The 121896-nt window shown below is 40.4% G+C and overlaps 3 protein-coding genes, 2 long non-coding RNA genes and 4 pseudogenes across 9 annotated transcripts; 5 read left to right on the forward strand and 4 right to left on the reverse strand.

Annotated features, from left to right (window-relative positions):
- On the reverse strand, positions 17140–18135 carry OR2T70P (olfactory receptor family 2 subfamily T member 70, pseudogene; annotated as a pseudogene).
- Positions 25985–26860, reverse strand: OR5D104P (olfactory receptor family 5 subfamily D member 104, pseudogene; annotated as a pseudogene).
- On the reverse strand, positions 30869–31810 carry OR6AA8P (olfactory receptor family 6 subfamily AA member 8, pseudogene; annotated as a pseudogene).
- On the forward strand, positions 40136–41104 carry OR7A189P (olfactory receptor family 7 subfamily A member 189, pseudogene; annotated as a pseudogene).
- Positions 54069–59359, forward strand: PDCD2 (programmed cell death 2). Of its 4 annotated transcripts, none has more exons than XM_005614884.4 (6): positions 54069–54410; positions 54934–55176; positions 55531–55662; positions 56212–56315; positions 57461–57574; positions 58759–59359. In XM_005614884.4, the coding sequence occupies exons 1-6, from the start codon at positions 54128–54130 to the stop codon at positions 58915–58917; spliced, it is 1035 nt and encodes a 344-aa protein (XP_005614941.2). In that variant the 5' UTR covers positions 54069–54127; the 3' UTR covers positions 58918–59359. The 4 variants fall into 4 exon arrangements, 1 of the variants encoding a protein (XP_005614941.2); XR_011434331.1 differs by having other exon boundaries at positions 54086–54410; positions 57422–58663; positions 58707–59359; XR_011434330.1 differs by having other exon boundaries at positions 54086–54410; positions 57422–57574.
- Positions 59360–63308: 3949 nt separating this feature from the next.
- Positions 63309–88440, reverse strand: TBP (TATA-box binding protein). 2 transcript variants are annotated; one of them, XM_014738168.3, is made up of 9 exons: positions 87104–88440; positions 84316–84368; positions 83979–84186; positions 80858–81267; positions 73509–73596; positions 67959–68050; positions 65943–66110; positions 64665–64759; positions 63309–63979 (listed from the first exon to the last, which is right to left on the reverse strand). In XM_014738168.3, exons 3-9 carry the CDS (start codon positions 84030–84032, stop codon positions 63900–63902), a joined length of 987 nt encoding a protein of 328 aa, XP_014593654.2. In that variant the 5' UTR covers positions 84033–84186; positions 84316–84368; positions 87104–88440; the 3' UTR covers positions 63309–63899. The 2 variants fall into 2 exon arrangements, with proteins under 2 accessions (XP_014593654.2, XP_001499379.2); XM_001499329.5 differs by having other exon boundaries at positions 83979–84182; positions 87104–87522.
- Positions 88441–88560: 120 nt separating this feature from the next.
- On the forward strand, positions 88561–102586 carry PSMB1 (proteasome 20S subunit beta 1). Its single transcript, XM_001499372.6, has 6 exons — positions 88561–89041; positions 92276–92383; positions 93638–93719; positions 96225–96354; positions 101166–101272; positions 102296–102586. The coding sequence occupies exons 1-6, from the start codon at positions 88929–88931 to the stop codon at positions 102479–102481; spliced, it is 726 nt and encodes a 241-aa protein (XP_001499422.1). The 5' UTR covers positions 88561–88928; the 3' UTR covers positions 102482–102586.
- Positions 102587–105344: 2758 nt separating this feature from the next.
- On the forward strand, positions 105345–110060 carry LOC138921617 (uncharacterized). Its single transcript, XR_011434332.1, has 2 exons — positions 105345–107211; positions 108159–110060. It is a non-coding gene; the product is annotated as an uncharacterized lncRNA (long non-coding RNA).
- A 2970-nt stretch (positions 110061–113030) lies between these two features.
- Positions 113031–115084, forward strand: LOC138921667 (uncharacterized). The gene is made up of 2 exons (XR_011434438.1): positions 113031–113158; positions 114887–115084. It is a non-coding gene; the product is annotated as an uncharacterized lncRNA (long non-coding RNA).
- The last annotated feature ends 6812 nt before the right edge of the window (positions 115085–121896 follow it).

Raw genomic sequence — 121896 nt, forward strand, 5'->3', positions numbered from 1 at the left:
ACTATAAAACAATTTGCACTTATTAAGCTAAATAATGATATTACTCATTTTGATGCACTTATACTTACAAAATATTTAATACAGTGTTATTGCAGATAATACCTTAATTGTTCTTATATTTCTTATGGTTTCCAGTAACTGAATTAATTACACCTTTTACTTGGGAAGGGGTAGTATTGGTCTATATTAAATTTTTTAAAATGATTTTTACATCTTTGAATTTTTTATTATAATGTGTCTTAGTGAAGACTTCTTTATATTCAATCTATTTTGAGTTCTTTGGGCTTCATGGATCTGGATGTTCATTTACTTCCCCAGATTTGGAAAGTTTTCTGTCATGTTTTCTTTATGAAGCTTTCAGCCCCTTTCTCTTCTGTGCTTCTTCTGGGATTCCCATAATTCCATTGGTTTGCACATGGAATCCCTTAAGTCTTGTAGCCTTTTCATCACTCTTTTTATTAAATTTGGTTTTTATTCTTCTGACTGGGTAATTTCAGATTACCTGCCTTTGAGCTCATGGATTCTTTCTTTTGCTTGGTCTAGTCTTCTGTTGAGACTTTCTATTGATTTTTTCATGTCAGTCACTGTGTCCTTCAGTTCTAGAATTTCTGTTTAGTTTTCTTTTTTCTGTTATTTTTAAGGTTTTTGTCTCTTTGTTGAACTTCTCATTTAACTTAAATAATGTTTTCCTGATTTTGTTTAGTTGTCTGTATGTCTTCTCTTTTAGTTCGCTAAGCTACTTTAAGATAAATATTCTGAATTCTTTGTCGGGTAATTTTTAGGTCTCCATTTCTTCAGGGTCAGTTGCTGGTGCTTTATTTTGTTCGTTTGGTAGTTTCAGGTTTCTCTGACCCTTTTTGAACCTTGTAGTCTTGCTTTGGTGTTTGCATATTTGAAGTAATCATTCCTTCCTTTCTTTATAGACTGGATTTGACAGGGAAAACCATTCGCCAGGCAGCACAGCCAGAGATTTTGGGCAGGCTGGCAGGCAGGTACCATGGTGGGCTTGCTTACAGGGTTCATGGGTGAGTGGGCTTGATGCCTGGGTCCGCAGTGATACTGGATGCCTACTTGACTCTTTTTTACCCAGAGGAGAGCTCTAGAGCAGAGAAAATTTTTTATGTTTTATCTGTAAACCATCAGTGACTTTCTTTTTTCTTCTTCATATGCCCAGATCTTGATTGTTGAGCACCTGATCTACCTTTAAAATATTTGTATTTCAAGAGTGTCTAGGTTATTCTTAGCACACTGCATTTCCACATAATTGTTAGAATTAGTTTGTAAAATTTCCACCAAAAAATTCGAGATTTTGATTGTGATTGCATAGAATTTGGATAATAGTTTGTGGGAGGTAAAATCTCTCTGCCCTTGGCTGCACAGTCCTGGGGGAAGGGTGACTCAGGTAGAGTGAACTGTCCCTCCCCCACCCTCTTCAATGAATCTTTTCCCATTTCTGTTCTTCACCTGAGTATTATAATTTCTCATCTGGAATCCAGAGCTCTCATGACGGTATATTCATGCGTGAATGATTATATATATCTATGTTTCTGTGAAGGGATACAGGCTAGAACCTCTAATTCCACCATCTTCCTGACACAATAAACAGGTCTGGATACGTCAAGATAGCTCTGTGTTCAGTCAGAGAATCATTGAGTGAATCTCTCATAGCCCTAACATGCCCTAGCATACCCTGGAAGTGAGGTGATTCTGAAATACCCCTCTACTCCCCAAGAGTGCAGTGGAAGGAGGTGGGGATTGAGTGCTACACACCTGCCCAGGAGCCACCACAGAAACCAAGCATTACATGCAGCCATGGCATTTGATTTATCCTAAAAAGAAGAAAGAAGAGTTTGAAATTTAAATAAAATCTTGAATTTTTTTTCAGTTTCTGTGTTCAGTCTAGTTGAATTCTTCATAAAATCACACAACTGTTAAAAGAATAATCACATTTACTTTTTACTTCTAAAAAATGCAAGATTCAGGTGATAAACATTTTCATAAAATGTTTTGGAAAATATTTATGAAAACATAAAAAATTTTGTACTAATTTAACAGAATATGAATGTGTTTCTAGCCTTTGTAAATTGACATATACATGATGAGATATGTTTTGTTAATAAATCAGAGTCAACATGCAAAAGATTTTACCTCCCACAAACTATTATCCAAATTCTATGCAATCACAATCAAAATCTCGAATTTTTTGGTGGAAATTTTACAAACTAATTCTAACAATTATGTGGAAATGCAGTGTGCTAAGAATAACCTAGACACTCTTGAAATACAAATATTTTAAAGGTAGATCAGGTGCTCAACAATCAAGATCTGGGCATATGAAGAAGAAAAAAGAAAGTCACTGATGGTTTACAGATAATGGTTCATATGTATATATGTACGTACATCTTAAATACAACAATTTTTGTCTGTCAATTATACCTTAATAAAGTTTAGTGAAAAAAGATAAACATAAGTATGTCCAATGACCTAAAACTTCTACTGCAGGTCTGTCCCAACAGAAATTCTTTCTTGTGGTCTCCAAAAGACACGCACAAAAACATTCATAGCAGCAGCATCTGTAATAGTCAAACGCTACAGGATTCACACATGTCCATTAATAATAATGAGTAAGTAAATTGAGGATAGTTACCAAATGGAGTATTCAGTAGAAATGTGAACTACTTATCTATAAATGCACAGGTAACTGAAATGAATTTAACAGACAATGTGAAAGAAAAAAAGCCAGAAACAGAAGGCACATGACGTAAAAATTAAAAAATTAAACAACAAAATGAATCTACGCTATCAGAAGTTGCAAAGAGACTGCTTTGGGGATGACAGATAATGAAAGGGAGCACAGGGTTAGTTTGTGAAATACTGTTCATGTCTGCTCCCCAGTCAGGGTGCCAGTTGCAGTGGTTTCAATTTGTGAAAATTTATCAACTGTTTGTGTATTATATTTCAAGGATTTTTCTTAAAAAAGGGGGAAAAGAATAGTTAATCGTCCATGGAGTGGTAATAAAAAAGATGATTACAATGCAGTGATGATATGTTTCATTAGTAGGAATATCGGGCTCTATGAGAGCAGAGAAGAAAGGTACAGCTTCCTTATGTAAATGACTCCTGACCTCAAACTTGAGAACAGTATTAAACACAAATTATCCAAAGAGCTTTATATGCGGATAGTGGGTAACAAATTGATGATATAGGCCATTGTATACCTGATACAATTGTGACATCAAAACTTGTTCAGAGAACTGTGTTCAATTTAGTATGAAGAGAAGATAAATTTTTAGATAGGGTATTGTACTGTACAATCCTGCAAATGTAGGGATGCACCAGCTAAGGGAGATAATTGCTTATCATACGAAGGAAATTAAAATCATTGATACATATTTTAGTTAGATAACTTCAAGAGCAATTTCAAGCAAGTCTGGATTTAAAGAGAGAGAGAACAGAAACAGATGTGTTGAGAGACTCAGTAATAGTAACAAATCATCTCCAGAGTCTCTTAGCTTGTGAGACTACGTAAGAGTGGTGTCTGGATCCTCTCCAGGAAGGCATCATTCCAGAAAATTTGAAAGATGCAGGCCCAACAGAGTGAGAGACCTTCCTGCATTGTTTGTAGATACTGCCTTTCTACACAGCTCTGGGTCACATTAAATCGTGAGGCCCTAGAGTCGCCAACGCTCATATGCTCATTTCACAAACTTCATGATAGGTACTCTCTCTCTCTGCTTCCTTTTACTGCGTCTATCCAAGTCGGATCAGAGGAAGTCTTTGTGGACTAATCAGGAAATAGAGACCAAATCATCTCTATTTCTTTCATTCTTCATGTCTCTTTCTCCAAACATTGTACCTAAAGCAAACTTCTCACATGTTCCTAAATCTCACTCAAAATGGCTCATGTAAATAGATAAATGAAGCGCCACATGACTCCTGGTTAAGCAGAAAGTCTAGAATCCATTTATCACTATTTTTTATCTGAACTTCTTTTGACGTGTCTTAGAGAGTGAACATTTCCAATATCTATGACAGAATCCAAATGCTCACTTCCCTGCTTGATTTACAGCTATGGCCGAGACATTTGTCTACATTGTGCGTTATATTCTTTCTTTGAAGGCTATAACTTGAGAATGGGTCACTCAAAGAACCAGGGCAGTTGCACAACTTCTAAAGGAACATGGATAAAACAGAAATAAATTCATGAAGTTTCTAGAGGAGCCCATCATATGGTTCTGAGGCTGTAAATGGCACCCAGAAGGGTCAACAGTGATATCTTCACAAGATTTGTTCTCAGGCTCATATTGGACATTCCTCATGGTTGCAGTCTTCAGACATGATTCCCCTCCATTTCTGGAGATTCTATAAGTCTTTCAATCATTTTTAGTATTATATCATCAGTTCATATTAGACTGAATTTTGCCGGAGTCCAGCTCCAGCCGAGTCCAGGTTTCCTGAGGGATGAATGGCGTCGGCGAAGAAAGAAGACAAGGTGAGACTGGAAGTGAGGTTTCCAAATCTGATTTATTCAAAGCATTCAAGCACTTATATAGGGTCCAGGTCACGTGTTTATGATTTCATGGAATTGTCTCAGTACATAATTTTGGCAAACAAAAGTGTGTACATAAGTATATCTTGTTACAATATTAGCACAGTATGTCTGTGAGAAATAAGCAACCTTTGTTAATTATAGATATTGACCTTTTCTATATGTCTACTAGGTGTCTAGATGTCTAAGACTGATTGCAAAACAGGGTATAATGTCTAGATTCGGTTCCCCATTGGTCGAATGGCCTAAGCCTCTATCTTTATTCCTGTAATAATGAAAGCAGAAACATTGCAAAGCATAAGGGGACCAAAGACACACAGGCCCCCAGCTCCATCTGATCAAAAGCCACACAGGCACAGTGCTTGGGGTTTCTCTTTTAACATTAACTATTTTATAGGGTTCCCAATCCTCACCATAATCCCAATTCCTCTGTGTCAATATATTATGATATTTCTTTGCAACTTTGTCAGGATCATGAGTTGCCTTAGGAAGGGGTAGTTTTTGTATGCCTCTGCTCCTGGGTGGGTGCCACCATTTACCTCCTGTCCTAACAGGCCTAGGATAATATCTACCTCCTAGAAGGACCTGAGGAGGGAATATTCTCTTTTGAGGCTGATTATTAGAAGCCTTCCTCCTTGAGGGCTGTCCAAATTCCCTTACCGCCTCTCCAGGAGGGGGTCAGAAGGTTTTTTCCCTTCAGGCTGCTGTTCCCTGAACCTTCCCTAGAAGGCCAGGTTACATCAGCTTCTTTCCCCTGCTTGGAGAGATTTTCCCCAAGATATCCCCACGTACAGAAAAAGAACAGCAAGAGCAATATTGCTAAGATTAGTAGCATGAGTAGGATCAGGAGCGGCCGACCGCCATCTTCTGAGGGTCTACCATGCGTTCCCTCAGCTCTCTCCCAGACATTTGTCCTTGGATAGAGGCTTAGCTGACTGGTGGGTGGCTCCCGGCAGAATTTATTTCTCTTTTTCCAGTTAATGACTTTTTAAAGATATAGATATTTTATTTCCCAACATAATCCAAGTATTATCAAAGCCAGACTTTATACTTTAAATAAATGCAAAAAATTCACTGTAAATGCATCAAACATAGATCCATATTTCAATACATTTTATGATCCTTAGAGGATGATTTTTTTCTTTTTGTATTTAAGTCCTAACACATTTGAAACTGCTGTAACTTACCAGCTCATGTTGCAGATCTAAATTCTCCCTTTGAGTTCTCCTTAAAAAGCTTGCTAAATCAAGATTTTTAGATGTCAAATATCATTATTTGCTTCTTCTTTCCATAAATCTACAAGAAATTTTTATTTTCAAATACCATATGCAAAGTCATTCTCTTCTGCTTCCTCACCCAACTTCCAAATGCTCAGGGAAAAGTATACTCTTTTCAAGAGAATTTGTACTCAAATTTCATTGCAGTCTCCATGACTCTGCTCGAGCTCTCCTGAAAGATGTGTATTCTGTCCATCTGCTTCTCAATGCTTATGTAGCATTATGCATTTCTTTATGGCACCTTTTCTTACTCATTCCTTTTTCCTCTTGTTTTCACTTATTTAAAAGTTTTTCCATTTCTACATTAGTGTGGAGTATAGACACATATATTTATCACCTTTATGTCATAAAACTTAACTAACATCATAACAAATAAATATGTTATAATTTAAAGAAAGTGAGGAAGAGACCAGAGGAGGAGACTCAGGGAGGAAAAAGCCCAGGCCCTTTTGGAAGAAGGAATTTTGGGAAACTGTCACTGACTTAAGTGGAGAGTGGGAAATGGCATGCTGTGACTTTCCTTGGGGGTCATGAGTAGGGGGATATCCCTCCGGAGGGAATACCATCAGTGAGCAAGTTCAGCTATGCTCACAAGGGGGTTGCAGGACTTCAGTCTTATAATACTGCTCTAAGCAAAGGTCATCACACTTTTGAGAAAGTCTCCAGATGACAGAGTGAGACACACACATACACATTCACACTGAGTTAAAAATGATTGGGAAAAGTGCAAGAAAACCTTATAAAAAAAAACTCTACATCCAGAGAAGTATGAAAAATTGTTAAATCCACAGTCCAAATTGTGGAATATAATAGGAAGTGCCAGATAACAATAAAAGACTTCTGGAAATTAAAATGATAATAATTAATGTAGTAGATTCAATGAAAGTTTTCAAAAGATAAATTTGAGAAAATGGAACAGAAAGAAACGAACAACCAAATAAAAGTGTAACATTTAAAAAAGATAGAATTAGAGAATTATTATAATAAAACCCAACATATACCTATGGATATTCCTAAAGATGCATATTACATAATAATTATGGAGTGAATATTATCAAACAGAAACATTTCCTCATAACTGTTATATGTGAGCTACAATATTCAAATAATATGCAAATAGAAAAATAAGTGAGAAATAATTTATGAAAGGATATTTTCTTGAAATCTGTCTTCTTGAAAACAATTTCTTGTCAACTCTCAATATCAACTGTGTAAATAAGATCCTCACAGCTTCTTCAGAGAAATTATAGTAATATAATGAGAAGAATTATATGCATTAATAGCCAATAAATAGTATCAGTTTTCACAATAATGTTATATTTTTTTATATACAGCCGATAAACTGTAGAAGATGGAACAATGCCATCAAGTCACGTCCCAGCTAAGGTGGATGTAACCATCCCGAGAGCACGGGAGGAGGGAAGAGGGCGACCGTGGTGGTGTAGGGAGGCAGCAGCTCCCCATCCACAGCAGTCGAGCAACAGCTCACAGTCTGGTATTTGGTATTTAGGAATCAAGCATTAGAAGATAAGCATATTGTTTACGATGGCAGAGAAACATAGAGAAAATTGTAAAATAATTTGAAGTATTTGCCTTGGGGGTCAAGAAGAGTGGGTTAAGAGGTCATCATTTTACCTTGTGCATTGTTGATGCATTATTTTAATAAAACATTAAAGTGACATAAAAATTACTTTACACTTAATAATTTGCATGTACTCAAATTATTGCTCATATGACTCTCCAAATAAATTGTAAAACATCTATGGCAGGATCCTGGGCCTGCAAGGAGCCACCAATTTGTACTTATTGTGTGGCTGCTGATAACTTGCAGAGGAAAAACAGAGAAAGCAATGCTTTTTAAAAATTTGTATTTGAATTCAACATAAGACCAGCATACTAGACTGGTATCACAAAATATAATTTATATTAATATTTTCAATTACTGACAAGATTGAAACTGTAATATTTGTAATTACCAATGAAATTAACATTGCAAGAACTTCTATCATTTGTATTTTGTGTAGGGTTGAATATGACAAATATTCCATGGGGTACTTAATATTATCCCAGTTTAATGAGGAAAAAGCAACACAGAACAGAAATAATAAATGGCAAGTCAGATCTGTACGTTGATGCCATGTCACATAACTCCCAATGCAGCATCATTTGAATATCTGTTACCCCTGTTCTTATTGCTAATAACCTGTCATATGATATCATTTAAAGAAATATTGTATCTGAAAGGGAAGAAACCTCAGCCATTGAATTTCTCTTTCAAGATCAAAAGAGATCATTTTTTCTTATGTAAAAAATTAGATTATTTCCCTTTCATTTTCCTTTTATATAAAGAAATAATATTAAGTAATGAATTTATAGGCCATTTACAAAGTATTTTCACCTGTATTGACTTATTAAACTCCAATAAAAGTTTGTGGTTTGGACATGAGCATTAATGAAAATATATACAGAAGAAAAGAACTCTCAGATTGTGTCTTAGTGAGTTGGAGAAACAAGCCTTGGACCTGGACTAGGTCCATATATGGAAGAAAAGATACAGATATAAACTTTTATTGACCATCTCCACTGGGTGAAACCTGACATGGGTCAAGATTTGTGCCATGATTAAATGAAATTTAACCCTGATTAATAGATTTTGAGGTTGATATAAGCACTGACATTTTATACATAATAATCTAAGTTTCAGAGATTTTAAGTGACTTTTCCTGAATCTTGTAGAGATTTAGATGCTAGTTGGATAGCTATAAATATTTACATATTAAAATTTTATTTAAAGATATATCTTGTCTTATCCTTCAAACATTTTGAGGCAATTCTGAACTGAACGTTACTTTCTAACTGCTCAAAAGTAAAAATAAGTAAAGTAAGAGGGAGGTGACATCAGCATCATGGTGTATTGAGTTGCTCCTTCTGCCTCTCCCCTCTAAGTTACAGCCAGTAGGATATCCTTGAACCAACCAAAGACTCTGCACAGCACAGGAGAATGCCTGAGAGATCCATCTGTCTGTGCATCTGACGGTGGGTGAACTGGACCTCCTGGAAGCGGTGGAATCAGGGGAGCAGCAGCAGTGGCTCCCAAGACTGGAAGTTCCAAGATCTGTGGCCAAGCCTGTGAACTGAGGCCCCAGATCTGAGGTAATGCTGATGAATGGAGGACCCAGAAATCCAGGCAACCGCCACTCCCAGGGATTCCAGGAATCACTGTGGGCTGTGACTGGAGACTCCAAGGAGCATCAGATATCTGTGACCCAGCCTCCTCACCTTCCCCTGGTGGCAAATCCTCCAAATCCAGCCCTTTCGGCAGCAAGTGCTACATCCAAAATGCAAAATATGCCCCGCTGTAGTAGCAGTGCCCGTGACCTGAGATTTCAGGAAACACAGCTGCTCTCTTGGCTTAGCTCCCAACCCTCTCTCACTTTTGGCATGTGAGGCTGGCAACCTGAGGCTTCAGGAGCTGCAGCAATAACTGTGATCCAACCACCAGTGGTGGCACCCCCAACACCAACCCTACCAGCAGTGGGGGTGGCATACAGACCCTGGGCCTGTTGCAGTGGCAGCCAAATATGTTAATCTAAAGCCCCAGCAGAAGCAGGTCAGCACCTTGAGATAACCTGCAAGCAGCAGTGCAGGTGGTGCATGTGGAAGCAGCATCTGAGCATGCGGAGAGTCCACAGAGCCAATGGGAGAACACAAGACCCAGGCAACCTGAAAAACAACAGAGGTGCTCACAGCCTGGGAACCACAATGGTGATACCTGCAATTACAAGGACATGGTAAGCAGCAAGGCACCAACAACCTTGGAGGTACCAGCAGTGCAAGGAGGGCACTGACAGTGCCGCTGGCAGAGGCAGTGGAGGACGGAAAGTGCAGACTCTCAAATACTACCAAAAGCAGGTCAGAACCAAAGTAACCAGAGCCTTACAAAAATAAGAAATGGCTTTACTACCACAAATGTGTCAGGAGAGGAATGACTCATCTTGCACCATGAAGAGCTACAGTCACAGGACAGCACACGAAAAAATGACAATTCACCAGAAACCAAAGTTAAAGTACCAGAATATTGTGATATAACTGACAGAAAATTCAAAATAGCTGTCACAAAGAAACTCAGGGAATTATAAGAAAACTCAGAAATACAATTCAAAGAGATCAGGAATAAAATTAATGATCAGAAGGAGTACTTCACCAAAGAGTTTGATATTCTAAAATAAACAAACAAAAAAACCCCAGAAATTCTGATGCTGAATAACACATTAATGACATAAAAAATAAAGTAGACAGCATTAGAAATAGAGCATACCATATATGGGAGAGAGAATTAGTGAGCTTGAAGATAAAAATTTAGAAATGATTCAGATGGGAGAAGAAAGAGAATTAAAATTTTAAAAATGTAGATATTCTACCAGAAATATGTGACTCAATTAGCAAAAGCAACATAAGGATGATGGGTACCACAGAAGGAGAAGAGAAGGAGAAAGGGGCAGACAGCTTATATAAAGAAATAATAGCTGAGAACTTCCCAAACCTAGGGAAGAGACTGGATATACAAGTACGTGAAATTAATAGAACACCTATTTATGTCAATACCAAAAGGCCTTCTCACAGGGATACTATTTTAAAACTGTCAAAAGTCAGTAACAAAGAAGGAATATTAAGAAGAGCAAGAGAGAAGATAACTTACAAAGGAACTGCCATTAGGCTGTCAGCAGATTTCTCAGCAGAAATTCTACAGGCTAGGAGAGAGTGGAATGATGTATTCAAGACATCGTAAGACAAAAACTATCAGCAAAGAAGACCCTATCCAGCGAAGTTATTCTTCAGATATGAAGGAGAAATGAAGCTTTTCCTAGACAAACAAAAGCTGAGAGAATTCATTGCCACCAGACATGCCTTACAAGAAATGCTGAAAGGAGCCCACCTACCTGAAACAAAAAGACACAGGGACACGAAGCTTTGAGTGAGGTGATACATACACAGACAGAATCAGAAAATCACTACTCTATATCAGAACAGGTTAGTAAACACTTAATTATAACAACGAGGCTAAAGAGAAAGAAAGCATAAATAGAACTATAACCATTTTAACTTGGTAAGAGGCTCACAATACAAATTTAATGATCAGAAGGAGTACTTCACCAAAGAGTTTGATATTCTAAAATAAACAAGAAAAACAGAAGGGAAAGAGAGAAGGACAAAACCAAAAACGTCAAGGGAGAAAAATGTTATAAGCATGAAAAAACTCTCTCATCTATGACATAATGCAAACCTTATGGTAACTATAAAACAAAAAATCAGAGCAGAGTCACAAAACAAAAAAAAGAGGAACTTGAGAAACACATCGCAGAAAACCCCAAATTAAAATGGCAGGTAGAAATACAAGGAAAATGAATCAATAGAAGCAGAGAACAACGAGAAAGCAAAAGATAAATAACAGAATTAAGCCCACATATATCCATAACCACTCTAGGTGTAAATGGACTGTATTTACCATTCAAAAGACAGAGAATGATGAGATGCATTAAAACATAAGACCCAACAATACGACACCTCCAAGAAACATATCTCAGCTATAAAGAAAATCACAAGCTCAGAGTGAAGAGATAGAAGATGATACCCCAGGAAATGGCAACCAAAAGAAAGCAGGTGTAGCCATAATTGTATCAGACAAAATAGACTTCAAGTCAAAAGATTTGCCCTGAGCTAACACCTGTGCCAATCTTTCTCTACTTTGCATGTGGGTTGCTGCCACAGCATGGTTGACAAGTGCTGTAGGTCCACACCCAGGATCCGAATCTGTGAACTTGGGTCACCGAATTGGAGCACACTGAACTTAACCGCTACAACCCAGTGCTGGCCCCTGATGTTTTTATTAACCATTTTTTTCCCCTTCTGACTTTTCAGGGCACTGCGTCCTGCCCTAAAGAATCATTGTAGGGGCCAGCCCAGTGGCGCAGTGGTTAAGTCCTCACATCCTGCTTTGGTGGCCCCGGGGTTTGCTGGTTCAGATCCTGGGTGTGGACATGGCACTACTTGTCAAGCCATGCTGTGACAGGCATCCCACATATAAAGTAGAGGAAGATGGGCATGGATGTTAGCACAGGGCCAGTCTTCCTCAGCAAAAAGAGGAGGATTGGTGGCAGATGTTAGCTCAGGGCTAATCTTCCTCAAAAAAAAGCACAACATACGTTATATGTTTTTCCATTACTAACCTTTCTTTTTACCAAAAAAAAAAAAAAAAAAAAACTAGAAAATATACCATTGTGAAATGTCTGTGGTGTTTCTAAGGTGTCCATTCGACATTTCTCTATCAATTGAACAGACTTGTACGGGATCCACACAACCCACATACAATCACGTGCTCATCTGTTCTTGAAGCCAGTGGAGTGTGTCCAGTCAAGTAAATTTTGGACAAAAACAAGAGAAGAGCGTTGGGACTGGAGGCACACACCCTTATTGTTCCTTCATCCTGCTAGCCAGCATCTGCATGTGATGATGTGTGGTTCTGCATTCTTCCTGGAAGAGTCGTACAGAGAACCAAGCCCAAGGATTCAGGAGCAGAAAGCCATAAGCCAATAGGCAACTTACTATTCATCATGAGAATGTGGGGATATTAATGAGAAATAACTTACCAAATTGTTCAAAAAATTGATTTGGGAAGGGAAGAGGCAAGAGGTTGCACTGTAATAATTGTTTGCTATCCTTGACATTCTTTTCTATTGAATCATAAAATTGAGGCAAAAATGGATCCAGTATAATTCTAGGATGTTTTATTCAAAATGCTTAGCACTTGCTTATAGAAGATAGGAACTGAAAGAATTATAATATTTTAATGATAATTCAAGTAATTTTTTTTGCCCCCAATTTCTCCCCACATAAATACACTTTTGCCCTAGTCTAGGTTATTCTTCCTGGAACAGATTTGAGAAAGCAAATAGTCTACTGGGTTGCATTCCATGTCCATTCTATTACATTTACATTAGAAAAAGCACACAGAATCTCCCTATGTTTAGTTCCCATTTCCAGTAAAACTGAAGTATTTATCTTTACATACCATTACATTTCTTGCATCTTTGCCCACATTCATATTCTTTCTTCCACATAAAGAGTCTTTCTCCCCATTTCTAAGGGTTTTGATGTCTTCCAATCCCTGTGATTCCATGTTAAATCCTCATTTCATGGAGAATTTCATGTTCTCTTTAGACCTCACTTCTCTTTCTTGTTTAGAGCTAGATAGTTCTGTCAGGATATCACATCTGATTTATTGCTTCACTGTCTATGTTTACTTGTACTCTCTGCATGCTGGACATGACCTATGCACCCCTTCCTAACCTGGCCCCTGACATCCACCCAAGGCCCACAGCTCTCACCCCATTTCACTTTACCATTTTCACACCACCCTAGATAAGACATTCTTGCTGAGTCTTTTCACATCTAACATACTGGCTCACTGGCACTTCAGAAGCTACGAGAGACACCCTCCTCAATGGTTCTTGGCCTTTGCTCAGGCCAGGAATAGTAAGCATAGAGGGATGTGGGGGCACTGAGACAGACCAGGCTTTCTCAGGGTGCAGCAGAAGAGTTCCGGCATCACGGGGGTGAGGGGATGGTCGGTATCAGTACCACCTGTGTGCAGTGAGATTAAGCATTGGCTGAAGAAAACAAACTGCCTTCTCCAACCCCTCCCCATTATTCCTTCTCTTCTTAGCATATTTTATCTCCACTCTTAGGCTAGAACACACTCTCCATTAAGGACTCTGTTTATGGCTTGTCCCTTATACTAGAAAGAAGCTCCAGGGAAGGCCACTTGGTGGACCTCACTTGCTGCAGTGTTGTGTCTCTTGGGTGTTTGAAGGGTCAATGGATGAACTTACTTATTCCACAGACTAGCTGTTACAGAGACGCAGATAAAGCAGAGGGACTCACTTTACCAAAGTGATTCTGTTTATCTTCATTTTTGATAGGTTCATGAGTCAAATAATGACCAAATAAACTGAACATGTAAGTGAATGCATCAACAAAAGTTCAGCTAACTTACTTAATTTATGCATAATTATTTTGAAAGCTAAAACTTACTGAGTATTTTATTTACTTATTTATTTAATTTTTCAATTGAGGTAACATTGGTTTATAACATTATATAAATTTCAGATGTATTAATTATATTTCACTTCTGCACAGACTACACTGTGTTCACCACAAAAGATATAATTTCTATCTATCACTGTACAAATGTCCCCCTTTACCCCTGTCACCTTCCCCCCACCCCCTTCCCCTCTGGTAACCATTAATCTTTTCTCTGTATCTACGTGTTTGTTTGTTGTTGTTTTATCTTCCATGCATCAGTGAGATCACAGGGTATTTGTCTTTTTCTGAGTTATGTTGCTTAGCAAAATACAATCCAGGTGTATCCATGTTGTTGAAAATGGCAAAACTTCATCTTTTTGTGGCTGAGTAATGTCCCATTATATGCACCATGTTTTCTTTATCCATTCATCCATCAGTTGCACTTAGGTTCTCTCCAAGTCTTGGTGACTGTAAATAATGCTGCTATGAACATAAGGGTGCATATATCTTTTCAAACTAGTGTTTTTTGTGTACTTTGGAGAAATATCCAGAAGTGGAATATTTGGATCATATGGTAATTCTATTTTTAATTATTTGAGGAATCTCTACACTGTTTTCCATAGTGCATGTACCAATTTACATTCCCACCAACAGTGTACAAGGATTCCCTTCTCTCCGCATGCTCTCCAACACTTGCTATTTCTTGTCTTTTTAACAAAGCCATTCTCATGGATGTGAGGTGATGTCTCATATTGTTCTTTAGGGGAAAGGATGGCTATTTCACCTGGGGGTCTGTATTTTGTGTGTGGGGGGGGGCGGGTGGGTGGGTATGTCCAGTCCTACTATTAGAGTTGGTCTTTTTCTAAGAGCAAGATTTTAAAAATCAGACCACTAAGTTCAGATCTGTGTAAAAGTGGACATACATTTTGCCCCAATAAACTTGCCTCCATTTTTCAAAAATGAAAACTAATATTGGACCTAGTTTATAAGGTTATGATGATCAATAAAATAAGAAAATAAAAGTAAAACATGAGACAAAATGCAATCATAATGTAATTCATGAGTGAAAGTTATTTTATATTTATTCTTATTGTTGTTATTCGTTATTTTACAATATTAAACTATATTTACTACATCTCAGTGAAGATCTGATTCCCTTAATGCACCTTAAAGAGACTGTAGAAATAAAATATTTAATGAAATCACCCTTTGATCAAAGAATGACTGTGTTTAGGGGAACAAACAAGGTTTAAAATACAAGAAAAGGCTGAGCTCCACTAGAGACTCTGAATGTGGCATTCAGGTTGAAAACAAGTTCCTCAACCCGCCCTTCTTCTAAATTGCTGGCTTCCACTTCCAACACACCCCAGGAAAATGCAAAACTGCTTCTCTTATGTGCTCCATGATATTGTCTTCTCTAGACCATTTTTCTCTTTAATTCACTTGAGATGGGGAAAACAATTCTGACTAAAATGCTATTCAAAAAAGAAAAGGGCAAAAGATAGGGTTGAGATTAAGGAAAGAAGGCAAAAGTAAAAAAAATATTAAATTTTAAACATGTTATTCTAAACTATGGCCTTACAGTTGATTTTATATTTAATTGCTTTGTCTTTGTACAGCATGTAAATACATACTTACAAATATACAGATATATCAATAAATATATATTTTTAATTCTTTTCTTGGCAAATCCAATTGCCTCTCTAAATGCGCAAAATTTCTTGGCTGAAAATTATTGTAGGTACATACTCATTTATCAACAACAGATAAGAAATATGTTTTAATGAACGACCAACCTTAACTTTTGTAACCTATTTTTTATCCTCCTTCTTTGGGCAAATTGTACCTGCTAGAAAAAAATGTTTCAGATTTTCAATGACATAATTCCAGCAATGGAATTGGAATATTTTGTTACAATTAATAATTAAACAGAAAAACTTACAGTTTCAAATCCATATGATGTGGTTGAAGAGATATATTAAAAAAACACTCAATTTTATGAAATAGTTAATCTTCAAGAATTGAATGAAAACAGAGAAGTTAGAAAATATATAATAAGTGATTGAATATAATTTTGTGTCAAAAATTTCAAACAATCCTCTGAACACCATATATTGTCTCTTAGTAAACAACAAGTAACAAAAAGTGTTAGCTTTCAAAACATCTACATTTTTTAAAGCCTAAATGGATTGTTAACAAAGGAAGATATACCAATAGGCAATAAGCTGATGCAAAAGTCTTGGGCTTTATTACACATCAGGAAAATGCAAGTTAAAACCAAAATATATTACAACACGGAATTGAAGAGATAAAATGAAAAAGCTTGATGATACTCAAACAATTGCTGCCAAACTGGAGCAACTGGCACGCGCTTTGCTGGTGGCGGTAAAACTGAGCGTCCACTTCATAAAACAATTTACTAAGTTAATCATTCACGTATTAGGGAAGTAAAAACATATGGTCACTAAAAGGAGGTGAATAGCAGCTTTAGTCATAACAGCTCAGACTGGATATAGCCCAGATATCTGTCAACAAAACTGTGCATAAATAGTGGTGATATACTCGGACAAGAGAATGCTACTTAGCAAGAAAACAGAGCACACTGTCGATAAATGTAAAATTGTAGAAGAATCTTTAAAAACAGATAAAGTGGAGATAAAAACATAAGACGTAAAAAAAATACCTACTGTACATTTTCATGGACGTGACAAACTAAACTACGCCTAACTAAAGAATAAACATAAACATCAGGCCAGTGGTTTATCTTGATTGGGGCATTTCACTGGAAAAGAGCATGACGGATCTTTCTGGTCCAGTGAAATCTGTGTCTCTTGCTGGTGGGTACAGGTTACAAGTGCAAATATTGTCAAAACTGGTTGAACATACTCTTCAGATGTGAGCATTCTACTATTTGTAAATTATACTGCAACTTGAAAACATCAACAATTAACTCTTCAAATTGTTTGACTATTTATTTCATTCTTCGAACAAATATTTATTGTGAGCTGTCCTATAGAAACATTTTAACAAAAATTTGTGATTCAAAGATTTTTAACAATCCACAATTTGTTTATGACAGCTTAGTAAATGATCACAAAGTATGGAAGTCTGTCTGCATTTCAGAGTAAAATAGAAATTCAGATGTAGATATAATGCATGTATAACTTTTCTCCAGGACGCCTTGCACAATCACTTTGTACAGTCTTGAGATTTGGGTCAGATCAATATAATCTTAGTTATGACTTAAGGCAGCCCACTGGCCCATACACTTTCTCAGGGCCCCCTTGACCTCCCTGTTCCTCAGACTGTAGATGAGGGGGTTCAGCACAGGGGTGAAGATAGTGTAGAATGCTGACACGACCTTATCGTGGTTAGCTGACCTGTAGGATTTGGGTCTCATGTAGGTGAAAATGGCAGCTCCATAAAAGAGTCCCACCACAGCCAAATGTGAGGAGCAGGTGGCAAAAGCCTTCTTGCAGGCTTCTCTGGAACGCTTCTGGAGAACAGCTGTGAGGATGAGACTGTAGGAGGTCAGGATGAGAGATAAGGGGACCAGGAGCATTAACACACAGCAGATGTACATGACATACTCAAAGACAGATATGTCAGCACAAGCCAAACGCACTACAGTGGGGGCCTCGCAGAAGAAATGATCGATCTCATGTGCACTGCAAAATGGGAAGCTCAGGGTAGTGGCAGCCTGCATGAGCCCATCCGCTGCCCCCAGGAACCAAGACCCCAAAGTCATTCTCAGGCATAACTGCGGGCTCATGAGGACAGGGTATTGCAGTGGATGGCAAACAGCCACGTAGCGGTCATAGGACATGGCTGCTAACAAGAAGCACTCACCCCCTCCCAAAGTAAGCAAGAAGAAAATCTGCAACCCACACCCAGCAGGGGAGATGGACTTCTTGCCAGTCAAGTAGTCAGCTGCCATTTTGGGCACAATGGTGGAAACCAGCATCATGTCCATGAGGGAGAGTTGGCTCAACAGGAAGTACATGGCTGTGCGGAGGTGGGGCTCCTGGTGAATCAGGAGAAGCATGAGGGCATTGCCCAGCAGGGAGGTAAAGGCAATTGTCAGAACCATCACAAAGAGAAATGGGTGGGCTTCTGTGTGGTTAAAGAGTCCTAGGAGAATGAAACCTGAAGTGGTGTTCCCGTTTTCCAGGATTTCGAAGAAGAGTAACACTGCAAATGGATAAATAGATGAGAGAATTTTCACCATTTACAATGCTCTATTTGAATTATGTGTTTATTTTTAAGTACACATGTGAAAATGATGAAATCTATTTCAAATCCTTCATTTGACATTTTCAAATGTTTTAACTTGGGTGTAAAATTAATTTCAATTTTTCTCTCATTTTCAAACTTTTCAAAATTAGGATCTCCCAGCTTCCTTAGTGATTACTTAGCATAATGAACAAAAGTTGTTGATAAATTACAAGAACATGGTGTTTCTTTGTGCTACCTGACACCCACATAAGTGAACAGAAGGAAATTACTCACATAAATTGTCATTTATATTAGTACTTGCTTTACATAATGCACAGTCAATATTCTTAGAGGCTGAATTAATGTGTTTAACTATATAAAAGCCACGTTCTTGATAATGAGGGTTACACATATCTAACATGTTAAAATTTACTGAAACCTACAAAAATCAGATAATTTTCCGTGATGTTGATTAATCCAGGAAGGCAGTTTTACTTTCCAAACAAGAGGACTTGTATTTTCAGGTCTAGAAACTGGAAGAACTGAGTCTGCAGATGGAAACATAAATTAATTTGGAATTATTAGTGCGTTTAGTTTAACTTTACTGAGTATAGAGTGAAAACAGTAATGACTTTCTTAGAATATTTCCCCCCAATGCAATACTATAATACTTAAGGCAACTTTCATTAACTGTAAATAAGTACTTTCTGTAATGAAACTGTTTTCCTTTAAAGCCACAGAAACACAATCTTTACTGTGTACAAAAGAGAAAATAAAACTCTTTAGTTCTTCACCCAACCACAGAGATAAAACAATTTCTTCTTCAGTCCCAAGGGAATCTAAATCTTTAAAAGTATTTTCATCTCTGATCTACTGGGGTTGAAAGTGTTCTAGCTTGTTGAGTAAACACAGTCATGGATGTAGTGATGCGGATGCTAATTCAGTCTCAAGGATATGGTGTAATTCAGTGGGGCTACTTGACAGAAGTTCACCTCTTCTATGGTCATTTCCTTTGCCCCGACTTTATGCCTCCATTCCATACTTGAATGTCAGTAAATATGGAGAAGGGCAGTGAAAGAGGCTCCCTCTATCCCTAACTCCATTGCTGTTGCTTGAGCATCATCATCATACTGGCAGAATTCTACTTGGGGGTTTAGCTGGTTGTCTCAAAGTTAGCCATGGCGGAAACACATTTTCTCCTTCTCAAATATTTTTTGCATTTGCCAAGACTTTGTGATCTGCATACTCACATATTTCTAACAAGCAGCCTGTACCCCTAGTAGCTATATGCATAATTATAGCCCTTAGTTTCACTTTCCTGAAGGACCTCAATACCCTCCTAACTCATGTCTATGACTTGAAGTCTTATTATTGTCCATTATTTCCATCTCTCTTATTGTTGAAGATTGTTAAAACTTTAAACCTGCTTAAAAATCAATAAGTAACTTAGTAAATGTAAGGTGTTGGGCAAGTTTCTTAAACTATTTTTTGCTCTCATCTTACCTATTTTTAAGTGTACTGTCAGTTCAGTAGCATTAAGAATATTCACATATCTGTGCAACCATCACCAATACTAATTCCCAGGACTTTTCTCATCTTCTCAAACTGAAACTCTGTACCCATTAAATAATAACTCCTCATTCCCCTTTCTCCCTAGCCCCTGACAACCCTTGTTCTACTTTCTGTCTCTATAAATTTGACTACTCTAGGAAACTCAGATAAGTGAAATAGTACAGTATTTGATTTTTGTGACTGGCTTATGTCATTTAAAATAATGTTCTCAATGTTCATCCATGCCATAACATGTCAGAATTTCTTTCCACTTTAAGGCTGAATAATATCCCTTTGCATGCATATGCTACATATTACCTATTAATTCATTCCATCTATGGTCATTTGTATTCCTTACACTCCAGTTGTGTATTTAAGCAGCAATTTAATGGGATTTTTGATAACATGATATTTTTCTACTTTGGTAAGGTAAATATGCATAGCAAAAAAATGCAGCATTTTGAGCTAAATTTTTGCTTACCTCATGCAAGAGAGGTTTACATATTTTTTGAGAATAATTATAACAATTTACATGAATTTTCATTTTATAAAATACATTTTCTTATTAGGAAGTTTCTACTTCTGGTTAAGTATTTTAACAAGTATTAAATCATTAGCTCTTAACTTTTCAATAGAAATAAGTGATATATCTATGCATTTTTTAGGTGAAATACATTGTATTAAAATAATCAGTCATCATCAATCTAATTGACTAGTCAGCATGCTAATAGTATTTAGATTATCTAATGGAAAACTCAGCTAAATGTCAATTAATTACATGAATAGTAGGTAATTATATTTTCTTATGATGTGATAATGTTTATTTATTTAGTTAAAGTTCCTATGCGTCTGTTCGTATTACACAGGTGAGACTATTTGCCTCTGATTAGAATGTGTGTAGACCTACACAAGAAGGATCTAAGGGATAGTTTCTACCAAAATTGACTATAGACACAGTGTGGGAGAAATCTAAGTTGAAGAATTAACTCATTTTGCAAATACAATATCTACAATGACATTAAATGGAAGAACGAAAGCTTAATTTGGATTCATGCAGAAATACGAAAATTTAATATGTTTTTAAAAATATGTCTTTACTTTCTTCACTATGCATTCAGAATGCTAAAGATTTTGCCTTTTCTTGTTTTGACAGTCTTTCACTTAGAATGGTGCTAAAATTTTGATATCTTTAGTTTAAATCACAAAATCACCTCTTTTGCAATGCTTCTAAAAGATACAAATATATCCTTTCCTTTTTCTCAGAGAGTAACCAGAATACTTATAAAACTGCCTATAAGTTTCCTTCTCTATTTTTCTGATTCCCTGTTTCCCTCAGTTAACATTAAATCTATAAGTCTTTTTCCCAAGTATACTGGGGTGATTAATCAATCTGCTCCATAAAAACTCAAAAACTAACAGCCAAATCTTTTATTTGACAGATTATTACAAGAATTTTAGTTCGTCAAATTGTAAGATAGATAATGAGTGGATTTTATTTGTAAAACTATATAGAAAAACGGTATTACTATGGATTTTTCTGGGGTATAAAATTCATGAGCAAATTAGTAAATATTAAGAGTTTAGCATGACTCACATAAGATAGCAATGATGACCCCCAACAGGCTGGATCAGCATTGCCTCTGAGCAGCATGAGGACAAGGCCTCTCTCTGGGTGGATGAAGGCTCCTCTAGCCAGGGGCAGCATCAAGCTCACTCATATCAGTCTCTAGAGTGACCTCTTAAGGGGTGTGGCCTATTGCCATCTTATGCTAAAAATCCTATCTTATTAATATGCCAGAGCTGCCTAAGTCTGACTCTTTGGATGTCAGAGATGTTTATTTTCAGGAGTTTTAGATTCCCAGAGCTTCATTATAATTCCAGACATCCTTTAATAAAGCTGTGATTCATTAAAATAAGAAAATCAATTACAAAGAAAAGTAAAATGTAAATAAATGTCCTTGGAAAGATTTGATGTTTTAAAAATACATGAGGGTGTAAATTAATGATTCCAGCATCACTTGTTGGCACTTTGATAAGGAGGGAAGATTAAAGAGTATGTTATTGAATGACAAGATATGTCAAAGGTTGTAATTAAACTGATGAAACTCATGGTAGAATTCAGCTAATTTTCTTTTCTTTTTTGAACTTAATTTGATAGAATCGCTGTATGTTATAAATTTCAGTTTGTTTATAACAATGTAATATAATTTTATTTTATTTTATGTATTTGTTTGTATCTATATAATAAAATCCATGATAATAACAACAAGTCACAGGAGGTTGCATTAATTGTGCCAAGCACTTTGCAGTTTGATTCTATTTGGGTTCATTTTAATAATTATTTCATTGTGATTTATATTTTAGGTTTCCAGTCAAATCTTGGTTCTTGGCTCCTTTTTTACCACTCTTGTTAATTTGGCTTGTCTAAGAGTAAATATAATTAGCACTTTCCACATCTGTAAAATTTTTAAAAACTACCTCTCTCATGGAATAGTTGATGGGAAAAGCTGCCTTTGTTCAAAAGCGAGCTAGTGTAATTGCTTAATCCAGACAAGCTGTAATAACTGGCAGTGTGTTTGTTTAGAAGGGGACTGGTAGTATGGCAGCCTTTGAGTAAGACCTTCAGAAAGAGTGTAATAATCATTTTCAATAAACCTTCATCTTTCCCGTCCTGAAGATTGCTGTGCCTGAGGTGACAGATCTGTCAAAATGATGCTCTAGTACCACAGTGTTGCCACTGTCAGGTGGGGAAGTAGATTTTGTACAACGTACATCCAACACTGTGTGGGCTCCCAGGAGGCCTGAGAATAAAGATCAGACAAGAACAACGTCAGAGGAGAAACGAGCATACCACTCAGAACTCCATCAGGAAACTGAGATTGCAGTGAACCTGGGGGTCTAAATTGAGATTAAGACTATTTATAAATAGGTGGGCATACTTGAAGGAAACCAAAGAGAAGTTGTACCACACTCCCATTTTAGCAAGAACAGGAAGTTTTGATGACCCCTCCTCTTAAAGGCTCATGGGGATGGAGTAGATTCTAGATTTCACATAGGCAGACTGTGTGGAAAAGATAAGGCTGCCACCAAGTGCTCCTATCTGGCCAGAGTGCAGAGCCAAAGGCAGGAAGCAAGGGAAATAAATACTACTCTACTCTTGCCTTCCTCACTCCTCTGGGTCACGCTTGGTGATTCCTGGGGCCTAGACTCTGAGATAGATTTAGACATGCAGGAAGTTCATTGTGGAGTGCCCTTAGCACATAATATGGCCATTTTAACTGTGTTTATTCTTCCAATCTATGAGCGCAGAATATACTTCCATTTCTTTATTTCTTCATCAATTCCTTTCAATAATGTCTAACAGTTCTCAGTGTATAGGTTTTTCACCTCCTTAGTTAAATTCATTCCTAGGTATTTTATTCTTTTTGTCATGATTGTGAAGAGCATTGCATTCTTGATTTCTCTTTCTGCTAGTTTGTTCTTAGTGTATAGAATGCAATTGATTTTTCTATGTTGGTTTTGTGCCCTGAAAGTTTATAGTATTTTTTAATTATTGCTAATAACTTTTGGTTGATTCTTAGGGTTTTCAATATATAGAAGCATGTCATCTACAAATAGTTACAGTTTTACTTCTTCCTTTCTAATTTGGATGACTTCTATTGCTTTTTCTTTCCTAATTTCTGTGGCTAGGACTTCCAATACCATGTTTAATAGGAGTATTGTTAGTGGTTATCTTTATCTTGTTCCTGTTCTTACAGGAATAGCTTTTTGGAAAATTCACAAATATATGGAGACTAAACAACATCCTATTGAGCAGCTATTGGATCAATGAAAAAATGAAAGGATAAATCAAAAGATCGCTCGAGAGAAATGGAAATGAAAACACAACATATCAAAACTTATGAGATGCAGCTAAAGCAGTCCTAAGAGGGAAGTATATAGCAATATATGCCTGCCTAAACAAATAAGAATAATATCAAATAAACAATCTAACACTGTACCTAAAAGAACTATAAGAAGCAGAGAAAACAAAGCCCAAAGTCAGTAGAAGGAAGGAAACAAAATCAGATCACAAATTAATGAAATAGAGTAAAAAGACAATAGAAAGGATCAATAAAACTAAGAGCTTTTTCTTCGTAAAGATAAACAAAATTGACAAATCCTTAGCTAGACTCACTAAAGAAGAGAAGCCTCAAATAAATACTATCATAAATGAAAGAGAAAAAAATTACAATGAATCCCCAGAAATACAAAGGATTATAAAAGACTGCTATGAAAAGCTATACATCAACAAATTGGATAACATAGAAGAAGTGGTTTAAGTCTTCGAAATATGCAACCTCCTAAAATTGAATCAAGAACAAATAGAGAATCTGAACAGACCAATTACAAGTAAATGAGACTGAAACCATTTATTGAAGAGTCTTTCCTTTCTCCATTGTATGTTCTTGGCGCCTTCAAAGATTAGCTGTCCATAGAAGTGTGGTTTCATTTCTGGGATTTCAATTCTGTTACATTGATCTCTGTGTCTGCTGTTTTGATTACTATAGCTTTGTAGCATATTATGAAGTCAGGGGTTGTGACAACTCCAGATTTGTCCTTTTTCTTCCAGATTGCTTTGGCTTTTTGGGGTCATTTGTTGTTCAATATAAATTTTAGGACTCTTTGTTCTATTTCTGTGAAGAATGTCATTGGGATTCTGATTGGGATTGTATTAAATGCGTAGATTGCTTTAGGTAACATGGCCTTTCTAACTATAGTCTTTCAAAACATGAGCATGGAATATCTCTCTTTTTTACATCTTATTTGATTTGTTTCAAGCACGTTTTATAGTTTTCAGTGTACAGATCTTTAACCTCCTTGGTTAAGTTTATTCTTAGATATTTAATTTTTTTGTTGTGCTTGTAAATGGGATTGCATTCTTGACTTCTCTGTCTTCCACTGTGTTATTAGTGTCTAGAAATGCAGCTAATTTTTCTAAGTTGATTTTGTATGCTACAACTTTGCTGTAGTTGTTGATTATTTCTAATAGTTTTCTGGTGGATTTTTTAGGGTTTTCTGTATATAGAATCATGTCATCAGCAAACAGGGAGAGTTTCGCCTCTTCCATTACAATTTGGAGTTCCTGTTAGAAAGATCTGATATATTTAATTTGCAAGATTAAATAGGTCTTGATGTGAATGATTGCCCTGTTTTTATTTTATTTTGAATGAGGTTATATAGGCAATTAGTTTTCAACACTTAATGCAACTCCAAACCTTTTTTTATAGGTGGAAGTTCTGTTGAAAAGGACTCAAAGATTATGCTCATGTTCAGAAAAACATCGTAAAGAATTAGTCATACTTTTCACGTCTTCATAGGCAGAATGATAGCATGAAGTACAGGTGGCGTAGACACCCATCATGCTTACTTTTTGCATATAAGATTTTCTGAGATCCAATCTATTTCTCAGCTTCTGTTGAAGCCTGCTTTTCATCCTGCCACACTGGAGTTCCTTTGAAAACACACTCAGAATATAGACCATGTCTTACCAACTTTCCATTCATGCCAAGTAGCCTGTATACGCAACACACATATGCGCAAACACACACACACACCTTATACAATATTAGCTCAATAAAAAATTTGTTGGGTCTTTGACTTGGTATTACATTCTGGCCTCCCTGATATTCTCATGCTTTTGTCTCCTGAATGAAACTCCTTTTTGAAATGTGTCCCTAAAATTCTGTCCATCCTGTTATCCAATGACAAGTTTAAACAATACTTACTTTATGAAAGACTTCCCTGAAATGCCCAAGTGGATTTGAACATTATTTTTTCTCAAACCCTCTATGATATTATTTTCTACCTTACACAATAGTCAGTTTTTTCACAACCCTGCTGTCAACACTGGAATTTGCATTCGTTGAAGGATGAATATTATGTCTTGTTTATACTTTTTAGGAGAAATTCATGTTTTTTATTGAAATCCTAGTCTAAGTATGTTATAAGAAAGATAAAATTAATGTTTATTGAAACTGTACAAGGTATTACACATGTTAACTGTAGAGTCTTTTAATTTTCACAATACAATTAGGAGCTAGTTTATGTTATCTCAATTTTTTACATGGAAAATTAAAGATTAGAGAGATGACTTTTTTTTCCAGTGATAGAAACAGCGATGTTTTGTCTCTTTGAACTAAAATCCATGTCCTTTCCATTGCACAACATTAACTCTTCATTAATTTTAAACATATCTTTAAAATCAACCTTTATGGACAGAGTTTATTTACGTGTCAAGGACAAACTCCACTAAAATAATATGCTCAATAAGAAAAGATTTTAGTGTCCACCAGTTTGCTGACTGTATCCTTGACTTCCTTATTTCTCAGACTGTAGATCAGAGGATTCCACATGGGGATCATCACTGTGTAAAACACAGAGGCCACTTTGTGTGCCTGGTGTTTTGGGAGTTGGACACACAGTAGAGGAAGAGGATGGTGCTGTGGAAGAGGTGATGGCGTTCAGGTGGGAGGCACAGGTGCAAAGGCTTTGCAGTGCCCACTGGCTGAGTGCATCTTGAGGATGATAAATACATGAGGCATGAGAATGATACGCAGTGTGCTGACCTATTAAAAGTGGCAAAAGTGAAAAGCAGCCACTGGTTGACATAAGTATCAGAGCAAGAGAGGGACAGCAATGAGAACTCACAGAAGTGATTGATTGTGTTGAAGCCCAAAAATGATAATTTTATAGCAAAACATGTGAGTATCAAGGAAATGTTATTCCCCACACATATGATCTGACAACTAGCATGACACAGAGTTTCTGGGATGTGGCAATTGTGTAGAGCAGAGGGTTGCAAATGGCCACAAACAGGTCATAGAGCATCACAGCTAATAAAAAGGATTAAGTTATGACAAAGACACAAAAGAAAAAGAACTGTGCTACACATCCTATAAATGAAATGGTTCTGTCTTCTACAACTAGGTTCACCAGGGTCTTGGGAGCAATGATGGAGGAACAGCAGAAATCCACAGAGAGGTGGCTGAGGAAAAAGTACATGGGGGCGTGTAGTTTGGGGTTAATTTTGATTATTACAATCATCCCAATGTTCCCTACAACAGTGACACTGTAGGTGGCCAGAAAAATCAAGAAGAGGGGGATTTTCAGTTCTGGGTGTCTGAGAAGCCCAACAAAGTGAACATGGGCCCATTTTTATTTCTCTGACAGTAACATGGCCTCTGTTTGTTCAAATCTGAATCAATCCTGAAAACAAAATTATTAAGGAGAGTGAGGATATAAGAAGCTTGGTTAACTATCCTTTACCAAAACTGGAAGATGAAGCAAAATATCTCTTTCAGAATTTCTCCATGTATTTTTATGCAAGATATGATAAATGTTAGACTACTAAAATATGATAAGTATTTTTAAATTTTAAGCAAAAACAATACAAATATTGAATTAATATTTTTAGTTCTCAACTGTAATTTTAATATTTACAAATAAATATACGAGATCAAGGGATTTATGGTTATTTTAAATAAAATCCTCCCCTAACACTTTCAGCTGTCCATGAATATTTTAAGTTCATAAAAAATAAGCCTAATATGATAACTGATTATGCCAGCCTATAAACAGTGAAAAATATGAGAATTTTTTTCTTTTTTTGTTGCAGTAACATTGGATTATAACATTATAGAGCTTTCAGATGTACATCGTAATATATTTCGAATTCTGTGTAGATTACATCATGTTCACCATGCAAAAACTAATAAATTTTGGGTGTACATCATTATATTTTGATTTCTGTGTAGATTACATTATGTTCGACGCCTAAAGACTAGTTACAATCCATCACCACACACATGTGAACCTAATCACCCCTTTTGCCCTCGCCCCTCCCCCCTTCCCCTGTGGTAACCACCAATCCAATCTCTGTTGCTATGTGTTTGTTTGTCATTGTTTTTATCTTCTACTTATGTGTGAGATCATATGGTATTTGACTTTCTCCCTCTGCCTTGTTTCACTTATCATAATACCCTCAAGGTCAGTTAAAGCTCAGATTCCGTTATTGTCTATGGAAATGAAAATATGTTGATGCAGTCAAAAAGAATTTGAAGCAAAATTAAGAACTGGTAGTGGATGGCTATGAATAATGTTGGAGCAGGGGAAGACAAGGAAAATTTAGGGTGCCAGTCTTTCCACCTTAAATAATTAGAGAGCATTATACAAGATAGCTGTGGGATTTTTTCCAATAAAGATGATGGAATAATACTAAGCTCAGTTTTCCACGTAAAAATGCCCAAAATTCAGGCTTGCTTCACAAAGAAATAATAAGTGAGGCACATAGATATTTTACTTGGAAATTCAGTACTGTAGTATTTCAAAGGGACACATGAGTACAAGGTTGTTACTCAAAATATAAATTGTAACATTCATTTTAGAAAATTTACACCACAGAAAAGGGAACAGACAAGTTTTACAAATAATTTTCTTAATCAGGAACAGTTGATAAAAATATGTATAAATTATTGTTAAGATTAGAAAACAGCTGTAAGTAAATGTTACCCTCCTTATAAATATTTCTAGTCTCCTTCTGTGAAATTTCTTCAAATACTCTTCTAGTTTTATTATAAAGTAAAACTAAATATTATTTTACTTTCACTCTGAATTTTTCTAGAAGGGGATTTTTGCACACTCACATTTTCATTTTCTTTGATGCCATTTTACTTTATTTTATGAAGACCTCCAGCAGCATAGACTCTAAGATCCCATGATAATCTGCTTTAATGCAGCCTGTCTAAAAGAAGTGTGATACTTATTATGATTAGCGAGTTTGTCCCTTTCCAGTGAAATCACCTTTATTGTACTTTTTGAAAGTAAGATCTAATAATTTACAAAAATAAGACATTAGTATGAAAATGAGTGAGTGACATAGTGGAGCTTCTTTTGTGTGCCTTTAAATTGCAGTAGGAGTGAGTGACCCTCTCTTTCCTGTATAAACTACGCAAAACCACACACAGCTCCTCATTTGGCCAGAAAAGAAAAGGAACTAATAAACTAAATGCATAAGTGGAATGACAAAGGGAAGAAAACTTAGATATACATTTTCTCAAGGAATGGATTTTGGAAATATTACTGATATTTGTAGGATAAGGAAATCTGTCTTCGCTCATAAAGAGTTTATGAGCATGCCACCCCAAAATATGCCACTTTGGCATATTGGTTATTTTGAGCTGAAGACACTCAAGAAAGAGCAGATGCAGGAAGGAATCCCTGACTTTCCCTTCTGTTCCTAAAATCAGGTAGTAATATTTCCCATGAGGAAGGTGCCCTGCCTGTGCTGGGAAGAAAAGGACATTCGTATCACTGGAGACCCAGCACTGATGCTGAAGTGAACCTTACAACAAAACCTACTAAAATAACTAACCTTCCTTTACTTTCCTCTGTATATTTCCTAGTGAATGTCCCAAATTTACTGCCCCAACCTAAGCCCGCTTGTCTTGGCACGTCCCCATAATTTTTCATTCTTTGTTTAAAAATATCTACAAGGTTTTGGGCCTAACAGCTTTTTTGGGTCCCCATTTTTCTTTTGAAGATTCCTATATGCACATAAAAATACTGAATAAAGTCTATATGCTTTTCTCCTGTTAATCTTGTTATGTCACTTTAATACTTAGACTCACCCGCAGAACCTAAGTGGGTAGAAGGATTTTTCACTCGCCTCCAGTGGGATGGCGTACAGATTTAGCCATGTGCTGATACAGAATGTTTCACTATTATTGTGAGAGTTTGTATCTAGCTTTTGACATTCTGGTAGAAAAGGAAGAGTCAGTAAAATGTTTATGTATGGCGTAAGTTTTATATTTACATATAAATGTAATTTTGACAGGAGTTTCCATAAATATGTACTGCTTTAAAATGAAAACTAATCAGACATTCAGAAAAAGATATTATAATTTTAAACTATACCAGACAATGACAGGTCATAATTTAAACTAAGAAAAATTTCAAATATTGGCATGTGCAACAGACTCTTGATTTTCTTTTAATAGTTTGTCATTAAAAATAGACTCTTTAAAATCTTGACTGGCTGAAATAGTACTTCTCATGACTTAATCTGAACACCGATCAACTGAGGATCCTGGAGCAATGCCCATTCTCGTTCTAACCTCCTCCCAGATCATTCTGATGCTGCTGGTCCACCAACCATACTTTGAATAGGGAGATTTTAGGAGAGAACACTCCTCCTGAGAAGCTTTGATGAAAGTCACTTCTTCCATCACCCTTGCCATCCCCACAGATTTTTAACTGTCCTGAAGTAACTGAAAATTGTAAAACATCTTCATTCCCATAGCGGGTCATACATAATAATGGAAAAGTTGTCCATCCCTTTTCTTCTCTCACTCTGAATTGAATTTGTTTATGCTGAAATAATTGCCTATTTGAATATTACATAAGGATCTAAGAGAGTTGATATATGTTTTTCCATGTTAGCCCATTTTTATACTGTCCAGTTCTGTTTTCCTTTTTTCCTCCCTTCCAATTACTAACCTTGTTACAGATGCTAATGTTTTGAAATCCATTTATATTATTCAGGAAAATCTTAATTATTTAATATGTTCCTACTATTACCTAACACAGTTTTCTAACTATGTCTATATTTTGCGTCAATGCTTAAGAAGAGTACTGACTCATCGTATGTGTTTAATAAATGATTTTTAATCATTTTTAAATCATTTTAATCACAGAGTGCTAAGTTTATATCAGTCTATCTACCAGATGGAATTTTAATACTTCTTCATTTAACTGAGACAATTTTTGGCCAATGGTTACTTAGGGTATAAATTGTGAAAACATTCAACTGGAATATTCTATTCTATAATAATTGTTATATGAGTAATTATATGAATAACATATAAATATTATATGAGACTAAAACAACCTATTTTCCTATTGTGAATGCCTTGCGGACAAGGACCTTTATTTATCTCTCTATCACTATGGCATTAATCTAAAGCATTCTTAAATACAGCAATTATAGGGTAACTATTTCAATAGTGTTCAAAACAAAATGTAAAGTGAAGGAAATGTCCATAATAGGTGGTATCAATTTCACAAAATGTTTTTCAATACTTACCATTTTCAAATGTGGTTGGGGAATCCATCTAAAATTGTTCATTTTTGTTAATCTCTCAAATCGCCCGCATGTTTCTGGTCAACAGCCATCTCTTTTGTGCTAGAACCTTCCTAAATGCTTTCTTCACATCTTTGTTTCTCAGGGTGTATATGAGAGGGTTCACCAGTGGGGTGACCACACAGTAGAACACTGAGACCACTTTACCAATGGTGAAGTTGTACTTGGCTGGAGGACGGACATAGGCAAAGATAATGGTGCCGTAATAGATGGTGACCACAGTGAGGTGGGAGGTGCAGGTGGAGAAAGTTTTCTTCCAAGCCTCCCGGGAAGACAGTCTCGTTATTGTGACCACAACGTGGACGTAGGACGACATGGTGAGAAGGAAAGAACTTAGAATCACGATAGAGCTACATGTGTAGCTCAAGGACTCTGCCAGATATGTATCTGAGCAGGAGAGTTTATAAATGGGATCTGAGTCACAAAAGAAATGGTTGATCTTCTGAGGGCCACAAAAGTTTTGATGAGAAATGACTATGGTAGATAAGATAGGGGCAATGAAGCCCCCAATCCAAGATCCAGCTGAAAACCACAGGCACACTCGAATACTCATGAGGAGTGAGCAGTGTAGAGGACTGCAAATGGCCAGGTACCAGTCACAGGCCATCACTGCCAGCAGAATGCACTCTGTAGCTCCCATAGAGAAAAAGAAGTAGTACTAAGTTATGCAACCAGCAACAGAGATGGTGACAACCTGTGAGAGGCAGGTGGCCAACAAGTTAGGCACTGTGACTGTGGTGTGCCAGAGCTCCAGGAAGGACAAATTTCCTAAGAAAATGCACATGGGCGTTTGGAGTGTGGAATCCATCACAACAATGAAAATGATGGGGGTGTTTCCCATGAGGGAGAGCAGATAGACAGCGAGAAACATCACAAACAAAGTGAGGCGCAGAGAGAGAACACCAGAAAACCCAGGAAAAATGAACTCTGTCACCGTTATTCGGTTTATTGCATCCATATCTCATCTTCTCTGATCTGGAATGAACCAATGACGCCCAGTATACAGTAGATGAGCAAGAATAGAATTCACATCCTAGACATGAGAGGATTGTAAATGTATCTACAGGCAGTGCAGATCAGAGGCGAGTAGATCATGGGGGAGGATGGGGTGCCACCCAGAATGGAGATTCCAGGCCATGCTAGTTGCCGTGTCAAGATAATGTGCTGCCTTCAATTTTATCCCCCAGATCTCTGATTTACTCCGTCAGTTAGGGTTTGGTGAGAGATTGGTACTGAGTACTGGATAGAGTACTGGTACCCTATCTCCAGAAAACAAACAGAATAGGATTCAAAATTTATATGGAAGATATTTTTAATAAATATTTTTAACATTCCTAATCTTTGATTTGTATGTTTTTAGACTTATTGCATCCACCTGTTTTCCTACATTTGTTAGTAGTAGTCAAATAAATAAATCTTTAGAAGTGTCAGAAATTTATTTGTCTACCAATGGACAGTAATGTCATTTTCATGTCTTACTTGTTGTATAAGAATAAAACATGAGATCTACCCACTTTCCAAATCTTTAAATGTGCAATGCAGTATTGCTAACTATGGTTATGTTGTGTTCCTACCACAATAAAAGTCAAAAATCTCATCTTTAAAGAAAGAAAGATAGATTTCCAATGAACATATTCATGTATACACATGCTTTAGTGCCAAAGTAGCTAGAGGATAAAGTATAGCAGAAAAAAACTTCTTACTACACATACTAAAAAACTTTCTTGTATACATAAAATACATACTTTTTTACTATTTTTCAAAATTCCCTGCAGTAAAGACTTGATATTTCCTATATTACAATGAAAAAATAAGTTTAGTGAAATGTGGAGGTAACCGAGTCCATGTCCATGGATTTCTGTGTTAAGCCCTTATGGAGTTTTTGAACCATAAAACTCTATTAAAAAATATATATATGTTTTATGTCACAACATTAATGGTCCGCATAGTGCACTGTTGATACAGTAGAGAATTTTCCAAGATACATATCATAGAAATTATCGGTTACATATGGAAAAAGAGTCAAGTTAGTATTGTCAGGAGACATTTATTTGTCCCACTACATCAAACTGTAGGTAGAAATCCCCTAAAAAGACCAGGGTCAGTTTCTTGCCATTTTACTCTGAATAACAAAAATATATTGTACTTTCTGCAGGGTATATAACTATTCAAAATATTTTGAAAAATATTATGATTAGCAACTACATAGAATTTATAACAAGAAAATGGTTCAGCTGAAAGTATTTGGAATAATTTTTAATATATTTTATGATTTTAATTTTTCTGGTTCCATTAGAAAAATATTGCCGTTTATTTTACTAATTTACTACCAAGGGTCTAAGGTATCTATATTGCTATAATAAAAACAATATTGCACGGCTAATTTTCTCTTCATATTAGTAGGAAAAAATAACAATTTGAAAAGAATAACAGTAGAACTTTGGCAACAGAATCAAACCAACATCATCTCAAGGAGAAAATCTTCTTTCTTTTCCTAAAATATATCACAGCTGTCTAATTCTGCCTTTAGCAAAAATGAAGTTCTACACTCTTCAGCTGGGAGGGAACTGGAAGTTAGAGAAAATTAATTTTAAATTAATTAATACTTTTATAAAACTAAAACAACATTTAAATACAAAAAGAACTTACATGTGATTTTTATATATTTATTGTTTTCAATTTATAAGCCGTTATTACTCCTCTTAGATGCCAAAGAAATGCCAGAAGAAGTATATTTCCTCTGATTACAAAAACACCCCAAATTATAAAAGTACTGTTATATAACTTCACTACTTTCTAGACAGTGATAAATAACATGGATTATATCCCCCTAGATATACTCACAGCCTATATTCTGTTTGGTTATTTCTTAGTAATGGAATACTGGTAGTTAAATTTTCTTTAAACTGACCTTTTCAAAATATCATGCATTGGAGCATCCTGCATGCAATTGGATCACAAAAGAAATAAGCTAAAAATTCTCCTCACTGCTATGTCGTTGGCTGTCCTACGCCATGTATGCTACAGATAGCACCAAATCCCCTGGGTTTGTTTGTTTTTTACCTCACTTTTTCCCCCCTGTTTGCAGGATGCCAGGAAAGACATGGTCTGAAATCCCTTTTGTGGGAATTACTGTGATTTCATCAGTCTGGAGCCTTGGAGATCTGCCCTCTAACTTGGGACATCCACAAAGATTCTCTGAGGATGTTTCTTTGGTGAGAATTAAAGTACTCTCCCCTTGGGACTAGAAGAAGAACAAAGTGTGGGAAGCAGCAGAAATGTCTACACAGGGACAAAAAGAATAGCCTTAGAAGTGGCTGCATTAGCTACCACTGCCCATGGTATTCCCATTTCATTTATGATCACAGAATTGCATCCCTCAGTATTTCAGCCACTACAAGCATGGTCAGAATATCATATTCTCCAGCATACAAAGTACACACTATATCAGCATTTAAAAGCCTTCCTTTATAATAATAGAGCGACAAAACAAGCAAAACAAAAAACAACACAGGCATAAAATCTCTTTACAGCAAATAACTCAAAAGACATTTAGAAGTGTGTTTGCAAAACAAGGTAGCAGATACTGAGATTAAGTCATTTCAGGAGCGTAGTGAATATGTGCAGAGGGCACGAAAGGCTGACAAACCTTGGGGGAAAAGAAGAAGAGAATGACAATCTAGGTGACCGAATAAAGTAACTCTAGATGACTTCCACAAATGTGTGGTGAAAAGAGAAATTTGAATATAAGTTTGAGCTTGTTCACATTAGTGAAGGAAAATAATGTTTTGTTCAACATATTGTTTGTGAAAATTAGCCTATGTGTAAAAGAAAATTTTAAAAAACCTCAATCCTTGTACGTAAATGCCAAGTGGATCAAACATTTACACAAAAAAGAAAGGAATTGTAAAACAGTGATAATCATTAAGAAAGGGAAGGGACCAGGAGATAACCTGAAAATTTGTGGAGGCAGTTTGTTTGAGGGAACATGGGATGTTGGTGGCACGTATTGACATGAGCATGAAGAACGCTATTATCTGGGGGTGTCAAATCCCCACACAAGGCATTAATAGTGGTCCCACTGAGAATCATTGTCTTAAAGGCAATAGAAAATAATTTTTAAAATAAATTGTTATAAAATTTTATTTTATTGACGTCACATTGGTTTACATCATGATGTAAGTCTCAGGTGTACATCAATATTTACCCAAAGAACATGAAAACACAAATTTGAAAATATGTATGAGCTGCTATGTTCATTGCAGCATTATTCACAATAGCCAAGACTTGGAAGTAACCTAAAATAAACTTTTTGAGCTATAATTGACATATAAAATACACCCATTAAAAACATAGAGTTCAGTTGAATAATTTTTTAAGGAAAAAATTTATTCAACTAAAAAAATTTGCATTAATAAGAAATATGAATAGAATTGATGAAAAAATATAGAGTTCAATAAGTTTTGACAAATGTATACACACAGGTAACTACAACCACAATCAAGAAATAAAGCACTCTGGATCTACTCCAGAAAGTTTCCTCATGCCCCATGCACTCAATTCGTTTCTTACCTTAGACCCAAGCAACCACTGCTCTCCTTTTGTCACTATAGCTTATCTTTGCTTTTTTTTAGATGTTGATATATACAGACTCATAGGGTGTATATCCTTTCATGTCAGACTTCTTTCATCTACTGTCTTGGGAGAAGAATGGATGAACACAGTGAGAACATAAACAAAGAACTGGAAAATATAAAAAAGAACCAATCAGAAGTGAAGAATACAATACTGGAAATGAAAAATTCACTAGAAGGACTCAATAGCAGAGTAGATGATACAGAAGAATGGATCAGTAGGAAATCACCCAAGCTGAACAGATAAAAGAAAAGAATTAGAAAGAATGAAGACAGTCTACAGGACTTCTGGGACAATATCAAGCTCACTAACATCTGTGTTATAGGTGTCCCAGAAAGAGAAGAGAGAGACAAAGGGGCAGAGAACCTATTTGAAGAAATAATAGCTGAAAACTTCCCTAACCTGAGAAAGGAAACAGACACCCACATACAGGAAACACAGAGAACACCAAACAAGGTAAAGCCAAAGAGGCCCACAGCAAGACACATTATAATTAAAATGTCAACAATTAAAGATAAAGAGAGAATCCTAAAAGCTTCAAGAGAAAGGCAACAAGTTACAAATAAAGGAAATCTCATAAGGTTATCAGCTGACTTCTCATCAGAAACCTTACAGGCTAGAAGGGAGTAGCACGATATATTTAAAGTGCAGAAAGGAAAAAATCTACAGCCAAGAATACTCTAGCCAGCAAAGTTATCATTCAGAAGGGAAGGAGACATAGTTTCCCGGACAAGGAAAATCAAAAGGAGTTTATCACCAAGAAGCCAGTTTTACAAGAAATGCTAAAGGAATTCATTTAAGAGGAAAAGAGATCACAAATAGGAATAAGAAAATCATTTTAAAAAAAGCAATAAAATCTCTGGTAAAGGCCAATAAACAATAAAAGGAGCAGATAAACCACCTATGAAGGTCAAAAGAAAAAGTACTAAAAAAAGATCTATTTCCATAAGTGGGTAGTGGATAGACATGCAAAAGAAAGAGGTTGTCTATGATATAAAAAACACAAAATATGGGAAGAGAAGAGTAAAAGAGTAGAGCTTTTAGCAAGAGGTCGAAGTAAAGAGACCATCAAGTAAGTGGAATGGTAAAGTCCTTACTGTTGTGTTCCTGTCTATTTCCTCTTTTGTGTCTCTTAGTAATTGCTTTATATATTTATGAGCTCCTACATTGGGTACACAAATATTTACAAATGATATATCCTTTTGTTGGATTGTCCCCTTAATCATTATGTAGTGTACCTCTTTGTCTCCTGTTACAGATTCTGTTTTAAAATCTCTGTGTCTGATATAAGTATTGCAATTCCAGCTTTCTTTTCATTTCAGTTTGCATGGAGTATCTTTTCCATCCCTTCACTTTCAGTTCATGAATGCCTTTAAGTCTGAAGCATGTCTCCTGCGTGAAGCATATCTATTTGTCTTTCTTTTTTGTCCATTCAGCTATCCTATGTCTTTTGATTGGAGGATCTAGTCCATTGACACTTAAATTAGCTATTGACAAAGTATGTACGTATTGCCGTTTTATTACTTTTTTTCTGAGTGCTTTAGTAGTTCTCTGTTCATTTCTTCTTCTCTTGCTCTCTTCCCTTATGATTTGATGGCTTTGTTTAGTAATTAACCAAAGTTTTATAAAGAAAAGACTTAAAGATGGTGGTGATTTGTGTTGAAAGTATGTAACTCCTAATTTATTTGTTAAAAGCATCATGAAGCCAAAGGTTATGGTACTCATAGTTTTATACCAAAGGGACACACATCTTTCCCCTGTGGAAGAGGTGGATAGAAATTTTCTATTGATATCAGGAAGAGTTCACTGCAACAACTCAATACTTTTGAGGCCCAAAGGACCTAGTCAAAACAGATTCATTAGTCTCAGATTTGGAGACATCATTAACTCAAGATTGGGATAAGACACAATGTCCTCTGGAAGACAAGGAAATCCATGGTTTCTAATCTGGTCTCTTGGGAAGAAAGAATCAGCAGGAATAATTTCTTCTGTATCCAAACCAGTGTCCCACATGGAAATGATCTGCTCACAGGTGTGAGTGACAATGGAGAAGGTGCTTAATTAGCCTACATAGGGAGCTGTAAATATCACTTCTGCTTCAGGCCTCCTATGTGCGCAACATTGAGCTGGATCGACATGGTTGCTGCTTTTGGAATCCTAAGTCTCACTAGGCAACTGATATTTCATTACTTCTTGCTGTTCCTTCTGGGAACAGAGCTTAAGTCTCTTTCATCAAACATCCAGGAAGGAATTTACAGATCTTCCTCTCAGAGACCTCATCCAGGTGAGAGCTCAGTAGGTACTTCTCGAAAGATTCAGAGACAAAGGGAGAGAACATTTACCTTAGGTCAGCTGAAAGCCAAAGCAACCTAGGCCAGAGCTGAATGATTGTCATGTTATTTTCTATGTAGATTAAATAATTTATAATTAATTTATTTAATATGTTAAAAAGAGAAATGTCATTTGGTCTCAGAAATAGAAGGGTTATTGTTATAAATCAGTGATGGGAAAGGGCATCCAGTTGGATGAGAACAAAAAAAGGAATGGTGGTTCCGGTAAAATTAGAACCTGTCAGAGGACTTTTGCTCCTAAGGCATTGTAAAATAGACAATTAGGTTTGGAAAACTGTGCAATGAACTGAGGGAAATTTTTTAAAGTGCACAAGATGGGGTGTATTTGACCATGTTCTGTATTTGTTATGAATCTCATACCAAAGAAATAGATATTACATTGCAACAGCAGTTCTTGAGACATGCATTTCACAGTATTCTCTGACATGCTGGGGATTTACATAAAAAATGTACTTAATATGCAAAAAGTTATGCTAATCAGATTTACTTTAAAATTAGTTAATTACTTAAAAGTCGGTAAGTAACAGACATTGCAGAGGTAGAAGAAAAAATTTATCTTCAGCTGCTCACTAGTGATATTCCTTCATTAACTAACAATCATTAACTTTGCTAAGCATTTCACATGTATTGACTAAATCTGTTGACAATTTCCAGGCAATGGATACCACTATCCCTACTTTTTGAGTGAGAATATTAACATTCAGAATGGTTCAAGTACTCTCCATGGACAAACAGCTAATATGTGGTAGATCCAAAAGTCAAATCTCCATTTTATGATTCCAATGTTTTGCATTTAATGTCATTTACAAAGTGTTTTTACCATTTAATCTTTAAAAATCTCCCACTATCATTGCACATTGTATATTTTCTGTTGTAAATTAAGGGTTTATTCCTTTTCCTCATTTTTATAGCAGGATGCACAAAGCGTCTTAATGTTGTAAGGTATCTTTCCTTTTTCCTAAGAATAAATTGTGTTTTTTTCTGCTATGTTAATTATTCTGGGCTTCAAAGGAATATACGTGTGGTTGGAATGCTGCCAGAACCAAGGAAGGTTTCTCCTCATCACAACCTCTCAGGGACCACCTGAGCATTTTAGGTCCTTTATCCCACTCATATCTAAATGATCCTCTCTCTGTTTTGGAAGTGCTTTTTGTGTTTCTTTAAATACAGGGCACAAAATAGTCATATGAATATGGAGGCTAATACATGAATACATAAATACATATTCATTTGAGGCTTACTAACTGGAATTTGGGTACTATTTCTACATTCTTTAGGGTAAAAATAACCTAATGTTGACAGCTTCCTTGTATCATTTATTTCCTAATTATTGTGGCTGGAGTGAGAAGAACCTGCTAGTCTCATGTCTCCAGGAGGTCATTGTGCACTGCGTGTGTGTGCCTGTGTATTTTGTGGGACAAGAGCAGTACTTAGGGCAGTGGTATCTAGCCCATATGCTCCAAAATGTGACTCTAAGATAACAGATGCCAGAATGTTAGCCAGCAGACAGAAATGAAGGGATTATTTCTATTCAGAGGATTCCTTAGAAACAAAATCAATGAAGTGCAAGGAACAATGTAAATGAGTGACTCCCTGTGTCTTGAAGCTTCAGGTGCAGCTAGAAGGCCATCTCATTTCTCAACATCCTCGGACACTGTCTCTCATCCCTCTCCTTCTGCTCATTCCCCTCACCACTCTGGCTCCATTTTGAATGTTGAATACCTGAGACAAGAGTATTGCTCCTATCTCAGGGTCTTTTCTCTGCCTCTTTCTTCTACAAGGCAAACACTTTCCAAAACACCCTTGTGTCTCCCACTTTGTCTTCCTTTTACACAGGTTTTCATGAATTACCAGGGAAAACTACCAGCTCTACTGACTCTTTATTATCTGTACTTGTTTTTCTTCATAGCATCTGTCACCATGTGACATGATATATAATATTTATTTGCTTATATTCTTTCACCATCACTATATTTTTGGGCTTTTGTTTCTCAGAATCCTATCATTTTTGCCTAGAAGATGGTCAGTACTCAACATATATTCTTCAAATCATCAAAGAATTTCTACTTAAAATTGTGTAATATATGGCCTCTTGGGGAAAAATCTGAGTGAGACAGGAATTTCTGGTCAGAAATGTCAGGGGAGATCCCTTAAAATCTATTAGATCCATACAAAGAATATGTATTGATTTCTTAACTGTAATATACAAGTTGTAACATTTGAACTGTGTTAGCAATGACTATTTGTGTGAAAATTAGTCATGTCATTTTTTCATTCCTAGTCTTAACCACTACTACATGGTACCAGGCAATGGTACACAAAATTCAGAATTTCTTCTTCTGGGATTATCAAAGGAACAAGAACTGGAGCCCCTCATATTTGGGCTTTTCATCTTCATGTACCTTGCAACTATATTGGGAAACCTGCTCATCATCCTGGCCACTGTCTCAGACTCCCACCTCCACACACCCATGTACTTCTTCCTCTCCAATTTGTCCTTTGTAGACATCTGTTTCACCTCCACCACCATCCCAAAGATGCTAGTGAATATACAGACGCAGAGCAAAGTGATAACTTACAAAGGCTGCATCAGCCAGATGTATTTTTACATACTTTTTGCAGTGTTGGATGATTTCCATCTGGCTGTAATGGCCTATGACCGTTTCTTGGCCATCTGTCACCCCTTGTCCTACACAGTCATGATGAGCCCCCAGCTCTGTAAACTTCTAGTTCTGATATCCTGGCTCATAAGTGCCCTGCATTCCTTGTTAGAAAGCTTAATGGTGTTGCGACTGTCCTTCTGCACTGACTTGGAAATCCCCCACTTTTTCTGTGAAATCAAACAGGTGATCCGACTTGCCTGTTCTGACTATTCTCTCAGTGACACGGTTATGTATGTTACAGCAGTGCTGCTGGCTGGGGGTGCCCTTGCTGGTATCCTTTACTCGTACTCAAAGCTAGTTTCCTCCATATGTGGAATCCCTTCAGCTCAGGGGAAGTATAAAGCATTTTCCACCTGTGTGTCTCACCTCTCAGTTGTCTCCTTATATTATTTTTCAAGCCTAGGAGTGTACCTTCTCCCTGCTCCTACCCACAGTTCACGCTCAAGTGCTGCAGCCTCAGTGATGTACACTGTGGTCACGCCCATGCTGAACCCCTTCGTCTACAGTCTGAGGAACAAAGACATACAGCGGGCTCTGAAAAGAGTCGTTCAGATGGTATGTATCAAAAAGAAAATTGTTCTAGGGCTGAAGAAGTGCCCATGATTGCAGAACTTAAAGCCTCAGAAGCAGAAATTACTATTCTTTGATCAGATTCTGGGTATTAAACATGTTCTTTCACTTTATTTCCTGGAATTTCAATTTCTTTGATTTCCAATCTTTATATCATTTACGTAATTCACTTTGGGAAGCTTTCTGCTGTATTTGATGTATAGGCAGGTCTCCCCTTTGTCCATTTTCCTACTTTCACAAAGTTTTTCCCAACCTTAAGTCATAAATATTTGGAAATTCTCATTTTTTTCTTGGGGGAACTTGGGTTACCCAAGAATAATTTCTTCGCAAATTATGTAACAATGCAAGTAATTTTCCTCTAGTTTTCCTGAGAGATTAGTCATGAGTTGTATTACTCATTAAAAAACAGCATACATGACAACCAAGGCTGTTTATGTAATTCATTTCAGCAAAATATGAAATCATATTTTTCATGTTGGGCCCATCGTTCTTTTCTATTTCTCTTCCTTAACTGCTCTTACAGATAACATGGTCTTTAATATGTTACTGTGTTTTGTAGCTGGTCTCCTGGCTTTTGTCTTATTCAGCTCAGTGTCCGCAATGACTATGATAGTCACTGGCAAAAAGTTAATATCAAATATATATCTCCCAGTGGAGTCTACAGGGAAAGACAAATTTACATATGCAGTTTGACCTATTATGGTCTCAGAGTCAGAGATGACCTTAAAAAGGGGGAAACTAAGGGGCCAGCCCGGTGGCACAGCAGTTAAGTTCGCACATTCTGCTTTGGTGGCCCAGGATTCACCGGTTCGAATCCCAGGTGCAGACATGGTGGCATTTGGCAAGCTATGCCGTGGCAGGCGTCCCACATATATAGTGGAGGAAGATGGGCAAGGATGTTAGCTCAGGGCCAGTCTTCCTCAGCAAAAAGAGGAGGATTGGCAGCAGACATTAGCTCAGAGCTAATCTTCCTCGAAAAAAAAAAAAATGAGGAAGCTAGATCTTAAATAGCAAATTTTGTTACTATGCAAAATATTTATTTTTCATGCTGTACATAGACTCTCTGAAGCGTGGAAGACTGCTGTCCACCAGTGGGGGGGTTCATGTTCTGTTAATTACCTTCCTGATTTTGCTTGAAAACTTCTAGTGCTGCCTACAAATAGGACTCTTTCTATTGCTCTGTGAAATATCTCCCCATTTCTAAGTTTATTCATAACCACTAAAGGGGCAGTGAATGAGCAGTACCAAGGTCATTCATTATATATCTGCTTCATGCTCGGGAATCTCTTCAGTATTCATCACAAAGGATGACTCACAAAAAAGCTTGGATTTCCACCCTGTGATGTGACTCAGGGTGAGAAGTTTTCTTGTGCACAAACACGCAAATCCTTCCAACTTCTCCAAATTCTGCAGAATAGAGCCTCAGTATAGCTGCTTGCTAATACTGTTATCTTAAATAAACTTGAATAAGAAAATAATCATGAATGCTATTTTCAGTATCAGAATGTGTGCCAAAAATAAAAAGCAGCAGATTATTACAAATGCCCCTATTACTGTTTGCTTTGATTATTCTATCAGTTAGCTTTTTCTGCATAACAAGCCATCCTAAATCAAATGTTTCAAAATAATGCTTTTGTTATTGAATAGGATTACATGATGGGGAGTTATTTTGAACTCTGCTCAGATACTCACGAGGCTGTAGTCAGCTGTGAGTCCCTATGTTGTGTGTCTGTAGTTCATCCAAGATGTTGAGTGAGACTGTAGTGCAACTCTGTCTTGAACCAATTTATGTCAGTTTATTTATTTATGTAGGTTAATCATATGGTTTACCAAAAAAACAATTTATCAAATAGGAATGGTCTTAATTCCACTGATTTTATATTCTATATACAACATGCTTCTACCCAGTGAGAAGACGTATCTCCCACCCCTGTTACGCTGAGACTCAGCTCCCTGTGGTCTAGATCTTACCTTGAGATTTGAATCACCTGATATTTTTTCCTTTAAACTAGTTTATTGGAGTATGACGACATGCAATAAACTTCACATATTAAAATGGAAAATTTGTGTATACCTTAAATTTACACAATGTTATAAGCCAATAGGACCTCATTAAAAGAATGTGAAAAATAAATAAACAAGAAATAAAAACCTGTAAGCTTCTTATGGTATGGCTGTGTCTTGAATTGCCCTGGAATAGGGGTTGTTTTACTCACTATAGATTCTGAATAAATACAGTCAAGCAAATTTTACCTACAAGATCAATACTAAATAAGAATTAATCTATCCAATTAAGCTTTTACCAATGCCAAAAAATATAAAACCTAAAATTTGCTGAATTAAAGGAGCCATGAAAAATTTAAGGATAAATACTGCATGAGGCCATTTACATATAATTCAAGAAAGCACAAAAATCTTTCATTGCTTTGTTATGTAATCAAAAAATTTGAATCTCCCTGAGCCTCCTTTTCCTTATTTCTGATGGTAATGTGGGATCAGAAAACTAATCCAGATGGATGTTGTGAGGAATAAATGAAACGTGTGCAAAGACTTGTTGAGTTCAAAAACTCTTCCACAGTTGAGTTGTGTGTGTATGTATATGTATGTGTCTGTATTTATATGTGATTTTCTTTCAAATAAATACACTCATGCACATATATGTAAACAGACAGTAATAATTTCACCTTTCATTTTGGAACGAAACTTGAGAGAAAGTTGGAGAGGATAGAAAAAAAAGAATGAACATTTGAATTAACAAAAATTTGAAAGAATGTAGGAATTTTGACAAATATTTAGAGTGGAATGGGTGATCTTCATTTTAATAATGAATTACTTTTTCTATCTTAATGCCTCAAAAACATCAAAGGAGGAAAGACATTTATGTTCAGGTGATGGGAAATTCACTGTACCAGCTAATGGAACCATAATCTCCAAATTGACTTATTCTTTTTAAAAATTGACTTTTTCTTTTTCTATTTAAGGATTTAAGGTGGAATTTCAAAACAAAATCTCCAAGGAAAACTAACTGAATGAATTTAGAGGCTAAGACTCAGTTCCCTTGAATAGAATTTTATTAGAAATGTCTGTATTAGATCCCAATTGCTGTGTAACAAATTACACTAGTGGCTTCAAACAAACAGCTTTCTATCTTAAAGCTCTAGAAGTCAAGGTGTCTGCAGGGCTGGGCCCCTTCTAGAAGCTGCAGGGGAGGATGCATTTCCTTTCCTGTTTCAGTTTCTAGAGGACACCTGTGTTCATTGGCTCAGGGCCCTTCCTCCATCTTCATAGCCAGCAGTGTGCCTTTTCAAATATCCTTCTGATTCCAATTCTTCATCTTTTCCCTTCCACACTTAGAGGATCATAGGGATCACCTCAGGCTAACCTTGATAATCCAACCTAAACTGATCTTAAGGTAAATGATGATTAAATTTATTCCATCTACTGTATTATTGCCCTTGCTCACTGAGCTAACATTTTCAAAAGTTCTTGGGATTAGGATGTGGAAATCCTTTGAAGACCTTTATTATCCCTAGTGTAAAGTCTTATTCAGCTGTATATAATTTGAATTCACTCAAGAGCCATTATATTTTTAAAAAATTGAAGACAGGATTTACTACAGCCTCTAGTTAGAGTGAAAATTTTTCTTTCAAAGTTATATGTAGAGATGTTTCTTGGCAACTGAGACCTGGAAATACCTGCACTTGACTCTAACACAGGAACACAGACTTGGTACCTAAGGTGTGGTCCACAGACCAGAACCTGCAGCATCAGCGTCACTTGGGAGGATGTTAGAAATACAGAATCCTTGAGCCCACTGTAGACCTGGTTAAACAGAATTTCCATTTGAACTACAAACCTTGGTAATCTGTTATGCACAATGAAGCTGAGGGAGTGTTGGTCTAAAATAGGTTTTTTAACCTCCTCACTGTTGACATTTGGGGTTGGGTGATTATTTGTGCTGGATGCGGTCCTGTGGATTATAGGCATTTAGTAGCGTCCATTCAGACATTTCCAAATATTTTCAGGAGAGAAATTATTTCTGGTTGAGAACCCCTGCCCCAGGGTTTGAGACCTAAAAGCAGCCTGACAGAATTCCAATTCAGACTCCATCCCTTACTTGGTTTATGTCTTTGAGGAGACTATTGAATCCCTCTGAGTCATATTTCTACAATGGAGAATGCAGTTCATAAAAGTAACACCTCGTAGATTAAAGTTTTCTAAAAATTAAAGCAGACCATACATTTAATGTGCTAAGCTAGACTACGGTGCATAAAATCTCAATGTATCTCTTATAATTAATAACCATTTTAGAATGAAGAACTAATGACATTTGTGAATTTGAGGCGTAAGTATGAAATTCATTATTATTTTGGCAAAATTGTCATGAAGTCAAGTAGTTTAGTGCCCAAGTTTTTAATTAAAAAAAACAAAGTTATCCTCTTTCATAATAGCTAAAACATGGAGGCAACCCAAATATCTGTCCAGGCATGAATGTATAAACAAACTGTGGAATATACAATCAATGGCATATTATTCATCCTTAAAAAGGAAGGAAGGGGCTGGCCCCGTGGCCGAGTGGTTAAGTTCGCGCGCTCCGCTGCAGGCGGCCCAGTGTTTCGTTGGTTCGAATCCTGGGCGCGGACATGGCATTGCTCATCAGACCACGCTGAGGCAGCGTCCCACATGCCACAACTAGAAGGACCCACAACAAGAAATATACAACTATGTACTGGGGGGCTTTGGGGAGAAAAAGGAAAAAAAAAAATCTTAAAAAAAAAAAAAAAAGGAAGGAAATACTGACATATTCTACAACATGAATGAACCTTCAGGATATTACACTAAGTGAAATAAGCCAGCCACAAAAGTATAAACCTTGTGTGATTCCACTTATAGGAGGTACCCTGAAGCATCAAATTCAGGGAGACAGAAAGTAGAACGATGTCTGTTAGGGGCTGGGAGGAGGGGGTAAGGGGAATTTATTGAATGGTGCATAGAGTTTTAGTTTTGCTAGACAAAAAGTGTTCTGAAGATGGATTGTGGTGAGCTTGCACAGTAATATCAATGTATTTAATATATTTAAAATGTACTTCATAAACAATGTGTTTAATGACGTGTACATGTAAAGATGGTTAAGATGGTAAATTTTACATTGTGAGTATTTTACATCAATAAAAATATATTTTATTCAGTAAGTGTAAATACAGAGAAATGAGCAGAGGACAATTTAATCTTGCCATTATCACTCTTCCATTTTGACCCTGATATTTTGTCATTTTACCTGACACAAAATTGAGCAAACAAAATCTCCTGATTCTGTGCCTAATAAAACCTTGAAATCAGAATTATACAAAACACCAAAAACATTTGTTGAAAATGTATTTTTCAAAGATAATTAGACATTTTAATTCATTGATCAATTTTTTAAAATATAGAACAGTAAAAAAATCAAGTTTATTCACTTTTGTTTTTAGTTCAACGAATTTATTTTTATCAGTCAATAATTTTTATGGAAATAACTTAATATTTTATCCACATTATAATGTACTGACTACATTTTCTGCTCTTTTAAGTTTTGTTTGTGTCATTATTTCTACCACATCAACTTTCCTGACTTTTATTATATCAAAATATTTTCTTTCTTTATTCAGTTTTATTGAGATAAAGCACTGTGTAAGTTTAAGATGTGGAGCAGAATGATTTGACTTACATATATTGTGAAATGATTACCATAATCAGTTGAGTTAACATCCACCATCTCATATAGATTTAAAAACTAATAAAAGGAAAAAACAGGTTTTTTGTGATGAGAATTCTTAGGATTTACTCTCTTGACACCTTTTAAATACATCGTACAGAAGTGTATACTATAACCATCATGTTGTGCATTACATCCCTTGTCCCTTGGACCAACTTCCTCCAATTCCTTCTCCCCCAACACCAAACTACAGTAAAAACAAATCTGATATCTAATTTTATTGATTTGGCTTTGCTTTTTCTGAAGAGTCCACATATAAGTGAGATCATACAGTATTTGTCTGATAATTGTCTGACGGAACACACAGTCAAAAGCATGGAAGCCAGATGTTGAAGCCAGAAGGAGGAGAGAGACAGCCAAACTGCAAGAGAACCAGCGATGAATCTGCTGTCCAGTAGCAGTTGAATCGGTTCTGTCGTCCCGAAGTGACTTTCCTCTTCATGATCATGGCACCAAGGCGAGGTCAGATTTTAGCCTTGGGGGAAGGCGGGTCGGGGGCAGAACTGTCATGAGCGTGTTTGGACCTCTTTTGGCTCCTTTCTTCCCAGTGTCAAATGAGCTCCTGATAAGGTCTTCTGGAGTTCCTGTGTTTGGTAAGGTGTCCTCCAGATGGAGAAGGGCTTCTTCCAATTGGTGGTCCGAATCCGTGGCCAAGACAGGCACACCTTCAGAACACCCAGGAAAGACAACACCGAGGGAAGAAAAGCCAGAGAGCTGCACACAGACACAAGGTCACCGGGTGGAATGGGGACTTCAGGGAGGCCCAAGCCAAGCCTGCAAATCCCATCCCTGCACATGCAGGGGCAGCTCCTGGGGCTCAGGCTGTGGCTCCAGGCACTGAAGCCCCTGATTGAGCAAAGCCACCCAGAAGCACACAGACAGTCCTATCTCCTGATCCTTGTCCTTTCACTAGACCTGGGCAGAGGAGGGCCAGTTCCTGGCACCACAACACAGGGGTCCCTGCTTCTGCCAGTGCCTTCCAGGAATCTTGAATATCCCCCTTCTGGATGGTGTCCCTCCACCAGCCACTCTCGGGATCATCATCCTCCCTTCGGTACATTGGCATTGCTGGGCAAGGACCTGGATACAAAGCATGCATCCTCCCTGGTTGGGTACACAGGTAGCCCAGCAGCATGCCCCTTCACAGAGGGGCGATGATGCCTCCCAGAAAACTGTCAGGACTCGTGGTTCTTTCCTCCATGGTTGTCCCACTGACAGAGTCTTGGCCACAGGGGCAGTGATGGCCATCCTCCTTTGGACAAGGCAGCAAGCAGTAGAGTGCTCTTCTCTCTCTGTCCCACATCTGTGCACTTAGGGAGATGGGTAGGGGGCCTTCTCAAGCCCCTAGTGGTGGATTTCTCCCCAGAAGAGTGTCCTGGGCTGTAGGAAGGCCTGGCTTTCCTGACTTCAGAGAAGAGGGTGGGGCCTGCCAGCTGACGGAAGAGGCTGCCTCATGGCTTCCTCAGTCCCTCGGTGGCCTGCCTAGTCTGGCCACACTCCTTTGGCACGTCTTTCTCACCCTTCTGACTTGACAAGGTTTTTTCTCATCTGGACATGAACGGTTCATGTTGTGATTTGAGATCCTGTATTTTGAGGAAGAAATGAGGCCTGTGTGGAACCAGCTGTCAGAGGGGTAGTGTGTGTCTCCTCCCAAGACCAGAGTTGACAAGCAGGTCCAGACACTGATTTCCAAAGAATGGAAGCAGCGACCCGAGCAGAAGGGCTTAAGAGGAGGTGAAGCACTGCTGAAGGAAAACTGAACCCAGTGCCCTACAACACATGCACCCTCAAGTAGGAGGAGAGAATCACGGAAAAGAGTGAGCAGAAAACACGAGCACCGAGAACAGAAAGATCAAGACAGGCACCGGCAGGTCTGCATCTGACAAGGAAAGATGGAGAGAGAGACTGTGTGTTTCCAAGGCACTATTTGGAAGTTCCAAGACTGACAGTGACCCCAAGCCATGTTTTGGACCACAAGAAGAACCCCCAGAGGGGTCACTATCAAGAATATCCTATCCAGGGGCTGGCCTGGTGGTGCAGCAGTTAAGTGCACACGTTCCACTTCTGCGGCCTGGGGTTCGCCAGTTCGGATCCCTGGTGCAAGCATGGCACCGCTTGGCATGCCATGCTGTGGTAGGCGTCCCACATATAAAGTAAAGGAAGATGGGCACGGATGTTAGCTAAGGGCCAGTCTTCCTCAGCAAAAACAAGAGGATTGGCAGCAGATGTTAGCTCAGGGCTACTCTTCCTTAAAAAAAAAAAAAAAGAATATCCTATCTGGCACCACCAAAGGAAATGTGCTGAGTGCCACTCCAAAGTCTGAGAAGCTTCAAGACAGGATAAGAAGTAAGAAAAAGCCAAGAAAGAGAGTAAGATAGAGAGAGGGCCTTCCAAGGAGCACCCCTTGTCCTGAAGTCCCTCCACTGTATCCCGCTGCCGGGGTATCTACTCCCCAGTCAAAAGAGTGGGAGCCAGAGGATGAAACGCTGGAAGGCCAAAAAAGCCCGCTAAACTGCATGTGGATCACTGATGAATTTCCCACCCAGTCTTCATTGAGTGGGTCCTGTTGTCCCAAAATTGACTTTCCTCCTCTTGATCATGGGACCACGGGGTGATCAGATGTTAGCACTGAGGGAAGTGATATTGAACCTGAAGTGAGTTCGATCACCCGTTGCGCAGCAAGCCAATCTCTGACACCAGGTGCAGTGGAAGAAAGTAGGAATTTTGTTATTGCACAGTGCTGAGCGAGGAGAGAGGGCAGCTAATGCTGAAATCCCAAACTCCCCAAAAAGCTAAAAGGAAGTGTTTTTATTTGGGGTTTTATGTAGGGGAGGGGGAGCATACCGCCTTGCTGGTCGGAGCTTTCCCACCAGCCTGTATTTGGCCTTGAGACTACTTACAGAGAGGAGGGAGCCTGTGACCTTGCTGGTAAGCAGCTTTCCCACCAGCCTGTATCTCTTTTTGGGGAGGAGATAATGAATCCAGGTGCTTGTCCTTGACAGTGTCTGTCTCCATGGAGCATAGTGGATTCTGGAGCCAGGAAGTAAGCAGGGAATGAGTGTTTTGGTTTTAACCCCATATATGCTGAGTTTGATGTAGGGAAACTGATGTCAGGGCCCATATCAGAAGCGGGGGCATCAGACACATGAACACCTTCTTGGACCTCTTTTGGCACCCTTCCTCCAAGCCTCAGAGGAGTTCCTGATAAGGTCTTCTGCCGTTCTTGTGTTGAGAAAGGTGTCCCTCATCATGGAGAGGGGCTTCTTCGAACTCAGGATATGTCACACACGTATCTTTTCATTTTGTTGATGGTTTCCTTTGCCTTGCAGAAGCTTTTTAGTCTGATGCAGGCCTATTTTTTTTTTCACTTCTGTCAAAATTTGGGCAAATCTCTGAATCTTTCAACATCACTTTTTTTTTTTTTTTAAAGATTTTATTTTTTTCCTTTTTCTCCCCAAAGCCCCCCGGTACATAGTTGTGTATTCTTCGTTGTGGGTTCTTCTAGTTGTGGCATGTGGGACGCTGCCTCAGCATGGTCTGATGAGCAGTGCCATGTCCGCGCCCAGGATTCGAACTAACGAAACACTGGGCCGCCTGCAGCGGAGCGCGCGAACTTAACCACTCGGCCACGGGGCCAGCCCCTCAGCATCACTTTCTTTGAAGAAAAGAGATTTTTTACAGAGTTGTGTTTTATTCATTCTTCAGTCATTTATTAGTACCTTCTATGTCCCAGGAAGGTATGAGACATGTTTATAGTACTCAAGAAACTCATGGGCTAGTGGTGGAGACAAATATACTCATAGAAATTAAAATTCAAAGAGGTGAGAATAATGAAAAATTACAAAGGACTGCTTAAAAGCTGTTAACTTCTATGTAAATATTAGGTAACTCTTGATTTCTCACATTGGCAGGCACAATCACTCCTTCTTTCAGCCATGTATTAAGGCCCTTTATCAATATTTCTGCAGTCTTTCCAATTTTACTTCTGTCCCACTTCAGTGCTGTGTCTGTTTTCACCATCCTATTCCTGCACTCCCAACCCTGGGCACCACTGTTGATATCTCTGCTATTTCTAACCATCCCGTAGCACACCCTACCTTCCCAGAACCTTAGTTTCCTACCCTTCTGTCTTGATGTTTCTTCACATTGTGGGCCCTTGTGATGGCAATTTATAAGAAGTAAATTATCCCCGGGATAATTTAGGCATTTGAGAGGCAGCAGAGCCTGGCTGTGGAGCTGCCAGCAGTCCTGGTTTGAAACCTCTGTTCCCTGATAGCTGTATAGGAAATTACATAACCTCACTGTGCCTATGTTTTACTTCTGCAAAATGGAAAGAGTACTAACATTATAAACCTATTTCTTGAATTAGTATTTGTGGTATTTCTAGTGTTATTTAATGTTTCATATGAATTCTTACCATTTGCTTTGTTGGTTCTGTTGTTGGCAAAGATTATCTTATTTGGTGGGAGGTTGCATTGGATGAATTCTACAATTCTTTGGACGACTTCTACAATTCCTGCAGATAGCCTATGTCCCATCCCATTCTTTTATCCCATTAGGTCTCCTGGAGCACTAGACTCCAGGATCTCATTCTCCATGCTGGAATAGTGAGCAGAAGACACTTTCTTCATCACCCCCCTACTCTGATCTCCTTCCAGTGGAAAATAAGGTGACTTGGAAGGGAACTCAGCTCTTGATGAGGTTCAGGAGAGTGTTGTAAATTTGTTTTCCTCCAGAAGCAGGAAAGTGACAACTACCCTAGGATTCTATAGAGAGAGCCAAAGGCCACTGATAGTAGGCGTTGGATTTCCTGGTATTTATGTCCTGTCTGAACTAGTCACTGACAGATTTTTGGACGGCAGAAGTGACGGGGGGGATGTGCAGCTGTGAAAACAAAGAGCTGTGGCCAAGAACCCAACCATTTCTCTCCTCTTCTTCACTCTTCTTTCTGCTCCTCAGCAGTCTAATTCTTTTGTTTATCCATTTCCAATGAGCCCCACCCATTTGTTTTCCTTTGCCTATAACATACAATAACTAACAGAAATTAATCTCACTTAAAAAGCAGTGACCCAAGAGCAGGGAACTTCTTTGGTTTTATATCTGTTGGTGATAAATGGCCATTTGTTTCAATAACATATTCTAGTTCTCAAGAGTTCTGCAAACTGAAAACATCATATCTACTGCTTTGGAAATAGAATCTGGCTGCATTCTAGGATTTAGACCAGTTCTAGTGATAAGCTTGGAACCAGGTTGCCCGCTGCCGAGACCAACTGGGCAGCCAGGTGAAGGGGCGGATGGAATGAATATACAGAACACGTCTATATAATAGACACAACACACTCTACATTATTTAATGGGACAGGGGACCATCAGCCTCTAGGACTGAGGTGACATCCCTCTGATCGCCACGTATTTATTTGCAGGCCAAGAAGTACAAGCATAGCAGGAACTCATGCCAGCAGGAATATGCAAGTCAAAGCTCAGCAGTTCTAATCTTCCCCCCTTCAATGTACCCCGGCCCTATGCAAGGTCATTCTCTGACGGAGTATCCTGGGAACAAACAATCTGGCAAGTTATGCAGACGGCATTCCGTTCCTGCAAGGGCCCAGCATTCGTAAGCCCCTTGCCTTCATGTTTGATAAGATACTTACCTTCCAGCCTTTGATTCCAAACCACAAACAATCTAACAGTAATTTATGAGAATCAGCAAGTTGCATATTTCTCAGTCACCCATTTTGTAATTTGTTCTTGCTAAGCTTAAAGCCTTGCGATAATGTTGGTATGCTCTCCTGCAACAGTTGCCAGTTGGAATGAAGCTGATGAAGTCACAATTGTCACTCAATTTGGAATTTGAGAGTATGTATTTATCTAGGTGAGCACTATCTCGACCTCTTCTCATAGGAAGCTCAGATTTCTTGGTAAACAAGGTATAATCAAACCACGAAGAGGAGCAAAATTTTGTCACAGACTTGACTATGGTTAGCCACAGCATGCACATCCTCAATAGCAATTCTTTTTTCCATTCTCAAATTAACAAGTTTTGCAGGTAAAATAACTGGCCAATCTACTTTTTAAGTCGATGTCGACACAAATAATCCACGATCAATCTATAAGTCAAAATCGGGGTGAGTTTGTTCCAAGATGGTATATAACCATTCTGTACACCCCACTTCTTCAGAGAGCTTCCTTCCTTGGTGGAAAAGTTCTCCAGGGAGTTAGTCTTCAAATGGGCTCGTAATAAAGAGCATCCACCACATACAACAAGAATATCTCACTACAGTCTATAAGTGCTTTTCTAACAGAGCGGGTCAGTGTCACAACGTGAGCACAGCAAGTTGGTGATCAGCAGGTCAGCAGTCATGAGGTGAGTTAAAGCAGGTCAGTAATTAATCCTTTGTTTCTGGGAAGAAATGCTTACCCTTCAAGAAATGATACGGGGGAAGCTATATCCCTATCTTTGTGCATCATTCTTGTCTTTGGGACATTGTGAATATATAAAGCAGATGTACAACGCATGCTCTACAAGAGATGTCAGGCCTTTTGGAAAAACAAGGTCAGGCTGAATAAGTTTTAAACCAAATTGCTTCCTCATGTCCTCCCATATCCGCATTGCTTTTCATTTATTCATCACTGACAGCCCCAATCCTGACTCCAGCCCAGACGACCCCGACCTTGAGCCTCTAACTCTGACCATCTAATCCTGACTTTGATCCACTCACCCCTCATCCTCTAAGCTCAATTCTCCAACCCCCAAACCCTAGCCGTGAGCCGCAAACTCCTAATGGGGAGCCCAAATCCCAAACCATAACCCTGCTAACCCCCTCGCCCTAACCCCATCCTAACCGCCCCTCATGTCACCCCTCACCCCAACAACCATGCGGTGGACTGTGCACACTTAGGGACCAAGAGCAGCTCTGCCCCAGCCCTGGCCCCGCCACCGCAGAGCCCCACCCCCAGGGCGCAGAGTGGCCCGGGGTCGTCGGCGTCGAGGGCAGCGGAAGCGTGGCGGCCACGGGATGGCCCAGACTGTCCCGAAGCCAGAGAGCCAGCGGTTCCCCGCACTTGGCCCTCCCGCGACCCCCGCGGGCTGCGGCCCCACGTGGGTGGGCGCGCCCCGCCCCGCCCCAGTCACGGGGCCGGAAGGCAGGACGTGGGGGCGGGGCAAAGCCGCTGTTTCCCCCACTAGTCCCGCCCCGTCGCCCCTGTCGTCCAATCGCCTCCGGCCCGTCGTCCTCCGCGCCTTGCGGCGCTCGACTCCCGCCTTCCGGCCGGGAAAGTAACCGCCCACTTCTGGCGCGCCATGGCGGCCGCCTGCGCGGGCTCTGTGGAGCTGGGCTTCGCCGAGGAGGCGCCGGCGTGGCGGCTGCGCAGCGAACAGTTCCCCAGCAAGGTGGGCGGGCGGCCGGCGTGGCTGAGCGCGGCCGGGCTGCCGGGGCCCGCGGAGCTGTCCTGCGCGCTGTGCGGCCGCCCGCTGGCCTTCCTGCTGCAGCTCTACGCGCCGCTGCCCGGCCGCGCCGACGCCTTCCACCGCGGCCTCTTCCTCTTCTGCTGCCGCGCGCCGCCGTGCTGCGCGGGCCTGCGGGGTGAGCACGCCCGGCAGTGGGCAGCGGGACCGGGCGGCCGGGCGACGCCGACCCCTACTCCGGGCCCGCGCCCCCTCCGCCCTGCCTGCGTCTCCAGGGCACCCTCTCCCCCTGTCTTGCCACCCTCCCCGGTGTCTCCGGGGCGCCCTCCCGCCCGTGCCCCGCGCTCCCCGGCGTCTCCAGGGCGCCCTCCCGCCCGCAAACCGGGCCGGTGTTGGGTTCAGAGAGCTGGTCCGGGAGCCTGTCCACGCCTCCGGCCTCAGCGTTTCCCTCGTGGTCACCGTGGACCAGCTCGAAGAGCCCACTCGGTGTGGGCACCAAGCCGGTTTCTGGACTCTGAAATTCCCTTAATTTTTGTTTTCTTTCTTTACTCCCCTTCCAGAAAATAAGCTCCCTGAAAGCAGAAACTTTCCTCTGTTTTTGTCTTTAAGAAATGTCTTTTCAGTCTTGTGTGGAGCGAGGCTCAAAGATTTGAATTGCTATGTTGTGTTTCAGGCATTTTCATTTCTTTTTACTGTCTCAGTTTTTAGAAATCAGCTACCCAGGAAAAATGACTTTTACTCGTATGAGCCGCCCTCTGAGGAGCCGCCCGCGGCGACAGGAGACCCCGTGTGCCTGCAGCTCAAGTCCGGGGCTCGTCTCTGCAGGGTGTGCGGCTGTTTAGGCCCCAAAACGTGCTCGCGGTGTCACAGGGCACATTACTGCAGTAAGGAGCATCAGACTCTCGACTGGAGGTCGGGGCATAAGCAGGCTTGTACGCAAGCAGGTCAGTTCTTGTTTTCTTAATTTTCAGCTCAGTTTCATGGTGTCTACCAACCCAAATCTTTTGAGGATAAAAATTAAAATTAGGAAAGGTATAATACTTTCTAAAGTTTTGGTAACTGGTAACGTGAACACCTGTAGGAAAGAGGAGCTGTGAGATCTTGCCCACTCGGTTATGTCCCAGCCTTGACTTAAGATAGGCATTAAATTCATGACCTGCAACCCAAAATGCTAAAGCTGCATATATTAATTTATTGTGGAAAACTTACTGCATGTAGTATACTTTAGAAACAGGAAATTCTTAGACCATCTTCACAACTCAAAGATTACTAAGGATGTCATGTTTTCTTTTTTTCAGATAATTTGGACAATACAGTTCCAGACCACAACTTCCTTTTTCCAGAATTTGAAATTGTAATAGAAACAGAAGATGAGATTACGCCTGAAGTTGTAGAAAAAGAGGAAGAATCAGAGATTATAGGGAGCATGGGTAAGGAGTCAGGTTCAGAACTTCACTGATTAAGTGATTAAACATATCACTTGAAGGAATGGGTTTAGTATCAAATGCAAATTCCAGGACATGAGTGTGGACAAGGAACGGGCTGGTCGGTCCCCAGACAGTGTGTGATGACTGGTGCCAGGTGGGGAGAGAGATGTCTGCACCACGGAGAGATCTCAATAGGAGTGCAGGACGGCATAAGGGCAGCAGTGATAAGGGCTCACGTGTGTTGGGTGTCATGTCAAGTGCTGGGCACGAGTCCTGAGCTCGAGACTTGGGCCTGTTCTTTTAGTTTGAAGCCTTGAAGAGAAGCGCTCACTTGAAGCCTGTGTAGTAAATAACGCTTCATGAGTACTTGCAAATCACATGGTCGTAAAACCTCAACTTTAGTGAAGTCAGACAGGGAAAGCTGTGCAAACGTCTGGCCTTCACCATCTGATTTAACACTAAGTTGGTTGTTTAAAATTGTCTTCCCTGAGCACGCGTGAACTGTCAGATCATGGGGATCAAGCCCTAACAGTTATGTTGATGATTTTTCAGGTGAAGCACCTGAGGAAGAATTGGATTCCATGGCAAAACATGAATCCAGGGAAGATAAAGTTTTCCAGAAGTTTAAAACTAAAGTAGCCCTTGAACCAGAACAGGTAAAACAGAACTCACATAGCTCCTCCTTGTGTTCTTTTCAGGTGGGGCTTCAGGGGTATAATCCCTGAGAAGAAGTAACTCTTTGTACTAAGCTTTATAATAAAGAGTGCTTCACACAGATGGTCCCTGTGGAAAGGCGTTTTTTAGGTGCTGATCCTTTTCATTGAAAGACTAACACTTACTATAGAGAATGCATTTTCTAAAGAAAGCCTCAGTGATAGCAGATGAGTAAGACATTGCCTGTGATACTTGGAGTTTAGGCACCAATAGCAAAAAGAAAGAAAGAAAAAGAAAAAAGATATTTTTGCCCTTTTTTCCAACAGGGACCTTTGGCTTGTAAAACCAATATGTCATGTTAACACAAGATACTGGTTTTGTGAAAAGAGTATTGGGCTTTGGTGTTGGGAGGAACCCTGGATCCTTGAGTTACATGATGAGCTTCTGCTGTGAGCACATCTAGAGTGAAAAGAACAGGTGGTGGTGAGGAGCACGGAGACTTAGGCACAGTGTTCAGTAAATGTTTTCCTCCTTCATCTCTGTTCTGCCACCAACATTTTCCCCCTAACTTCCCTCGCCACAAACATGATCGCTAAAGAAAACGCAGCTGAATTCCCATAACCCAGTCACTGGATGAAATAAACATCCACGGGCTTAGAGGAAGAATACATCCAGGTCCTAAAGACAAAGAAGGTGGTTTTTAGCAATGCATATGCTTTTAACAAAATGTAGGAAACTCATTCACTTGTTATATTAGATCTAACTGTCTAGTATTTATCTCGACACTGTGCTTCACTTGGTATTTGTGCCTTTTGAAAGTTTTAACTGAGCTTCCTTCTGTCTGTGTAAAGGTAAGCACAGACTCTAGGCTGCATTTTGGATTCAGAACCTAGTAATGGGGAAACAGGGTTATTGTTAGTCCTTCACAGAATAGTCATAGGTTTAGATTCTGACCATGTTATCATCTAAGAAATGTATTTTTTATATCCTGAGTCAGGTAAGCTGAAATGTCGGGTCTGAGGGGGAATGGTGTTCTATCCAGTGTAGGCGCATGGACAGAGCTTCTCCAGACGAGTGTAGGTCACATGCTTCCACTGGAAACTTGCAGGTAAGGAGCTGATGTGAACGTGATCCTGACTGCTTTCAGATTCTCAGATATGGCAGAGGGACTGCTCCCATCTGGATCTCTGCTGAAAATATCCCTCAAGAGGAGGATGTTCCAGATTGCCCCTGTGGTGCCAAGAGAATATTTGAATTCCAGGTATGACCGTAAATAAAACACCCTTAGATTTTTGTTTTTAAACATTAAGAAACTTTACCAAAGTAATAAATGCATATGGGTCCATCTGGTATCAGGAAGGGTGCCCTATAATGAGCAGCAGTGTCCTGCCCCATCTCAGGGCTTGTTCCCTGGAGGGCACTGTCTTTTACTGCTTTCTCTGGTAGTTACTTCTCTCTGTAAATAACATGCTTTTCCTGATATTTCTCAGTTTTCTCGTTTTTAGACATTATCTGTTGACTGACTTCTGCAATAATAAGGATTTAAATGTAGTTGCTTATACCATCTAGAACACCCCCCACCTCCCAGCGTGATTATAATAGGCCTTTCAGTTCCACTAATTAAGGTTTTTGACTGTACTTTGTGAGAGGAGTGTTTTAGAACCCTTCCTCTGTTCATCTTGGTTTGTAGATTTGTTAACAAAACAAATGGATGTAATCGTTAAGGTAAATGTTTTTTCAAAAGAAAAGCGTTAGCGTCAAAATTGATTTGGGTTGCGCAGAAATGCTCTTAAGCTGTGGATTCATAACCTCGCAGAGTGGTAGGTAACATTCGTTTCTTAAAGTAAAAAAGGAATTGGGAGGACTGTATCCAGCACTGGTTACTTTAGTACCACAGCTCCTGACCCCTGAGAGGAGCCGACAGTGTGTGTGTAAAGCGACTTCCTGTCTGTGCTGGCAGTTCCTATTAGACCACTTGACTTCCACCATCCCTTTCTGTACAGATAAATCGGTACGTTTCCTTTTTATCCTCATTACTACTGGATAGTGTTTCTTCAGAGTCATAGTAATAGCATCTGCTATTCAGGTTTTATACCACAGAGAATAAAAGTTGATCAAATAGAAGCCTTAGCACTATTTTGTAGCATGTTAATACTTTTAAAAGATTAGGTAACAGGCAGACCAAATAGACCAGCTGATCTTCTTATACTTGGGAACTTCTCAAATGGAAAGACACACAATGAAGTAGAGAGGAGTTTTGAAGAAACAGTTGCAAAATATTTTTAGGTTGTTAATTATGTAAACTGTATTGGGTCTATAATCCTGTGTGATATGGAGACTGAAAGAGCAGGCTCCCTACAGCTGCCCCGGCAGGGAAGGTCTGTAGGGAGCAGACAGTGCTCCTGGCCTTGAAGCAGGGCTCTAACTGTGTCTGCCTCTTCTCAGGTCATGCCACAGCTGCTCAACTACCTAAAGGCCGACAGACTGGGCAGGAGCGTCGACTGGGGGGTCCTGGCTGTCTTCACCTGTGCTGAAAGCTGTAGGCTGGGCACTGGCTATGCAGAAGAGTTTGTTTGGAAGCAAGATATAACAGATACACCCTAAAGGCAATGTTGTAAAGCCTTAAAAATGCTCATAATCTCTTTGACCTTGCAATTCCATTTCTAGACTTTATCCTAAGGAAATAATTATACCAGAGATAGAGGTACAAAGATGTTGTTTTAGGTGTTGTTTAAAACATCTAAATATTAGTGGAAAAAAATGACCAGTGACAAGGAGTTAAGTAAATTTTGGTGGACCTATACAGCAGAAGGCTATGCAGTCTTAATGATATAGACTTATATGCATACCAAATAAGATACAGATTTAAACTGACACCAAGGTATGATCATATTTTTGTAACTATTTATACATGTGTATGTGCACAGGAATAAATTTGGAAAGATACACACTAGGTGTGAAGGGGTTAACTGAATGGTGGGACTAAGAAAATTGATGTTTTTACTTAAATACACATTTCTACAATAAAAATAGGTTATGTGCCTAATTGAGTCAAACTATCACTCAGCATTTCTCCCCTGAAATTTGCAAAGTTGACACAAATATTTGGGTAAACCCCAAGAGACTTGTCTGATTATCAGGTCATTATCACAGGCTCCAGCATACATAGAAGCCAAGAACATGAGAAACATTCTGAACCCCACTAGGCTGGTGAGGACGATGAATGGGATACCCAATAATTCTGAAGCAGCAGCAGCAGCACAGTTGGCTGGATCAAGAAAAACAGTAGATCTGTGATCAGAAAACCTGACCCTGAAGAGCAGCTCTGCTTCAAAACTGATCTGGGTGAGCCGGTGGTGCTGCTTATAGAGGAGAGACTGAAAGGCAACTGATGGTCTTCCCTTTGCATCTCATACTGCTACACATGGGGGACTGCTATACACGAGGGACATAACCTGAGTAAAGATGCAGGAATCAGCATTGAGTTCCCCTAGGTCAGCCCCAGGACCATCTGGCCCAGGAGGCAGCAGCCTGAGGGCGGGCCCTGAGGCCGGCTTTCAAGCGTGGGATATTCTGTTTCTGAAGCATCTGTTTATGCAAGTGGTTCCTAAATCTGTGCTGTTAACCATGCTGAGGTTCCTTCCAGCCTGGAGCGTTTGTTTAACAGTCATCTTGTGATACTTTGCAATTCTCAACACCAGCGCTGCCTGCCCAGCACTAAGGTAAATCTGAAGAGACACTGCTGTTGATCAGTGCTTGAAAGACAACAGCTAATTCTGGTAACTTTCTCATGATTATGTCTTCAATCTACATGGGCTCACATCCTCCCATTCACATCCCTGCTAACCCTGGAATACACTGCCAGCAAACACATCTTTTTTGAAGGTAACATCATTTGCTAATGTCACTGACTACATGGTCATTTTACTATACTTTTATATCGGAAAGTCCTAGCCTGTTAGTCCACGTCTTGTGTGTATGTATATGTAGTTCATAAAAATGTACATATAAGATAGTTAGCACCATATGATGAACGCAGTATGGAATTCCCATCGGGAGATCTGTCACTAGGCTACTTTTCAAGAGGGAGAGAGGAGTTAGTTTTGAGGCTGGGGGCGCAAAACTAGTGAGATTCCCCTAAAACTGGTGATGGAGCCCGGGACTACTGGAGGACACAATAAAAGTTATCAACCAGTGGCAAGAGTCACACACTTGGTAGGAAGCTCTGGCTTCTGCAAAACTCAACAGTGGGACCTTTATATCCCAAATCGTAACTCTTGTAGTCAGGATACGTTATAGTCAGTTTTCCAAAGCAGAACAGCATCCTGACTGCTAAGGACTTTTTAAGCAAATTCATAGGGTGTGTCTATTTGGTGCCATCACCAGATGATGTGGACATTATCGCAGGCATGTTGGTAGTAACCAGCCACACTGTCCTTTAGGTAGGTGTGTTCACCAAGCTCTGGAGATGATGGCAAGAGTTCACAGGGCCTTTCCACTTGGAGACAGACTGGTCCAGATCACCAGAAAGAAAATGCCAGAGCACCAACGAAAGTAGAAACTATATTGAAAATAATACCAAAAAACCCCACAAAATAATTAAATACATCAAGCAACTCAGCTGCCTGTTGAAATGGCAAGACAATCTTAAAAACACCACAGAATGATTGACATATCCCCCAGGAACTGCTCCTGCAGAGGACTTCAGTCACCACTGCCGATCATGCATTCCACTGACACCCAAAACCTCCGCTGGGCCCAGACGCTGCCTGCCCAGACAGCTGTCCTACTGTGGAGAGCAACACGTTCACGGGTCCTTGTGTTTCAGATGTCGAGTGCTCGTCTCATCGTCCTTTGACAATTCAGAGATCACAACAAAAAAATGTTTAAATGCTTTAGACTATCGTAAGACTGATGCATGTATAATGTGAGATCAAGTAAATGACTAATTATGGGATATTCTAACCCATCATCCCACGTGTCTTTAAAAAATTAAGGATTCTCTGTGTAAAAGACAATATAGAATATAGAATTGGTCAAATAAAATCGCTGTAGTCCTGAATATGAACTGGATATGTCAGTGTGAACTCAGGAGGTGTTTTATCTTGAAAACTTTTAAAGAGAAAGCAGCATTTATCCTGCTATATGAAGTGCATCACTATAAAGGTATTCCAAAAAAGAAATTAAATGATTAGAATTTCATCATTTGGTACCCACTAACAAATTAACGGACCAATGAAAGACAATCAGACATCTGATTCCTAACGAAGAGAACACGTCACCTACCGTCTTACAAAGGGACTAAGCCCCTGGATGCCACTACCCATTTGCAGGAAACACAGAGAACAGAGGAACACACTGAACTACACCACGAATCTGCAAATAGCAAAACAAGCTATAAGGAATAACCAGCCAATTGGCCTGTAAATTTTAAGGAAAAGAGCTGGAGGAGGAACTTAAGGAATAAAACAGACATAAAAACATCAATGTTTTTAAATGGAAGACTGTCATTACAGTGATTAGGTAATCACTGTAAAAGTCAGGCTAGTGGTTATTTTGGGGGGAGCTGAGGTTGTGGCAGGACTGCAGCATAGAGGGGCTTCTGGGGCAGGTGGCAAGGTTTTGGGTGGTGGTTGCAGGGATGTCTGTCTGAGTAGCAGTATGCTAAACATTTGTTAGGTTTTCTGTGTGTGCTGTATTTTACAACTATAATCACAGGAATTCAGTGAAGTAACTGGGAATAAGATAAATATATCAACAATAATTAATTTTAAAGTATGAAAAATTCCATTAATAACAGAAACCATAAAATAGGTATTAACTTTCAGGAAATGTAAAAGTCCTGTATGAAAAAAATTATCAAACTTTACTGAAGAAAGGAGAAGACCTATGTGTGCAGAGACACTTCTTTCTTGGATAGAAGGAGATGATATTGGAATGATGTCTTTCCAGTTAATCCACAAGTACTGGCATCACCAATGACTGGGAAACGCGAGACAAGGGCACTCTCTCTGGACTGCAGCCTGGCACGGAGCTGTCCAAACTCAGAGTGTAGAATGCTCCAGTATAGTGACTCCTTGGAATGTTTGCTACAGAATACCTGTACTTTTCCACACATCCACACAGAAGCGCGTTCCCTGCAGCTCTGTGTGTAACAGTGCAACACTGCAGATAACGTAAATGCCCACAATTAAAGAAATGGGTAAAGAAAATGGGTAATGAAAGTACGTAAGAGGTGGTGTCATATATCTGCGACACCACTGGCTTCCATGTCATGCAAATATGTTTATGGTATATACTGACTGAAAAAGAAGGGAAGTTATAAAACCGAACATATGCTTTAGTCTTTTTTCCAAATATGGGCTCAAAGCGGCCCCAAAGGAAAGACCCTGCACAGAGAGGGCTTGGGAGATACCCAGTCATCTGCTAGCTAACCTGGAGAAACAGGCAGAAGGGAGAGGAAGAAAGAACTTTCTTTTCTGATTATACACCTCTGAGCTGTTTGAAAATATAGTTTTACAATTCAAAAGAAAAACACACCCAAACAGTGAAACCCAACAAGGTACAAATGCCCCCCTGATGTTCACGAGAGAAACAAACACACCCCTCACCAGCGTCTGGATACAGCCCAGCTTTAACACGAGGCCTCTGGCTTAGAGCCTGCTGCTGCCGCTCACTAGCTATGCAACCTTGGGCAGATACCCCCTCACCTTCAAGAGAGGAGCAAGACCTACCTGCAGCTTCTGTGAGAAGGACAGGCAACGCACCTGGGAGACAGGAGGTGCTCAGTAGGTGAGACATAATAAACATGTTTTGTGGGCAACCTTAAATTTTCAGGCAGTTCATGCGTTCTCGTTGCAACATACAATGAAATGTTGATTGCAACAAACAACAAGCAAGCACACTGAAATGATTTCAGTCATTATATCTAAAATACAACTTTTTAACATGTATGATCACATGAATCTTACAAGGTATTATTTATAACATCAATCTAACACTTTTATAAACAGCATTTATTGTACAGAGTACTCTGAAGAAACAATTATGTACAGCCATCGTTTTCATTAATACGTCTATTCTGTCCTGCAATACTGAAAAGGCGGAATGTGTCTGGCACAAAAATAACCCCCAGGAATTACAAATTAGAAAACAACACTTTTAAAAAAGATCTTTTCTTTTCTGGTAGAAATATAAAAACTGTGGTTTATGGGGAAGAAACAAGCCAAAATAAAAAGTCCAATCAATTGTAGAGGTGGCTTTAACACTTAAAGTTTTGTCCCTTAAACCAACTGTCAACAGCAGTAAGTGTTTAAAAATCTAAATATAAATTAACGGGCAGCGCTGCCCAAATAGCAGCACAGTGTGAGCAACTTACAGTAACGCTGCGGTGTCCTCTGTGCAGAAACGACACCCTGCGCAGCATCCCCGCGGGACACGAGCAGGAGAGCTCCCCCTGGTACAGCAACCCACTAGAACGTCCAGCTTCTCACCAAATCGTCCACAACACCACCACTTGAATGTACCAAAACTGATTTGTTTTAAAAAAACAAGTGGGTAGGGGAGGCAGGAGAATACGAGGGCCATTACGTGGTCTTCCTGAAACCTTTTAGGATGGGGTAGATGTTTTCAAATGCTTCGTAAATCTCTGCTCTGACTTTAGCACCTACGAAGACAAGGTGGAGTAGAGATGAGTCTGAAATAGCATTTCTTAATCTATTAAGAAGGTGAGATCATTACTTTAAAACGAAACTACAAGCACAATTCTCTCCATACCCAGTTAGACTAAGGGACGCAGGCATTAAAACATGCATGACGGATCCCTTGTCACAATCCTATTTTTGTTTTTAAAGTATTTTCTTAAAACGGCCTACAAAAGCAACGCCCCAGGTGAACCCGGCCTCCCTCTCTGCAGTTTGCCCGTGTGACCAGCCTGGGTCCCTGCACCAGGTCATGAACCCAGCAGGGCAGCAGTGGAAATGGCTGAATCTTATTCTCCCAGTTGCTGCCTTCGACCAAGCTCTTCTGAACCTTCCTCTGTTTTCTAGAAACAATACTACTGATGAATCCCACAGCTTTAGAGGACAATTTCTAACTTAAAACGCCACCTCTTATCCAATGTAATGCTCACTGTTCCCCCTCTCCCCACCAAAGGTCATGCTTCGACTAAAGGATCAGCAGGACTGTGGTCTGATGCCCCTCCTCTTACGCCCTCTAGTGGGTATGTTTCTCATCAGGGTCAGGGTCGGGGGAAGAGAAAAAAGGGCACACAAATTACTTTTCAGCGCTGAGAAAATGCCGTTCTTGAAACCCCTTCAAACCTTCAGATACCACCTGCCATTACAACATACCTGTTAATACAACTTTTCCAGAAACAAATATAAGGAGAACAATTCTGGGTTTGATCATCCTGTAGATTAAACCAGGAAATAACTCTGGCTCATAACTAGAAGGAAAACAGCAAAAACAATTTAGAAATTAAAAGCTGTCCATGCTTTTAGATAAAATGAGGACATGTACAAGGGAAAATACTGAGTAAACAGCAAAATAATCAGGAGGGAAAGCCCAGTTCTTCAAGGAGCATCAAAGGAGAAAGGACGTGAGGCCAAGTGAGGCCAACTCTGTCTCTAATGAATCTGGATTTTCTGAGAACAAGAATTTCAGGTTTTGTAGTCTCTGACCCTTATCAAGCTTCATTCTGGACAAGTTTAGGTATATGGACTTGTAAGAGCCCAATAATCATTTATGTCTAAGATCTGATAGTAACAATTTGCCTTTTAACCATTCCCATCTCATCCCACTAAATGGAAATATGCTCTAGCTGTTAACTTTGGTCAGGCAATCTAACCACAGTGGTAGAGAAGACGCTGGCTGGAGAAGGAGTCTTCCCCTGACCACATGCACTACTGTGATGTCTTATTCTAACCCTAGTGATCTCATTTTGTTAGTTGAGAGAGGCTGAAAACAGTTAGGATGAGTGTCTGTTTAACCTGGTGGGAAATTCAGGACAGGCTTCTCTGAGGAAGAGACGCTTGGGTGGATATCTGAGATGCAAGTGGGAGCTTCCTGGGTGAAAGGTAAGACCAGAGTGTGCCAGGTCTAAACGCGGGATGCACAAAGGCCCTGTGCAAGAGGGGCAAGTCTGGGCGGTGCTGTGAGCAGAGAGGCTGCCGAGGTGGGCACGTCCTCACCAGGGAGTCACAGGGAAACCAATGGAAAGAATATTCCTATCACTCAACTTCACACTTTGCTGGCACATCTGATAGAATGCTGACTAGAAGAAAAGATTCAAACAACTGGGGAAAAAATTGATACAAGAGGTGGTGAATTTAATGCATGCATTTATAATGCATTGATTGAGCAATAAAATGATGAAACATACAGAATGGGAATCAATTCATCCCAGTAACAAGGAGTTTTGGATGTCACTAAGTGAAATGGGAAGCAGGAGGCTGGCGACAGTAAGAGATATTACAAAGACATCAGGAAGAAATTTCAATAATAAATACATCTGTGACCACATCATTTGTTTCTACATACTATTTTGCATATGTTTTATCATGAACAGTGTTTAAATAGATTATAAATGAACTGTTGCCAAAAGCAACAACAATACATTTCAGACTCACCTACTAAACTGCTGGTGGGTGAGCACGAGGCCTTCCAGCCTTATAGGGAACTTCACATCGCAGCTCCCCACCATGTTCTGGATCTTAAAGTCCAAGAACTTGGCTGGAAAACCCAACTTCTGTACAACTCTGGCATATTTTCTTGCTGCTAGTCTGGACTGTTCTTCACTAGGGAAAGGGAAAAGTGAGGTGTTTATACTCCAAGCCAGCTAAAATAATTATTCAGATGAGTAACTTACAAAAAGTCCAAAATAGGAAAGTTGTTTCAAAAGAAAAGTGTAAACCGGTCACCCCCCCTTCCGATAAGAGAAAAGATCAACAGACATTAACTTCATTATAAAGTACTCCTGTGTCCTTGACAGGAAACTGTAGGCCTATATAAATGATCACCTTTTCGATTCACCAAATTACTGACAGCCATGGATTTTACAAGTATGAAGTAAAATATCATCATCACCATTACCTTGATTATTGTATTTTAGTCCACATATACCTACTGAGATGAAAACTAACAAGCTTCGTTTTGATAGGAAAATACTGATGAGATTTATACCTAAAGAATGTATACACTAATCCTGTCCTCTTTTATGTCAAGTCTCTATACATTTCTTTAACATTTGTTGCAAAAACTATGACAATGTAGAGCTCAGGGAAAAACAGCAGAATGAAAGTAACACTACGATCACACAAAGACTCAAGAACAGGGGTCAGGAACAACAGAAATTAAGCATACAAACATGCAGTGCTTTTTTTTCTTTGAGGAAAATAAATGTATTTATAGTTTCTTACCTTGATACAATAATCACCCAGCTAGATATAACACTATTCGGTCTGAGCAAACGCTGTGGACGAAGAGAGCTAACCACTGCAGGAAAGGCCATCTGGGACAGAAGCAAACATCTAGCACCCCTGAGATAAACTCATGTTTCTGATGTTCCATCCAGGCGAAAACAGGCAAATAAAAGGACTCCTAAACGAATCATTACGTGGAAGCCAGGGACAGACTCATGTGTTGCTTTCGGAAAAAACTCTGAGAGACCAGAGTCAGAAACATGCACAACAGTGGCCCTCCATTACAAGACAACTCTCCAAGTTCAGAAGCAGCAAAGGCATCCACAGCCCTCTAAGTAATGACCCCCCACCTGCATTTTATTATCCTTCTTTCAAAAGTTTAATTTGCTTCATTTCTAAAAGCTCTACAAAGCTAACGTTCCTAATCTTCCCTCCAGCTTTTGCCTTCTACCAAGTACGTGGCTCTGTTAGACAAGGTTTAGAATACAGTCTTGAGTTGCTTAATGACGGAGAGACATTCTGAGACACGCTTCGCTAGGCAATTTCGTCGCTGGGCAAACATCACTGAGTGCACTTACACAAACCTAGACGGTACAGCCCACTACACACCTAGGCTGCGTGGTACTAACCTTATGGGGCCACTGTCATCTGTGCCGTCTGTCCTGGACCAAAACGTCATTCTGCGGCACATGACTGTAGTCAAGGCCCCAAAGCACTAATCTTCACAGACAGGATCACCCCAAACAGAAGAGAACAAGGGCAACAGCACTTTCTGAGAGGGGGGCATTCCCTCAGCCCTGTATAACTCAAGCGCTCGCAATTAGGACTATTTACGACCAGGGGCAGCAGGCATCTATAACCAACACACGTGGTGCACTCACACACTCAGCTGTGAAATTCTGTGATTCCTGACTGGTGAATCTGTGCTATATATGAAATTCTTTACATAAAAGGATCCTTATTAATAGTTTTGATGTTAATTTATCAAATATACAGAAAATGCAACCAACTTATATGGTAATGAGCACTGTAACGTGCATGTGGAACTCAAGCCTGGTTTTAAGAAAATGAAATTAATGCTGTCTAAAGTGATTAGAATCAACCATTTTAATAAGAAAGCAACACTCACATTTATTAAAGTATTAGCCTGATACCTAGGAACCATGGGATACAACCATTTCCTTCAGAACCTATAGACCAGGAGAATGACCTGCTTACACCTACCTCTTGGCTCCCGTGCACACCATTTTCCCAGAGCTGAATATCAGTGCAGTGGTTCGGGGCTCTCTTATCCTCATGATTACAGCAGCAAAACGCTGAAACAGTCAGAGACAAGCGTTAACGAGGTCACGTCAGATGGCTGGTTTCTGTGGGGAGAGCTAGGCAATGACAGAGAACATCACAACTGAAAACAAGGACCTTGGACACGCACACGTTCCTACACAGAGTTCCCTCACATCGCCAGGTGCTATACATGCTTTTGCATAGAGAGCAGAACAGATAAACCGTGACTACTAAGGAGGTTAGACCAAGACCCGTGTCCATCCACACACATTCCAACAAGAGAAGATAAGTAATATCTGCAAAATTTTTTCAACTAAGTACATCATCAATAAATACCAATGCCTCTGTTTCTACCTTATATTTGCTGATGATCATGATTAGCTTCTATAACTATAAATGTTTTATTAATGATTTTTTAGACAAACTGATAAACCTTTTCTACCTCCAGAGGGAAATAACAAATCAGATTATAAGCATTATCAATATGTACTGAAGTGACCTCCTGTTTCCAGTTCACTTTTAGACACAGTATTAATGCATTAGCACTTACATAATGCAAAGTAAGACAAGATCAAAGTTTTTGCTTTTAATTTCTACTTTTTATGTTTTAACATGTTTTTCTTGTAACTCATGGGGAAAATATTTCAACCATGGGTTGAATTAATGGCCTCAGTTACTAGGTTACATGATAAAAAGCAAAGAATTACTTTCAGATAACCAGAAAATTTTACTATCTTGTATTTAATTACATAAGAAAAAATTCATATATTTCTAGTCGAGATGACCCTTGACAATTAGATTGCTTTAACAATTTGTTTAAAAACTGCTCTGTCTTCCCTGATTTTACTACCATGTAAAAATACTAGCCCTATATTCCAGTTTACACAAGTCCCAGGAAAATCCTAATTATTTTGCATTTCCTGAATTCCCTCTACTGCTTTTATTGGTCAGATAACTAACATCACTTCATTAGAGACTAGAAAATTATAAAATTATGTATTCAACTAAATAAAATTATGCTAGATAGAGATGAATTCTTACAATGCTACACATCATACGAACTCGCCATGGTGGTTAAATGGTGACTTTCAGACCTTAACTACCTTAGGATCTTAGACGAATACTTAAAAACTTTTTTTATATTTAGATAATTTCTTAAGATAAAGATGAAAACACTGGTCACAAAACGGTTTTTCTTTACCCTTTACTCTCATTTTTATGTTACATAACGACCATTCAATTAACTGTGGAAGGGGTGACATTAATGTAATGTCCATTCTTGCCACTTCAACAATCATCAAATAGATATATAATGTGCACTGATGGACAGACAGTCAGACATTTCTTGGTTATCTGCCTCCTACTCTTCCTTGTGTCTGGAGAAAACAACACTGGATTGCTTTGGCTAAGGTAATAATATAAATGGCTGAGTCTATACCAGGTACGATAGTTAATGAGAAATATATATTTTATTTCCTTATTAAGGAAATTGTTACAGTTTATTAACATCATAAGTTCAACGTGATATATGCATTATCTTAATATGACATTGTATTTAAAGTCAAAGGTAAAATGCTTTAAATGATTTAAAAAATTCAATAGTTCTAACAAATCATCTTTCTTTCTTAAATTCTCACTCTAAATTCAAAATAATAGAACTGTTCTTATATCTAGGTATCTTTGTGGTTTACTAAATGGACATTGGTTAACTATAAAGATTTATTCTCTTGGGGCTGGCCCCGTGGCCGAGTGGTTAAGTTCGCGTGCTCCGCTGCAGGCGGCCCAGTGTTTCGTTGGTTCGAATCCTGGGCGCGGACATGGCACTGCTCATCAGACCACGCTGAGGCAGCGTCCCACATGCCACAACTGGAAGAACCCACAACGAAGAATACACAACTATGTACCGGGGGGGCTTTGGGGAGAAAAAGGAAAAAAAATAAAATCTTACTAAAGATTTATTCTCTCACTGTAAAAAGGGGTTCTAAAATGATTAGGTATATTTGATGTTCTCCATATTTAAATTAATTAGCTCAACCAGGCTGACCAAAAAGTGTCAAAAGCTAAATGAGCCATCTTCTTTCTTGGCCAGTTATTACAGCAACTCTGACTTCGGATCTTTCTCGCTTGTACACAAAGACAGAGTTATGTTTTAGAGATCTGGAAACTCACCCTAAGACCATTACTTAAGATTTTTCTCAACCCACAGCTAACATTTATTTATCCAACCTCCCTATCTGCTGTAGCTGGCAAACACACCCCTACACTTCTATAAAATTATTGTCTGCTTCCTACCTAATTGTTAACTACTACTCCAGTCTAAACTCATCTACATTACTTCCCTTCCCTTAACAGAAAGTAAACAAAAATCTCTGGACGATCAAAATAAATCTAAACCTGCCTCATTTTGACTGATGTTTCATCCTGATGATAAATGCTAATGAGTCATTCAATAATGACTCATATTTAAAATAATCAAGCTATACTTTATATTGATACAGTAACTTCTAAATATTGTTATGAAATATTCTGTTACCAATAGCTCATTCTACTAAGATAGTTATCTTACTAGAGGTTCATGAGTAAATATTAATAGTCGATAAGCTTTTGGGTTTGTGTCATTATGAAAATAAGAGTCTTCTATCTTCTTTGGTTATTGCCAATTAAACCATTAAAAATACACTCATGACTTCTTAGAGAAAATCAGACTCCTGAAGGAAATATCAGTTGTAAGATTACAGCTCATTCTAAGGAAAGTGCCTTCTCTAGCTTATGCAAACAGCAGCTCTTACCAGGTTTGGCCACCACCGATACCAAAGGGATAATCTTTCTTTTTTCAGGTTGAGGGGGAGGCAGAAACTTACTCATTATCTTTTCTCTTTGTTTTATTTAAATATCTCAAAATGGCTTGGTGTCACTCAAAATTATCAAATTTTTATACTTATGCATGTGCGCACACGTGTGTGCACAGACACACAACAAAAAGCCACCACCACCAGAAAATGACAGAGAAAAATATGTACATTGATTCAGACTTCACAAAAATATTGGTGGGGAAATTTTACTTGAGAAGCTCAAGAGGGTACTGAGAAATGTCGTATCTTGAGTTATCACAGGCCAGGAAAGACGGAAATGGAGGGCAAGGCTCTGGGCTCCCACTTCAGATTTCATTCAATGCCCAAATCAAAAAGCTCAGATTTGCTTAATAATGGTATGTAAATAGTTTTTCTGTTGATTGAAGCTCTCCTCTGTTAAAAGGCCAAGGCTAAAATAGTCCAAGTTTCCAACAACAGTTTTATTTTCCTTGACCTAAAGTCTTAGTGCTAACAACAAGGTGATCCAAACCTCAAAATCCCCACAAATTCTCAACCTGGGAAACTGCTCCTGGAAGGCCTATGAGAACTGGCCTGGCTCCCCTAAGTCTCAACCTGGTCACACCCTGACCCTGCCAAACAATGTCCTGTCCAGTCGGCTGCTCCACGGGGTGAGCTACTCTCCACAGAAGACATCACTGCACCTATCTCTACTCGATACACAGGAGCAGACACATGCCCGAGGAGGCATCCGTGCAAGTCGGCCTTCTAACGAACAGCCTACAAGGAAGTGTTTCAGGCTCTCCCAACTAAAACACTGTTTTCAGGCATCAGAATACATTCCCCAGTTTGCATGTGCTCAGAATCCAACTGGACATGGGTTCTCCCGGAAGATCGACCTGAAATCTACTAAACGGCCTCCTGAAAGACATGACTCCTGAAAACACAGATTCCTCCCTAGACCTCTGAATCAAGACCCAGGATAAGACAACAGACTTTCATTTTATTATTTACAGCCTCTTCCTTCTCACTTCTTCCCCTTGGTATTAACCCTTTTTTTGCTGTTTGTTCCACCATTACATTTGTTATCCAGCTCTTCCAAGCATTCAAAACCAAAACCTCAGGTAAAACATCTTATTAAGATCCCAACATAGTCACTTAGCAAAAGGGGTACGAGAATGTGATTTCACTGTTTCTAAGAGATTTCTACCCTGGCTAGGAGTTCCTAAACTAAAACATGTGACCTGGATTGTGGTTCAAAAAACAAGTGAAACAGCTCACTCAACATAGTATAATAAATTCACTGGCTAAAACAGAGCCAGATAATAACAATATTGTCCTCAGCTATTTATTGGCCAGCCAAGTAGTACCTGTACGACCGTTAATACATCTTTTAACACCCAGATAAATATTCCACAGGGGTGAGGAGCAGAACAATCAATTAATTAATTGAGAAAAAAGACTTGGTTCCTAACTGATTCTTGGGAGTTAATTCTTCCAGTTAGGATTAAGCAAACTAAAAAAAACTGGATATGAAGTGAGTTCCACATATTTTTTATGATATTTATGATTATTCTTATTCTTTTCCTCTCCTCCACCAGTCAGGTGCTTAAATGCTGCTACATGGTCATTGTTTCACGATGACATTCAACTAATGATATGATATGAAAGAAAAACTGAAGCTCTCATGGGTGACCTGGACAGGGAGTCTAACCAAGGGAGGCACAGAAGGACATCAGTAAAGACATGGCACTAAGCTGGGAAAACTTGGAGGTGCTGACACACATTACAGACAGCCTGTCACACAGAATTCATAGTTTTTCCTTCTACCCTCTCTTTTCTTTTTCTGATATAAAATCTTATTTTTCCCTTGTTACAAGAAATCAATTTAATGCTGGTTTCCCTTGCATAAAAATAAAGAGCATGCCAATAATTAATTATCCATCTTGGAGTTACTCTTTGACAGATGCCCCCACTTCGGGGGAACTATCTTCCGCAGGACCTTGCCTCAGAGCTCTTCGACCTGACCGTCTTCTAGATTCAGATGCCTGGTTTCTGTCTGGCCCTCTAAGAATGTCCACTCATTTTTGAATGCAAATGTTTACTATTTTTAAAAAATTAGCTTTTCTACTATGCAAGGATAAAAGACTTAACATACACTCAGATTGCTCTTAAAATCAGAAAACTTGTAGGTATTTTTCCCTCTAATCTTTTTATTATAAAAAGTTTTAAAGTTATACAAAGGTAGAAAGATATATTGTAATAAACTTCCTTGTACTTATTATCCAAATTTAACAATTGTTAACTTTTGGCCAATCTTGTTTCATCCATGTGCCCCTTTCCCAATTCTCCAACTGGATTATTTTCAAGTAAGTTCCAGATAGCATGTCGTTCTATATAGTTTTCAAAGTATAAGTGCAGTCAGACTATACATGTTGTTCTCTAACTTCATATGATCCCCACCACAATGGGTTATAAACTTAGTTTATCTTGCAGACTGCTGAATTCCTAGGGTCTCTTACATGGTAGCTATTCAATAAAAATGATACACATTTTGCTTTAAATTCTCGTTTTGTTGGTGTCAACAAACTAAAGCATGATACAAACTTTTTGATCTAGGAACCTTTAGAAGTAAATTCCTGTATTATTATAGTTTGAAATACATTAAAATTGTTCTGACCTTGGGATTATATTCAGCATTTCGGGCACGAAGTGCAATGGTCTTTAGGTCAAGTTTACAACCGAGATTCACTGTGGATACAATATTTCTGCAAGAAATTTGAAAAGAAAACACGGTTATTTAATTTTTACAGGATAAGGTATCAGATGGATATTTAGAAATCTGATTCTTTCACTTGAACTAACTGAATTTCATTAAATTTACACTAATTTATATTAATTTTTATATTAAAATTTTTTAAAAGTTGCTGACTTAAGTGTTTGACAAGTACAACACACCATGGTGAGCATTTTCCAAAGATTATCACTCCACATTTACGATGCACTATGAAGTCCTAACTATTAACATTCCCATTTTCAGAGGAAGCAGCTGAGGCTTCAATGGGGGAGCACCTGCTCTGGACACACATGGCTCCTAAATGGTGGAGTCAGGGCTGGGCCGTTTGTCTCCAGCGCCCTGTCCAAGCATTCCGCCTGTACTGACTCAACTCATCCCTGAGCTCTGAAACACCAGCATCACCACCACTAATCCCAAAAAACACTATTTATAAAGAAATATGCAGGCATGACTTTCTTAGTCCTTTCAAAATTAAGTATCTTTTGCAGGAACAAGAGTTCAGTATCTTTGACACAGGAAAAAAACTATTTTTTCTTCTGATTAGCCCTCAGTAAATCCAGAAAAACAGACATCACCATTTATTATCTGGGTCCAATGGACCTTTATTTTTCAATATTCTTATATAATTTTAAGAGTCACTTACAAAAGAATAACTACATAATGGAGAAGCAAGTTTATTAGAAATTTTAACAAATATTTAAATACAGCAAATCCAGAACTATTCTATATTTTCCTGGTTTTAAAAGTATGGACTCAAAATGGGCAATGCCCTTTGAATGAAACTAATTGCCCACCAACCATCAGGCATGGACCTGGAACATCACTGTCCTCTGAATACCGATTCCAGATTGCAAACCATCTCGAATCAGTGCTGGCTCATTGCTGTTTCTGGTTTGTTCTCTTGTACTGTCAAAATACAATACTTTTGATAGCTTACCATTTGGTTGAAAAGAGGATGTTGTCTTCTTTAATGCACAACTGTAAGGCCAATTAGGATGACCAACTCAATGAATGTTTCCACTTCTTCATCACCTATTTCCTTCCAATTTTATATACACACTTGCCTTCAGCATTTAACCACTTATGAACGGAACCAAGTAAATTTTGGTGCATCTATCACAAATTCAGTCATATAATTGTTAAATGTATTTTTTTCCTCTTTGTATGAAAATTGTGTTAAAATACACATAACATAAAATTGACTCTCAACTATTTTTAAGTGTACGGTTCAGTGGTATTCAATACATTCACATTGTGTGTAGCCACCACCACCATCCGTCCCTGTAACTCTTTTCATCTTGTAAAACTGAAACTCTGTCCCGATTAAAGACGAACTCCCCATCCTTGCCTCTTCCCAGGCCCTGGCAACCACCATTTTACCTTCTATCTCTATGCTTTTGACTATTCTAAGTACCTCATTTAAGTGGATCATATAGTATTTGTCTTTTTGTGACTGGCTTATTTCACTTAACATAATGCCCTCAAGGTTCCCCATTGTAGTATACTGCAGAACTCCTTTCCTTTTTACAGCTAAAGAATATTCCACTGTATGAATATACCATGTTTTGCTTATCCATTCATCTGTCCAGGACATCTGGGTCACTTCCCTATTTTAGATATTGTGAATAATATGGCTATGAACATGGTTGTACAAACATCTCTTTAAGACCCTGCTTTCACTTCTTTTGGGTATATACCCAGAAGTGGTCTTGTTGGGTCATATGGTAATTCTACTTCAATTTTTTGAGGAACCTCCATATTGTTTTCCACAGTCGCCGTACCATTTTACATTCCCACCAACAGTGCACAAGGATTCCAACTTCTCTACCTCCTTGCCACTTGCACTGTTTTTTTTTTTTTAATTTTAGTCATCCTAATAAGTGTGAGGTGGTATCTCACTGTAGTTTTGATTTGCATTTCCCTAATGATTACTGATGTTGAACATTTTTTCATGTCCTTATTGACCATTCGTGTATCTTCTCTGGAGAAATGTCTATTCAACTCCTTTGCCCTTTTTGTGAATCAGGCAGTTTAGTTTTTGCTGTTAAGGTTTAGGAGTTCTCTATATATTCTGGATATTAATCCCTTATACGATACATGATTTGCAAATATTTTCTCCCATTCTGTGGGTTGCTTTTTTACTCTGTGGATAGAGTCTTTTGATGTACAATTTTTTTTAATTTTCATGAAGTCTAATTTGTCTGTTTTTTCTTTTGTTCCTGTGCCTTTGGTGTCATATCTTGGAAATCACTGCCAAGTCCAATGTCATGGAGCTTTTGTCTTGTTTTCTTCTCAAAGTTTAATTTGTTTTAGGTCTTACATTTAGGTCCTTGATCTACTTTGAGTTAATTTTTGTATATGGTGTTAAATGAGAGTCCAACTTCATCCTTTAATGTAGACATCCAGTTTTCCCAGCACCATTTGTTGAAAGACTGTCCTTTCTCCACTGGATAGTCTTGGCACCCTTCCCCTTCCTGATTCGTTCATTGAGGCCAGCATTATGCTGACGCCAAACCCAGGCAAAGATACTACAAGAAAAGAAAACTACAGACCAATGTCCCTGTGATCACTGAAGCAAAAATGCTCAAGAAACTTCTAGGAAACAGAATTCAGCAGCATATTAAAAGGATTATATACCATGACCAAATGGGATTAATTCCTAGAATACACGGATGGTTAAACATGAAAATTGATCAATGAAAAGCACTGGAACAACAAAGTGAAGAACGAAAAAAAACACCTGATCCATCATGATGCAGAAAAAGCATTTGACAAAATTCACTGCCCTTTCATGATAAAAACACTCAACAAAATAGGGACAGATGGAAATTATCTTAACATAATAAAAGTCATATGTGAAAAACCCACAGCAAACATAATACTCAATGTTGAAAGATTTAAGGCGTTACCTCTAAGATGTTTTTTCTTTCTTTCTTTTTTTTATTGAGGTAACATTGGTTTATAACATTATGTACATTTCAAGTGTACATCATTATATTTCAACTTCTGTATAGACTACATCATGTTCACCACCAAAATCTAGTTGCCATCTGTAATCTAAGTATTTTCTAATTGCCCTTGTAATCTCTTCTTTGATCCGTGGCTATTTAAAAGTGTGCTGTTTAATTTCTAAAATTTTGTAAATTTTCCGGTTTTCTTTGTGTTATTAATTTCTAACTTCACCTCATTTTGGTCAGATCCTTTGTATATCTATCTTTTAAAATTTACTGAGACTTAATTTGTGGCCTAACACATGGTATATCCTAGAAAATTTCCCATGTGTACTTGAAAATAGTGTGCATGCTGCTGTTGGGTGGCGTGTTCTGTACACGTCTGTTAGATCCAGTTGGTTTATTGTGTTAAGTCTTCTGTCTCCTTAGTTATCATCTGTCTGATTGTTCTATCCAGTATCGTGAGTGGGATACTAAAGTCTCCAACTATTATGGTAAAATTGTCTATTTCTTCCTTCAATTCTGTCGATTTGGGCCTTATATATTTTGATGGTCTGTCATTAGGTATGCAAAGGTTTATAATTATTCTATCTCCTTGCTATATTGAACGTTTCATTAATATGTAATATTCTTGTTTCCTGTAATCTTTTTTGATTTAAAGTCTGTTCTGTCTGATATTAGTATAGGTACTCCTGCTCTCTTCTGTTTACAATCTCCATAGATTATCTTTTTCCATCCTTTTACTTTCAACCTGTTTGTGTCTTTGGATCTTAACTGGGTCTCTGGTAGACAGCATATAGTTGGATCATTTGTTTTTATCCATTCTGCCAATCTCTCCCTTTTGACTGGAGAGTTTAATCCACTTACATGTAAAATAATTACTGATAAGATGTTTTCCGTATGCCCTATAGCTTCTTTGTCCCTCATTTCCTGCATTCCTCTCTTCTTTCGTGTTTAGTTGATTTTTAAAGTGAAATACTTAAGCTACTTCTTAATTTCTTTTCGTGTCTATTCTAAGCTATTTTCTTTGTGGTTACCATTGGGATTACATTTAACATCCTGAAGTTGTAACATTCTAATTTGAATTCATAGCAGCTTAACTTGAGTAACGTACAAAAACTCTTTTCCTTTAGGGCTCTGTCCCCACCCCTTTTGGTTACTGATGTCACAAAACTACATCTTCATACATCGTGTGACCCAAACATAAACTAATCATTATTTAAAATGCGCTAGTCTTTTAAATTATATAGAAAACAAGATCTGGAGTTACAAACCAAAGTTATAGTAATACTAGCTTTACGCTAACAATTGCTTTCTTTTCTTTAAGAGGTATTAGTCTCTTAAAATTATGTAGAAAACAAAAAGTAAAGTTACACACCATTGTTACAATAATCCTAGCTTTATAAATGATGTACTTGGCTTTAATGAGATCTTTATTTCTCAATACGGCTTGGAGGAGCCCTCTGGTATGGTTGCATTTCATCCAGCAGAACTCCCTTGAGCATTTCTTCCAGGGCAGGTGTAGTGGCCATGAACTATAAACTGTTTCAGCTTTTGTTTAACTGGGAATGTCTTGATTTTTCCCTCACTTTTGAAGGACAGTTTTACCAGATATAGGACTCTTGGCTGACAGTTTTACTTTCCCACTTTGAATCTATTGGTCCACTGTCTTCTGGCCTCCAAAGTTTCTGATGAGAAATCTGCTGATTCTGCTATTGAGCATTGCTTGTATGTGATGATTCCCTTCTCTCTTGCTGTTTTCAAGATTCACTCTTTGTATTTTGAAAGTCTGATTATAATGTGTCTCAGAGTGGGTGTCTCTGAATTCACCTTGTGTGGAGTTCGTTGAGCTGCTTCAATGTTCATATTCATGTCTTTCATCAAATGTGGGAAGTTCTCAGCCATTATTTCTTCAGACATTCTCTCTGCCCCTTTCTCTCTCTCTCCTCCTTCTGGGGCACCTACAATGTGTACATTGGTCTGCTTCATGGTGTCCCCCAGGATCCTTAGGCTCTGTTCATTTTTCTTCAATCCTTTTTCTTTCTCTTCCTCAGCCTCGATAATTTCTGTTGTCCTATCCTCGAGTTCACTGATTCTTTCTTCGGCCTGCTCAAATCTGTCTTTGAATCCCTCTAGTGAATTTTTTCACTTCAAATATCATACTTTCCAGATCCAGAATTCCTTTCTGGTTTCTTTTTAGGCCTTATAGCTCATTAGTGACATTTCCATTTTGCTCACACATCATTCTTTTTTTATTTCTCCACATCTTCCTTTAGTTCTCTGAACATCTTTAGGACAGTTGTTTTAAAGTCTTTGCCTAGTATATCTGTCATTAGGTCTTTCTCTGGGACAGATTATGTTGAATTGTTTTTCCCTTTGAATGAGCCATACTTTTCTGTTTCTTTGTGAGTCTTCTTTTTGTTGGACAGTGGACATCTGAATCTAGAAATGCGGCAATTCTGGAAATCAGATTCTCCCCCTTCTCCAGGGTTAGTTGTTTTTGTTATTTTTGTTTTTTTGATTGTTGTAGGCTATCTGTGCTGTGGATCAGCCTGAGGTCTTCTCAGGTCTTTTCTAGCCTTTCCTTGGGCATGCACATCACTTTTTTCCCTGTGAATGCAGTTGGTTTGGAACATCCCAGTCTTTGATGTCTGGCTCCCAAAAGAGGAAAATAGGTAAGTGAGGGTGGGGGGAAGGGCAATGACATTTTAAATCCCCTAGAAGTCACTTCAGCCAGAGGAGGAGGGGCTTGCAACAATGGGGGGAAGTGCAACAATGGCTGCCTGTCTCTTTGTCTGCACCTCTGTGATCAGCAGCAGCAATCAGTGAACAGAGAACAGAACCACAATATTTGTAGGACAGGGTCCTTTCACCCACCCTGGCTCCCACAGTCTGTGTGCAAGCTGCTCCAGGAACACCTGCACCGCTGCCTGCCAGGGAGTTGGGGGTGGAGGATGGGTAGCTGTTCCTGTGCTAAGAGCTGACACTGACCAAAACTGACTGCAATTCACCATCCAAACCTTACCCTGGCAGTTCCAAGCCTTCAACAGACTCGAGTTCCAAACTAGTTATATCAGACTGATTCTGCCAGTACAATTGTTGTCTGGGTGGGGAGACTGATTTCGGGTTGTCCTACCCTGCTATCTTTCCAGAATCTTAAAAAGGTATTCTCATACATTTTCATTAATTGAATATTTACCCTAATTCTTCATAAGGCTATTAAGATTTAGAGGCCACTGGATTCCCACTCAGTAGGGCTCTTAGCAGATAGTGGAAACTCAGTAATGTGGCCGACTGAACACTTTGTGGAATACCAGAAAGATTAAGGTGCCAGCAAGAAGCAAACACCCCATCCAAACTGGTTATAATTTATGATTTAAATCAGAGGTGCAAACTTAAGTGTCCCCAGGAGGCAGACAAGTGCGCAAGCCAACAGGAAATGGTGTTGAGAAAAGTGAACTAACAAGTGCTTATCTCTCAAAAATCATTAAAATTAAAATTGTGTCAGATCAAATAAATACCTGAGCCAAGATTTACGTCTTTGGATAAGAGAAACCATGACTAAACACTACTTAGTTCTAAAAAGGATGAGAAATGGCCTACAAGGAACCTGGGTGATGCAGTTATTCAAATAACCCCTTGATTTGGCCACAAGCTTCCTAAAAACAAAAGCTATACACTTCTCACTGATAGGTACAACGGAATATTTGTGCTTTTTAGAAAGGAGAGATTTCGTCCTACCCCTCCTATCCTGTTACATATGGGACCCTCTCGATTTAGGGACAGAAATCCACTTAGGGCAAGAACAGCCGTCCTCCGCTTGTGGGAAGGACATAGCTCTTCTAAGATTTATATGCAGCCCTCAAAACACCAATGAAGAAAAACAAGGACCACTGTGAACTATACTGAATCTGTGACTAAGCAATTAATTTTCCCAAAGACCTAAAACATCACAAAGGAAGGAGACTACATAAGGCTTGATTTAGCAAATCAGCTACAGGGAAATGTCTGTGACAACAACAATGAAATCCAAGCAGGATTTCATAGGCCCAAGTACACAAACACAAGCTGGCGGATTTCTGAAGATGTTCTAAGAGCCTCTCGCTGAGCACGCTAACTCACTAAGACAGCTCTGCTTCCCTCTCTTGGGCACAGAGAAAGCAGATTCTGACACACGATTACCATTAGCGCCACACCCTTAAAGAAGTCAATCCACCTGAAAACAACAACAGCTCCAAGGAACCCCCCCAGGGCAAGGCCGAGGACAACACAAGTACTCACTGTAGCTGCGGCACAATCCCAGAGCTCTCGGAGGCTGGCGTGGCAGGGGTGATGGGGGTCATGGGGGTCATGGGGGAGGGGTACAGGGGCGTGGTGCCTGGCAAGGGTGCAGTGGTAAGAGTCTGCGAGTGGAAGAGCTGTGGTGTCTGGCCCGAGGCCCCCTGTGTCGCCTGCTGGGATGTCGACTGCTGAACTGCTGCCGCTGCCTGCTGCTGCTGCTGTTGCTGCTGCTGCTGCTGCTGCTGCTGTTGCTGCTGCTGCTGCTGCTGCTGCTGCTGCTGTTGCTGCTGCTGCCTTTGCTGCTCCTCCAAAATAGACAGGCTATTGGTGTTCTGAATAGGCTGTGGAGTCAGTCCTGTGCCGTAAGGCATCATAGGACTAAAGATAGGGATTCCAGGAGTCATGGCACCCTGTGGAGAGTCAGGAGAACAACGGGTTAGGCAGGCCGGTGTTGAGTGTTTGCAGGACTTGCCTGGTAGAAGAGCATGTGACACATGCAAAGACAGACACCTTCCGAGTATAAACGGGGTTATTAAGCATTAATAGGGAGGAACCTATTGTTCTTAGAGACATCACTTTCTTCTTCACGCTAACATGGTGCCTAAGAGCTTAGGATTTGCGATTAGACCTGGGTATCAAATCCAACTCTGCTACTTACTACACGTGAGAACTCGAGGAAGCTGCTCAACTGTTTAGGCATACCTAAGGGACAATAAGGCTCTAAGATTGTTAGAAAGAATAAGGGAGACAAGCAGAGTGACCACACATCCTTGTTTAGACTACTATCCCCGCATACCACCTGGAAGGACCCAGTTTCCCTCTCAAGGCATCTGTCCCAGTTTAAATGAAAAATTATATGGTTACCCTAGAGATATCCACTTAAACCATTCAACATGACAGGCACATAGAAAACTCTGAAGTGTTAGTAATGATAATGACGATTACTAGAATACTATTCGAAAAGGCTGATCATTTGCTCTCCCAAAACTTTAAATCAACAAAATCCAATGCATCTATCAGAATATCAATATGCTTTTCCATAATGATTCTAAACTTTTCCAGACATTGCTATATTCATTAATTCACCCGAGTTCTACAGCAGCCCTTCGGGAAAGGGAAAACAGATGCTGGTCTTCCCACATTAAAGACAAGAAAACTGACACCAAGAGAAGTTAAATGGCTTGCCCAAGACATAGATATCATTAGATGAGCCAAGATCACAACCAAGTTTTCCTGACACCCAGCCCCGTGCTTTCCCACAACACCAGAAGCCGTGGAGCCATGGGGCCTGCAGAGCTTGTAACGGCTTTGTGAGCCCCTCAGAATTACACCAACATGTCTGCATGGAGAGATCCACAGTTTTCACGGGCTGATTCTCAAATGGGTGCAGGACCCAAAAAAGAGCCATCCTTTCCCACTTCCTTCACTTTATTTGGCAGAAAGTATAAACTAAAAATATCTAAAATATTTACGTTAAGTTGTTTCACCAACATAGGCAAAGAAAGAAAATGAGAGGAGGAGACCAAATATATACTGCAGCCCTGACACTACAGGCGTCAGTCTGTTGCACCTATTACTTATTTCTACAAAAATATTGGCTAGGAAAAAATTCAGGTTACATTAATTTAGTAAGAGTAAGGCTTTGAAAGGTCTGTCTTTATGTCATACAAAAACATGAACTCAAAATGGATCACAGACATACATGTAACGGCTAAAACTATGAGGAGAAAAATCCTTAAGACTTTGAGTAGGCAGATTTCTTAGACAGGACACAAATGCACTAACCATGAAGTAAAACTGATAAATGGACGTTAGAACAAATTAAGAACTTCAACTCTTTGAAAGACACCATTAAGAAAATTAAAACATAAGCCACAGACTGGGAAAAATATCTACAATACATGTATCTGAGAAAGGACTTGTATTAGAATACATAAAGAACAATTACAGTTCAATAAAAGATGAATAAACCAGTAAAAAATAAGTAAAAGATACGAAGTACACTTTACAAATAAGATACATAAATGGCTAATAAGCACTTGACAAGATGCTCAAGATCATAGGTGACCAGGAAAATGCAAACTAAAACCATAAAGAAATACTACTAAGCAACCACCAGAATGGCTAAAAGTAAAAAAACCCAAGTGTTGGTGAGGCTGTGGAGCGACTAGGACTCACACATGCTGCTGGTGGAACTTTAGAATACAGTTTGGCAGTGTCTTAAAAAATGAAACATACACTTACCATATGATCTAGCAATCCCATGCCCAAGCATCTACCCAAGAGAAGTAAAAATACAGTGTACACAAAGCCTGTGCACAAATGTTTACAGCGCCTTTATTCATAATAGCCCCAACCTGGAAGCACGCTGAATGTCCACAACTGGAGAATGGGTAAACAAACTGTTGTATATCCACACAGTAGAGCACTACTTGGCAACAGAAAGGACTTTGCTGATATACAAACGTCATGCGGGGCAAAGAAGACAGACACAAAGAAAGCACGTACTGGTTTGATTCCATCTGCATGAAATTCTAGACTAGGCAAAACTATCTTTAGCTCTAGAAAGCAGTAGCTGCCTGGGGTTAGGGGAGTGACTGCAAAGGGGCAGGAAGGGATTTTTTTAGGGTAATTGAATTGTTCTATAACTTACACAGGGGTGTATGATTATCAAAACATACACTTAAAGCAGGTGTTTTTATTGTATGTAAATTATACTTCAACAGAGGTTATTTAAAACTTTTAAACATAGACATGTTATTTGGAACCTTAAACAAGACAAAAAGATAAAAATAGATAAAAAGATAAAATTAGAAAATGATTTGGTGACTTATTTTCAAAATCAAAGACCCTATAATAATCACTTGGAACACTTTCATAAGTGTTTATGAAAAGATCACATTTTTATGGACAAATACATATTTTAGCTTCCAAAGAAACTCCCCAAATTAAACACTATCATGCCTGTCCAAAGCCTAAAAGAACTTCTCAACAAAATAAGGGAGGTTTAAAGAAATACAAATCCATTTTCAACAGCAGATTGTTCAATTCCTTCCTTCCCTTTTACACCGTCTCCAGGAGGGACATCTGTCCCACCTGTGCCCCCGTCCAGCTGTGTTACCTGAGGGGAGGCCAAGCCCTGAGCATAAGGCGGCAGGCTGTTGTTCTGATCCATGACGCTCACTTTCTTCTTAGCAAATCAAAACCCTTTGGACTGGAACTCGCCTCAGCATTCGGTCTTTTCCTGGACCATCCCCAGCACACTCTTCTTAGCAACTTCCTCAGCTCTCTGGGTTATCTTCACATACACCAAGAAACAGTGACGCTGTCTTAAAAAAGGTTTGAAGTTTAATGTAAGAATATAGGTAAGCTGGACAGGCTTATAAACCAGTTTCATGGTTACACAAAAAAACAACAAAAAAACCAATGAAGCTCTTTTGGAATACATTTCTTTTTACCTTATAATGCTGAAATCTTATTCCTTCCACATTTCCTGTGACTGCATGCAAAACTGCCAATAGAAAAATCGTTTTGTTACATGTTTAATTTAAATACTCTTACAGTGTTCAAAATTAAGGTGTCATAATCAACATTAAAAAGTTTCAGAGCAAAATACCCAGAGAAAATGAATTTCTGAGCAAACTATCATATCTGAACAGAAATATTTATTAAGCAATGTCTAGACAGTGCTATTAGGCCAAGTTCAGATTTTTAAACATGCCAATCAGTTTTACATCCTCCATCATGTCTTGGGTGGATAAGTTAAGTTCCAAAATATTGAATTGGATCCAATACACTTTAATGTGATCATTTATTGAGCTGCTACCTTAATAAAACAGTGATAGAAGCTGTATAGACAAAAATAAATACAATATCATATTTTTGTATACACAATAACTTTACCTCTTTAGAACACATAAATACAAACTGTGCCTGTGTCTGGCTCTCCTTACGTCATCATCTCTTTACTGGCTACACATCTGAAATTACTCTTAGACCAAAGAAGCAAGGGACTGTCGAAAGACCTTTTTGTTCAGTTTAGTTCAGATGGGGATCCCTAACTTGCCCAGGGTTGCTGAGAACTGATTGAATCAAATAGGACTGACTGATTGACACATCAAGAACACGTCCAGTCACCACATGTAGCACGCACAGGATAAATGTTAGCTATTACTAGATTTCAGCTTAAACATTATCATTTAATAAAATATTCCCACGCAGAATGCATAGGTCTCAAAGTTACAAGCTATATGTCAAAGACACACATATTTGTTGGATGAACGTAAGAATCTCGCAATCACTTTGAAAGGACAAAGGACCCCAAAGATTATATATCTTACGCACTCATCACTAAAAAACAGACCAAAAATAAAAAATAAAAACTCTGCTTCAAAAACATAGGGCCAGCCCAGTGGTGCAACAGTTAAGTGCACACGTTCCGCTTCGGCAGCCCGGGGTTTGCTGGTTTGGCTCCTGGGTGTGGACATGGCACAGCTTGGCAAGCCATGCTGTGGAAGGCGTCCCACATATAAAGTAGAGGAAGAAGGGCATGGATGTTAGCTTGGGGCCAGTCTTCCTCAGCAAATAGAGGAGGATTGGCAGTACATGTTCGCTCAGGGCTAATCTTCCTCAAAAAAAAGAAAAAAGAAAATATGAGATGTAAGAAAATTAGCGTTTTTTGGCATCCTATAATAACAACAGTATCATCCTATAATTAAAAACAATAGAAGTGCTGCAAACATAAAAATGAACAGGATATGCAGTCTTTGGCATCACAGTTCCATCTGAAGGGTATGCAAATAATTGCTATAGGGCAAAGCTTAAGTGCTATAACAACAGATATGCACTATGCTAAGTTCCTTGAGTGCAGAAAAAAGCACACAAGTCTGTAATCCCTGCACTTAGCACCGAGCCTGGCGGATGGTACACGATCATGAATAAATGCACACATGCGCTGGAAGAAAAGATAAGATAAGGGCCATGTGTTCTAACAAGGGGTATTTTCACAAAGCAGGGAGCATCTGACGAGTCTAGTAAGGTGAGGAGGAATTTACAAATCAGCTCTTGACGCAAAAGAAAGATGGAACACGCAAAAGAGAGACGAAGATTGAAAGAGCACGCAGTACCCAAGCAACAAGCTTGGCACGACTGTATGGAAGGCTCCTGCAGGGGATGAGTTGGCAAATACAAGTGGGGTCACATTATCAGGAGTCTTAGTCATTATCACATAAGCAGTAAGAGCAGGGACCAAATTTTGAACGGCAGAGGAGTAGATCTCCTTTGGCGAGAGTGTGAATGAATTCGATGAGGTAAAACTGGAGGCTGCAAGTTCAATTTAAAGCAGGCCCTGCTAGAGACCGGGAGGGTGGGATTTAAAGCACTCACAAATATGACTAGCAATTTATGCAGAAGCTGAAGCTGATGGCTTCAGACTCCTTTCTGCAAACTGCCAGTCTAAGAAGAAACCTGAGTTCCTGGGTTGGGGCCTGATGTTACGTTGTTCAGCGCTCATGGCTCACTCCCAGTGATGGCACTGACCATCTCCCCTCGCCGGTGTCGTGAAAACCGCAGTGATTCCTGCACTAACTTAGGAAAGAAAGCTGTCTGCAAAGTGTCTTCATCTTTTGGAAACTGAAGCATCATATTCCATACTGTTTGGACACAATTACTGGTAAGGGAGAAGAATCAGTTAATGCTGCGCAGTCTCCTGGTGTCCATACAACTCAATCGAGCACCCGCTTTTCGTAGAGTAGCCTACCCAGACTTCTAAAGCGGAAAACCACGCTGGCCAGGGCCTCGACCGGGAGGCCTTGTGAATAAAGCGGCGTGCATTTAACTCTTACGCGCTCCCGAGCCCGAATCTCTGGCTTCTGGAAAAACCTTAGAACAATCTCAAGCGCAACTTTATACCAAAACCACGTCTGCTGGGAGCAAGACAGGTGGCACCGGCCAGAGGGAATCGCCTTCCAACCTCGTGGAGGAGACACGGACTGCATAACCGAGGTCCCCGGGCCCCGGCCGCGCGGACCGCCCACCCCCGCCGCCCGCGCCCGCCCCCGCCCCCGCCCCGGGACGCCGCTTTCGAGCCGCCGGCGGGACGCGGCCGGTACAGGCCCGAGCAGAGGACGGTCCCCGCGCGGCCTGCGCGCCCCCTCCGTATCTGCTCCCGCCATCGCCCCGGCCGCGCTGTAGCGGCCGCCTCTGCACGAGGCCTCGGAGAAGAGGAGACGCGAGGAGGGCTGTTACCTGGAGTCCCGGCAGAGACTGCTAACGGCCGCGGACACGAAGCTAAGCCGCAGGCGGCCCAGGCACCCGCCACGGCGACCCTTCTCGACCCTCCTGAACTCCAGGCGCGCGTTGATAATGTCACTTCCGCCAGTTCCGCCCTCGGCTTCAGCGGGCGGCCGGCGGCAGAGCGGCCGCCATAGCAAGTGTGGGCACTCCGTCACTTCCTGTGTTTCTTCGGCTGCTCGACTTACGGGGCGCGCGGGGCGGGGCGGAGCTCTCGAGGAGTTCCGGGGCGGGGCCGCCTTGCGCAAGCATCTTCTCATTGGTCTTTGCTGGACGTGGGCGAGATAGTGATTTTTAAATATTGACTTTTCAAGCCGACTAGCGGTGTGACCTTTGACAAGTTACCTGACCTCTCTGCCCCAGTTTCTTCGTCTCTAGAATAGAATAACAGTAGCACTTGCCTTCGAAGGATTCGTGAGATGCATTAAGGAATGCATGAACAGTGGCACAGCATAAGCACTCAGTGCCTGCTGGCTATTCCCAAACACGCAGAAGGAGAAGGAAAACAAAAGCGGACAGCCTGGTTTACAGATTCAGTTGTATTTTAACTCTGCTGCTACCATCTTATTCACTCTTTTCATATTGGCAGGAAGAAACTCTGAGTAGTTTCTGTCTTTACTTCCTTGGTACTTGGTTGGACCTCAACACCGTCCTCTCCTTCTATGGCTCGTTTAGGCATAATCATATATTGTACTACTTGCAATTTTGCTTCCTTTGTGTTTATATAATCAAAGAGGTTGTGAACCCCTTAAGGAAAGGAAATATTATATACGTTTTTTGTATCCAGGACAGTACGTGAATAAGTACAGTACTTCTCTGTCCATAACCATCGAAGAAAACCCTTTGTTTTATCCTTTCTTTGTTTACAGTAAAACATGGGGAAAGTTTTAATTAAACAAGTACTTTTCAAAAGTCTTTTCTGGTTCCAGAATTGCATGTATACATCAGCAGTCCATCCTATGTTAGCCAATTGCTTGCTTGCTTTTTAAAAATATTTTAAAAATTGTAAAATATAATATTCATATAAGAAAGTGCATAAACATATGTACAGATTAACAGATGGCTAGAAATCAAGTAAAGAAACCGAGTATTGCCAGCACCAGAACCCCCCCATACCCCAAACAAGCTGTTCCTACTCACTGTGTACTCCTGAGTTATGTAGTGTGTATTCTTTTGCCCAACGTTACAAGACTCATCCATGTTGATATGTCTTCCCTCTAGCTGAAGTCGGTTAATTTTCTTTGCTGTGACATATCCCTCAATTGGTTCATCCATTCTGCTGTTTATGGACACTTGGCTCATTTCCAATTTGGGGCCATTAAGAACAATGCTGTATGAACATTCCTGCACATGTCTTCCGGGGAATATATACCTCGGCGTGAAATTGCTGGGTCATGACGTGTGTACATCTTCAGCTGTGCTAGGTGGTGCCAACCCCTTTTCGAAATTTGGCTGTACCAATTTCCACTCCAATACAGTATTTGAGTTTCCGTTGCTCCATAGTTTTACCATATTTTTTTTGTATAGTCAGACTTTAAAATTTTTGTCCATCACAAGTGAATTCGAATGCTTTCTTAGGAAAGAAAACCCTTTACATCCGTCAGCTTTCTTGCTACGGGGGTGCGCCGGTACCGACACGCCAAGCGGGGGCGCTAACCTCCAGGAGCAACGAGGGTGCGAGATAGAGCGGCCGGAGGGAGCGCCGCGGGGAAGCCGGAAGTGGCGCCGCTTCCGGCGGGGCCGCCATCTCGCCGTGAGACAGCAGGAGCCGCGCCGCGCGATGCTGTCCTCCGCTGCCCGGTTGCCGTGCTCCGGCAGAGACCCGGCGCTGGAGCCGCACGGCGCCGCGGGCCCTGTGCAGCTGCGCTTCTCGCCCTACGCCTTCAACGGAGGGTGAGCCCCGAGGGCCGCGCTTTCGCTTTCTCCCCCGTTCCTGCTCGAGTCGCCGCCCCGGGCCCCTAGCCGTGGGCGCTCGGGCCGCCTGGCTTCCGGCTTCTGGTGGCCGGCCCCCGGGTCTGGTGCGGACGACCGCGGGTCCCCGCTCTGTGCCGCAGGGAGACGTCAGGGAGGCTCTGAGACCTGCCTCTGACCTGGAGGATCTTAGACGCGGTCCTCCGGTGCGGTTTAGCATCTGAGGTTCGGGTCCTAGGCGCGACGGTGAGGGGCGGCTTAGCATCCGAGGTTCGGGTCCGAGGCGCGGCGGTGAGGGGCGGCCCAGCATCCGAGGTTCGGGTCCGAGGCGCATAGTCGTGGTGGCGCTGCTCGCTGCGAAGTCCGATCGGATGACGCGGTCATTTTCTGTTTGAAGGGGAAGGTAGGATGAGTTGTCCAGGCTTAGTTTCATAGATCAGTACTTGTCTTTAAGGTTTAGCTAAGTCCAAGGAAACAGAAACTCAGAGTGGGGACCTTTTAATGTGTGCGTTTTTGCATGTTGCGTTCAAGTTGTCTTTCTTTTTTTGGTGCCAGCTTTATCTCGCGTAATACTTTCCCTTAGTAGCACGCTGAAAGAATTGATAGAAAGATTCTGTTTAGGGCTCTGAATGAAGATCGACGTAACAATGTAAATTGAAGTAATGGTTATATCAACCAGACTTTGTGCTTGAAAGCATGCACACCCAATTCGGACAGATGGTTAAGATAACTGGGTTAGTTATTACTTAAGCAGGTACTTCTGGATTAGAAATTTTAAGGCAGGTGTTTGGAGTATGTTGGAAGGAGAATGGAGGCCTGTGATGTTAGCCTTATTTCTGCCCCTGAAGGGCGGTGTGGTCTTGGGTACCTCTCAACTTCTTGAACCCAAGTTTCCTTATCTTTATTAGCTATTTTTAGTTTGGGAGAAGAATCAAGAGAAGCTTTTTGTAAATTTCAAGTGGTTATCTTTTCTAATCCTCACGATATTTGAGCGTTAGATGGTCTTAGCCCCATCTTGTCAAGTGAACTGGGGCTCGTAGAGGTTAAATGGCTGCAGGTGCAGAGCTGGTGTGGAGCTGAGCCAGGACCTGAATCCCTGGCTCTGTTGCCACTGAGCACGTCTGCTCTTGCCATTGCCCTTCTTAACACTTCCTGTGACAGCTAGTGAATAGTTACATCCTAAGATGGGTTATTAGACCCTTCATGGGGCAGTTACAACTTTTTCTAAGACTTTTCAAGGTACTTAATATTCAGTACTTCTTACTCACTTTTTAACCCCTTGTAATCCAACTTAAGCCATTATTGCCCTAAAACTTAGCCACTTATGACTTTCTGGTTGTTAAATTACCGTTTCTCAGTCTTTGTTCTTTTTGTCCAGCGTGTGTTGCTGCTTGCTCTTGGGCGGCCTTTGCTTCTGCATAGTAAAGTTCAGTTCCCTATCTTTTTCTACTCTAATTCTTTACTTGTGATTAAACTTCAACTCGTTGACCTCCATGTTTGTCACTCAGCCCTGTCACATATCATGGGAGGATAATGTACAAATCTGTTTCTCCAATTTTACCTCTCACGAGTCTCTCAATTCTGGCTTCTTAAATAAAACATTTGTACCTGGACTCTTTGCTCTCACCTTAACCCAAGATACTAAGACAGAAAGCAAGCTAATTATTCCTCTCAATCACCTCTTCTCCTTTGCACTGCTTATAATTATGCCATCGCTTACCCAAATTTAAAATCTTGGATGTCATAATTGGCTCTTCCAGCTTCTCACACATTTTGGTAGTTACAAAAACTTGTACAATTTGTGTGTTTATGTTTTTTGGATTTGTTTCTTCCTGTTCCTGTTGCATGAATCTTATTGGAACATTGTTTCTGTCCTATTTCTCATATCATGTTGTTGTCACGCTAGTCTTCTTAAAACTCCACTTTGCAGATGGAACTTTCCTCGTTCTTGCTTATATAACCTTTATGATCCCTCGCTAAAATTCCAAAATCTTTGATTGACGTTTGGGATTTTCTGTCGTCGGATCCCTGTCCAGCACATAAGCCTCCACTTGCTTACACAAAAAGGGACACCTGAACCAGTTGTTTGAATGTATCATTTGAATTATTACCTGTTTTCCTTTATTCACTGCCCATATTATCAGGAATGCCATTCTTTTCCGTTTCAGAGCTTTAGTGCACATCCCACCTCAGTAAGGATGGTGGCTAAAGTTTTCCAAGTGCTTACGCTCTGTTATCCCCATGCTGGGTGCTTTCTGTGAGTGATGTCATTAACTCACAGTCATCCTGTAACACAGGAACTGCTGTTATCGTAACTTGAACTTGGATGATTTGTCGAAGGTCGCAGAGCTAGTGAGTGGCAAGGACAGGTCTCAAGTACCTCCAGAGCCCACGTCCTCAGTGATCACTGCTCATACGTTTGCCACAGTGATCATAGTTAGCACTTACTGGGGGACCAGTTATGTTTCAGGCATTAGTATGAGGGCTTTACAATTATTAACTCAATCCTTGCAGCACCCTGACAAGATCACTACCATTATGACCTCTGATCTACATATCAGGACACTGAGGCCTTGAGAAGTTAAGCAGCTTACCCACAGCGTCATGTCTGCTGAGTAGGAGAGTCAGAATTGGAACTCAGTCTGCTTTTGCAGTTCACGCTGTAGGCCTCTTCAGTAAACTGCTGTCAGATCATACAACCACAAAGGGAGAAGTTTGATCTTTGTTCATTTTTCAACAGATATCTGGGTGTCTACGGAATGCTAGACGTTATAGAAGGGCTTGGATATAAAGAAATGAAAACACCAAGCGCCTCCTTTCAGCTCCGATAGCTTGTGTTATGGTACCGCTGTCTACACCTGAGCCTCCTGGGCAGGGCCCTGCCTTTGGCTGTTTTGTATTATCAGTGCCTTACACAAAATAGGTGCTTAACTTTTTGAAGATGATAATTCAGAGGTGCTTCTGTGACCATCTGCAAAAGAACCTTTGCTCTGATTTAGGCTTGTGGTTTTTGGGGAGTACTTAATGTCTTCTTCGCAGATGACGTGTAGCCAGGGCTCCTTTCCCCCCATCTTCCCTCTTCCATCTGAATCCTGCTCTTGCTCACATCTAGTGAATTTTATCCCTATATGTGCTATGGAGCCCTCTCCTGTTGGGAGAGGAGTTACTGCCATCTGGAAGAACTCATTAATGTTTTTGTCTTTCTTTTCTCCTCAGTACTATCTTGGCAATTGCTGGAGAAGATTTTTCCATTGTTGCTTCTGATACTCGATTGAGTGAAGGATATTCAATTCACACCCGGGACAGCCCCAAATGTTACAAATTGTAAGTAAATATTTCTAAGGACACATTTCCCAGTGCTTTGTGATGATTTAATGCTGCAAGAGATTCAACTTCTGAACAATTTGCTTCATGAGTTTCTAGATTGCCTCTTTGCAGCTTAGCTTGCATTTTTGTTAGAAAACGATTTTCTAAATTTGTGTTTCGTCATACTTACACAAGCGAGCCTAGAGTATATCTTTGCAAATTTGTGTATATTGACAGAATGAATTTCTAGAGTGGAATTGTTGAGTGAAAGTGCTGTGCATTTAAATTTTTACTAGGTACTCCCAAATGTCCTTTCTAAAAAGTTAGATCATATATACTCTTCCCCAGTATCTGAGAGTACCCATTTTCCACGGCATCACCAGCATTAGGCATTATTGGCCATTCTAATTGGTTGAAATCATCTCTTGTTTAGATTTGGATTTCTGAGTGACATGGAGGCTCTTTTCATATGTGTATGGTGACTTGTGTCTCTGTAGCTTTCATAGAACTTTACCCATCTTTCCATGGGGGGGTCGTTATACAGGTATAATTGATGCAGAATGTTGTATTGATTTCAGGTGTACAACACGATGATTCCATATTTGTGTATATTGCAAAATGGTCACCGCAGTAAGTCTGCTTAACGTCTGCATCACTATCCATGATTACAAGATTCTGCTTTCTTGTGATGAGGACTAAGATCTGTTCTCTTAGGAACTTTCAAATATGTGATAGAGTATCATTAACCATAGTCACCATGCTGTGCATTCCATCCCCAGGATCCTTTGTGTTGTTAATGATTTTCATATTTGTGGGAACCCTTTGTACACAAGAAAGTTAAAATTAGACTTTGGTCAAATGTACTACAAATATATATTCTTTGGTTTATTTTTTTAAACTCTGGTCATCTTATTTTTCTTTGTAGAAGTTTTAATTTTTTATGCAAAGTTATGACACTTTTCTATATGGACATTGGATTGTATCATACTTAAATCAGCTGCCCGCAAAACAAGATTGTAAAAAAGTCACCTATGTTTTCTTTAGTCCATTCAGAGTTTCATTTTTTGTTTAAGTCTTTGATCCACCTGTAATTCGTGTGATACAAGGAGTGAAATTTCAGGATTCAGACCTCCCACCCCTCTAAGGGCTAACTAGTTGTCCCATTACCATTTAGTAAATAATGGGAATAGGAGTTTTAAATTTAAAATTGTCCAAGACGTGTTTTGCCTTATTGTCTAATCAACTCAATTTCCTGAAATGTGCTTTTTACAGAACAGACAAAACAGTCATTGGATGCAGCGGTTTCCATGGAGACTGTCTTACCCTGACAAAGATTATTGAAGCAAGACTAAAGGTAGATGCCTTTGTGCATGTCTACACTGTTGAAAGTTAATAACAGTTCGTTACGTTATTTTAAGCATACACGGTCAGTACTGCTCAGAATAACTGGAGAAGTGCTGGGTCCGCAGGTGAAACTGTAGGCTATCCTAGAAATGAAGTGACGCTGTCAATGCAGCATCACTAACACAGCATAATGTGAAACTACAGGAAATTCCGTTTGTTAAAGTGACTGTACAGTAGAAAGGATTCTCTATCCTTTTTGGAGATACCCTGGGAGGGAGTTCCTCTGAAGATATTCTTCCCTCAAAATCAAACAACTCAATTTCTGTGGAGGAGCCAAGCTTTTAGACGGGAGGGTGGTTTGAAGTACCATCAGGTGACATGCTTTCCCGCTGTACAACATTGCACTCTTACTGGACAGGACATGTGAGCAGGAACAGGAAAGAATGAGCCAGGAGTGTGGATGAGAGTCACAGCCTAAGCCCATGTCACCCAACAGCTTAACAGGTGTTTGTTGACAGCCCCTGGGGAAGATGTGACACCAGATAGATGGGGGTAGAAGAGAGGAAAAAGGTTCATATTAGGAAGAAGTGAGAGAATGAGAGGGACTACCCTGCTTGCAGTTTTTAAAGGGGCTGACCTCTCACTGTCTGCGTGTCTTTCATGCAAGATGGGCAGGCATGTAGAACAAAGGCATACTGGCTCTTAATGAAACCCAAAGCCTATCTGGATTTTGATTACGGCCTGTGCGTATTACACAGTGTTTGCTTCAGCTGGTTTCAAGGAAAACAGGATAGGAGTAGTTTGGACTGTATTAAAATGAATTTTGTCTGCAATAACCAGCAAACACAGATTCTTCTCAGTTGGCAGCACTGCAGGGTTGGAGTGGGACTCTAAGCCACCGTATGTCAGTATTCACTTATATAGATCTGTGTCTCAAGCAACTATAGCCTAGTGACATTTTTTTCTTGGCTGTGGAATATCCGTACTACATGTATCAATATTATGTGCCTTGACTCTCACTTAATTTTGTAGGATATATGTTATGATTTTTACATAGTTGGTAAGTCCATCTGGTATATGAAAAAATTAGGGGTGATCATGTTCTGTTTTGCCTATTTGTAAATAACGTGAAATTTTTTACACTTAAGAGCAATGTCATAGTCACTGGAGTGTGAAATGCATTTATTTAACTGACACTTGCTTTTTGAATGTGTAGAAATGGTTTCGTTTCGTATTTATCAATTGTTAATACTTAAAATCTTTACTTATATCGAAAGCTTCAGCGACTTATATTTATTGACATATTTATACAATTCCTAATGCATATCTTGTAAGTGGAACTTGGAGAACAAAAATAAGCATGACATGGAGGTTAGTGTTTTGTTAATAAAATGAGAAAAGGAACAGTGAGTTTACCTTAATACACAATCCTTGAAATTTTTCTTTCATACATTATTACATAAATGGTGAGGTGAATAAAATGTTGGTGCATGCTTGTGAAATGAAATGAAGTTAAGAATTTTTTTTATAACCTTCTCCTTGGGAAAAAATTCTTCCGTACACCAATTTATCCATCACATGTAGCTCATTTCCGGTCTTTCTTCAGTATTTTGACTGTCACTGTTTGATTTTACAGTACTCTGGTTTCTCTTTAGACATGCATGCTTTGTGGCTGACAAAGAAATTGGTAAACTTAAATTCATTTTACGTTTGTAATTTTTGTAGAATTTCTCGGTCTACTGCATAATTTAGGATTTCCAAGGAGGTGGTAAATCTAGGATTGGAAGTCACTGTATGAGATCCTGTTTTGGATGCTTCTGTTCTCCATGGTGGATGCTTTAAGGAGGAAGACCACTGTCCTGCACTAGAATATGCAGAGCAAGGGTGCTCCGCCCGCACCTTCTGTTTGCACAGATACCTGCTCTGCAGAGGGAGTTATATCTGGGTCTGACCAGGGGTCAGCAAACTATGTGTAAAGGACCAGATAGTAAATGTTTTCAACTTTATGGACCATTTGGTCTCTGTTGCAGCTACTCAGCTCTGCCGTTGTAAGGCAAAATCAGGCATAGACAGCATGGAATAAATGAACGAGACTGTTTTCCAGTGAAACTTTATTTACAGAAGCAGATGGTGGGCTGGATTTGGCCCACGGGCTGTAGTCTGCTGACCCTGGTCTAGATGCAGAGTGGAGAGCTGGATTTGAAGCATCTTCCCCAGGTCACCTCATATGCACATGTAAGTGTGCCTTCGCTCTTAAATCAGCAGTGCCTGAGATAAGATGGCGTGAAAAATAGTCTTTAAACCTAGCATTCTGTCCCTTGAAAATTTTTATACCACCCAAAATGAGAGTATCATGAATTGATATTCTTAGTAATACTGTCTTGTTCTATTGTGAAAGAAATAAGCATCCTTTCAGCAAGATACTCATTCATTCTTTTCACTTTACTGTTCATTGTTTAGTCTAGTATATATATTCTGCCTCTCCATGTCTGTTATTTTTGTTAATGGTTTGCAGATGTATAAGCATTCCAATAACAAGGCCATGACTACGGGGGCGATTGCTGCGATGCTGTCTACAATCCTCTATTCAAGGCGCTTCTTTCCCTACTACGTTTACAACATCATCGGGGGACTTGATGAAGAAGGTAGATTCTTTCTTTCTGGAAAACGGAGGGGGTGGCATTTCTTAAATGTGTGTTTCCACCTAGAGTTGAAAAGAGCTATAAACGCCATCTTGCCCAACAACCTCATTTTCTGGATAATTAAAGCAATGAAGAAACTAAAACTAACAGGGAAATAAATGACTATCTAAAGACACACAGCAAGTGATATATTAAAGCTCCAATAGTGAATGAAGTCAGTTATTTTACTGTTTTCTCAAGATCTTGAATGAGTTCAGTAGTAGATAATTAGCATTTTTATCTTATAGGAAGAAGTCTGACTTGGAGAAGGTTGACCTGAGTATGATTCTAAGTAATCACAATTTATTAACAAGCGTATTTAACTTCGATAAGTTTTTTAAAAGTGATGTCTTAGAAGAAACGCATGCATTTCCACCAGTGTTTTCGGAATATTTTTGAAACACCTCTTTAATTTTCTGTCAGAGTCAGGCCTAAGAAAATCATTCCTGTTACTTGATATTTCCATCCTGTTTTTGATCCAAAGCTGTATTTCGGAGCAGGGGCACTGATGTTTTTCGCCAGGTCCCATTTGGATTGACTTGGTTGCTTCCAAAACGAAATACAATCTCCCAGCACAGATCTGTGCCACCGTTGAGGGTAGTCCCTTGTCAGAAGAAGTTCCAGGAGTGTGTGAGTGAGGACACCGCCACGGAAATAAGTGTGTCTTCTGAGGGAGACTCTGGGTGGGAAGGAGTCGGACTCTTCTCAGTTCCTTCTCTCTAAGACGTCAACTCCTGTCCCTTTCTGTTTTCGTTGCTCTCCCCGTCTTTAACTGCTACCCCATATGTGGCCTCAGGGAGCATTCTGATCATTTTGCCCCCCAGCTTGAGATGGAGACAGGTTAGGTTGACACCATTTCTTTCAAGGATTTCAACCTTCCTTGAAAACAAGCAGAAAATGTAAATCATAGAAATGGTGAATAGAAATTACCGTAAACCTAGGTCCTTCTAACCACAGATTAGCTTGCCTAACCCAGCAGGCTGGACACCTCTCGTGCCTTTCTTGACTCACATTATGTTTTGACGTGAGTATCAGATTAATAAATTCAGATTTTAGCAACATTAATAATAGCTACTATTGAATTTCAGCAGGCTGGAGTGTCCTTGGAGCTTTCCTGAGAGTCAGGCTCATTTGGGGAAGCTCGCATCTGCTCAGCAGCTGGGGTTTGGTGCGTGGCCGGTGCTTGATCTCCACGTGATGGTTTGGGCGATGGCCCCAGACGTTTCTAACCATCTTTTCTCATCTTACCCGGTTTCTTTGATTATTCTTTAAATTAGTTTTTATTTCTTAGAGGAGTTTATGTGTAATAAAGTAGTCCTCTGCCCTCCTTTCTCTTCCCCGAGACAGTCTTCAGCTCCCTCCTCCCGCTGTGCTGCTCTCTGGGTGTCTTTCCTTGTTGGAGTGGTTTACGTCTCGCAGCAGATTGCTGAGAAAGAAATCAGGACACCTTTTTTGAGACTTTGCTTTTAGGGTCTTTTCTTTGTCTTGGTGTTCTGAATGTTAGCGTGCTGTTCCTTGGCTGGGGTCTTTTCTCACTTCTTGTGTCTTCTCCTCCATCTCCCCTCCCCACCTTCTTGACAACCACCTGGATGATGGTCCTGTATTACCTCATTTTTTTCCCCGCATGTTGTCCATCTGTTTTTCTTTTTGTTCTACTCTGAGGATTTCTCCAACTTAGCTTCTCATCCTTTACAGAGTTGTTTTTATTTCTGCTGTTATTAATTTCCACGAGCTTTTTCTTATTTCTGGCTTCCTTATTTTTTTTTTTAAGTATCCTGTTATTAGATTTTTTTGTACTTCCTTTGAAGTTTTCCTGTGTTGGCTGCGTTTTATCAGATTGCTTTTTTCATTTTGTTTATTTATGGCTTCAGTCTTCTGTGTTGGAGGCTTCTTTCAAATTTCTGTTCATTTTCAGCTGTCCATTCAGACTGAAGAGTGATATTCCAAAGTCTGATTGTAAATTACGGTCTGCATTGTGTGGCATATCAACTTTGCATTTAATGCTTCTGTTTTCATTACTGCCCTTTACCCCATCTGATGTGCTCCTAAACCTGCTGCCCCAAGTCCAGCGCCTCTGTCAGGGTCTCAAGAGACTGAACTTCTGTCTTTTGTGTGGGTGAGGCGGGGACCTGGGGAGCAGCGCTCCTTACAGAGACCTTCAGGACACTGGGGTAAGCAGCTGACTTTCAGGACAGTGAGATCAACTGCTGACCTTCAGGACAATGGGATCAACTGCACCCTAGTTTGCTTACTGGTCCTGTGAAGGTCATTTAGGTAGTTTCCAGTTTCCTTAATATAAACAACAGGATGCACATCCCTGCATAAAATTTTGTGTGCTTCTCCAACTAAGCTCATCTCCCTGGAAAAAATTCCTAGAAGTTAAGTTTCTGGGTCAGATAATATATGCTCTCTGCATTTTGATGATGTCACTGGCTTGCCCTTCAGAAAGCATGAGCCAGTGCCCTCTACCGGCAGGGGTGTGAGTAGCTGGGGTTTTTTTGCATCCTTACCAGTATCAGGATTAACACATTTTAAACAGCTTTGCCCAATAAATACTTCATTGTTTTAGTTTATGTATATTTTTCATTTATTGAAGTTGAGCATCTTTTTGTATTTCGTGACCTTTTCATTTCTTCTTTGGAGACTGACTCATATATTAATCTTTGCTCATTTCCTTATTTTCAGGTTAGTCTTTTTCGTGTTGATTTATAAGAACTCCAACCACCAGTGTCAACCTTCTGTAGTGTATGTGGCAAATGCTTCCCAGGCCTGCTCTGTCTTTTACATTTTGGGGGTGTCTTTAGCTACACAGAGGTTTCTGAGTTTCCTGCAGGCAAATCTGTCAGTCTCTTCTTTATGGGATTAAGTGTCCTGCTTGTTAGAAAGGCCTCCCCCATCCCAGGCTTACCTCTATTTCTTTCCAGGACTTGTCTGGCTTTTTTTTTACATTGAGAACATTTTGCTTTACTGGAATTATTTTGATGAAGAAAAACACTTTATATCTACAGTCAAGACTCATGCCATTCTGCACTGCTGTTACAGGTGTCTCTTTTGCCTTTTCTCAGGGTCTTTCTGTCCTACTCGTGTTTTCCTCAAGTCTATGAGTGCAGTTTTCTGAGATTGGTTCCACCCTCAAGTGTGGGCCTCATTCTACTTGTGGCCTGTTGGGCTCACGAGATAACAGTTGCTCTTCTGACTTTAAACCTTGTATCCTTTCTTCTTGTGTTGAAGTTAGTCACCTGCCCGCTCTGGTCTTGTTCCTCGTCCTAAGCTTGCTTCCAGCGGAAACATTCCCCTGGGTTCTCCTAGGTGACCTCAGAGGCTGCCTTCTCAGCAGGGAATTCTGTCTTCATAATTCTACATGGAAAAAAGACACACAGCTAAGGGTGGCCATTGTCCATGGGTGGTAAGAAAACTGTCCTCTCACATCCCCAGGGTAACTGCTGGAGCATTTCAGTTCTGGTGTAATGTGGTTTAACAATCAGTTATATCACTTTTAAGTCACATCTTGTAAATGATCCATGATTTCTCACACCCAGGACAGTTGTTTTTAAAAGGGTTTTTTTTTAAATTACAGTGACGGACGCTTGTTCTTTGTAATAAAGTCAATACTGAAGCTTACGAGGTGATTCCCTTTTCTTGCCTCCAGTCCCACAAAGATAACTGACTGCAATTTGCTGTTTATCTTTTCGTACATTTTTGTGTGCTTATACAGATATATGTATGGTTTTCATATGCTTTTAAACAAAAATGGGACCGTGCTATACGTGTCACAGAGCTCTTCATTTTACGTTGTCCTGTGGATGTGTCCCCGCCCCGTCTTCCTCTTCCTGGGCTGTACATCGCTGTGTGGACGTGCCATTTTCTGCTCATGGATTTTAGGTTGCATTTAAGGTTTTGCTCTTTTCAGAGATACAGAGATGGTCTCTGTGTATTGATGTAAGCGTTCTTGTAGACAAATCCCATTATATAAGTGAAGGTAGTACTTTCACGTTTTGATAGATCCCACGCCAGATTGCTCTTCATAAAAAAGCATCATAATTGGTGCTCGCTTCAGGGAGCCTGCAAGCCCCGTTGATCCACCCACTCACCGTTGTCTGACTGTTAGGTTAACAGTGGGTGGATTCAGATCCTGTTTTTCTGACAAAAAGAGTGATTCTTAATTTTGGTAGTACAAAGCAAGTGGTTATATTTTAGGCAAAACTAACCTTTTCTTGTGGCTTTTGTGTTTTTCTGAAATTTCTCCTTGAGTAAATTGGTTTTTTATGGTGCTGATGCTGAAGAATTTGCTTGCTATTAGTTTAAAAATGCACAGTAAGTTTTCCCTGGGACTGCTCACGGTCATTGCTAGGGAAATGTTAAGTGCAAGTCTGTACTGGAACTGGACTGGCTCATTTTTTAGGAATATCGTGAGGAGTTTGGTGCAGAACTTAGAGCAGGACCCCGATCCTTAACCAGTGCACCTGTGAGACCACATACGCATTGGGAGCTGCAGGGTAGTCATAGGTGACGTCAGTGTGAAGGGAGCTTAAAGCTCCTGGTGGCAAACACCATAATGGAGATGAGTGGGAGGTGGGCCTCTGACTGCATTCTGAGGGGAGCTGGGCAGACTGCTGGGTGTCACCTGGACAACAGTGAGTGTGCTTCTTGCTGGAATTTGGCTAAAATTTTAGCTGCTGGTCCATTTTGTATCACACTTTGAGTAAATTTACCTTTACCTTGATTTGGGATTGTGGTCAGGATGCATCCTCATGGAGACTGTTTTCTTCTTTAAGGGAAGGGAGCCGTGTACAGCTTTGACCCAGTGGGCTCCTACCAGCGAGACTCCTTCAAGGCTGGAGGCTCAGCCAGCGCCATGCTGCAGCCCCTGCTTGACAACCAGGTAACGAGCCTGCGTCCAGGTAGTGGTGACGTTGACACGAATCGCTTTCCTCCGAGTCCTCTTCCTTAGCTGGGGAGAGCAGGGCAATCAGGTTTTCTTGTAAATCACCGCTGAGTTTGTTAGGCAGATTTGCCCCCCCAAAACCTTCTTGCCTCTGTTGTGCCCACGCTTCTGCGGCCCTTCTGCTGCTCCCATGGCTTCAGCTTCTCCTGTGTTCTCTTGACTTCAAAATCTCTTATGTCAGCCACGGTTGGTCCGTGTTTTCAGGTCTCCTCTTGCCATCTTTACCTGAAGATCATGAAAATACCTTTCTCCTCCATACTCATCATTTCTCTGTCACCTAATTTTGTGTCTCACTTCCAAGTAAATTTTTAGTTTGCCCTCCTTTTCCATTCTTGCTGGCTGAACTCAGAGCTGCATGGCGTCTTGCCCGGGGTGGTGTTTCCTCACATCTCTGTCTCAAGCTGGCTTCCCTAGTTCATGCTCCCTGCTTTTCTAAACTGTGTCACGTATGGTGACTTCTCTGCTTTTTGCGTGTCTGCCTCCTCTCCCGTCACTCCGCTTTCCACCCAGATCCTTGAGAGGATGTCCTGTCCGAGCCTTCGGACGCCCCACACCCTTGTCTAGAAGGTCACTCCGCTCTAACTCCACTTTATCCTTCCTCATCCCCACTCTAGCGTGTTCTCTGCTGAAGCCTTTCTTCCTCCAGTAGATTTAGTTATGGCTGCTTGGGGCTCCCCTCGCTCTTCTTTCTTGTTAGTTATCGCACGTTCTGCGAGATGCTCTGCTTACAGATGTCTGCCTCTCTAGACTATGTGCTTCTCGGGGCAGGAGCTTTGTCTCAGTGAGTATTTGTCAGATGTTAGGTTTGTGTGATTCAGCCAGATCTGGAAGCGTTCAGCTGAGCAACATTTTATTTTATGCGTTTATTACGAATCCTTCAATATGTGCATGTGTTGGGGGAGACTTGACCCTCCTTTGTGCTGTCACTCGATGCTTCATTCAAGTTTCCTGTCCCACCAGGTTGGCTTTAAGAACATGCAGAATGTGGAGCACGTCCCGCTGTCCTTGGACAGAGCCATGGGCCTCGTGAAAGACGTCTTTATCTCTGCTGCCGAGAGGGACGTGTACACTGGGGACGCACTCAGGATCTGCATCGTGACCAAGGAGGGCATCAGGGAGGAGACCGTTCCCCTGAGGAAGGATTGATCCATGTGCTGTTAGCCTTAATCGGTTCAAAACTGGTTAACTTTGTCCTTTGGAACTGTTCACTCACTCGTTTTATTAAAAATAAAACCTCAGGTTCTCATTTGATAACTTGTCTTCTCGCAGAAGGACAGATCCAGGAAGTAGAATTCCTTCTTCCTGTCGTTTTCCTCATTCTTCCATACTTTCCTGTCTTCAGAACTATTTCTGTGTTTTAAGGATGAAAAAACGTACAGGTCGTGTCAGTTTTTCTTCACATTTATGAGAAGGAACTGTATCTGGAGAAGTTGACTTTGATCCATTTGTCGTCGTGATGTTCAGCCCATCCTACACGGAGGCTCTTTGTGTTTCTTTAGTCCACCCACCTTGCCTTGAAGGGCATATTCCCTGTAGACTACCCGGTTTTACCTTTAAGCCATCTTGGTTTATTAAGACACTGATGGATGTAAATGGAATTTCTTAAGATTCTCCATTCCTGGGGTGGTTAAGCAATGTGGAATGGCTGTTTTGGAGAATAATCTTCAACCAGAATAGAAGAAAATTATAAAAGCAAATGCCCTTTAAATGGGCTTTAGCCAGAAATCTGAGATGAATTTCTTTTTTAGAGGAAGATTAGCCCTGAGCTAATATCTACTACCAGTCCTCCTCCTTTTGCTGAGGAAGACTGGCCCTGAGCTAACATCTGTGCCCATCTTCCTTCACTTTATGTCAGACGCCTACCACAGTATGGCTTGATGAGCGGTGTGTAGGTCCACACCCGGGGTCTGAACCGGCGAACCCTGGGCTGCCGAAGTGCAATGTGTGAACTTAACCACTATGCCACCAGGCTGCCCCAGAAATCTGGGATCAATTTTACACACACTAGGAGTATTAAAATTGAGACGTAGGGCTGGCCCTGTGGCCTAGTGGTTAAGTTTGGTGTGCTCTGCTTTGGCAGCCCAGGTTCGGTTCCTGGGCACAGACCTGTGCCACTAATTGGCAGCCACACTGTGGCAGCATCCCACATAGAAAATAGAGGAAGACTGGCACAGATGTTAACTCAGGTGAATCTTCCTCAGCAGAAAAAAAAAAAAGACCTAAATTTTTATAGAGCTAAAGTGGTCTTTGTTTTAGAACCATTAAATACGTTTTAACTCCATTATATACAATGTTGGAGTAATTGTCTCGGTGTTGAACAAGTCAAATTGTACAGTACAACCTGGGGGCTATGATTTGTTTGTAGCAACAACCTATGGTATAATGGGGTTTTACTAGTGTCCTCCTGCTAAGAATTTATTTAAAATTATCAAAAAATTTTAAGAAGTGTTCTACAAATTCTGTTAAATGCTCTGTCACAGGTGCTAGGGACACCTTGCTGAGATCTTGTTTGTATTTCCCTTATAACATCACAACTGAAAACTATAGACTATCCCATTCAAAATATACATTTTTTAATATTTCTTTATTGTACAAGAGTTCTCCAGAGAAACAGAACCAATAGGATATTTGTAGATACTTAGAGATTTGTTCCGAGGCATTGACTCAAGTGATTCTGAAGCTGAGTCGTCCCTCATCCCTCAGCTGCAAGCTCGAGATCCAGGATAGGGTGGTGTAAGTGCCAGTCTGAGTCCGAAGGCCTGGGAACCAGGAAGACGGATGGCGTGAGGCTGTCTCGAAGGACAGAAGGACTGTTGCCCCAGCCCACAGTCGGGCAGAGAGCAGATTCTCCCTTCTGCCTGTCCTCCAGCCCTCGGCGGATGGCACAGTGCCCACCCACACTGGGGAGGGCAGCCTGCTCTGCGCAGTCTAGTGATTTGAATGCACATCTCATCCGGAAACCCTCAAGACCCAGAAATTATACTTAGCCAAATATCTGGGCACCCTGTAATCCAGTCAAGTTGATTTAAAATTAACCATTAGAATTATATAAACTAGGTCTTTTGTTGTTCCAAGGAGTTTCCTTTTTTGGAGGGATTCAGTTTTTCACTGTTTAAAATTACACAAATTGGTGTGTCTAGAACTTTGGTAAGGTCCTCACTCCCCAAGGCTTCTGGGCAAGTTCTACAAATGCGTGAGCTCTTTTCCACCTTCAGGTGCAGATGTCCCTCTAGGCCCTGAACATGGTCTCATTTGAAGGTCTGTGTGTGAAGGGGGCTGGAGTCCACACCAGCTCGTTCAGGGCGTGCTGGCATGTTGATCCTTCTGGAGCTAGCTGACTCCAGTCATTTGGGTGGCTTTTGTAGATTGTTCAACCACAATTCCTCGCCTGAAAGCTACCATTATGTTGCGACTTCCCTCCATACGTCAGATTTACATTCCTGCCCACAGCACAGAAGGAAAGGGCTTGAGAGAAACCGATCATGGTAGAAACTGGGAAAACAGTGCTTCCCCTCTGGTTCGCCACGACGGTGTACACACTGAGTTGGCATGCTGTGTGGATGTCTGTTTTTCCTTTAATTGTCAGACAGGGCGGAAGTGCTTTCCTGCAGTCCGAGGTCCATGCAGCCGCCCAGTGGGGCTCTGGAGGCTCAGAGCTGAGCTTGTGACCTGCAGGTGCTACTCTTAGGCCTCCATGTTCCACACAGCCACATTTCCTGCTCTAATTGCAGACAGAAAAATCAGGCTACAAGACAGTGACTTTGCAATGCTACTTGAGAGGAATATGGAACATTTAGTAGGAAAATGATCTTTATTATCAAAATGTCCTGACTATTAATTACACTGATAGGTTTTTTCCCTGCCTTTTTTCTTTTACACCACCGGCCAGCCCATTCCCTGCCTTCTGTTCCTGTTACCTAGGAGAGCCCTTTATGGCTCGAGAGCAGTAACTAGCATGCTTTCCGACCCAAGGGTCTCCCATTCCCTGTTTGTGACTGGTGGATCCCCTATATCAGAATCACATAGAGCACTTATTAAAACATTCGATCGCCTGGTGGTATAGTGCTCAAGTCTGTGAGCTTTGCTTCTGTGGCCCAGGGTTCATGGGTTCAGATCCTGGGTGCAGACCTAGTACAACTCATCAAGCCATGCTGTGGCAGCGTCCCACATAAAATAGAGGAAAATTGGCAGACGTATTAGCTCAGGGCCAATATTCCTCAGAAGAAAAAAAATACTAATTCCTGGGCCCATCCCCAACACAGTGTCCTAGACTCGAGCTGGGACATGAAAATCTGCATGTTTTTTTTAATCAAATGCCCAAGTGATGCGCATACAATTTGAAAACTTCCTTAACTCCTCTTCATTCAGGTTCCGTCAGAAACAACCCCTGGGAGACATGTAGTAAGGGATTCATTATAGGGCTTGACTTCGTGCAGTTAAGGAGCTGATTGGATGGTCTCTGTGTTTGCAGCTGGAACATAAAAGCCCCAGGGCAGGCTGTCGGGAAGGGACAAGGGCTGTGAGGTGGGGATGCAGTGCAGTCTGGAACTTGTGAGCGGGGCCATGAGGACGCTCACGCCAGCCTCACTACCTCCTGGCCTCCTGCATCAGTGACGGGCCCAGGGGCTGGGCAGCTGCACACTCTCCTGGCCCAGCAGCAGAGTAGGGGCTAGAGAGGGTCCAGCGGGAGCTGCACGCGCTGGGAGCCCAGGTGCCGCCCACAGCTCCAGGCAGATGCGAAAGCAAGACGGCTGCTGGCCACCCCTCCCCTGCCAGCCCTCTCTGTTCCCAGCAGCAGGACGCACCTGAACTTGGAGAAGGGGCTCCAGGTGACTTCTCTTCAAGTTGTCGCTTCCCAGAAGGAGAGGGCGGCTGCGTCCATGGGCAGTGTGGACTGTTGGGGAGCCTGAAGGCCAGGAGAGTTGGGGTACAGAAGCTCGTGCTTGCGCTCTGCTGTCAGCCCGTTTTCCACCAGGACAGAGGGTGTGAGAGAGCTGGTGGGAGGGGAGTTCCACCCACAGGTCACCGTGGGTTTGTTAACATCCTGAGGCTCATTTTTTTTCTTGGACTGGGAGAGGCTCACAGGGTGCTTGTGTGCATGTCGGATGTGGCGACTCTGGAAGCATCCAACGAAGGGAGAGGCCCTGACTGCCCCAGCCATGGTCACCCTCTCTGAGCGAGTGCCCAGCGTCTGTCCTGAGGATGCTTCACGGGCGTCTGCTCACCTCCATCCTCCGGCATGAGATTAGCTGCCCACGTGGCTCTTCCTGGTCTTAGTGGCTCCTTGGAGCTTGTCATCATCTCTGAGAAACGTTTTTCCTATAACGGGAAAATCTCCACTTAAGAAGCAACATCGGGTGTAGCTTGATGTCCACAGGGCTGACTTAGAAAGCATAGGTGACCCGGATTGTGATCTCACACCACTTTGTCCTCAAGCAGACAACAAGCTGTGCCTTTTCCGCAGTGCGACCCTGCTGGAGAGCGCTCTGCGTGAAGCTGGCGGAGTTGGAAGAGGAGTTGGCCTCCGTCCAGGGAAGCGGTGGGACCCTCCTTCATCAGAGGTCAGCTCTGCGTCCACTCCCAGAGGCCACCAGATGGCAGTGTTGTCGCACCTGGCCTGGCTGTCCCACAGCATGGGATCTGGTGTTCTGTAAAGAAGTGGGTTGCTGGCCAAGTTCTGCCAGTGTGTAGACTTTGCTGAGCTCCTGTGAGAGCCCTGAGCGTAATCGTAAATCCTGTTTCATAACGTGGAAGGAGGGGAGCCTGGCTGACCCCGTACATCTCAGCTCATCCTCATATCAAAGTGGAAAGGACAGGAGACAGACCCAGCAAAACGAGTAGTCATCTCTACCAGGAGGAGCTAAGCGAAAAAGCTGGTAGGTAGCGATGTATGCTGGGGGCCCTGGCGGGGTGTGGGTCGGGGGGGGAGGCGGGGGAGAGGAAGAGAAAAAGGAGGGGAGAAGGGACTGCTGGTGGTTTGGGGAGACAAGGATCAAAACAGAATTTCTTTGGAAACAGGGAAACTTATGGGGTTTGCCAGGCAGCTAGCTGACTGGTGGCAGAGCTGAGATGAAGACTCGGTGTTCCTTTCGTGCTGCTGGCCTTTCCCTCTCTTTGTGTTCTCTCTATTTTCTGCTGCCAGCAAATCCTTTTATTTCTTGTGCTTTGGTAAATTCCTTTCAAGTGAACTTGATGTTATGATGATCTAAGGACCCAAGTCTATAAATGTGTTGAGGTTCTGGGTTGAGGATTTTGTGCTCGTAGTAGGAACCGTCTGCAAAGTTGTGAAGCACAATCTCTGATTAACAGAGTTCTAAGTCCCGGTGAGCAGGCCGCTTCCTTCGAGGAGTGTCCAACGACACCCCAAGAGAATGCAAGAAGAGATTCACTTTTCTTGATTTAACTCAATGCCTATTGATTTAGTAAGTGTTGGCCTGTACTGCTTTCATTTGCCACCGGCAAGGGGTGTATTTTCCTTTTAAATCACAGGTAATTTCGCCTTTTTTCTCTTTTACTTAGAAGAGAAATCAAGTAAGTCCAAGGCAGACTGGCCCTAACTGGAGATAAGTGGAGAGTCTGTACTTATAAAGACCACATTTTCTAAACCAAAGGTTGAAACATGCTTTAATATAGGATCTGACCAAATATTTGAATTCAAGGCTGTCTGAAATATTAACACTTCTAATAGACTTGTTAAGACTCCTTATTTAATTTCGTTTTTCTTTCTAAATATTTATTTTTAACTATCTTAAAAGCTATAATTGGGTACTGTTTTCTTCTATGTTTCAACTCTGTCTTATTGACAGTTCTCATTTTCTTTTAGAGTTGATTGTTGGGAACCTCGAAAGAGGCTGAGAAGGTAACGACACTGCTGCTCCGTCTGTGACGACGTTGCTGCTTCTCTTCTTCATTTAGGATGCTGAGAACATTCATAGCTTCTCCGGAAGTCGTCCTGTGGGACCACACCAGCCTTCTTCTTAGCTTCCTGGAAGGGTGCTGTTTACAGATTCTCCGGAACCTTCTTGGGCTTAGGGAAGATCTCCAGAAGACCTCCAGCCATCTTGCTCCTGGACCCTGAGACTCTGGAAACCTTTTAAATGTCGTAAAGTTTTCTCCATTTGTGGTTTCCTTGTGAAATTTCTCAGGGAGAACTTTTCCTGAAAGCTGTTGTCAGTGACTTGAGCAAGGAGGGCATTTCTGCGGGAAAGGTGTGAACTGAGAGAAAGCATGGAGGACAAGGACAGAGCCGGGGAGACCCGGGGAGTGTCACAGAGCCTGTGCGATTCGTGACAGTCCTTTCTGCAGGTCTGAAGAGAATACGAACCAGCGCTGAAGCCAGCATTGCTGCATTATGAGAGCATAGATACTAAATTATGCGTTTTCCTGGAAATCAGAATGTGCTTGTTTTATGTTGTTCACTTAGAGGTTGGGTTAGAATATATATCCAGACACTCATTGTGCTCAATTTAGTCATTCTTTCACCAATTTTCAAGCTCCTACTATGTCCTGGGCACTTTCTAAGTCCTGGAAACACAACCGTGAGCAGACAGATGAAGTCCCTGCTCTCGAGGTTGACAGCAGACAGACAAACAGGAAGACATCAGAGTCTACGAGGAAAACCGAGAGTGTGAGGTGGCAGAGAGCAGGCGGGAGCTACTGTAGTGGAAGGGATTATGGAGGCGCTGACGGGGAGCTGAGACTTGATAACAAGAAAAAGCCACGGATTTGAGAATCTTGGGGATGAGCTTGCAACGTTCATTTGTTCCCCAATTACCGGCTGAGCGCTATCTCCGTGCCAGGCCCTGGGATGCGACCCTGAACAGAAGAGACCCCAGTCCTCCTCTGGAGAAGCTCACGGAATAGTGGGGGAAGTGAGACACCAACACGAGAGAAAACGTGTGTGTATTACAGTCTGTTAGAAGGCGATGAGCGCCATAGAGAAAAACCAAACGGGCAAGAGGCTAAGGAGGGGAGGGGCCATGTGGGCGTCTAGGAAGGAGCCTGTGCTCTCCACTGCTTCTGAGAAGGAAGGCAATAGCTTCGGATCCCTGTGTTGCGCCTCAGCATGAGATCCAAATCCTAACACTGAAGTCATTTCTTGCAGCCTTAAGCTTTGTGTCGTGTAGTGTTCATGGTTGTCTTTGAGAAAAGGCCTGGAGCGTCTCCCGTGGGGCCCGTCGCTTAGCAGGGCTGTTGCTGGGGGGACCTGATGGGCAGCACATGTGGGTGAATAAAAACCTTGTCACAAGAGGGGTGTTTTAGTTTTAAATTCCTTAAATAACCAACAATTGGGAAATGGTTAAGCAACTTACAAAATACTCACTACAAGGGATGTTATGTGGCCATTAAAAGTGGTGCCTATGCAAAAATAGCCAAAACAAAAAATAACAAATGTTGGAGAAGTTGTGGAGAAAAAGGAACCCTCATACACTGCTGATGGGAATGCAAACTGGTGCAGCCACTATGGAAAACAGTATGGAGATTCCTCAAAAAATTAAAAATAGAAATACCATACGACCCAGCTATCCCACTACTGGGTATCTATCCGAAGAACTTGCAATCAGCAATTCCAAAAGTCCCATGCCCCACTATGTTCATTGCAGCATTATTTACAATAGCCAAGACGTGGAAGCAACCCAAATGCCCATCGACTAATGATTGAATAAAGAAGATATCATATATATATATAGAATGGAGTACTACTCAGCCATAAAAAAGAATAAAATCATCCCATTCACAATAATATGGATGGACCTTGAGGGTATTATGTTAGGTGAAATAAGCCAGATAGAGAAAGACAATCTCTGTATGACTCCAGTCATATGAGGAATTTAAACCTGTAGACAAAGATTAGATTAGTGGTTACCAGGGGAAAGGGGGGGTGGGGGGGGTGGGCACAAAGGGTGAAGTAGTGTACCTACAAAACGACTGACAAACAATAATGTACAACTGAAATTTCACAAGGGTGTAAACTATCATAATCCAATAAAAAGTTTAAAAAAAAAAATGGTGCCTGTGAAGTCCTGTAGTAACGTAGCAGAACATTAAATGAAAATCAACAGGATGCAAAATTATTTGTGCACCATAATTGTAGGTATGCGAAAATGTGAATGTAATAATGCAGGAGAAAAAACATGCAAATTAATATAGTGGAGAGACCCAGTATGAATGGTTTTCTTTATTGTATAGACTTCCATAATTGACTTTTATCATTTATTTTTTTAAATTTGTGGACAAAGCTTTGTAAATTTAGAATTCCACATTTAATAACTCCTCTTCCATTTTTGCATGACTCCAAAGAGCCGACCAACCTCAAAGTATTTTGTTTTGATTGTGGATGCAACGTAGTAATCAACCTCACGAAAAAAATCTGGCTGGTAACTTGGCGTGAATTGGTAAAAAATCAGGTGGTTTGATAGGATATCTCTCTTTCACCAGCCATGTTGACATCAGTGGCTTTGCCTGATCATCTCCTGATTAGGAATGAAGACTACTGCCTCCATGAGCACTGCTTTCAGAAGCCGCAGCTGCTTCGTGGCGAGCGGCTGGCAGAGGAAGTGCTGCTGTGCTGACTGCGAGGGCGCGAGCCCACAGCGCTGCCGACTGAACCTGGAGCCTGCTGGACAGGGAGGTGGCGGCCCGGCCAGAATAACGGTCCGATTTATCTGTTGGATCATGAAAGTGAAACCCCAGGATTCTCAGACAGACGCGTACTCTGGGTTGTGTGGAGAAAACCACAGAAAATTCCGACTTCCCTCGGGCTTCATGAAGGTGAAAGGAGTTTTAACCTTTAACACACTTTACAAAATTCTAATAAAGCAAATGGTATCGAAGGATGTACTTTCCCTCCGAATGGCTGGGCTAAGAAATGCTTAAAGGGAATATGTCCCCCGCAAAAGAAGTTAAGAAAAAACCACAGGGAAATGACCAATGCCTTTTCTATTCCATTGGAAGCTGGGTGTGATGTCAAATGTCAACTTTAAAGAGAAATAGATGCATTCTCTCTTACAGATTTCACAAATTGGAGGCAACAATTACCAGTCAAAACTGATCAGAAAGTTTGGTGTAGATTTAGGGGCATTTTCACTTTCTCTTATCCCATTAATAAATTTACATTGTCCCGTGTCCCTCATGGTCCTATGAGAAAAATAAGTTTGGAATTTTACAGCAGAGAAGACTTGCATGTAAGATCTTCCGTTGCTCCAAATTTACAGCCAGCTTGGAGCTGGGCCTCCTGCTCCTTCAGCACCTCTCGCTCTGATGCATGGTTGTGATGTGGGGATGGAAGCTCATGTGTCCATCCTAAACGAGGGAGTATCCCAGACGGTGACAGCTTGTCTGTTTATCATCTAAAGGGCCAGCATGCTTTGGTTTATTATGAGGTTCAAGCTATTTTTTCCTTGAATTCCTCCAATGCTTCATTCATTCATGTATTTCATTACAGAACGTTTCAAGCACATACTAAAGAAGCTGAGAGACTAATATAATGGACCTTACGTACCCCTCCCGACTTCACCTATACTCATGGCCAGACTTATTTCACTTCCTCCCACTCCCAGATTATTTTGAAGCAAATCCCAGTAATCCAGTAACTTCCATCTGTAATATTTCAACCCTCTCAAAGATAATGACCATATTTTAAAGTAAAACAACAGTATCATAATCATATCTTCAAAGATTAACTATAATTCTTCAAATATCCAGTCTATGTTCAAATTTCCTCAATTGTCTCATGTCTATTTACAGTTCATTCAAATCTAGAGCCAAATATATCTCTCTCCCGCCCTCTCTCTCTCGCTCTCTCTGTCTTTCTCTCTCTCTCTGTCTCATTCCCTCGACATTTAATTGTCAAAGGAGCCAGGGGGTTTGTCCTGCAGAGCTCACTTCCTGGACACTACTGATTGCACTTCTGTAGTTTCTATAAACATCTTTTCCTATAAATTCGTAGTTTGATTTAGAGGCTTGATCAGATTAAATTTTCCATCAGCAGAGCAATCTAAGTGTATATGTTTTAGCATTGCTTAGATGAGGAAATTAGATGTGTTCTATTAGTTAAGCAATAATCCATGTGATAGAAATCTTTTTGTGATATGACACGTATCTCAGAGTATCGTTGATTTTGGAGTTCATGCCATTATAAGATAAGCTTTAGTTTCTCGAAAAGCTATCAGCCTTCTTTCAAACACAGGTACAAGTCTCAGACCCGACAGGGCTTCAGCCTCCCCATCACGGAGGATGGACGCCCCTTCCCACTGCCCTGGGTAGGGAGCCACCTGGCCTCTGGATGAGCAGCTGGGATGGGGCTCCTCCACCTGGCCAGGCCCCTGGGCTACATGGGATGCCCCCTCACAAGGCCTCAGCTTCTCCTTTAGGAAATGCGTTTTCTTCTGAAGTTTTTTTTGTTTTTAAACAGGGTTTCTACTCTGCCATGTCACCCTGCTCTGTATTAGTAGCACAAATATCACTGATTCCTCCAGTAACAAACTCCCCAGACCGTCTGGTCCGCTCTCGGAGGGTTTTTGGTGCTCCTCTGAGCCCTCTTACAGTTCAGCCCACTGTTCCACACTTTGTCTACTGTGCTCGCTTTCGGTTAACACCTTTGCTTAAATATTTCATTCTAAGGACGACAGTCATAGTGCGCTGCTGGCAGTCTCGTCGTCAGTGCTGCTGTTATCTTTATTGCTCCTGTGTTGGACTATTTTGGGGGCAGGGCCTCAGTGACAGCTGTGGGCCACATTTAACCTGCCGGCTGAAAGGTCTTACAAAGTGCCCTTTGCGTTCCAGCTCCTGCGGACGGCTCCGCCCGGGCACGAGCAGCAGCAGGTAAGTGTGACTCGTGCCTCCTCCCGGGGGCTCAGGTGGTCCAGGTTCCCTTTTGGAAAATTCAGAGTCAGGCTGTTCACAGTGATGGCTCCAGCTGCCTGCGGGCTCAGCTGACAGCCTTAAAAGGAGAGACCTTGAGCAATGCCGCCCTGAGTCAGACTGCGGGTTGCAGGCAGCAGCTTCTCTCTGAGAGCCGTGCCAAGAGCACAGGCTGTGGGAGCGAAAGGGCGTCGTGCAAGAGCCTGGCCTCAAAATAGCCTGGTCGTCCTGAGCTTCCCTTAATAGCCTGCCCGGAATCAATCATGCACAACCTATCTGGAGCCTCCGTGAAACTATTTATATTTTATGTCCACGCCATTGCGAAGAGCAGTTGCGCTCAAACTATTGTTCCCCAAGCGTTTCTCTCTTATTTCCCTAAAACTAAAGCCATCTTTAAGTTTCTATCTTGCCTCTATCACCTGGGATTGGGTGGAAAATGGCAAGACACATCAACTTGCAAATGTGCCATGGGGAAGTCCAGCCACATCCGGATGTCGATTCATTGTCACTGTCACCTTTAGTTGGTATATTTTGGGGGGACTACATGTGGCCCAAATGACATCAATTTCTGGGTGAAACTAAGTGTCTTACCTTCTGGAGTAGATTCTATCTCAAACAATTGTCCAGAAAAGGAAAAACTTGTGTACCACAATTTCCTCCATGATTACATTCCAAGATAAGCTTCTATAGGAAAAGTATTCCATGCAAATGTGACAAATGGCCCCGGCTAGGTCGTAGCTGTCCTGCTTCCTTGACAGTAATACAGGTGTGACAAATGTATGTGACGGGGCCTGAATAAGGGAAGACTTTAAGGAAAGTCATAGATTGGAACCAAATTCATGTGAATTTCCACCCAGAGAGAGTCAGAGCTGGGCTCACTCAGCAGCACAGGTGGGCTCAGATGCCAAAAGCAGCCCAGGGTATCCAGGGAGCCGCGGAACGTTTACGAGATGTCAGCCTTGAGATGGGGGTCCGATGGTGATATTGTGGGACATCTAACACGAATCAGACATTTACACGACATAAGGAGACTCTGTTTTCTTCATGTTTGCAGAACGCCTGTGCAGTCAGGCCCTTGGGTGGGCTCCTCTCCTCAGCTTTGCACTGTGGTTGGCCCCTCACACGGTTGCCAGAGTGGCCAATGGAAATCGCTGTGGATACAACCCAGTTCATACCGGGGGGCCCTCCCAGGTCCTGGTCGCCTCACTTCGCTTCGTCTTCCCACATTCACTTTTCTGGCAACACCAAGCTGCCGCTTGTTGCCCAAAGATGCCTGCAGACGTGGTGGTTGTGGGCTCTGGGATCCAGCCCCACCATTCCCCAGCCGTGTGGCCTCGGGCAAAGTGTTAACATCCTGAGGCCATTGTGTCCTCGCCTGTGAAACGTGGGAAATGTCAGTGCTTCCTCCCAGTGAGGAGGAGACGAGGTGACGTGTGTCAGTGTCAGCCCAGCGCCTGACACGTAGTAGGTCCTCTGTGAACTGCAGATATTATGACCAAGCATGCTGTGCCCGCTTTCTGGAGGGGCCCACAACGCACCCCACCTCTATCTGCCCGGAAACTCTTATTTATCCTTCAAACCCTTCAAGCTCTGACTCAGGCATGCCTCTGGGAATCCAGCCCAACCCTGGCCCCCCGCTCCCCTCCCTCTTTCACCTCCTAATCCACTCTCCTCTCTCCTCTCGCACAGACGCTCTGCAGACCAGAGGGCAACTCCTCACGGAACATTGACTTTCCGACTGTCACCCTAGAGGGCCAGAACCTCACCCCTTTGCACTTCAGGCTCTAGATCCACGTCTACCATTATTGCTTAATAAATATTTGTTACAATAATTAATTAAATCAATTCAGTGGTTTCTTGAATAAAACTTTGGCTGGCAGCTATAAATCTCTTTGATGCTTGAAGAAGTTATTGTTACTAAATGCAGTTTTGTAGGAAAAACCTTCCCAACACAGGGCGGGTCAATGGGGGTGGAATGGGAAAGATGAAAAGGATTCTTGGTGGTAGAAAGTTGGTGGAACCACCGAGCTAGCACCTCCTCCCCTCCCAGCGGGAGCTCAGTCTCCAAATTAAGCATTTGTTTCCAAGCTTAGGAGGCAGCAGCTGCCACAGAAGGTTAGGGAGCAGCTGACCAGGGCCCTTTGTGGACCGCCCCCCTCCGCCTGGCATGCCGCCCCTGCGGGCTTCTCGGAGCTGGCCGCCAGCCCCCGGCCCTCCCTAAGGTCCCGCAGGGTCACTTGGCTGCAAAAAGCCCTGGGATTTGGGACCAGCTCCTCTCACCTTCTGCTTCCGTTTTGCAGTTAAAATTGTCTATGTGCAAAATTTTGTAAATGACCCAGCACGACATGGTGCCTGTGTTTCCAGACCCCAAAACTGAACTTATCAATCGAGGATTGATTTCTGATTTGTGAACTGACTTATATGAGAAGGCTTATAAAGTGATAAATACTAAATTGTGTTTTTAATGTAGAATGTGATTTAGATTCGGAACCATTTCAGAATACCCAAAACACGGTGACCACACAGGTGAACTCAGATCTGCGGTTATTCAAGCTTCAGTAACTCAGATTCACACATTCAAGCTAGAAATGGGACCACCTTTTTGACATGGTGCCTCAGAATCACTATTAAATTTAAAAATTGAGTTTAAAACAGCATATTTTGCTTAACTGATTTTTGTAAACATATAAAATCATGTACAGGCAAACAACACACACACAGAAGACAGACTGGAAACAGATACATCAAAATACCAAAAGTAGTTAATGTTGATGGTGGAATTTTGGGTTTTTTTCTTCCTTTTTGTTAATCTGTCCTCATTTCTAAGTAAGAAAAAAATTAAGAAAAATAAATAGACATTGTTATCAGTCTGGGAAAAGAAAGAACATGCAGGAAAATGGCTCCATTTTTGGACGCTGCCGTGCCCCGAGGCAAAGGTGCAAAGCACTGGCTTCTGTTCACAGTTTTTCACTTCTTCTCGGCTCTTCTCCACATCCTGTTTCCCGGAACTCTCGGGATGTTCTCTGTCCAGAATCCACTGCACAAGCTGGTCCTGCCCCCGTGTTCTGGATTCGCACGCCCACACTGGACGGCACGCTCCCCTCCTCCCCATCCTACGGTGGCTCCTTCAGCGGGGCACTTGGAAGGGTCAGCTAAGACCCTGCTCTGCTGGGAAGGCTGACGGGCTCACTCACCTGGGAACACTCTCAGATAAAGGAGGAGACGCCAAGGGACGTGAGCCTCCACGTCGACGAGGGCACGCTTTGGCGCCCTAGCTACCCTCGCTCTGGCCTTCCTCCACGACCAAGGCTGGGCCCTGGCTTGAGGACAGCACGAGGGAGGTCCTTCCATCTCTTCGGCCCCAATTCCTAAGCAGATAAAACATTTCTAGCTAATTTCTTCAGAGAAGGAGGGGTGGGATGTACGTATGTTAATTTGGGTGACTCGTTCATCCTATATTCTATATCCTATATTCTATTATTTCTTACCTTTTTCAAATCCCTTCCTAGTTAACTTGTAAGCAAACATTTCAATGAAAACATTTTATTTTTAATTGGTGTTTAATATCCCTGTATTTGAACTAAAATTATAAAATCCTACTCCCGTGTCCCTATCCTTCAGCGTCTCATAAAATCAGTTTCCTCAAGCACGTGGCTTTCTTGCTTTTATCCACGTGTGTAAGTCACTCTTTTGCACACTGGTTGGCAGGATGAAAGGATTCACATACCCCCTGAGAAAAACTACTTTCTTGGAAGGAACCACATCCAGTCCTAAAACAGTCCTGGGAGTAATTGAAACCACCTCCTCTTCCCTATCTCTATTGATACTTAATTCCGGGTTCTGGTCCTGCTCGTCTTGACCCTGCACGCCTCCAGATTCTCCTCACCAATCTGCTGGCCTTCAAGTCCTCGCCTCCCCTCTCCCACTCCACTCAGCAACAGGAGCAATCTTCCTAAAATGCAAGTCTGACCGTGCCGCTTCCCTGCTTAAAATTCCTCACTGCTGTTTGTTTTTACGCGCTTTACAAATATTCACATACAATCAAATGAGCTCTTTTAGGTGACATTCTATGTGTTTTGATAATGCACGCAGTTGATGACTATCACTACCACCAAGACGCAGAATAGTTGCTTCATCCCACAAAAGTCACCCATGACCTCTTCCTCCACCCCCAGCGCTTGGCATCCGCCAATCTGTTTTCTATTTCTTTACTTTTGCCTTTTCCAGAAGATCACACAAACAGAAGCATACAGTGTGTAGCCTTTTTGAAAATTAAACTTTTTATTTTGAGGTAATTGTAGATTCACATGTAGTTGCAAGTTGTACCCTCACCCTATTTCCCCCAGCAGTAGCATCTTGTGACGTTGATTCAGTCAAGAGACAGAAAACTGCCGTCACCACAAGGATCCCTCCACCCGCCCCTTGACGTAAATGCAATCACACAGAAGGTCACCTTTCGGGATTGGCTCTTTCCACTCAGCGTAATTGTCTGGAGCTTCATCCAAGCTGTTGTGTGCAGCGATAGCTTGTCCCTTTTCAGTGCTGAGTAGGATTCCACGGTGCAGACGTGCACAGGGTGTGTCTATCCCTCTGCCAACACCCCACAGTCTCGATTATTGTAGCTTATATAACGTCTTGAAATTGAGTAGACTGATTCCTTCTGCTTTATTCTTCTTCAAAATTGTTTCAGCTCTTTTGATCCCTTTGTACATATAAATTTTAGAATAATCTTGTCTATCTCTATTAAAAAATCTTGCTAAGATTTTGTTAGAAATTGTGTTAAACCTGTATATCAGTTTGAGGAAAACTGACGTCTTCCCTGTGTTGAGTTTTGCGATCCATGAACGTGGGATGTCTCTTTATTTAGATCTTTGATTTCTTTCATCAGTGTTGTGTAGTTTTCAGCATACAAGCACTGTACATGTTTTATTAGATTTACACTGAAGTGTTTCACCTCTTTTCGAGTGATTGTAAATGGCACTGTGTTTTAAATTTTGATGTCTGTGTGCCCATTGCTGGTATATCGAAATACAATAGATTTCTGTATGTTTCTCTTGTATCCTGTGACCTCACTGAACTCAACAGTTTTAGGAGTTTCTTTTTGTAGGTTTCTTGGGACTTTCTCTGTAGACAGTCATGTCATCTGTAAGTTCAGACAGTTTTATTTCTTCCTTTTCAATCCATACTCCTTTCGTTTCCTTTTCTGGCTTTACTGCACTAGCTAGAACTTCCAGCACTATATTGAGTAGGACTGGTGAGGGAGACATCCTTTCCTTGTTCCCAAACTTAGGGGGAAAGCATTTAGTCTTTCACCATTAAGCATAATGTTAGCTGTAAGTTTTTTGTAGATGTTCTTTATAAAGTTGAGGAAGATCCCCTCTATTCCTATTTTTCTGAGAGTTTTTATCTTGAATGAGTATTGGATTTTGTCAAATGTTTTTTCTGCATCAATTGATATGACCATATGCCTTTTCTTCTTAAGCCTGTTAATACGGCAAATTATTTCAAATTTAAATTGATATAATTGATGTAATTTAAAATTATATAAAAATTTATTGATTTTGAATATTGAACCACCCTTGCATTTCTGGAATAAACCTCACTAACCTGGTCATGGTATATAATTCTTTTTCTATATTGCTGAATTCTATTTGGTAATATTTTGTTAAGAATTATTGTGTGTATTATCAGGAAAGATACTTGTCTACAGATTTCTTTTTTTCTGCTGTCATCGTCTGCCTTTGGATAAGGAAAATACTAGCTTCATAAGCTGAATTGGGAAGTGCTCCTTCCTCTTCTATTTTCTGGAAGAGATTGTATAGAATTGGTGTTAACTCTTCTTCAAACGTTTGGTAAAATTACCCAGTGAAACCATCTGGACCTTGAGGTCTCTTTTTGAGGAGTTAATGAATTACAAATTCAATATTAAAAGTTATAGGGCTATTCAAGTGACCTACTTCATATTGAATGAGTTGTAGTAGATTGTAGTTTTCAAGAATTGGTCTATTTGTTTAAATTGTCAAATTTATGTGTGCAGAGTTGTTCATAGTATTTTCTTATGATCCATTTGGTGTTTGTAAAACCTTCAGTGATATTCCCTGTTTCATGCCTGATATTGGTGATTTGGGTCTTCTCTCTCTCGCTCTCTTTTTTTGTCAGTCTTGCTAAAGGTTTGGCAATTTTATTGATCTTTTTAAAGAATAAGTTTTTATTTTATTAATTTATTTATTGCTTTTTATTTCATTGATTTTTGCTCTTATCTTTATTATTTTCTTCTTGCTGCTTGCTTTGTGTTTATTTTGCTCTTTTCTAAGTTCTTGAAGTGGGAGCTTAGATTGTTGATTTGGGACATACAAAGCGTGTTCCCCAACCATGGGAGACTCTGACTAGAAATCAATAACAGAAAAATAACAAGAAAATCTCAAAGAAAAAGCCTCGATGGAAATAAAACAAATACATTGAACTAAATAAAAATGAATGTACAGCATATCATGTTGATATGTATATTTTTAATTCTTTTCAATTTGTTGGGGGTTTTTTCCCTCCAAGTTATCTTGGTATATCTTCTGTGGACACTTAAAAAGAATATGTAGTCTGTCATTGGGTAGACTGTTCTATAAACATTCATTAAAACTCATTGGTTGATTTGTCAGTTGTTGAGAGAGAGATGTCCTCATCTCCAATTCTAATTGTGAATTTGCCTATTTCTTCTTCCACTTCTAAGAGGTTTTGCATCACACATTTTGCAGCTTTGTTGTTTGGTGCGTACAAATTTAGGATTGCTATGTCTTCTTGGTGGATTGGCCCTTTCATCACTATATAATGTCCTGTGTTAGCTCTGGTAGTTTTCTTTGCTCTGAAGTCTACTTTATCTGGTAGTAATATAGCCACTTCTGTTTCCTTTGATTCGTGTTTGCACAGTATGTATTTTTCCACCCTTTTACTTTCAACCTGCCTATAGCATTATATTTGAAGTGACTTTCTTGTAAAAAGCCTATAGTTGGATCATGCTTTTTAATCCACTTTACAATGTTTCTTTTAATTAGTGTATCTAGACGGTTTACATGTAATAAAATTGTTGATACGTTATGACTTAAGTTGCCATTTTATTTTTTATTTTTTGTTTGTTCTCTCTGTATTTTGTTTCTGTTTTCTTTTTCCTACATTTCTGTGTATTACTTTAGCATTTTGTTTTACAATTCCATTTTGATTAATCTATAGTGTTTTAAGCATAACTCTTTGTACAGTTCTTCTGCTTATTACATTATATATTCATAGCTTAACACAGTCTCTTTGTGTTGACATTTTACCAGCTCAGATGAAGTATAGAAATCTTACCTTCCTTTATATCACTTTATCTTCATAATTTGTGATATAATTGTCTTAAATATCCTCTACATATATTTAAAACCACAACAGTTAGTGTTATAATTTTTGCTTCAACCATCAAATACAATTTAGGAAACAACAATCGAAGGGAAAATATTGTATTAATTGTTGTTTTTACTCTTTCCATTCTTCTTTCTTCCTAATGATCCAAGATTCCTTCTTTTCTTAGTTCCTATCTGCTTAGAGAACTTGCCTTAGCAATTATTCTAGGGCAAGTCAGCTGGTGACGAATTCTCTTAATGCTCCTGCATTTGAGAGTGACCTCATTTCCCCTTCCTATTTTCTTCTTTTCTTTCAGCACTTGAAAAATGTTGTGGTGCTTCCTTCTGGCTTCCTTGATTTCTGATGAGAAATCTACTGTCACTTGAATTGTTTTCCCTATAGGTAAGGTGTCATTTCTCTTGCTGCTTTCAGTATTTTTCCCTTGTCTTCGATTTTCAGAAGTTTAGTTATGATGGATTTCTTTGAGTTTATCCTGTTTGGGGTTCACTCAGCTTTTTGAATCTGTGGTTTTATAGCTCTTGCCAAATTTGGGAACTAGTCAACCTTATGTTTTTTAGTACTTTCATACCCCATCCTCTTCCTCCTGTCTCTGGGACTCCAATAACATGAATGTTAGACCTTTGCTTATGGTCCTACAGGTCCCTCAAGCTCTGTTCATTCTTTTCCAGTTTATTTTCTTCCTGTTATTTAGATTGGGTAATTTCCATTGTTCTGTTTTCTTGTTCCATGGGTCTTTCCTCTTTTCCCTCCATTCTGCTTTTGAGTCCATCCACTGAGATTTTTACTTCTTTTAATGTGTTTTTAAGTTCTAAAATTTCCATCTGTCTCTTCTTATATCTTCTACTTCTTTGCTGAGACTTCCCGTTTTTTCCATTTATTTCAAGTGCATTTTTATTGCCGGTTGAAGCATTTTTATGACAGCTGCTCAAAAACCTTCATCAGATAATTCTAACATCTCTGTCAGTGTTAACAGTCCTTGTTATCTCACCAACATGTGGTACTGTCACTTTTTCTTTAAAAGCCATTCTGCTAAGTATGTGGTAGTATCACATTGTGGTTTTAATTCGCATTTTCCTAATGACTAATACCATTGAAACTCTTTTGATTTTGAGTTGTTTATTTTCTTATCATTGCATCTTCATTGGTTTTTCAGAAGCTCCCTAGTCTCCTGGAACAATCCTTGGCATGGCATATGGGGCCCGTATAATACGAACCCTGCCTGTGTTTCCAACTTCATCTTCCAGTTGAGTATTGTCCCGATAGCCTTCACTCATACTTGATTGAAAAAATATTATGGTATCATCGTG

The sequence above is a fragment of the Equus caballus genome, chromosome 31 (assembly GCF_041296265.1).
Source record: "Equus caballus isolate H_3958 breed thoroughbred chromosome 31, TB-T2T, whole genome shotgun sequence".
NCBI lineage: Eukaryota > Metazoa > Chordata > Mammalia > Perissodactyla > Equidae > Equus > Equus caballus.

Coding starts and splice junctions, on each gene's coding strand:
- PDCD2 (XM_005614884.4), top strand. CDS start 54,128: ATGGCGGCCGCCTGCGCGGGCTCTGTGGAGCTGGGCTTCGCCGAGGAG. Junction 54,411..54,933: donor GTGCTGCGCGGGCCTGCGGG/GTGAGCACGCCC, acceptor TTACTGTCTCAG/TTTTTAGAAATCAGCTACCC. Junction 56,316..57,460: donor TAGCCCTTGAACCAGAACAG/GTAAAACAGAAC, acceptor GACTGCTTTCAG/ATTCTCAGATATGGCAGAGG.
- TBP (XM_014738168.3), bottom strand. CDS start 84,032: ATGGATCAGAACAACAGCCTGCCGCCTTATGCTCAGGGCTTGGCCTCC. Junction 66,111..67,958: donor GTGTGCACGGGAGCCAAGAG/GTAGGTGTAAGC, acceptor CCCTTTCCCTAG/TGAAGAACAGTCCAGACTAG. Junction 64,760..65,942: donor ACCCACCAGCAGTTTAGTAG/GTGAGTCTGAAA, acceptor TTTTCCTTCTAG/TTATGAGCCAGAGTTATTTC.
- PSMB1 (XM_001499372.6), top strand. CDS start 88,929: ATGCTGTCCTCCGCTGCCCGGTTGCCGTGCTCCGGCAGAGACCCGGCG. Junction 93,720..96,224: donor TTATTGAAGCAAGACTAAAG/GTAGATGCCTTT, acceptor AATGGTTTGCAG/ATGTATAAGCATTCCAATAA. Junction 101,273..102,295: donor AGCCCCTGCTTGACAACCAG/GTAACGAGCCTG, acceptor CTGTCCCACCAG/GTTGGCTTTAAGAACATGCA.